At 39.1% G+C, this 144,179-nt stretch overlaps 2 protein-coding genes across 4 annotated transcripts; one reads left to right on the top strand and one right to left on the bottom strand.

Moving 5' to 3' along the window:
- Positions 1–49,679: 49,679 nt before the first annotated feature.
- OXSM (3-oxoacyl-ACP synthase, mitochondrial) lies at positions 49,680–54,057 on the bottom strand. 2 transcript variants are annotated; one of them, XM_082712806.1, is made up of 3 exons: positions 53,968–54,057; positions 52,315–53,422; positions 49,680–50,162 (listed from the first exon to the last, which is right to left on the bottom strand). In XM_082712806.1, exons 2-3 carry the CDS (start codon positions 53,292–53,294, stop codon positions 49,760–49,762), a joined length of 1,383 nt encoding a protein of 460 aa, XP_082568932.1. In that variant the 5' UTR covers positions 53,295–53,422; positions 53,968–54,057; the 3' UTR covers positions 49,680–49,759. The 2 variants fall into 2 exon arrangements, with proteins under 2 accessions (XP_082568932.1, XP_082568933.1); XM_082712807.1 differs by having other exon boundaries at positions 53,917–54,005.
- A 5,024-nt stretch (positions 54,058–59,081) lies between these two features.
- On the top strand, positions 59,082–115,681 carry NGLY1 (N-glycanase 1). 2 transcript variants are annotated; one of them, XM_082712623.1, is made up of 12 exons: positions 59,082–59,609; positions 70,214–70,328; positions 74,969–75,214; positions 85,700–85,865; positions 93,730–93,952; positions 96,505–96,626; positions 97,640–97,785; positions 100,019–100,129; positions 101,392–101,556; positions 105,385–105,570; positions 112,476–112,653; positions 113,022–115,681. In XM_082712623.1, exons 1-12 carry the CDS (start codon positions 59,239–59,241, stop codon positions 113,195–113,197), a joined length of 2,205 nt encoding a protein of 734 aa, XP_082568749.1. In that variant the 5' UTR covers positions 59,082–59,238; the 3' UTR covers positions 113,198–115,681. The 2 variants fall into 2 exon arrangements, with proteins under 2 accessions (XP_082568749.1, XP_082568750.1); XM_082712624.1 differs by lacking the exon at positions 112,476–112,653 and having other exon boundaries at positions 59,331–59,609; positions 113,022–115,679.
- Positions 115,682–144,179: the final 28,498 nt, after the last annotated feature.

Here is a 144,179-nt window from a genome sequence, read left to right as displayed (position 1 = left end):
TTTATTCAATAAATATTCAAGTGCATGCCCTGAGCTTCGCACCGTGCTTGGTAAAGTAGACCAGAAAAATATCAGGACTGGAGGTGAAGCAGCCATCTTGGAAGCATGAAAGCGAGAGCAAGAAGCCAAGGGATGGCAGAAGAGAGCCAGAAAGAGACTTCATGGAGCAGTCATGACTATCCTGGATTGCCTAACCTTGACCTTCTCCTTGTGTAAGGAAAGTAACCCCTACTTGGCTTTCTATTATGTGCACTGGAACATCAACCCTCATTGAGAGAATCCCCCAGATGGTACTCACTATGCCTGATGCAAATTCGGTGCCTCAGCCGTTGTTTGTTAATTTAATTGACGGACTAAATGGAGGAATGAAAGACCATTCTCGGGGCACCTGGGTGGCTCGATGGGTTAAGCCTCTGTCTTCTGCTCAGGTCATGGTATCAGGGTTCTGGGATCGAGCCCCTCATCAGGCTCTCTGCTCAGCAGGGAGCCTGCTTCCCCCCCCCCCCCGCCTGCCTCTCTGCCTACTTGTGATCTCTGTCCATCAAATAAATAAATAAATAACCATTCTTACTATGATGTGACTGAACATTCCTTGGTCAAATCCAGAAATGCAGCCAGTAGTAAGGAATAGAGCCCTGAAAAGTAGTCTGGTCCCTGACTGCCCACTCCTTGCCTCAAGTCTGCTCCCTTTATTCTTCCCTTTTTCATTTCAAAACTAGATTCATGTTATTCCTTTTATAGTATTGCCAGATGAAAGTGAACAACAAGCAAAGCATTTCTATAGTAAGATCATTTTTGACACTTTTTTCTTCTATGTCTCGTATACAAAGAGGAGGAAAATCTGACACATGGGCTGTGGGGCTGTATAAACATATAGCATATTACTTAAAATGGTACCATTTCAGGGGAGCTGAGAGATAAATGGCATGCCTATAATCATGCCCGCACCATCAATACGCTTCAAATTACTATCTACTCTCAAAAGTGGAGAAAATAGTAAAGTATTTTTTATGAAACTTCAGAGGTTGTATATTTTGGTAATTTGTTATATCATAAAGTCCTGGACACAGAAGGGGTCTTAAGATTCTATTTATCTGAAGGGAAGTTTTCAATTAGTTGTTCGATTGGGATGGAAGAAGGCCACCAAAAAAAGCCTGATCCATGAAGCAAATCCAGGCTCACTGAGGTTCGCAAACGTTTTCCACCAAAATTGCCAGGCACTGGCAGTATAACACTCAAGTCAGCTATCTCCCTATAAATTTCCTTATTCCCAAAAATGTTTCCTCTTAATTTTTTGATTTACATATCTATTCAACAGACTTTCCCGAAACACCAATTATGTACAGGCACAATAGAAATAATAATAGAAAACCAAGTAAAGGTTTCTTTTCTCACACAATGAGAAGGTCAGAGGCAATCCAGGCACTAGAAGGAAATAAGGCCTGGTCCTGGATCTCAAACTACAGAACTTATGGACTGACATAAACACACACAGAGCACTTCAATATAATATCATGTGTCTAATAGAGGTGTGCATGGACTGTTTGGAGAAATCCCAAAGGAGGGAAACCTAGCCTAGCATGGAAGAACAGTACAAGAAGTTTTCTCAGAGTAAATGGTCTTTGAGTTATCCTAAACAATGAACGGAAGTTACTTCCACCTACTGTGAATATATCCAAATCCAACTCCTTCTCCACAAACCCATCTCTACTAGCTACGTCCGTCATCCCCTTACCTGGGTCACCACAGGAGTCTCCTAAAGGGTCTCCCAGCTATACACTCAGGCACCTACAGCAGCCAGAGGGAGCCTCTTAAAAGGGAAATCAGATGATATCACTCCTCTAATACTTTTGTACATCCTTAAAATAAAAGTCTTTGCCATATCGCTAGGAAATGATATGATCTGGTATCTGGCTACCTATTCAATTTCATTTCCTATACCTCTTCCCCTGACTCACTGCTCTCCATCTACACTTGCACGCTTGACATGCCTCAAACACAACAAGAAACCTATATCAGGGCCTTTGTACTTGCTGTTCTCTCTGCTTAGAAATAGTCTAATGGCTTACTCACTTCCTTTGGGTCCCTGCTCAAATGTCACTGCCTCAGAGAGGCCCTCCAGGACCTTACCATTGAAAATACTGTGTACCATCCCCTTGTTTGACCTCATTTTTTCTTCCCAACACTTGTCAATATCTAACATTATATGTAATTACCCATTGCCTATCTCTCCCTCCAGAATGTAAATCTGATGAGACTAAGATATTATTTCAATGTCATGTCCCCGGTACCTGCAGCAATTCCTATTATTCACAGCAGACACTCAATAGACATCTGTTGAATAAATAAACCCACTGCATATGCCCACAACCCAAAAAAGAATAAAAGGACAGTGTGTTTAGAAGTGCTTTACATGGCAGGCCCAGGCTCTCTGCTTCTGTTCTAACTGAGCTAAACAACCTGTCTAGCTAACTGCATGAAACCAAACAAAGGCAAGATCATCTTCAAAGTGGGTATACAGGTGGGGGTGGTAGGAGGGTCTGGGCAGGATTACCGGCCTGAAAATGTTGGAAACCCTATCGTGAGTGAATCAGAGCCATAATACTAAAAGCCTTTTTAAATCCTTCAAGTTCTAAGTGACTGTAACACTCAAGTCTACATTAGAAACTCAGCTACCTCAGCTTGATGTCACACCATAAAGATAGGGTACCGTGATTGACAGGGTTCCCAAAGAAACGTTGCTGTGCTGTCTCAGTGGGAAGCTATATAAGAACATCCTGCAGAGAGAGAGGTAAGAATTCTTAAAATGGTGACCCACAGGCCCATTCTGTATTTAAGGACTGGGAGTGGGGGCTCCATTGTATTTTTATGCATTCAAACATTAGAAAAATTCATATTAAAACCCATATATTGTATTAGCTCTTGAAAATAGAAGAACTCTAGCAAAACATAATAGTCTGCTGGAGCCTAGGCACAGCCATTCCCTTCGCTCTGTAGCTTGCCACCATGCTTGACACAACCTCTTTATTACCTCAGATGGGTTCTCTCATTTACTTGAACTGTCTAGGCCACGCTAGTCTTGATTCCTGGCCTTAGACTTGATTGGTTACTTGTCCCAGAGTCAAGAAGATAATAAAAAGAGCAAAACACTCAATGCCAAGAACCACCAAGTATTAAAATGACCCAAGTCCTTGCAGAAAGGTAGAGCTGGAAGGGGCCTCAGAAATCATCTAGTCAACTCTGTTATTAAAGTTGGAGGAAAAGAAGCCCAGGTGGGTCAAACTTTGAACAGATCAACGTTGTATCTCCTGATGTCAATATGGGTCTTAACCTTCCAATGAGCGCTTATCAGAACATATATTTGTAGGTTAGCAAACATTGCCATGTAACCCTGGTCAGTGTCATGGCCACCCACGGACCTTCATCCCTGACGTTTGGAAAACACTTTAAAAATCTAAATATATTTTTTTAAAAATCTAAATATTAAGAAAAGATAGCATTTATAACCATGTAAGGGCAATTGAGAAAAATCTTTGGAATAAAATCTCATGCGGCCTGGACAAGATTTGGAGAGCTGAGTTGGCCTCTGTCAGAGATAAATTCTTTTGGTGAAAGGCCAGATCGTAAATATTTTTAACTTTGTGGGCCATACAGTCTCTATGGCAACAACCCAACTCCGCTGTTGTAGCAGGAAAGCAGCTAGAGACAATAGGTAAATACATAGGTGTTACTCTGTTCCAATAAAACTTCAGTTATGGACGCTGAAAGTTGGATTTCATATAATTCTGTGTCATGAAACAATACTCCTGGATTTTGCAAGGCGGGGTGAGGGGGAGCCATTTAAAAATGCAAAAAAGCATTCTTAGCTCCAGGGCCATACAGAAACAGGTGGAGGGCAGGATTTGACCTGGGGCTGTAGTTTGCTGATTTCTGATCTAGAAGGTGAGGGCAGGTAAGAAGAGTGGCCAGTCCTGCTTGTCCTGCTGTCCCAGGGCTCCTTCCAGTTTGAATACAAGAGATCTCCCAACTCACAGGTCTGGCTCTCTAATGGTAGTATTTGAACTGTCTTACAGTTCAAGTTTACCCAGTTACTCATATTCCCTTATTGGCTCTTCACGATGATCCTATTGGACACACAGAGCAGGTCTAGGTGTATACTGCATTTCAAATTTGTTCACTTTTTGTACAGACTATAATGACAACAGCAGAAGCAAAATTTGCCCAAAATATCACTACCTCCGGAAAAAATATTTGACCTATTTTTATACTTCTCTATTCTTTTTTACTGAATTGGTAGATAAAATATAATGCACATAAAATGGTATGTTCCAGTTCTTCCCATAGTGGATCTATGCATGACAACATATTCTTAAGTAAGCCTCGTGGTGAATATTTAAGCTTCTGTGAAATATGCCATTATTTAATCTGTTCTCCTTTGTTGGACATTGAGGAACTTTCCAGTTATTTACTATGATAAATAATGAATGCTGCAATGAATATCTTCACTCACTTTACTTTTATAGGACTATTTCCTTGATAGTCCTAGAAAGGAGATTACCAGATAAAGAAGAGTAACACCAGATAAAGTAACAGTAACAGTAACTTGATTATTAATATGCTTTGGGCATTCTTTTCAAAAAACTTATACCAAAGCAGTTTTCATTAGCACAGGGTTAAACAATGGGCCATGGAGTAGCCAAGCTCTGTCACAGACTCTGGTGTGACCTTGGGAAGTCACTTCTACTTAAAGCTTGAATCATGCCACCCATCAAAAGAGGAACATAATCTAGGTCTTCTGCGAGACTGAAAAGAGAAAATACATGTAAAGTTGAACCACAATAAGCAACTTCCAAACACCAGTGCAGGCGCTGTGAGATGCGGATGATGGGAAACAGTGGGGAGGAGGGTGTCAGCACAGTGAAGCTGAGCCCTGGTGTCTCTGGGGAGAACAGATGTTCAGAGCCCAGTGCCTTGCCCAAAGCCACATACTTGGTAAAGAGCACTTCAGACTCGAATTTATGCCTTTTTTTTTTTCTCTTGTCCTTTTTTTGGTCTTTTTTTTGTCCCTGCCAGGCTTTATATGAACATATTCTGTACTATTTCATTCAGGGCTACAGGTTTGTGGTGCATCAGTCTTACACAATTCACAGCACTTACTGCAGCACATGGCCTCTCCTCCCCAGTGTCCATCCCAGCCATCCCATCACTCCCACCCCCACCCCTCCTGCAACCTCAGTTTGTTTCCTGAGATGAAGAGTCTCTTCGGGTTTGTCTCCCTCCCTGGTCCCATCTTGTTTCTTTTTTTCCCTCCCTTCTCCCACGACCCCTGCCCTGCCTCTCAAATTCCTCATATCGAGAGATCATATGATAATCGTCTTTCTCTGATTGACTTAGCATGATACCCTCTAGTTCCATCCACATCGCTGCAAATGTGCCGTTTCCTTTTGATGGCATCTGAGGATCTCCTGGGACTTGGGTATATAAGTAGTTTTGATTTCTTGCTCACTCCCCAGGGCATTTCATCTGCAGTCTGACTTGTAAGTCCCAGAAATCAGCCAATCTGTTCCTTCCAGATTGTTGGACCCCCACTGGTCCCTCTCTAACCTGCTACCCAAACCCAGAGGCAATGCCTTTTACCTTTCTATTTCCTAAATTAAACAAGTAACAGATGAGCATATCCACACCATAATGTTTCTGCCTTCAGGCCCTCCGATCGGCCTGGTCACTAAACTTGCCACAGCAGTTTCCTTTCTGACAGTATTCAGATTGCTTTAAAGGAGATGTCGACAAGTTCTAACTCTGAGTTCATTTAGATTCATAATCTTTTATTTCAAGGTTAATGAAATCAGGACTCTGAAACTGAGAATTAATATCCAAGAAGAATTCATATGAAAAATAAATATAATACTTCTTCCTCTTTCTTTCTTCCTTTACAAAAACAATATCCCCAAGAAAGGTCACAATTAGAGGCAATAATAATTGCCATCAGAATTTTGACAAAACCTATAATCTCTATTTTCTATAATCTTATTCTGAAAGAAATACAAAGATAGACTTTACCAACTTTCCATGCCAGCTCTTAATCGGTTCTCCCAAGACTGTTTTCTCTAAGTTTACTCACTGATGTAACCATGCTTCTAGGTTTTTATTGCACTGGGTAACAACTGTGATCTACAGTATTTGAGGCAAATCTGGTTCCAGGAATTAAGGATACCTGTGGTTATGGAATGGGGGATATGTGCATCTAGAACATGTGTCAGGAGAATTTTTTCTTACATAGCCAGTTAGTAAAGGTTTTAGCCTTTCCAGGCAAAAGGTCTCTGCTGCAACTCCTCCACTCTGCTGTTAATAGCACAGAAGCCGTCACAGACTAGTATAAACAAATAGGTGAGGCTGTGTCCCAATTAAACTTCATTTACCAAAGCAGATGGTAGGCCTGCAGGCCCCAGTTTGCTGACCGCTGGTCTAGAAGCTGATCAAACTTGCTAGCACTTCTTCATGTCAGTATCTTCGCACTTTGTAACACTTGATAAACCTTCAGTGGCACATACAATCTCAGTTTTGGTGTTTCTGGTACTTTGTGATACTAGCCCATGGGGAAGGCTTCTTGGGACTTGGTGGCACTTATGCTTCTAGACCCTGATAGCACTTGAGGTTTTATGCTTGAGGATTCTTGTGGTTGTGAGGGCTAGTGGCATTTACATTTCTAGAAGAGTTATCTAACGGCATTAAGGGTCATTTGCCAATCCTGAAGTCATAGCCCTGAGCCCATTGTAAACATTCAGAGAATGCTGGTTGATTGAATGAATGACCTCTTCAGGAGTCTTCAAGGTGTGCTAAAAATTCTGTCTCTAATATTTACAATTTCTCTATTTCATGCTTTGTATTGACCAAAAACTGGCTACTTAATTTGGAAAAAGTGACAGACCTTGGCCAATAGGTGGCATGGGTATTCATTAATTCATACGTGCTGTCACCATGTTAGAAAATATTAGCTGAGAATCTACCATGTACGGGGTATACTACTTCCTCTAACAGATCGTTTCAAATGTTGTATTGAGGTATCTGGGTTCACAGCTTTATAAATATCTCTTATTGAAACGTGGTATATCTTCCAAAGTGCTCTGGAGAAATTTCTGCATTTCCAAAGGAATGAGAATGGTGTTATACACAGATCCTACTGGTCTCATTCTTAAATAAATATGGAATTTTAACTTTCTTGTGCACCTCTCTGAGAATGTGCTATTATTCTAAGTCAGAAAACTCCAATTTTATAAGCATAAAATAAGAGAAGGCCAGTTTTACCTTTTGACCTAAGAACATGAGGAATAAAACACCACTTTGAAAAACCTTCACTTATCTTCAATGAATTTGTTTTTTATAAAATAAAATAACTAAGGGAAGATGGCAGCATTTCTGTAGAAGGAGTTTGCAAGCTGGTCTGAAAAGCCATACTAACTACCAAGGTTTTGGCACCATCATGTGGCCATTTAGATTTAGCCATTAAAAACTAAAGTAAGTGCCACTGTAACCAGTGTATTCCCACAACTCCGCACAAATCATAACCAATCCCTGGAAATAAAGAGGAAACTCTTCAAAACAGAGTTTCAGTCAAACCTGATCTCTGACAGGGGACAAAAGATTATTATCCTCAAGCTATTACCTGACTTACCAAGTTAGCTCGCTGTTTTAGACCCAGTAATTGTCAAGCCTTGTGGAATGTTCTAAATGTCTCCTGGATCTTCTGTGTGGCTCCCACTGCCAGCACCCTAGTCCAGGTAACACATCTGTTTCTCAGCCAATCTGTCTCTCAGGCTTCTAGACCCATCTCCCTGCAAACACTCTTGATTCCCTCCAATACATCTCTGCTCTGTTGCCGCAGTGATTTGTGTTAATACAAAACTGATGGTGTCACTCTTAAAGTCTACCTAAAACCCTTCAATAACATCCCACTTTTTTTTTTAAGATTTTATTTATTTAGTTATTTGACAGAGAGAGATCACAAGTAGGCAGAGAGTCAGGCAGGGGTGGGGGGGGGCAGGCTCCCCGCTGAGCAGAGAGCCTAATGGAGGGCTCGATCCCAAGACCTCGAGATCATGACCTGAGCTGAAGGCAGAGGCTTTAACTCACGGAGCCACCCAGGCCCCCCAATAACGACCCACTTCTCAAGAAAAATGTCCCAATCCTAACATAGTCCACAGGCCTCACCGAGCTGTCCAGTGCAGCAGCCTCTACCCACATGTGGTTATTGAGCCCTTGAAATAGGCCTGGTACAAATTAAGTGTGCTGTTGGTATGAAATGCACCCTAGGCTTTGACTACTTAAACCATAAAAAAGAATCTTGCCATTTGCAGCGATGTAGATGGAACTAGAGGGTATTACACTAAGTGAAATAAGTCAATCAGAGAAAGACGATTATCATATGGTTTCACCCATATGTGGAATTTAAAGAACAAAACAGAGGAGCATAGAGGAAGGAAGAGAAAAATAAAACAAGACAAAACCAGAGAGGGAGACAAACCATAAGAGACTCTTAACCATAGGAAACAAACTGAGGGATGCTGGAGGGGAGAAGATGGGAAGATGGGGTAACTGGGGGATGGTCACTAAGGAGGGCCCATGACATAATAAGCACTGGGTGTTATATAGGACTGACGAATCACTGACCTCTACCCCTGAAACAAATAATACACTATATGTTAATTAATTGAATTTAATTAAAATAAAATTAAATGTAAATAAGTAAAAAATAATCTCATTACTAATTTTTTAAAGTGTGCATTTTGCAGTCTTTTTTTAAACTTTCTATTTTTTTTTTAGATTTTTATTTATTTATTTATTTATTTGACAGAGAGAGACCATGAGAGAGGGAACACAAGCAGGTGGGGTGGGAGTGGGAGAAGCAGTCTTCCCGCAGAGCAGAGAGACCAATGTGGGGCTCGATTCCAGGACCCTGGGATCATGAACCAAGCTGAAGGCAGACACTTAACTGACTGAGCCATCCATGCACCCCCTCATTACTAATTTTTATAGTGATTCCATGATTACATTACATGAAATGATGATGCTTTGGGTAGATTGGGTTAAATACAATATATTTTAAACTTATTTTCACCTGTTTATTTTTACTCCTACAAATGTGGATCTAAAACCTGAGGCCATAGTAAAGCAAAAAGGGAAAGTTCCTTTCCCAGTGGCACTTACATCTCATGGGAGAAATAGGGCATAAACAACATGTATCAGAGAGGATGTAAGATAATGACACACCTTAAACAAAAAGGGAGATGTGAGCTCCTGGACTGGTGGCTGAATTTTATGTAAGCAATTTTAGGCAAGGCATCACTGACTAGAGGATTTTGAGTCGGAGGAAAAGTGAGAGAAGATACCAGGAGGAAAATTCATTATGGGCAGAGGAAAGAGCAAGGGCAAAGGCAGGGGCAGACCTTGTTTATTTAAGAACCAGCAGAGAGGTCAGTGTGGCTTAAATTCAGCTAACAAGACAAGAAGTGGAGGTCAGGGTCATACCAAGAGCCAGATCTGTGTACTTTAAGCTGAGGGAGAAAGGAAGCTACCAGAGATTTTCATTATCACATTTATGCTGATGCAGAAATTTTATCTCTTTATCACATTTATGCTGATGCAGAAATTTTATCTCTGGGGGCACCTGGGCAGCACAGTCAGTTAAGCATCAAATTCTTGGTTTGGCTCAGGTCATGATCTCAGAGTCATGAGTTCGAGCCCTGTGGGGGGGTGGGGGTGGCTCTGCACTGAGTGTAGAGTCTACTTAAGATTTTCTCTCCCTCTGCCCCTCCCCCTTCACTAGCGTGCATGTGCTTGCATGCTCCCAAAAGAAAGAAAGAATGAAATCTTATCTCCAGCCCTAGCTCTTTACTTGACTCAAACCTATATATTCAACCACTTGGTTGTCTAAAAACTCTTTCAAATGTTACCTAGACACCACTGATTCCTGATATCCCGGTCCTCTATGCCCTCCCAAGACCTGTTTCTCACCCAGGATTCCTTGTCTTGCTAAAGTTGAATCTACATAAACCTATTTACCACTTACATTAAAATAATTTAGAATAAAAAGCTTCCAGTTTCAGCTCCAATATGTACAAATATTCAAAAATTGTCGGGACACCTGGGTGGCTCAGTCATTGGGCGTCTGCCTTTGGCTTAGGTCATGATCCCCCGGTCCTGCTATTAGGCCCCACATCAGGCTCTGTGCTCAGTGGGGAGCCTGATTCTCCCTCTCCTGCTCCCCCTGTTTGTGCATGTGCTGTTTCTTTCATTCTCTCTGTCAAGTAAGTTAAATCTTAAAAAAAAAAAAAAAAAAAAAGTCTTCAAAATTATCACTCTCAAATTCCAACAAGAAACAGCTGAACAAACTGAAAATCAATGGCTCTTGTTGGACCCATCACAGAACTAGGGTAACAAGGCAGATAATACCCTGAAATCTGGAGAGACAGGTGCATGCATTGAGTTACAGCCAATATCTGCTTACTTGGAGAAGAAGGTACTGGTAGCCTCAGCTTCTACAGGGTTGCTACAATTACAGAGAATTTGACTCCTACGCAACTGACAGATGTCAAAGGCTTTTCCAAGTTAGAAATGAAATCCAGAGGTAAAATATTTACAGAAGCCATGAAATCTAAAAGACAGGTTTGACTACCTAAAAGTGATGAACTTCTATACAACAAAAGGAAAAAAAGATTAAAAGATAACTAGGAAACTGGAGGGAATCATTTATAGCATAGGTAACAAAAGCCAATGTCCATAATATATTAATAACACCTACAAATCAATTTTTTTTTGAAAAAGTAAACCTAACACATTAAAGTATAAACAGGATGGGGCACCCGGGTAGCTCAGTTGGTTAAGTGGCTGCCTTCAGCTCGGGTCATGATTCCAGGGTCCTGGGATCGAGCCCCGCATCGGGCTCCCTGCTCAGCAGAGAGCCTGCTTCTCTCTCTCCCCCTCTCCCTGCCACTCTGCTTACTTGTGCTCTCTCTCTAGCTGTCTGTCAAATAAACAAATAAAATATTTTTTAAAAAATTATAAAGTATAAACAGGTATTCGGGGAAAAAAATGTTGTATTTGGGGAGAATCTAGTGGATTGAGAAAGAATGTTAAGAGACAGATAACATTCAGTGTCAAAGGGACATGGGAAAAAAGACACTGTAAAGCAGCATTGGTAGGAGTTTATATTGGCAAATCTTTCTCAGTGGACAATTTGACAGCATTTGCCAAAATATTAAATGTGCAGATTTTTGAGCCAACAATCTCACTTCTATAAATTATTATGGGAATATATAGAAATATAAGTATGAGCAAGTTCTTGTTACAATGTTTCCAATGCTGAAAATTGGAAACAATTTAACATTCACCATTAGGAACTGGTTACTTGCCGGCACCTGGGTGGCTCAGTTGGTTAAGCATCTGCCTTTGGCTCAGGTCATAATCCCAGGGTCCTGGGATTGAGGCCCACATTGGGCTCATTGCTCAGCGGGGAGCCTGCTTCTCCCTTACCTGCACTCTCCCTGCTTGTGCTTCTTCTCACACTCTCTCTCTGTCAAATAAATTTTTAAAATCTTAAAAAAAAGGAACTGGTTAGGGTAGGTATAACCTACCTTAACCTAACTTACCTTCAGTAAGGTTCTATGGATGTGATCAAGGCCTACTGTAACTCATCTATAGTCTTAAGAAAATGTCCATGATTTGTATTTAAATAGCAGAAGCATGATAAATATTCAGAGCCTTACCTCAAAAAAAAAAAAAAAAAAAAAAAAAAGCACTTTATGTATTTATCCAAGACTTCTTTTTTGGCCCCACCATGAAGTTTTAGTTTCTTCCAAAAGAACCTTTACAGGTTAAGTTTGTTTCTGTATGGTTTATGTTCTATGTTGCCATTATGAGTGAAATATATTTTTCTACTATATTTCCTATATAAATTTACATACAGTTACAGATAATGTGTTGTTTTTATATAAGAAATCTGCTGATTTTGTACATTTAGTTTATAATTGAACTCCTTAATGAACCTTCATATTGTTTCTAGCAGTTTCATTACCTACCCCTTCTATTTTTTATATTTCCTTTTCTACCCACCCCCCCAAGAGAAGGTGTTAAATACTATGGCAGTTCAGGGGAATTTTATTGCTAAACACCTGGGAAAAGAGAGTAAGGAACCAAAGAATTACACATATTGGGAAACGAAATTGTTTTGCAAAATCAAGTAAGTCACGATGGGGTCACTGAGCTAACGTTCCTAAAATCATTCTCCATCTAGGCAGTGGTGGTATTCACATACTTTTCAAGTTTTCTCCAAATGAAAACTTGGATAGGAACACAATATGTAAAACCAAGCTTATCTGGTTGATGCTGTCCTAAACATTACTCTTTTTCCACACATGGGGGTCCAAAGATAACTTTCGGACACAAACAGTGCCTTTGCTACAGCCCTAATGGAATGTCCCATGAGCATCATCTTCTGGGATTTGATTTGGCTTTAAGGAACCAAAAAACAAAATATTGCACATGGTGATTCTTTGCTTTAAAGCTTATTTAATCAATTCTTGAAAATTCCTACCTGTTGCCCTTAAAAACATACCATACTGAGTGATTAAAATACCAATGTTCCTGTTGATTTGATGTCTTTATAAAGATTATCAATTTAACAAAGGTCTTACTCTGTATGCCCACCACTGCTTAAGGAGAGACAACTTAGCAGAAGTCAGGAAAATCAAATCCAAAGTGGAAAGGAAGGGGGAAAAAGAAACTTTTAGAACAGTATAGACCAACGATGGAGCTTTACAACAATGGGGCTTTCACCCAAGACTGTGCCTGATGCAAATGGTTCTTCAAGTTCAATTTACATAATTGGCTCAAGAGAGGTCTGCTGTCTGGCAAGCGTTCACTTATAAATTTGGTTCTTTTCGTCCTGTGTCAGGTAGGGCTGGCAGCTGTGCTTCAGGACTTCTCTTACTCTCCTGGCACACGTCTCTGTGTGCTTGCATAAAATTCCATCTGGGGGTATATAGAGGGATTTTAATTACGAGACTGCATTTGGTGAGTGGATGAGATAATACATCAAAAGTTTTCCACATGATGAAATTGCATCTCCCAGCATTATACTTTTTTGAATCATTGACGACACTAAACCACATTGTTTGTGAGCAAAAGCCTTTCTCCCCAAATCATGTTTTACAGCAGAAGGAGCTGTCGTGCTCTGAGTAAGCACACTGACCAGAAGGCTTTCTCTAAAGCCAACCCTGTCAGCTGCTCAGGCTCTATAGAAAGTACAGTATGGCGCAGGGATTAAATGAGTATCTTTGGTAACTGCTTTGCCACGATTGGTATAAAAAGAATAAATACACAATTGAGGGAAATTGCAGCTATCCAGATGCACATTACTTAATTAGCTTAGCCACAAATGAATGCGCTAATCATTTTCCCCTTAACAAGTCCTGCGTTCACTTCTCTTTCTTACAAGTTAATTGTACCCCCCATCCGCAGGCTCTGGCTACATTCTAGCTTTCTGTCTCGGTTTAAGTCTGGGTTTAGAAACTACAGAATGCAATATCTCCTCTCATAGCCAAATGATGCATGTGTAAGTTCTATTCCAGTCCATTTCCTCCTGCCCACAGAACTCACAGTGACCCTGAATATACTGCAAATTTTTTTTATGCATCAAGTATTGCTGATGAAAAGTCTGATATCATTCTGATTTTCTTTTCTTTGTAGGTAATCTGTTTGCTTGGTTTTTGTTGCTGTTTTGTTTTGTTTTGTTTTAATCAGTGGTAGCCTTTAGGATTTTCTTTGTATCCCTAGTGTTTTGAAGTTTCATTACAAAGGGTTACTTTTTGTGAAAGGTGTAAGGTCTGTATGTAGGTTCATTTTTTGGCATCTGGACTTCCCATTATTCCAGCACCATTTGCTGAAAAGATTATTCTTTCTCTGTAGATGTGCCTTTGCTCCTTTGTCAAAGATCTGAGCAGTCTATTTCTTTTTTTTTTTTAATTTTATTTATTTATTTGACACAGAGAGAGATCACAAGTAGGCAGAGAGAGAGAGAGAGAGAGAGAGAAGGAAGCAGGCTTCCCACCGAGCAGAGAGCCCGAAGCGGGACTCGATCCCAGGACCCTGAGATCATGACCCGAGCCGAAGGCAGAGGCTCAACCCACTGAGCCACCCAGGTGCCCCTGAGCAGTCTATTTCTAAGCTCCCTATTCTATTCCACAGATTTATGTCAATCTATATGTCTGTTCTTTAACCAACAACATGCTATCAGTTTACCCTGCAAGAAAGGTTTACAAATACATACTCACAACAACAGTTTCACATTGTCTTTTTATCCTCATCCCACCAACACTAAATGTTATCTATCCTTTCAATCATTTTTCCAATCTACTAGACAGTCCCCTTCAAAAAAAAAATCTTTTCTGTTTACCCTTTTCTGTTTTTACCTTTTCTGTTTACCCTTTAATATATTGGGTGATTATTTTGATGATTTGTTGATACTGTTTACATATTGTGTATTGACATTTTGTTACCAATTTGTAAATAGTTCCCTCAAGTCTCTTAGCTACCTTTTAACTTTTTCTTTTCTTTTGTTGAACAGAAGTTCTTCGTATTTATGTAGACAAACCCATCTTTTAGATTTCATGACTTGTATGAACATTTTACTTCTGGGTTTCATTTCTAACTTTAAAAAGCCTGTGACACCTGCCAGGTGCTTCAGAGTCAAATTCTCAGTTTAATTCTAGCAACCATGTGGAATCTGTGGTTTACATATTTTCATTTGAAATTTTTGCTTTCTCATCTCAGTGTTCTACCTTTCTTATTATTTAATATTTGACTTAGCCAATGTCTCTAAAACTACCTTGATTAATGTTTCTATCTCACAGGAAATAAACTCCCAGTGCAAAATGGGCAAAAATAAATGTACATTTCACTCCTAAGTACATACCCCAAAGAATTGAAACCAGGTGTTCAAACAAAAACTTGTACACAGATGTTTATGGCAGGACTACTCACAAAAGCCAAAATGTGGAAATAACCCAAATATCCATCACATGATGAATGAAAAAACAAAATGTGATATATCATACTTTGGAATAGTATTCAGTTATTACTTGGAAAGAAATAGTGATACATACCACAAAGTAATGAACCTTGAAACCCTTATGCTAAGTAAAAGAAACCAGATACAAAGTTTCACATATTGTATGATTCCATTTATAGGAAATAATCGAGAATAAGTGAATCCCTAGAGACAAAAAGCAAATGAGTGGTTGCCAGGGACTGTGGGATGAGAGTAATAGAGATTGATTGCATAATAAGTATAGGGTTTCTTTATGGGATGATGAAAATGTTTGGGGACTACACAGAGGGAATGGTTACACAACATTCGTGAATATACTAAATGTCACTGAATTGTACACTTTAAATGGCTAAGTTTTCATTATGTGGCTTGTACCTCGGTTTTCTTTAAATCCTAATATATAATAAACATTTCCTTCTAAGGTGGGGATCTTAATCTCCACCTACTGCAAAGGGGTGTTATAATGCTTAGATGATAAACAGCAAGATAGAGCACTGTGCAAATACGGCATGATCACATAGATCACATTCATGACTGTTTTCCCTTCTAGGACAGATTTTGTCTTCCTTTCAAAGCTTCTCAGCTGTGGTTTGTCATTCGTAAATCTGTTAGGACAACAAATTGCTTAGTTTCCACCCCTGCTCTGCTAGAATTTCAATAAAAGGAAGGTCATGGTTAAAATTCTAGCCCATCTCTGTCCCTGCTCCAATTAGGAGCCGGCAGCTGGTGTTCCTACTGACTGGATTACAAACTGTGTGGACTCAGGAAAAAAAAAAAAACATAAAAGGCAACACTGTGAGCCCCTTCCCTAAGGGTACAGCTCACTTTGGTGTTGCTGTTTTCTTTTCTTATTCAAAAATTAAACATTGTTGAGTACCAACTATGTGTTGGGTACTTGGGATGCATTCACCAACAAACCAGTCACAAATGCCAGTCCTTGTGGAGCTTGCCTTCTGTAGAGGGAGGGAGAAAAAATAATAATAAACTTAAGAAGGAAGTAAACTTTATAGTATGTTAAGAGGTGAAGAAATGCTATGGGAAATGGGAAAAGTAAGGAGCATGAGGAGAGTAAGGTAGGGTGCCCTTTCTAATAGGTGATCAGGCTAAGACTCCTTGGAAGAACGGCATGTGAACAAAGATGTTAAGGAAGAAAGAGGTAGACCTCCAGATGCCAGATAAAGGTCAGATAGATTCTGACATTTATCATGGAGATTGCCGCCTCATGCAGAACCCTAGGCAAATGTTCTAAAGCAGAAACATGTTAGAGCCTCAGCAAGGAGACCGGTGTTGGCAGAAAGGAGTAAGCGATGGAAGAGAAGATGGAAATGAGGTCAGACAGGTAAAGGGGACAACAGATCATGTCAGGTCCTTGTGGGAAAGTATAAGGACTTCAGTCATGAGCAACTAGCAAGGTTCTCAGCAGAGGTCTTGCTTGTGTCCAACTTGACTTCTAATTGTTCTAGCTGGGTTTCCCTCAATGACTCCAACTCAGCATATTACCCCCAGAATCATAGGCTTCTTGTGCACATTTCACAGTCTTCTTAATCCTGCCTCTTCCTTTAGCAGCTGCTGCAGCTACTCATTCTCTATGGTTGCTAGTTCTTTGATCTCCTTTGTCCCAGAGCAGCTAGAGCACACCCTCCCATAAGCCCCCCTGCATACCACTTTCTTTCAGCCCAGGGATTCTTTTGAAGCTAAGCCAAGATGTCTTCCAAGTCACTTGGAATTCTTAATCCAGATGTACAAGAAAGTTAACATCAGCAAAATCTTTCATGACCATGGCGATCAGAAGTCGAGGAGTAATCCTTCCCTCTTGCATCACCATCAAGAAAACAGTCCTTAGGTGCACTTCATGAGGCTCCTCAGGAAGTCGCACTGGATCCAACACAAGATGCCTCTAGCACTCATTCAACTCAACAACACGTCCTTGTATTGGCTTCTCCTCCCTTCCAGTTTCATTCTTCCATGCTCTATCCCTGCTCCCTGAGACCATATTTCCAATAAACTGACTTCACACAAACATATCTTAAGTTCTGCAGGAACTTGAGGGAAAATTAGGGGAAATCCAGTTTAAGACACCGCCCTACACTTTCAAACTTATTCCTTATTTATTCCTTATTCCTTATTCCTTAGCCTTTATTTCTCCAGAGTGCAATCCCCTAGAATGTGGTACCAGCCTGGAATGTCACAAACGGTCACACTTAACCCAGCTTTGACTGACCACCAGTTCTACCCCAGCTGCCCCTTGAGCTCCCTCTGTTCCCACAGCCGGAAGCAGAAAATGAACCCAGAAAACAGGTGGCCAACAGATTGTGAAAGGGCTGGGATGCCATGCTCAGAATTTGTAGGCAGAAGAGATTCAATGGATGTTTTTAATCAGGGGAGGAATGTGATCGCATTTTGGAAAAATAACCAATGGCATTGTAGATGGTAGATAGGAAGAAGAACGTCTGGAGCCACGCTGGGTTGCCCTAGGTGGAGGGGCTGGCAGAAGAGCTGCAAAGGAAAGATAAACAGATGTGGGAACGTGGTGATTTGAGGTTGTGGTTTAAGTGCTAGATCATACTGAGATCCCTCATATTGAATGGGAAAGCTACAGAAGCCAAGCACAATGAATGGTCTAAAAGAATCAAGACAGAAAGTGGTGAGAAGGGACAAAAAGGTGAAGATGCGGGGCGCCTGGGTGGCTCAGTGGGTTAAAGCCTCTGTCTTCGGCTCTAGTTATGATCCCAGGGTCCTGGGATCGAACCCCGCATTGCACTCTCTGCTCAGCAGGGAGCCTGCCTCCCACCCTCTCTCTGCCTACTTCTCTGCCTATTTGTGATCTCTGTCAAATAAATAAATAAAATTTTTAAAAAGAAAAAAAGATAAAAATATAAAATGTCTATCTTATTTCTTAATTATAATTCTAAATGGAAGGCTTGGTATAGAATATATGGATACTAATCACTCAGATGAGGTTTGGGGATTATTGGTGGATTTCAAGGATAATTGGACTGAATATGCAATGAAATTCAATTCTGCTTAACTGATAGGAACTAATGATCTCATTTTAAAGTCTAAAGTGAGAATGGACAAAACTTTCTAGTAGTTCAACATAAATATTAATATGGAGTCCTGGGTACAGGGCTAGAAAAATGCGGCCAGAGTATGGCCTTAAATTTATTTAGAATAATGGTCAGGTAAAAATGCTATACCACTTGTAAGAGTTAACTACACGGATACAAATATATGTATATTAATTATCTTTTAAGCCAACTTTAAAAATAAATTTGGTTTATCAACTTGGTGATTTTTCCTTTTTCCTAGTAATTTAACGTTTCTATTTTCTTTCCATAATTGAATAATCCCTCATCTTCCTTTTTACAATTAAAATGATTTTCATATACATGAAAAATAAATAGCCAAGATAAATGCAAAAGCATAGGAATGAGGTCTATAAACCACCACGGTAGTTTTGCTTGTCTGTTTGGTTCTTTTACTTTTATCGATGTACAAAATCACTTCTGCTAAATTGCATTCATCACCTTGAAAAAAGTCCAGAAAAATAATTTCAAAAACCCTACAAATCAATACATGTACCAATAAAAAAGTAAATAAACAAACCCCACTGTATCACTTATCTCTTGTCACATTAATGTTTTGTAACTAGCACCCACAAATCCTGATTGGCATACACAGACCATCATCGTTCAGTGATCTCATCCCTGTGGATTGGCTATGTGGTTCTGCTGATCTCACCGGGCTCTCTCAAGTGTCTGTGAGTTGGATAGGTGGCAGAGCTTTACTGAATCCAGTTAACTGGGCTACTTCTGCTTTCACTCTCCTGGAAACAAATTAGCTAGAAATGTCCTTCTCATGGCAATGGCAGAAGCTCAGTTGCAAAAACACTTCAAGACTGCTTGCACCATATTCCTAAAATTCCATTGGCCAAAGCAAGGCCTCTGAGCCCAAAGTTGGGACATTTCATCCTGCTCACGGTAGAAGAGTGCTGAAAAGGAACATGACAAAGGGCACAGATAAAATGAGGGGAAAAAATACAGCCACTGGTGCAATCTCCCATATTCATTGTTCAGAATTTACCCAAGGAAATTTTTTAAAAGGATAAAAAACAAAACTATGCATAGGACTCATTCATTAACATACTGATTACAATATGGAAAAAGTGGAAATGTAAATATCCATGGATGGGGGCCTTGTTAAGCCATCATGATATAAGAAAATAATCATTTATATTTCTATTAAAATTGATGTAGATCCCTTTTTTAAAAAATCTTTTTAAAAGATAGATTTATTTGAGAGAGAAAGTGTACCCACAAGCCAGGGAGCAGCCAAGGGAGAGATCTTCAAGCAGACTCCCTGCTGAGTGTAGAGCCCATCAGGGAGCTTGAGATCACAAACCAGGAGATCATGAGCTGAGCTGAAATCAAGAGTCAGATGTTTCACTGAATGAGCCATCCAGGCACCCAATCCTTTTCTTTTTTAAATGGAAAGATGTCCGGGGCACCTGGCTGGCTCAGTCGGGTGACCATCAAACTCTTCATTTAGGCTCAGGTCATGATCTCAGAGTTGTGAGACTGAGCCCCTATCAGGCTCTGCACTGAGCATGGAGTTTGCCCAGAATTCTCTCTCTCACTCACTCTCTCTCTCCCTCCCCCTCCGCTCTGCCTCTCCCTCTACTCTCACCCTCTCCCCCCTCAAAAAAAAAAAAAAAAAAAGACAAAAAACAAGATTAAATGAAAAGAGGTCTATTACATGTAATAGACAGGAAGGAGATGCAGGGGAGAAATAACTTCCGGAGTAGAATGAATAGTATGAGCGCATTTATGTGAAATGCATACATATTCCCACATGTTATACACCTAAGAAATCTCTCGAGGTCAACTATATTTTCTCTGATTGTAGAGTTTCAGATGCTTATTTCTTTCTCTGTATTATTTGATTTTTTATAATGCACAAATATTTTACAAAAGCCATACAGTACTCAAAAAATAAGTAACTCCTCTTTAAGATTAAATAGAGGGGGAAACAGACCTTTCTTAATTTTATTCCTGATTCATTGTCAAGATTTAGATTGGAAGTCCTACTTTTTATCCACAAAAAAGAGTAAATATGCATTTAAAAACAAACTTTGGGGGCACCTGAGTGGCTCAGTTATGCATCTGACTCTCGGTTTCAGCTCCAGTCATGATCTTAGAATCCCATGATTGAGCCCCTTGTCTGGCTCCACACTCAGTGGAACATAACAGTGGAGTAAAGCAGCAAATACTGCCATACATAACAGTGGAGTAAATACTGCCACAATGTAACAGGGGAGTCTGTTTGAGATTCTCTCCCTCACCTCTGTTCCTCCCTTCAGTTCCAGTTATCTCTCCCTGTCTATAATAAGTAAATAAAACCCTTAGAAATAAACAGTTAACTTTTTAATTAACTGGGTGGAAAGTACAAGGATATGTTATATTATGCTTTATACTCTTGTGTCTTAATTATTTCATATTAAATATTTTGAAAAATTCTTAAGCCAAACCTGTTTTACTACTCCATGTATTTGTATTACAAATGCAATCTTTTATTAGCCTGAGTCTTGATGTCTAAAAAGATGTTCAAATTTGTAAAGATTTTATTTATTTGACAGACAAAGATCACAAGTAGGCAAAGAGGGAGGAGGGGTGGGGGAGGAAGCAGGCTCCTCAGGGAGCCTCAGCAGGGAGCCTGATATGGGGCTCTATCCCAGGACCCTGGGATCATGACCTGAGCCAAAGGCAGAGGCTTAACCCACTGAGCCACCCAGGCACCCCTCAAATTTGAGACTAATTTTAATAATTTGCTAGACTCCTCTAAAATATAATCACTCGGGGTCAATGAGCAACTTCATGCCCCCAACTACAAGCATTCTGGCTACAGGGCACAAAAAAAGAATATCTACTAAAGAAAAAGAACAAAGAGTAATGTTAAGTAGTAAGCCTAATATGGTGATCCAAAATTGGCCAATATCCCAAGAGGACTATTCACCAGGATGCCTTAAAGTTCCTGAATATAGTTTGTTATCAAAAGAATCTAATGTATGTAACTCGATCTGAGCTTAATATGACCATGCACACAAACTCAGCTGCCACATTTCCAACACATTGTCCTCCACATTCCACCAAAAATAGGGATTCCAGCTGCCCATATGTTAATACACACCGCAAGAACATTGCATCATTACCAAACACCATATTGCAGGCAGGTTTCCTAGTAGATACTGAACTGGTGATACACGCATTTTAGGTTTTTAATATCAAATACCAATTGAAGGCAGTAATTGCTGCTTCACTCTAAAATCCTATAGGTTCAGTTTTTCAGTACAATTGCATTTAGATGTTGACCTACATTTAAAACATTTTCATTCAGGTCCTGCCTTCCTTCATTGATTCATTGTCCTTAAAGACAAGAACAGTATCTATTAATCACTAAAGGCCCAGGACCCCTACCACATTGTCTGGTAAAGAGTAAATTCTCAATAAATGGTTTCTAAATAAATGAATAAATTCTAGTTCTATTTCTATTTCTAAGCAATAAAAAGAAATATGATGAGATAAAGTTAAAAGAGCATGGGACTTTTGAGTACAGAGATATGGACACTGTTGGCTACCAAACCACACATTTACTTTGCAATACTATCATCTTTTACAGTGAATTCTGACTCCACTGACAGACTAAAAATGCTAGGTCTTTACTTTTCACGCCTTCCTTGTTACTGTAGGGATAAAAATATAACCAATTCTAACCAATGAGATATGTAGATAAATATTTGAAGAATTATTTCTTGGAAAGATGCATCTCCTAACTAAAGAGAGGAAGAAGGAAAGAATGGGAAAGGTGAAAAGACAGAGGGAGAGGTAGAAAAAATAAGGAAGAAAGGGGGAGGGGAAAGACAGAAACAGAGAATGAGAGAAATAGGGAAAAAGGAAGGGAGAGAAAAAAAGAAAAGGAGAGATTTACAGAGAAAAAGAGGTCCCTATATTTCTCTTTCTGCTTTAGATTGATTCTGTAATGAAGATGGGATGTTTGGAGCTACTGCAATCATCTTATGGCTTTGAGGGAAAGGTCAAGACAATCAGAGAAATCAGTCCAGCTCCCTGAACTAACTTAGAACCATTTTCCAATCTTCTTGTAATGTGAGACTATTAAATGTCTCCTTTTTTTAACGCTACTGTTAGCTAGGTAGCCTGTCATAATAAGCCAAAAATATCACATTTGATGTACAAAGCATAGGTTTAAGTCCCAGCTCTGCCACTTACTAACAATAGGACCTTAGAATACTTTCTTCTTGTCTGATTCTTCATTTCTCTATCATGACTTTCCTGACAAGGATAGTATAATGAAGGGAGGAACACGGAGAACAGTAAACAGCTATAAAAAAATCAATTTAATTGTAAGTTGAAACTGAAGATATTCTCATATTTTTCAATGATTGTCCACAGATCATGTCCTCAGATCTCAAAATCAACAGGTAAAGAAAAGCACACTATAAAAACAAAATCAAAATCTGCTGACAAAGAGAAGCAATTAAATTCCTTATGTCTCTATCTTATCTTCCTAGCAAAGAGAACTCCAGAACCTCATTAGACCAACTCCAAGAATTTCTTTCATAATACTCTATACCATGATTTTAAACAATATAGATTTTATTTTTCTTCAAATATGTTTAAAGTGGGCCAAGAGACATTTTTCTGGAACATAATTACAGCAAATATGGACTAATTACAGGATCAAGCCCAACGCTGTTTTTCTATGACAGGCTGCACACTGTAAACTGTAAGGGCTCAGTCACAGCAGCGTCTAATCACTCAGCATTCACAGCTCAGTATGTTCTGCACCTTTGCCAAATGAAAACAGACAAATACTAAAGGATAGACTTCAGACGGGTACATAGATCCAGGAAAGCATAAATGTTTTACTTTCAGGTTGCTTGGTCTGTGATCGGGGATGCTTTGTTATTCTTCCTTGCATACATTTGTGGGAGTGAACTCCAGCCAGCTTCAAGTCAAACCATCACAGTCACTGCCTGCCCCAAGTGAGAAGGTTAGGCCTGACTTCTTGCTGATCACAGCAGATTGTTGTAACTACTATTTTATCTGCTCAGCATATGCACTTTCCTCACTCATTTCTTCTGGTAACAAACTTTCCCCACTTGTCACAGGCTTGGGCATGTGATGCAAACAAAATCACTTAAGTGCCACGCCCTCCTGACCCCAGGAATGTGCATGTGACCCATTTAGGGCCAATCAGAACCCTGCTTTGAGCTTACTGTATGAATGTTAAGAAAAGTCCATCTCTGTAAGAGATAACCAGCTCAACACATAGAAATAACTAGCTCATTGTTTCGGTCAGGCTTTTAGCTTCTGCATAACTGGCAAGTTGCCAATTCAAATGACTTTTTTTTTTTTAATTCTATTAGCCAACATAGAGTACATCTTTAGTCTCAGATGTAGGTTTCTATAATTTGTCAGTTTCCTAGAACATCCAGTGCTCACCACATCAGGTGCCCTCCTCAACGCCCATCCAAATGACTTCCAGCAAATACTTGCTGGTTTACCCAAGGATGTGACTTAATTTTTCCTCCACATAGCAGCAAGCAAAAATTAAACAGTAAAATCAGCTATCATCAGAACACAGAATTCAGGAAAGACTTGGATTATCTATATCATTAGAACACTGATTAACATAACAAGCAGCAACAAAAAGTAATTGAGAATAAAGATTAATTGATCCAAAGAAGACTCTAGAGCAGCACCATCTAATAGAAATATCCAGTGAGCCAAATGTAATTTTAAATTCTCCAGTAGTAGCTGCACTTTAGAAAAGTAAAGTAAAAGGTGAAAATAATTTCAATATATTTTATTTAACCTAATATAGCCAAAATCTTATCATTTTAACATATAATATTTTAAACTTATTAGTGAGATATTCTTTCCTTTTTTAGTAGTAAGGCTTGAAATCCCATGTGTGTTTTATATTTACAGCTCATCTCAATTCAGACTAGCCATGTTCTTTTTTTTTATAAAGATAGATTTATTTTGGGGGGAGGGGTAAAAGGAGAAGACAAAAGGGTTCTATGTTGAGTGCTGAGCACAGAGCCCAATGTGGGGCTTGATCCCATGACCCTGAGATCATGACCTGAGCAGATATCAAGAGTCAGTCGCTCAACCAACTGTGCCACCCAGGTGGCCCTAGCCATATTTTAAGTGCTCAATAGCCACATGTGACTAGTAGCTACTATATTAAACAGCAAAGGTCTAGAGAATAAAATATCCTGGTTTTTAAGTTTTGGTAGCAGCTTCCTGTTACTCGTTGAGTTGGACATCAGGGTGATTTTCCCTAACCCAAGAAGACTCATTTACCATTATGATAAATAAAAATCCCATCTTTGATATTAAAAGGCAAATTCCAAGATTACGTGTGGGTGTGGGTGCACCCAGGCATGTGTGTCAAGAACCTGAGACACCTCTTGTGGACCATCACACCTCCCCAGTGAACACACAACTATGAGTCATTTACTCTGCACCCAGGTTGTTGAGCCCTCTCTTGGAGAAAAATCCTATAACTCTGAGCATTGGTCTCATTTACAAACTCAAGGCTTCAGATCTCAATTTGAAACTCAATATTACCCCCAAAAACCTGCCCCTAATCAATTCCCTTTGCCATTGTCCTCAAAAATTTCATACCTTCACCATTTTCTTCGGTCCACCTTTGCCTTCTTCCATCATTCCTCCCTGGGTAACTCCAATCTTTCTTCATAGAGAAATGGAAGCTCACATACGAAACGCATTTCCCTACCCGTTTCCTCCTTCAAACTCCAGACTTCAACCTTTATTTATCCTTTTTGGCCTCTTGTCTAAATCTAATTGCAGTTACCTCTCGCCACTGTCAGGCTTTTCTCAATCACACCATCCCTTGCATATCCAACCTTTCTTCTCTGCTTCCTCTCTTTAGCATCTAAAGTTCAAACTTCTATTGCATTGAAATTATATACATCCAATTATTGCTACTGCTCGCTTTCTCTGCATCCCTTTGTAGCAGTCTACCTTCCTTACTCTATTAAAACTGCTTGAAGATACCTCCTCCTGGAAAATCCAACACAGCCCACTCTATGTGTTATTGTTCCTCAGTAATATTTGACCAAGTTAAGCATGTCCTCTGTCATGAAAATCTTTCCACACTTGACTTTATGACACCAGTAACTTTATGATTTCTTTTTCCAGCTTTCAGCAATTTCTTTACAGTTTTTTTCTCCTTTGCCTATTATTTGATTGTTGTTCCTTAAATATCAACCATCTACCTTCTTCATTTTCCATGGGCCAGTAGCATCACCATCATCTCAGAGCTTGATGGGAATCCAGAATCTTGGGCAGCACTCCAGACTTCCTGAATCAGAATCTGCATTTTAACAAGATTCCCAGGCACAAGAGGCATGTCAAACTTACTCTGGTCCCACAGGCATGTCTGATCCCATGTGTTTAGATAAAGGGAAGCTCATGAGAGGAGTAATCATGAAAGAATACTTTGGAATTGGAGTTGAATTTGACATAAGCCTAAAAGGATGGGGAGGGCCAGGATTCATGTAACTAAAACATGACAGGAAACACAAAGACCATTTGTCTTCAAAACTGATGATGTAACCCTTTCTTCCCCCAAGGCAGCAGTCTCCTGGCAGGGAATATAAAGAAGAGGTAAACTAGTCAAAGGTTGTTGCCACACCCACCCTCCCCCAGGGTTTCTTCAACTAGTATGAGAATTCACCTAGACCACTTGGTCTCCACCCTCCGCAAATTTCTTTTCATTTATAGTTATTTATTGAGCCTCTACTTAATAATGTCAGGTACTATTATTCCCAGAGCTGGTGATATAGCAAAGAACAAAACACGAAAGTTTCTGCATTCACATTCTTAGAAATATTTATTTTTTCCCCATAGTGAGTCATTTAGAAAGAAGTCATCATGCAACTTGAATCCCTCTATAATCAACTCCCTGTGCAGCCCGAAGGTTCAGGAAGAATTCCAAAGTATCACTTGAAATACTTGAAAGCAAAGCCTCTATACTGGAAAGATTTACAAGTAAGGGTCTGGGGTAAAGAAGACCTGCATCCCTCTTCACTTCCTCATTGATTGTACAAAGAGGCTTGCTGGAAGCTAACCCCTGATAACCTCAGAATGACTAAGGCATTTACTCAATGTTTCTACACACTGAACTCTGATATTACAACAAAAAAGAACATCTCTGCCCTCCAGCAGAGACAGGAGGTGCATTTCCTTGATGAGTGCAAATTCACCACATCTGAGAAACTTTTTCCAAGTAGATGAATAGGTTTATCAGTGCACATAAAAACAATATGGAACATTCTGTTGTAGCTCTTAGTCCATACAGATTTCACCTGTGACCTATTCCCCATTGTTTTTATAGACTAATTAGAACCACCACCATAGTTCAACAATAGTGCACCATAGAAACGAGGATGGGATACATGCCAGGAAATGTGAAAGTAAGTCTATCAGAGTTCAGTTAGGAGCAGAAGAATATTGGTAACACTAGAATATTGGTAACACTATAGTTTTCTAAACTATAGTAAATTGACAGTGGAATTATAGATTAACTGCAGAAATAGAGCATCTCCCAGACACTTTCATAAAAGGATGTTTTCCTCCAACCCCAAAGAGAATTGTGAAAATTTCAACTGTTAAGTCACCACACTCCTCTCTTTAACATTTTTTTTTTTGTTACATACTAGTGTTGATAAAATAAAATGGGAAAAAAAAGTAGAGCTCTGATATCATGGCTCTTACCTTCTGATTTGATTTCAGTCCCATTATCACATATTTCCAGAAATAAGCAGTAGTGCCAAATAGCTTTTTCTATCTTGGGGTGGTTTCCCTGTGGGTTAGCTGTCATTGTAAAATTATTGTGCCTCCTACATGCAGACTAAAATTCCAAACAATGGCTACTGACAAATTTCTCAATAATTCACTGGTTCCTCACAGAAAATGGATTTTCTACCCAGCTAAAATTAATTACCATTGTTATAGAAATCAGAATGCATCTGTCGGCTTGAACAGAAAATACTGTGTGCTTTGCTTTCCTTTTTATTGCATCAGTAATACAGTCTCCAGAATCAATTATTATCCTATAATCTTCCTAAAGAAATAGCCCACCACTATACCTGCTTACTGTGGAAAAGTCCCTGGGTTTGTGTATCCCTCAGGCACAAGAATCTCATGGTGGTGGAGACACCGTTTGGGGGGAATAGAAGGCTTCAGCGAATATTTTGTCACCCCAAGAATATGAAAGCTTTGGGAAAGTGACACGATGGTACTAGGAACCTGGGATGGAGAAGGTCAGGGTGTTGAAGTTACTACTTCTGCCTGACCAGCCACCTAATACTTAGTGGCTCAAAACAGCAGCCATGCATCATTCCTCATGTATCTGCAGGTCCCCAGACATATGACCCACTTCTGTGTCCTCAGTCACCTGGAAGGCTACTCTTGCTTCCGCAGTGGCTCGAACAGGAGAATTGGGAGGTCTCAACTCTCCTGCCTACGGTCTCACCTTTCAGGAAGCTAGTCTGGGCTTATTCTCAGGGCAGCAGCAAGGAGAGAAGAGAAGCATGCAAAAGTCTTTAATGATTCAGCTTGGAAAGGGCATCCCGTCTGGACCACAGCAGTCTCTTAGCCAGAGCAAGTCACCACTCAGCCCAGATTTAAGGCGCAGGAAAGAGGATTCTACATCTTGATGAGATTTTTAAAACCACAATGCAAAGGGCTGACATAAAGGGGTAGAGCATTGTTAAAGTGTTTTAGGCACAAGTCTAACATTCCTAGGAAACCGCTGGATAGCCTCCTTGGGTAGTACACTTCTACCTGGCACTCTTCGGGATCACGTTCATGCTGAGATTTTCTCTACTGTGCCTCCTCTTGCAAATGCTGTTACACCCCAAAGGGCAGGTCAGAGAAGAGACAGTGACAGAGGAAAAGAGGACAATGCTGCCTGTGCCTGTAAGACTCCATGATCTCTCAGCTCAACCGGTACATCCAAAACTCGTGCTGTGGTTTCTTGGTCGGAGGGAGAGGGAGTAAGCTTTCCCACCCCTTGACTTTGGGAGACCCACATGCCTTGCTTTGGCCAATGATATGTGCCACAAGCAAAGATTTAAAATGTGTTTGGGGGGGCACCTGGGTGGCTCAGTGGGTTAAGCCGCTGCCTTTGGCTCAGGTCATGATCTCAGGGTCCTGGGATCTAGTCCCGCATGAGGCTCTCTGCTCAGCCGGGGACCTGCTTCTCTTCCTCTCTCTCTGCCTGCCTTTCTGCCTACTTGCGATCTCTCTGTCAAATAAATAAATAAAATCTTTAAAAAAATAAAAATAAAATGTGTTTGGGGCGCCTGGGTGGCTCAGTCCAATGAGCAGTCACCTCTTGGTTTCAGTTCAGGTCATGATCTCAGTGTCTTAGGAGGGAACCCCAAGTCAGACTCCATGCTAAGTGGAAAGCTGCTTCAAGATTTTCTCTCTCTTCCTCTACCCCTCCTCCTGTGCACATGCTCTCTCTCAAACAAACCTTTTGAAAAATAAATAAAAACAAAATGTGCTTATACATTGCTTGTTTTATTGCATTTAGGCCTGGGCCAGAAGAAAAACATACCCTGAGTAGACACTACCTCTTTAGCATGGCGTAAGCCAGCCCAGACAATCCACAGGGGTGTGACCCACAAACAAATGCTTACAGTCATATGCAATTGAAATTGTGCGACTGCTAAACAGCAAACATTGAATTATTGATAAACTGAATTAAAAGAGTAAAACAAAAGGCAAGGAGGAGACTGGAAATTCTGAAGGCAGGAAACCAGCAAAAAGGTGATGGAATCACTATCTTCAATCTGCGTTTGTACAACACATGAATTTTCTGAAGAGAAATCCCACAGAAAGAGTATTTTTTTCTTTTTTCTTTTTTTTAAAGATTTTATTCATTTGACAGAAAGAGGTTACAAGTAGGCAGAGAGGCAAGCAGAGAGAGAGAGAGAGAGAGAGAGAGAGAGGAAGAAGCAGGCTCCCTGCCAAGCAGAGAGCCAGATGTGGGGCTCGATCCCAGGACCCCAAGATTATAACCTGAGCCGAAGGCAGAGGCTTTAACCCACTGAGCCACCCAGGTGCCCCAAAAGGGTATTTTTTCTTTACTGAGCATTAAAATCACCGATCCAAGAACATCTTTTCTACACGCTGTGTGTGTGTGTGTGTGTGTGTGTGTGTGTGTGTATAAACATATTTCTTGTTTAATAGTGGGTGCTGGCCATGGCCACTCATTAGGTGAGAACTTTGCATTATTTTTGTAAGTGCAACAGGTTACACTGGTATCTGTTCAAGAACTAAACCACCTTGGGGCACCTGGGTGGCTCAGTTGGTTAAGCAACTGCCTTCAGCTCAGGTCATGATCCCGGAGTCCCAGAATCGAGTCCCACATCGGGCTCCAGCTCCATGGGGAGTCGGCTTCACCCTCTGACCTTCTACCCTCTCATGCTCTCTCTCTGTGTCTCTCTCTCAAATAAATAAACAAAATCTTAAAAAAAAAAAAAAAAAAAAGGAACTAAACCACCTTCTCCCAGCTGTGAAATGGAGATTAACATGCTAAGATCCTTCAAAGGATTGTTTTCTGTTTTTTTTTTTTTTAAGAATGGAAAAAAAAAATTGAAAACACTTAAGAAATACAAAGTGATGTAAACACTAAATAATAATTACTTGTGAGAATTGAAATGAGAATTGCTTTGCCAAGAATCTTAAGTTAGATTATAGCTCCATTATTTGTGAGGAACAGCTAATGGGAATCTTCATTAAAAATTTTAATTTTCTGCTGACTGACTCTTTACCAGATCAAAACTATTAGCAAATCCGTATCAACCATTCGTCTTGAAAAAGAATGATATTCAGCAGAACCAGCTTAATTTCTTTTTGCAATACAGTTGACCAGCATTGTCAGAAGTTACACAGCCATTGCAGAAAGATGTGGTACTTCCCGTTGGAGAGGAAAAGAATCATTTCCCCTGGCAGATATAGCTTCACAAGGGTGTAAGGCTCTAGTTAGTTAGTTGGAAGACTAATTGATGTAATATTTCTTATTACCATTCCAAAAGACTCACTGCTGATTTATATATGCACACTAATAATCTTAATACCACTTATTACATAACTACTATGTGCCAGGAACTTTATATATATATAAATATTTATATATATAAATATATATATATATATATAATTTTATCCCCTAACCCTATTATGTGTAGTTCTTTATATATAATAGAAGCTAATGAATATTTAATGAATAAATATTCCTTCTTACAGATAAGAACAATGGAACTTAAAGAATTTAAATGACTTGTGTGGCACAGGACAGAACCAGAATTCAAAGAAACTTTCTGAATCCAAAGCCTAGTCTAGGACACATAGTACATTCTAGTAGCACACTCCTTCTCCAGTGTAGACACGAAGAACAGAATGTAAACTAACAGAATCCTTTCTCTTTTGACATTTCTGATCTAAACCAAAGCAAAGTTACCTGGTGCAGCCTGCGTTCAGTGGGGTCCAGCTGTCCTCATGCAAGGTAGTGGACTGCCTGGACCAAGGACCAGACTTTCTCTAGGCCCTTCCCCGATTCTCCCAAGGCTGTGCCCTCTGGAAATCAATTTGAAGCAAGGTATCCTGGTATTTTCAAATATAGCATCCACCAGTAGGGCCTCAGCTCTAGCCCTTCCTTAGTTCTCTCTTTGGTCATCCACCCTGTGAACACACTGACCTGCCCTCCTACCTCTTGTTCTACAAAGATGACCCTGTTACCCAGCTCCAGGAAAACAAGTGGGTTGATTGGGGCTTCTCCCTCTTCCTCTGCCCCTCTGCCTGCTTGTGTTCTCTTTCTCTCCCTCTCTCTCTCAAAGAAATAAACAAAATCTTAAAAAAAAAAAAATTTTTTTTCTCTTTCCTTCTGCCCTCCCCACCAACTTACTCGCACACTCTCTCTTTCTTTGTTAAAAGAAGAAGAAAAAAAGGAGGAGGAGGAGGAGGTCTCATGATCATCTTCTAATTTTCCTCATTTATCTCACTACCCAGAATAGTGCCCACAACCCACTTAGCTCAACATGTTCCTCTCCATGGAACATGTTTTATATGTTTGCTATAACATCATGAGCATGAAATCTGGAGCCAGAAATCCCATCTTTGTCATTTATTAATGGACTTTAAGAATGTCTCATAATTGGGGCACCTGGGTGGCTCAGTCAGTTGAGCATCCAAGCCTTGATTTCAGTTCATGGTCTTGAGTTAGTGAGATTGAGCCCAGATTGGGCTCAGTGTTGAATGTGGAGTGTGCTTAAGAATCTCTCGCTCCCAAATAAATATTTAAAGAAAAAATATTGGGGGGGGGGGGAACACCTGGGTAACTGAGTCAGTTACATGTCTGCTTTCAGCTCAGGTCATGATCTAAGGGTCCTAGGATCAGACCCTACATCAGACGCTCTGCTCAGCAGAAGTCTGCTTCTCCCTCTTCCTCTGCCCCTCTGCCTGCTTGTGTTCTCTTTCTCTCCCTCTCTCTCTCAAAGAAATAAACAAAATCTTAAAAAAAAAAAAAATTTTTTTTCTCTTTCCTTCTGCCCTCCCCACCAACTTACTCGCACACTCTCTCTTTCTCTGTTAAAAGAAGAAGAAAAAAAGGAGGAGGAGGAGGAGGTCTCATGATCATCTTAAGCCTTGACTTTCTCATCTATAAAGTAGAAAAGAATCTATGAAGAAAAAAAAATGTACTTTATGGCACGTTTTTCAAACCTCACCAAAAGTACTGTTAATCCAGATACTTCAGATAGAAGACTCTGACAAATTGGAATGAAGGAGGGTGATTTCAGTTGAGGGAACTTGGTCTATGACCCTAATATTATGCTGCCTAGGAGCCTACCTGATTCCCCCTTTACACTGGCCCTGAATCATAGCTCTTAAAAAGAGGGACATGTGGGGCGCCTGGGTGGCTCAGTGGGTTAAGCCGCTGCCTTCGGCTCAGGTCATGATCTCAGGGTCCTGGGATCGAGTCCCGCATCGGGCTCTCTGCTCAGCAGAGAGCCTGCTTCCTCCTCTCTCTCTCTGCCTGCCTCTCTGCCTACTTGTGATCTCTGTCTGTCAAATAAATAAATAAAATCTTAAAAAAAAAAAAAAGAGGGACATGTAATAAAAACTCAGTGAGGGCAAGGATTTTTGTTTGGTTTACTGCTATATCTTAAGGACATGACACATAGCTGGTATTCAGTAAATATTCTTTGAATGAATGAATGGAGAAATTGCCAGGAATAGCCAAACTCACAATTCTACCCACCAGGGAAGTAATTGGCCTAGTGGTTTAAAGCAGTGATTTAGGGGTCTGACAGATTTGAGTTCCATTTCTGGCTCTGCATCTTATAAACTATGTGAGCTTGGGCAAGAGCTAAACTCCTAGACCTGAGTTTCATCATCTGGAAATGAAAATAATAATAGCATCTACTTGTTCAGGGCTGTTTGAAGGATTAAGTGAGATAATACATGGAAAACATTTAACACAGGCCTGGCATGCAGACCAACTGCTGGGAGGAAGAGAAGCTAGGAGTATTGCAGGATTAGCCAAGTGAGACAGAGGTCCTTTGGTTTATGGATTCCATTTCTGTTCTCTTTGCAGGCATAGGTGACGTCAATTCATTCATTCACTCGGCAAATTCCTTTTAGGGACTTTCTATGTGCCAGACATTGATTTAGGCACAGACATTGAATCACATGCTTTAGTGAACAAAACTAAGAACTTCTGGCAGAAACAAATATATAAGCAACAGATGAAATAAATGAGTAAATTATAAGGTATGTTAGATGGTGACTAATGCTTTGGAAAATTAAAAGTAGAGCAAGGTAAGTGTGATCAGCAGTGGGAGGTGGAAGCATCATGTAGTATTTAAATAGGGTGATTCTTGAGAAGGTGACATTTGAGGAAAGGCTTGAAGGAGGTGAGAGATTTGGTCATGGAGATATCTCGAAGACGAGCAGTGAAGGCAAAAGGGAACAGCCAGTGCAAAGGTCCTGTGGAGGGATAGGACTGGTGCCTTTATCGGTCTGTAAAGAGATAATCAGGGCTGGAGTAGAGTGAACGCAAGTGGGTGTGGATTATTTAGAAGCTAGTAAGCCATTGTAAGGACTTCAATATATGACATGGCCTGGGTTTTATTTTATTTTATTTTTTTATTTATTTATTTGAAAGACGGAGATCACAAGTAGGCAGAGAGGCAGGCAGAGAGAGAGAGAGAGGGAAGCAGGCTTCCTGCGGAGCAGGGAGCCCGATGCGGGGCTCGATCCCAGGACCCTGAGATCATGACCCGAGCCAAAGGCAGCAGCCCAAACCACTGAGCCACCCAGGCGCCCCAAATGGCCTGGGTTTTAAAAGGGTTATTCTGGTTGCTGAATTGAGAACATGTCATAGGGAAGCAAGTGCACAAACAGTGACATCTATGAAGAACCCATTAGAGTGATATAAACATAAGAGGACGGTGACATGGACCAGGGTACCAGGGGTCTGGGAAATGGCAAGAAATGGTTGGATTCCAAATATATTTTAAGGTGATTAGAATGGGTAGAAGTCAGGTTTGCCCCAGTGAAGGTCTGCTTATCTCCACTTGTTTCCAGACGACACAGTGCCCAATCAGTGAAGATAAATACAAATAATTTCATAAAATTATACTAGGTGGGCCTTGCCCTGTTCAAAGAACCATGGCCTCCACCCCTGATTTTTATTCAAAATTAGCAATTTATAGACCTTGGCCTGTCTGCTAACATCACAAAAAGATAGCCATTATGTGCTGACTCACGAACAGTGTGTGTTCTTGTGAACTTGGATCAAGTCAAGCCCCAGTTCTAACCACTAACTTCTAGGCAATCTGAACATGTTAAATAATACCACAGACTTGCAACCAGCAACATACAAATGTGTAAAATTCTATAAAACAAACGATCTATTTCTTTCACAGATAAATTGCAAGAGAAAAAGAAGAAAGAGACTTACTCCTTTAGATTGAAAATGATTTAAGAGCTACCTCTTCCAAATGTTTTAACCTTATTTAGGTCCTGTTTTTCAATAAATCCGTATTTTAAAAAATTTATGAGATATTTGGGCAAATTTAACATAATTTCATATTTGATTGTATTAACACATTATTGTAAATGCAGTGAGGTGTGAAAATGGATCATGGTTATGTTTTTAAAAGGAAAAGAGAGTATCCCTCTCTTTTAGAGTAAGAGTTGACACTTTCTAAAAAAGGTCAGACAGGAAATATTTTAAGCTTGTGGAGCAAACATTCTGTCCCAACAACTCAACTCCACCATTATAGCACAAAAGCAACCATCCACAATAAGTAAATGAATAATAATGTTTAAATGTTGTTGAGAAAGAATATCTTTCCCTCTATACTCTTAGATTCACTTGTTGGAAGCTTGTGAATTAAACTGAATGAAAAGCAGATTAGGGGGGCACCTGGGTGTCTCAGTGGGTTAAAGCCTCTGCCTTCAGCTCAGGTCATGATCTCAGGGTCCTGGCATCAAGCCCCACATTGGGCTCTCTGCTTGGCGGGAAACCTGTCCCCCCCCCCCCGCCCCTCTCTCTGCCTGCCTCTCTCTCTGTCAAATAAATAAGACCTTTGAAGAAAATTTGAAAAAAGAAAGAAAAAAAAGAAAAGCAGATTAGGAAAGATTTTTATTCACATACATAAGAGTACACACACCTAGGAGGTGGTTAGAATTTGGGACTTACATATCATCTTAATGGGGGGGGGGACACAAAGAACACTTATGGGAAACCAAATGAGTTCTAGGAAGAATAAATGGGCCCTTAGAAAAATAGATGATGAATATGATAGTTTTGTGATAATGTCTGTTTAGATGTGGTTCTAACTTCTTTATGATAAGAATCAATCTTTCATAATGTTGAAATTCCCAAGGAGGAGATTTATGATAATTGAGTTCTTTTGGGAGACTCTGCTCTTAGGCACATAAGAGAGTTGGTAGGAGAAAAACCTATCCTCAAATAACTTCATCTTAAAATTATTTTTATGCCATATGGAATATTCTGCACACCTTCACTATGTTCCTATTAAAACAGACATTGGGCTGTAATTTGCTACCTCTATATTAGAGATAGATGTTGAAATATTTACATGAAGTAATATGATGTATAAAATCTGTTTCAAAACAATCAAGTAGGGGAAGTGAATGGGCATTTAGGTAGAAGATTGCCCATAAACAGATAACCGCTGGTGAGTGCATGAAGATTTATTATACTTTGTTCTATATTTTTAAATGTTTGCTATTTCTCATCATAAAGGTTAAAAAAAGTAAGTAAGAAAGAAGCAAACAAAAAGCAAACAAAATAAAACAATACTTAAGATTTTTAATTAATCGCTATTATTGAACACATTAAATTCCAGGAACAGTGCTAACCACTTTTCATGCACTAACTCATTTAATCTTCAAAACCGCCTTAAGAAGTAGGTACTATTATTATGCCCATTTTACAGATGAGGAACAGGAGATACCAAAAAGGTTAAATAGCCAAAGTCACAGAGCTCATAAAAGCTCAGAACCACTATCTGACCCAGGCAGATTGGCTCCAGAGGCCAGTCTCCTAAGACACTGTACAAGTTACTGATTAGGTATAAGATGCTTATGGATTTGTAGAATTCTCTCTGTTCTCTGCTAACAATGACTCTTCTCTAGTTAATATGCTGCTCCAGTAATGTCTAGTCTGGGAGGATTACCTCCTGGATCTTTGCATTATACATTATTATTCATTCATCTTTCTGAACTGCAATATGATAACTAAGCTTAGTTATTAAAATAATCTAAATCCTTCTGTATCTGAATGCATTTTTTATCAACCTTCTCCCTCTTGCTTTCATCCAAAATACAACAACGAAAAAATCTTCTTGAGAAAAAAGACCCAGTGGCTTGTATAAAACATGAGTATTTGAGTCCTGCTAATCTCAAGTATACAATTTTAACCAAGCAGGCAGAGATTCAGGTCAGGAGCCAGTATTTTCAACCATCATTGTGTGTACAGAGGATTTCACATCAGCAGTATTAGCATAATCTTTAAATAGACATCAAAAAAACAAAACCCAGGCGACAGGAACCTTGAGAGGTCATCTAATCCTCCCTGCTGCTAGGAAGTGGTGGGCCTGAGCCAGCCAAGAGAGGCAACCTTTCATCCCTTCACCAGGAATTTCATAAGCTTCTTTGTTAACATTTCTACGCTTCAAAACACTTATTTTACGGGAAATTCCTAAAGTCTGGATATGGTACTTTTTAGCTTGACAAAGCTTTTCTCCATTTAGCAATAGGTATCAAGGATGATACTATAACAGTAATAATAAATATAGATAAATATAGATATAAAATATAAAAATAATGATAAAATCCAAAGGCAATTGAATTTTCTGGATCTAGCAACAAAGCTCCTGGAGAATTCATTAATATGAAAAAAGACCATACTCGTCTCTTAATACAATAGTTACTTTTTACACAGATGATCCCACTCAGTGTATTATTGTTCAACCTGTTGGAGGTTCAAAATCATTATCACACAAGTATTATTACTGACTCCATCTACAGAAGAGAAAACCAAGGCCCAGCAACAGTGATTTCAGTCAAGGTCTCCTGAGTCCAGCTCTTCCTCTCTGCCCCCCCATACCACACTTGGAAAACAAGGAAATCTTCAGGTGGGTTGTTCGTCAGCAGATCATAGTTAACAGAGCTTGTCTAGGGTGGAATTCAGCAGTAAAAGGAAAAAGGAAATTCTCATATGCTATTTTCTGAAGTCAGGCCAAACCAAAATGGCAACATATATTAGAGGTTATAACATGTCATTAGCCAGTGATAAGGCATGTGGAGAATGGGTTGACTTTATTCGTCCACACTGCTTTAATTTGTAAAACTGATCATATATTGGGGCACCCAGGTAGCTCAATCAGTTAAGCATCTGACTTGATTTTGGCTCAGATCATGATCTCAGGGTTGTGAGATGGAGCCCCGCATCAGGCTCTTTGCTGGGTGTGAAGTCGCCCAGCAGAGAGGATTCTCTCTCTCCCTCTGCCCCTCTCCTGTCCTGCGCTTTCACTGCACTTTCTCTTTAAAAAATAAATAAATAAAATATAGGACGAGTGGGTGGCTCAGTCAATTAAACATCCACCTCCTGCTCAGGTCATGATCCCAGGGTCCTGCAATTAAGCCCTGCATGGGGCTTCCTGCTCAGTGCCTGCTTCTCCCTCTCCCTCTGCCTGCAACTCCCCATTGCTTGTGCACTCTCACTCTCTGTCAAACAAAAAAATAAAATCTCTTAAAAAGATGAGCATATGCCCTATACTATTTGTGGTAATGAAAAATATACCATTGGGGTGCCTAGGTGGCTCAGTGGATTAAGCCGCTGCCTTCAGCTCAGGTCATGATCTCAGTGTCCTGGGATTGAGCCCCGCATCGGGCCCTTTGCTCAGCGGGGAGCCTGCTTCTCTCTCTGCCTGACTCTCTGCCTACTTGTGATCTCTCTCTGTCAAATAAATAAATAAAATCCTTAAATATATATATATATATACATATATATATACCATCAGTGTTTTTACCTATAAATAGGTCCTTCCCTTAAGATACAACGAAGAATTTTAAAATTCTAAGTATTCTAAAATTCTAAATAAAGATATACAAATACTGTACCTGGAAGAGCAGAATAGTTACACCTAGAGAAAGGTTATTTTGATTTTCAAGTGGGGGGTTATCAGACTTTAAATGTTCTAATATAATCTCTCAATACCTGCGAAACCAAATAGGTCACATATTCGTTCTTTTCCAAATAGACAAAAGGAGACATTCAATAAACTTTTTATTATTCCTTCACCCAACTCAAAACAGCGTCCATAAGAGTTATCTTCATCCTGGTCTATAGGATTTCTCTTAGTAGGGAGCGTCAACTCTTGCTTTTTGAGCAGATGGTATATTCTTAAGTTTAAGAAGATGCTCTTTGGGGTCAGAAGATACCCTTGAGTCTCTGCTCTGCCACTTTCTGACTTTGGAAACTTTGGACCAGCTTTTTAATTTCACTGAATTTCACGTTCCTTATCCCTAAAATGAGGACAACAATATTACTGGAATTACATAACTGTTATGAGGATTAAATGAGAAGGATTAAGAAAGGCACTTGAGGGGCGCCTGGGTGGCTCAGTGGGTTAAAGCCTCTGCCTTCAGTTCAGGTCATGGTCTCAGGGTTTTGGGATCGAGCCCCACATCATGCTCTCTGCTCGGCAGGGAGCCTGCTTCCCCCTCTCTCTCTGCGTGCCTCTGCCTGCTTGTGGTCTCACTCTCTATGTCAAATGAATAAATAAAATCTTAATAAAAAAAATGTTTACACATCAGTTTAAAAAAAGAGCGGGGGGCACTTGAAACAATGTGTGGCATATAAGCATTAGCTATTGTTCTTGTAATTGCTATTACTACTCCGGTACTAAAATCCAGCTTTCTAAGGTTACACTGCAAAGTTTCTGGACACTTCACTGGTGCACAAAGATTAGATGGCTAAACATTTCAGAGAATGTCAAAGAATGTGCTTCTTTGAAGAGTTAGAGCATAAAGTGTGAAGATATAACCCACTGACCGAATCTGCCCCTTTCCCTGCCAAATCCTGCTAGACCTACACATTCATTTATGCATGGTCTATTGCTGCTTTTGAACTATAAGGGGAAGGTTGAGAAGATGTAACTGAAACCATATAACGCACTTAGCCAAAAACATTTGCTATCTGGCCCTTTACCCAAAAAATGGGCTGAACTCTGAGTTAAAGGCATATTTGCTCAAGACAGCATATTTAGTTTCTTATAATTCAAGATAACATTGCTTGTAAGCAATCCTAAAGAAATTACCAAGATAACCATGAGCTTTCTTATTTGATTCCAACCAGCAAAGCTGAGTCTCAAGTAACCAGAGAAAAAGCATGGCAGCTTCCACTAATTACAATCAGAAGGTCCATCCCCTGTACTTAAGGCCCTGAATGGGCAACTCTTACCTTAATAACAACTCTTTTGGTTTTCTAAGACCATGGGTGAATGGCTCTTCCTCACTACCTTCCTGGAACAAAGATATTTTTAGTCATTGTTGAGACTAAAATAGTTGTTTGTGTTGGTGTATGTGTTCGTGTATATACTTGTGTGTAATGTCTGTGTGTGCCACACAATTTGCTGGATTCTGGGAATGCAATTTTTTTTCCCCAAGGATTGATAACATTTTTTTCCATGAAGCTTATGTTTTAACAGAGAGATGTTTTTAAAAACTCAGAAAAAGGGGACAATTTTTTAAAAAATTATTATTTATTTGACAGAGCACAAGTAAGCACAAGCTGGGGTAGGGGTAGAAGGAAAGGTAGAAGCAGACTACCTGCCAAGCAGGAATCCAGACAGGGGACTCCATCCCAGGACCCGGAGCTCATGATCCAAGCTGAAGGCTGACACCTAGTTGACTGTGCCACTCAGGCACCCCAATGGGGGTAATTTCTGATAGTAACAAGAGATTAAAAAAAAAATACCATGGGACTCAGGGATAAGTAAAGGAAAAGAGGGAGCTACTTTTTTTATTTTTAAGAATTTTTCAGAGAAAGAGTGTGCACAAGCAGGGAGAAGGGCAGGCAGACGGAAATGCAGGCTCTTGCTGACCAAGGAGCCCAGTGTGGAACTCAAACCCTGGACCCTGGGATCATGACCTGAGCAAAACGCAGGCTCCTAACCAACTGAGCCACCCAGGCGTCCAAGGGGGCTACTTTAGATTGGGTGACCAAAGAAGACCTCTCCCAAGAAGAGGCATTCATGCTGAAACCTGAATAACAAGAGGAAGCCATTTTTGACATAAGTTAAAGAAAAAATCATGTTCCAGGACAAGGGAAGAGCAAACAAAAAGCAGAAATAGTCATGGTGTATTTGAGGAAGAGAAAGAACACTTGAATGTGAGTAGTAGGACATGAGATCAAAGAGGGAGGTCAGGGCCAAATCACATAGAGCCCCTGGCCTTGATCAAGTGTTTGAATTACATCCTTCATCAAATGGGAAGCCATAAGAAGCTTTTCAGCAGAGAAATGCCATGATCTGATTTATATCATACAAAGACCAATTTTTTTTTAAAGAATAATCACAATTCTTTTTTTTTTTTAATTTATTTGACAGAGAGAAATCACAAGTAGGCAGAGAGGCAGGCAGAGAGAGAGGAAGGGAAGCAGGCCCCCTGCCGAGCAGAGAGCCTGATGTGGGACTCGATCCCAGGACCCTGGAATCATGACCTGAGCCGAAGGCAGCGGCTTAACCCACTGAGCCACCCAGGCGTCCCCAAAGACCAATTTGACGACTATGACATGCATGAACGGTGTTTGGGATGCAGTGGATAAACTGAAGCAGGGAGACCACAAAGTTGCCCCTTGTACTGATAAAGGAAATCTGTGTTCTGAGGTGGATGACCAATCCACTCTGGGCCCAGGGCCAGTCCAGGCTTTCCCCTAGCCCCAGCAGCCACAGCTACAAGCATGGCACAGAAACGGAGGTAAAAGTGTATAAACTACCCCATTTGTCTGTGCTAGGGTCTCAGACCTTGAGGGATTCCTCTCCTCTAAGCCCCACAATGTGAAATAAATCTCCGATCCTCCACGGTCTCCCAGTGCCACTTGTTTTTGGCCAGGATCCAGCCCACATTCCATAATAGTACTAGTTCAGGGGAGAGGTGATAGCAATGGTTGGGTGTGAAGATCAGTGACTGCTTAGGGCATATACTGGGTATATAAGCCACTGGAATGGCTGAAGGATTGGAAATGGGAAAGCAAAATCTGGGGAATCGAGGATGATTCTTACTAGTCTTGTGGTCGAAGCAACCAGGTAATTGGTAGGGCAATTTTTGAGATTCATTCATTTGTTCACTCAGCAAATCTTTACTGAGGACATACTTTGTGCCAGGTACTATTCTAGGTACCAGGAACTCTAGCAGTAAAATAAGCAGTAAAAAGTCCCACTCCGGTAAAATTTATATTCTAGGAGAGAACAGAGAATACAAAAGATTAAGGGAGAAGCAAAGAATCTGGGGAGGAAGATGAGGGAAATCATTTACTAGATCCTGCTGATTCTGTCTCCCAAATATTTCTTATAGTTCAAATTGAAAAAGATGGCAGATGCTTTAAAGCCACAGTCACCTTGTTAAATTAATTAAATGAGGAGGCTCTTAGACTGAGCTGTCTCAAATACTGTGGCAGCTGATGTAAATAAACCAAAATCAAGTCTGTATATGCCTCAAGGTTATTAAATAGAAAGCTAAGGACAACCAATCACAAACAGCCAACTAGGATGTAAGCTACAGTCAATCAGTAATTGCCTTGCTTTGCTTCCACCTGTTCTCTACAAAATCTCTCCCTGAGCTCTTGCTGGTGGAAAGCTCCTAACCGTTTCTCTTTTGGTACTGGCCAATTTGAATCAATAAATTTTCCGATAACTCTGAAAATATTTAGCATGCCTCATTTTATCTTTTAACAGAGTAGACTTGAAAGACCTTGGGGAGGGGAAATCTTCCTAATGGGCAGAGCTGCAAACAGCCCAACTGGCCATCTACTCTGTCCAAAAGAAGCCCAAGAAGTGAGACCATATAGAGATTCCTAGGGAATAGCCAAAAGTCTCTCCTTCAGTCAGGCATCTGGAAAGAAAAAGACGGAAAGATCAGAGATAAGATTATCTGGGGTGGAGCCGTGCAGACGGACATACAGACACTTATTTGAATAAAGACTTCTGTATCACACATTTATACCCCCCAGAAGACATCCACCACTGCAGAGGAACTGAACAACCAAGTGGACAAAAGGACTCTGCCAACTGACATTAGTCAGCCTTGTCACTGAACACCTCCGAACTCACATGAAAGACACATGAATGAAGTAGTCACAATGGCAGAAATGGAGGCTGCATATGGGCCCACCAATGTGGACTTCCACTTACCAGATGAATCTAGCTACCACTGCCTCCATTTACTAAGTAAACAATTTAGCTACAGCTGCGCCTCCTCATCTGCCAGGGATACCTTCTAAGACCCCCAGTGGAGGCCTGAAACCACAGATAGTACACAAGCCTATAAATTCTGTTTTTTCCTATACGTACATACCTATGATGGAGCTTAATTGATAAATTAGGCACAGTGAGAGATTGACACTAAAATAGAATTATAGTGTAATAAAAGTTATGTGAATGTGCTCTCTCAAAATACCTTATGGCACTGAACTCACCCTTCTTTTGCTGATGACAGGTAGCATATGCCTAAGTGAGGAGATGATGAGGACGTGAGGGGAACGTCATGGGTGCTGTGGCAGAACCTTGGGCTCTTACTGACCTTCTGACCACCCATCAGGATGACTGGCTTCTGGGCTTGGCTGAGGGCAGGGAATCAAGGCTTCGGAAAACCAAACTGCAGGTAAGGGGGAAACCACTGCAGCATTACCTATGAACGTCCAACGTAGCTCAGAAAGAAGCATCTGTGTTTTGTGGTCATAGGATTAGATTCCTATTTCAGGGGCTCCACAAGCATGGAACCCCACACAACACAACATCTGAATGGTGCTTCTTGTCAGCTTCCCTGACGAGATCTGAATGGGCCCTTCACACGGGAGGTCAAGGAAAGCCTGAAGAGGCTGGCCACTCCTGGTTGGTGAGTGGCTGGCTAACAAGTAAGGGAACCTTATGAGGCTCGTTCCTCGTGGATCTCTGCATCAGCTGCGAGAAATCTTTAAAGTTTGTAGAGAGGCCTTAATGAGGTTCAGTCGTGTAACTGCCCAGATAGTTTCAATAATACATTGCTTTCAATAACACATCGCTCAAGGCTGTGTTCTTGAAATTGCCTCCCACTGTAGAAACTAAGGGCTGAATGTAGATTTTCAGGACCCAGGATAGGGTCAGGAATTTCTAATTGCCTGGGTCTAGCCCGAGGGTCAACTGGTGTTTCTGTCAGCTGGGTGACCTCCTGCAACAATTTATCCCTCCCGATCTGCCTTTACAACCTTACAATCCCCCATGCCCCACCCCCAGCCTCTTCTGCTAATTACCCTGAGCAGGCAGCAAGGAGTTTCACCTGGATGGAGGTGATTCATTGGACAGCTACCTGGCTGTGTTGGAGGCGGATACAACAATACAGACACATGCAAGAGAACACTGAGGTAACGATTCCCAAGATAAAGAACAATTTTTTCCACCAAAGACCCCATGATCCAAACTACCAGTTCATTAAGTTACCAAAGAAGGGTGTCATTCAGAACATTCACTTGGATCCTCATGTGACTCTGCTAATGTATTAGCATTAGCAGGCATGAACACACAGCATTCTCTTGGGTAACAGCATAGGTGCCTCCTTGCAAGGCAGTAATAACATTCAAGGCCATCCTTTTTTGGAGGATAGTTTTTTCTTTAGAGATATTTCAGTGTTCGGTAAGGAGAGACTATGTTGGCTATCATTTAAGGCTTCCTCAGTGAATTTTGTAAGGCCTTCTGTGTGAATGATAAGGTCCTCCAAGATGATGGTGGGGGGGGGGAGACAATGGCCAAATGATTGTACCAGTGGAAAACAGAATGTATCCGTCTGGCCTAGAGGAGATTGAGGTTGGTGGCTTTAGGATTTGACCTGGATGTAATACCGTGCATGTTTCCTGGGAGAGGCAGCACTCTCAGGCAGGAGGAGATGGGCTGGGGGCAGAATATGTCGACCAAGACCTCTACTTTCTTCCCGTTTAAAATGATGCATGTTTCATTCCAGGTATAGTACATTTCAGAGGTCCAGCTTGCAGCAGAACAACTGGATCCCAGTGGAGATTAAATAGTTCCTCCTCATTGAGGGTTGCAAAGTAATTATTCATCCATTCTGATGGGACATCCCATTGCAAATCCCAGTAGGTAACAACTTTCCCAGGCATCATGGGACTTCATATACTCAGCAGCACAGCACTTTGAACCACGGTGACGGTTGGTGGGGAGGGCTCTGGTTTCCACAATTGTCATACATTTGTGGTATTGGGTATCTCAGCTGGGTCCTCAGTCTGGCATATGGAGCAAGCGGTGCTACTGGATGATCATTCAAATATATTAAAACATGGGATAGTACCTTAGTCTACCCAGGCAAGGTAGTTTTACCCTTGAGTAATTTAATCTATTGCTTGCAGTTTATAGGGAAGATGGAACCTCCATTCAATGTCCTATTCTTTTGCCCAGTTTTATACATCATGACATTTGCAATGTGACCCCTGATCACCATCTATTTGATGTGGGTATCTACACGGTACTTAGCTTCGCTAATCCCCTATGGTGACAGGAATACTTGGGTTAGGCCAGACACAGTGTCAACACATATCAAGGCATATTAAGAACCCTCAGTTGGAGGGAGGGGACCAACATCATCAACCTGCCAATCTGTCATCCATTGGCAACTCTAGTGAACAGCCCTAGGGTCTTTAGGCAATTGCCTTGGGCATTGTTTAGAATGCACAAGACAAGTTGTTACTATATTAACCAAGTCTATGTATTTCAAGGGCAATTTAGCAATATGCCATTTCACCTGGGCAGTAGTGTGGCACCTACTGGGGGTCAGTACCAGGGCTTGTACAGAGCAATAGCATTAACTTCCTGATTGCTAGGAGGTGTCCTGCCTTATGAGCCAGGATGTAGAAGGCAGTGAGAAATGTCTCAGGCCCTTGCAGGTGAACCCAAATGCCCTTCCACATATCCTGACCTCACAGGAGCTTATTCATGAACATCCATCTCTCAGCTTCCCACCAGTCCAAACCATGGGGTCGATCCCTTTTGAATAGCCCAACTGTCAGTATAAAGGGTTAACGGCCAGGACTTATGAGTGATCACCAGCCAAACTGCTCTGTGTTCAACTCACTGGCTGCTATAGCTCTTTCCTATTACAAGGAGAACAGATTCTTACTGAACTTATACAAAAAAGCTCTGGGGGGGGGGGGGCGCCTGGGTGGGCGCCTGGGTGGCTCAGTGAGTTAAAGCCTCTGCCATGGCTCGGGTCATGATCGGGATCCTGGGATCAGAGTCCCGCACCGCATTGGGCTCTCTGCTTGGCAGGGAGCCCGCTTCCTCCTCTCTCTCTCTCTGCCTGCTTTTCTGCCTACTTGTGATCTCTGTCCGTCAAATAAATAAATAAAATCTTTTTTAAAAGAAAAAGAAGTCTTGGGCGCCTGGGTGGCTCAGTGGGTTAAGCCATTGCCTTCGGCTCAGGTCATGATCTCAGGGTCCTGGGATCGAGTCCCGCATCAGGCTCTCTGCTTGGCAGGGAGCCTGCTTCCTCCTCTCTCTCTCTCTGCCTGCCTCTCTGCCCACTTGTGATCTCTCTCTATCAAATAAATAAATAAAATCTTAAAAAAGAAAAAGAAAAAGAAGTCTAAAAAAAAGCTATATGGACATGAAAATAAGAATACACAGTAAGAGTTTCCAAATTCTGGAAGGATCAGGTAGGGAAGAAAAGATAAATGTTTCAACTTTGTTTATAAAGGTAGATGTTGTCAAACTGCTGATAGCTTAAGGAAAAAGAGCAAAAGGTTTCCTTAAATCTGGAAAAGCAAGACCAAAAAAATCAATGTTTCCAATAAAAAGCCATAAAAATTATAGACATCCTTAAGAGTTTTTCCATTAGAGTTCTGTAAATTCTTATTCAGTTCTGCAGTATGATCTTAGATATCAGACACCTGTACTTGTTAGTCTTTTCCCTGAGTCTCCTAGAAGATAAAGCAATGTGCAGGAACACTTTTGCAAGGGCATGGGAGTACAACAGTAACTGTCTGTAAATGACAAAAGACTTAAAAATAGCTATGGTTAAAGATCTGGTAAGAGTTCGTTAACAATGTGATTAACATGGACATTTGGTTATTTCTTTGGCACACAACCTCTTGATGACTCCTCCAACACTAAGCAGGGGGCTTCCTGCAGAACAAACAAGCAAACAAGATGCACCCTGGGAGCATGCCAGTGACATGGGATCCATGAGTTGTATCCCATGTCATACCATCCAGAAGCAGCCAGCCTCAGAGAATGCCAAAACAGCCCTCTAACGGCAAACCTGAATCAGCAGCTCACAAGCAATATCCTGAACGTGGTGCCATCCTCAGGATGCAGTATTTGCTGAAATCAAAGACTTCACTACAGGGCCAAGTCCCCACTAAATAGAACACAATGGGTATGGGGAAGAGGAGTGACCCCGATTACCATCACTCCCAGTGATTCAATCACAATAGGGAATTTTGTGCTTCCCATCCTTGTAACTCTAGGCTCTGCAGTGTTAGAAGTTCTGATCTCCAAAGGGTGTACATACTCTTGCCATGAAACACAGAAAGTGTCTCATTAAACACCAAAGTGTAGTTACCACTAGGACACTTGGACTCCTTGTGCCCTGAGCCCAGAAAGTCAACATACTGGCTGTGGTATTTGACTCTAATCAGCTGAAGAAGATGGCGCTGCTTTACAAGGACAGGGAGAGTATGTGTGGAATCTAGGTTGTGTACTTGGGCACCTTCTGGTATTTCCTTTCCTCCTGATGCCAATGGTCTAGACATAAACAGCAACTGCTGTCTGGAAAAGGTGTGGTATGATTGCTTAGGGCCCAGGCTGTCGGGAATGAAGGTCTGGGTCACACCACCAGGGGAGTCAGCAAGGCCTGCCAAAATAACTACAGCTGAGTGCAAGGGGGAATTTAGGATGAATAGTGGATTAGGGGGAGTATGAGGACCAGTGTGAACCTGAAACCTACCGCGGCATTAAGAGCTACTATTTGTCCCACTAAGCTTCCTCTTTAGGAGAAGTGGTTAAGCTGTCTCTGTGAGGCTGTTAGGTTCACCTGTTATCCTCTGATGCTGGAATCTGAAGTCCATAGGGCAGGCAGTTGGAAAGGGAAGAAAGATGTAAAGTTTCAATAACAAGCTGGAACCTACAACCACGAAAATGAACTGAAACCACTCAGAACTTGCTCCTCCTGATTTGGGTGGTGTGGGGCAAACCTGGGCCCTTCATTATCATGGAGCTAGACACACACCTGGTCCAGGAGTCAGGGAAACTGAAGGAAGATCCAGCAGAAGAGGAAGCAGTTTCAGGCTCAGCCACTGCCTCCTCATCGAGGTAAACCAGCAAAGCCCCATCAAGTATCTGCTACAAAATGGCTGCTGCTTCACGTCCACCCTCCCATTCTCCCACAAGAATCTCTTATGGCCAGCACTAACCAAAAACATAAAGAGAATTCTGGGTAATGTAGGTGAGCCTAGCCAAGCTGATATCTTACAAAACCATCATGACCTTACCTTAAATGACCTCCCATTACTTTTATGCCCTTAACAAAACTTGTTAAGGTTCCTTGTGACCTGACTTCCACCAGATTTCCTGCTTTATCTCTTCTTCCTCCCCAATCTCAGGCTATATATATTTATGTATAGTACAAATGTTCTGACTTTTCTAACCTTTCCACACTATTCCTTGTGGCTGGAAGACTTTTCATTCCATCTCTCTTCCCCTAACTTGGCCGAGACCTATTCACCCTATGGGTTCAGCTTTTTTCTTTTTAAAGATTTTATTTATTTATTTGACACAGAGAGAGTGATCACAAGTAGGTAGAGAGGCAGGCGGGGGAAGGGGAAAGCAGGCTCCCCACTGAGCAGAGCGCCCGATGCAGGGCTCAATCCCAGGACTCCAAGACTATGACCTGAGCCAAAGGCAGAGGCTCAAGCCACTGAGTCACCCAGGTGCCTCTGGGCTCAGCTTCTTTTTGGAAACTTTCCCTGCGGGGCACCTGGGTGGCTCAGTAGTCAAGCAGCTGCTTTCAGCTCAGGTCATGATCCTAGGGTCCTGGGATTGAGCCCCACATCAGGCTCCCTGGTCAACGGGAAGCCTGTTTCTCCCTATCCCACCCTTCCTGTTTGTGTTCCCTCTCTCACTGTGTCTTTATCAAATAAATAAAATCTTAAAAAGAAAAAACAGGAAACCTTCCCTGACGTATCACTTTATTCTTGGAAGCCAGTACAAAACCTCCATAGTTAGCAACCAACAGATTTTGGTTGAGAAAACTAATACATGCCAATGACAATTAGAACTGATTATAACTGAATGAATGTGGCTGCAGTCTTGGGAATACAGGGAATGAAGTGTTATAGTTAAGGTCAGTGGGTAGATAATATATCCAGCCTATTAAAACATGTGGAATACAATTCAGTTCAGCAGAAATATACATGTTCCATTTATCCACTTATTCACTCTACCCATTTGCTCTATAAACCCCCATTTTAACACCCACTTCTTGCTCAGTTTGAGTCTCCCACAAAGCAGAGCCTAACACAGGGTTGTTTGTTTGGGGAGTGATTCCTGGGAGTAGGATTAAAAATCAGAAAGGGAAAAAAGGGAAGGGGGAAAAAGCAAGGGAAGAGGTTATTGAACTGGTTAATGCCCTGAGCACTGAAGTTTTATCTGACCAGAAACCCTCTGAGGAACTGGGGAGAACATTAGATACCCCTCTGGGAGGAGGCTGACACACTTAACCACTAATTCCATCCTTTTTGGTTTTGACTGCTGCTCTAGGGAGCTTGTCCCTGTCCCTTTCCCAATACTTCCAGCCAGATGGGGATGAATGAGATCCCAAAAGATCTTTAGAAAAAGCCCCAGCATGGAAAATTAGAGACACCACCAGCACTTGTGGGGGACAGACACAAAAATTATCTACCATAGCTATAATAAAGGTGGGTTGAGGTAATGTGGCTTAAGTCACCAAGTTCTGCTCCACTTCCCAAGTACCTTTATCTCCCTCAATGACTAAATGCCACCATAATTACAAAAGGAGTATGAAACATCAAACCAATTTTACTTCCTTCTTTCAGAGAACTCATGACTTGGACATTTAGGAAAATTCCAATAATTTATTGCATCTCTGTAATAATACGAAGAAAAGAGAGCTATTAATAGATAATATGAAGAAAAGAGAGCTAAATGGATAGAAGGGGGTAATGATCAATGAGGCAAACTCCCAGTTTTATGTGTCTTCCTTCTCCTTATGTTGCATGGGAATGGTAAGCCTAGAGTTGTGCAATGCAATAACCTAGCCTAGCACAGAACAGCTACTCACCAAATGCTACTGGAAGATACAAAAGCAGGTGAAACATCAAAGAATTGTTTGACCTAGAGTATTAGGAAAATAGAGATCAGTGGTTCTCATATGGGGACAATTTTGCCACCCAGAAAACACCTAGCAACATATAGAGACATTTTTGGTTGTCACAACTAGAGAAGATGGTGCCTCTGAAATCTAGTGGGTAAAGGTGAGGATGCTGCCCAGCATCCTATAATATACAGGACAGCTTCCCCTCGCCCCAACAAAGAATTATCCTGTCCAAAATATCGATAGTGGCAGGGCTGAAAAACCCTGATACAGATGAAGGGTATTTGGGTATTGATACAGATCGATATATAGATACATATTGATATATTTATGTAAACATTTATTTCTCCATTTAATATAGTTCATATTTTTTTAAATCATATTTAATTACAAATTATTTGTACTACATGCCAGCAATACAAAGTGTTGCATTAGTACCACCAAAACCAAAGGAATTGGTGAGTCCAATACATCTTTTCTCAATTTTCCATTCCTGTGCCTTTAGTGGAACATAATTGAGATCAAATTCTGGTTCTGTACAATCCAGGTTTAAAGTAGGTGGTAGTTTTTGATAATAACAAGCCAGAGCAGTAAAAGCTGCCTCAACTGCCCCTGCAGCTCCCAACAGATGTCCTGTGGCTCCCTTAGTTGAAGAAACTGCAAGGGCAGGTGCATGGTCTTTGAAAAGATGTTTGATAGCTTTGTTTTCAGCAGCATCTCCCAATGGGGTGGAAGTAGCATGCGCGTTGACATAGGATATCTCTTCAGGTTGTACACCTGCATCTTTTACAGCTGCAGTCATACATCTAATAAAATAAGGAAAGAAGTTCATCAGAACTAAGTTTAATTTGAACACAGGAGTCTTTATATGGCTTATAAGAAAAAAATAAACATATATGCTAGGTGAAGAGAATCCTTTCCTCTAGTAACAGAACCCCAACTTGGATTACCAGATGAATTAGAATGCCACCTGCATGGGAATAAGGAGTAACCCCCAATACCCTGGACTGATTCAACACCATGAGATAAAGACACAGGCCTATAGGTTTTATAATCTCTAACAAAATATATTTCCATTTATTTGAATTGGTATTTTTCTCTGGAGGAAAAACCATGTTGACTCAAACCTAGAATAGTTTTTCTTCTAGGAATTTTTTATCAATGGGAGGGTGTGTATGTATGTAGTGTGTAGTGATTCCAAATGTGGTAAAAAATTGTATAACTGTGTTTTAATTTTTTCTCGCACATTTAAATGTAAAACTTGGCATATTTCTCAATAATCTAAAAATGTCTGCACCATTACTTTGGTGCTTCAAATAACTTTTCAAAATTCTATTTAGGCTGTAAGAATGCTAAATAAATGAAGTGCAAAACCAAACAAACAAATCAGAAAATAAAACATTTCTCTAGAAGAATCTTTGAAAACATCATCAACATCAACACCTTCTGTTTTAGTTCCTAATCTCTGGACTGCGTATATTTCCTTAAGAGGTAGCTCTGGTGTAATTTGAAGTGTGATGAAGGGTTTCACCTAAATAAAACTGTTCTTCATCTAGCTGGCTACTGTTTGACACTTCTAGCACCAACAATTTAGTAAAACTCAAAAGCATAATTCAGGGGCCAGTAAACTATGGCCCTGGCCAGATGCCTGTTGACCCTTGAATAATATGGCTTTGAAGAGTGTTGGGTCCACTTAAATGTGGATTTTTTATATTATTGTACTGTAGATGCATTTTTTCCTCCTTATGATTTTCTAAATAACTTTCTCTTTTTCCAGCTTACCTTATTGTAAGAAAACAATATAAAATACATACACAAAATACGTGTTCATTGACTGTTTATGTTATCAGTAAGGCTTTTTGTCAACAGTAGCCTATGAGTAAAGTTTGGGAGGAGTCAAAAGTTACACATGGAATTTTTGGTTGCACAGCGGGCCAGTGCCACTGACCCCTGCATTGTTCAAAGGTCAACTGTAGCTTCACTGGAGCACGTCCATTCATTTATATATTGTCTATGGCTACTTTCACACTAGAAGACAGATTTGAATTATTGTGACAGAGACCCTATGGCCCACAAAGCTGAAAGTACTATTTGTGCCTTTACAGAAAAGCTCTGCCAACCCCTGGCCAAGTAAACTGGTTAAAACATAATATGATCTAAGCAGGCTAATCCATTAGCTAACACATTAACAGGGATTTTTTTAACTTAACTATCTCTTCTGCGATATCAACTTGCTTTTCAAATTGTGGTTCTCAGACCAGCAGCATCAGCATCCGCTTGAGCTTGTTAGAAAGGCAGAATCTCTAGCACCACCCCAGGCCCAGAGTCAGAGTCTGCATTTTAATATCCCTGGGTGGTGAAAAGTTAGAAAGTACTGGTTTAGTAACAGCAGAACCCAGTTGAAATTGCATAGAGGCCAGACACACTAGAAGAAAGGGTTGACTTTGCTGTCTGAGATGATGAAGGGCCAAAGAGGAGGACTGTGGGAGGGAGCACTCTGACAGCTGTTAAGCACAACTGTAAGTATGAAAAATTGGCAACTCTTCACAACTTTACATGCCTTAACTAAAATCCAGTTTCTGTTAAGGATGTTCAAATGCTTTCAAATATTTCAAATATGTTAAAGCAAAGAATTCAAAACCATTTTGTTTACCACGGGCAGATACTACAATACTGGACTCCCTAATTTGAAAGTCTAATAAAATGTCTTTTTTGAAGAAATATTTTAAATAAAACTAGTCTTGGGGCACCTGGGTGGTATGGTAGGTTGAGCAGCCCACTCTTGGTTTCAGCTCAAGTTGTGATCTTGGCGTCCTAGGATCTTGGGATTCTTGCATCCATGTGGAGTCTGCTTGGGATTCTCTCCCTCGCCCTCTGCCCTTACCACCCCCACCCCTGTGCGCTCGCTCAAAAAGGTAAATAAATCTTGAAATTAAAAAAAACAAAACAAGTCTGTACCTTAAGGCACCTTCTCCTTCAGGGTCAGGCGCAGTTATGTGACCAGCATCACCTGAGAGTCCATAGCCCAAAATTTCTGCGTAGATCCGCGCCCCTCGTTCAATGGCATGATCATATTCTTCCAGCACCAGCACAGCTGCACCTTCTCCCATTACAAAACCATCTCTTTTGGGGTGAAATGGTCGACATGCCAACTTAGGATCAGGGTTTGTGCTCAGAGCACGGGCTCTGGAAAACCCAGCAAGAGATAAAGGACTAATGCAAGAATCTGTGCCTCCAGCCACCATCACATCAGCATCACCATGGGCTATAAATCTAAAGGAGTCTCCCACAGCATGAGCTCCTGTGGTACAGGCTGTAGACACTGCATGATTGGGGCCCTTGAGTTTATATCGAATGCTGACCTGGCCTGCTGCCATATTGACCAGAATCTTAGGGACAAAGAACGGGCTGACTTTACTATAACCTTTTGTCTGAAACATCAAAGCAGTTTCAGAAACAACTTCAAGAGGAACCATTCCCATGCCAATTGCAACTCCAGTCGCCACTTGATCAGCTTCTGATTGAGGGTGCCAGCCAGAATCTTTCATGGCTAACTCTGCAGCCCCAATGGCCATAATGGTTGGAGAAGACATGGACTTGACATCGGATTTGGACACAAAGTTTTGTTCATTGAACTGACCTTCATCACCACCTCTTGGCACATAAGCAGCAACACTGCAAGGGATATTCTTATACTCCTCACCGACCAGGGAAATAATTCCACTCTCTCCTCGGATGAGACGATCCCATACCAGCTGAGTTCCAACACCCAGAGGAGTCACTAAGCCAATGCCTGTAATGACAACCCGCCTACGAAATCTGAACGTTGGCACGGTTCCAGAAAACCTCCTTTTACTTCCTATTAGTCGCTGGCATAATCTTGGATATACATGAGGGATTGTCATTTTTAAGAAATTTTGCAAGCAGTTTGACAACATGATTGAGATTCGATCAGAAGCACATTCCTGTAACAGATCACAACACGTCCTGGAGGTAATCGCTGTTGTTTAGATACTTTATAGGCCTAACAAACGATAGCCGATTCCCTTCTGGTGCTCGGTGGGAGCTGTTAATGAAGACACGGAAAACAACGTTAACATCACTTTAATTTAGACTGATCATCAAACCGTTTGGAGTTCTCTTTTTAGACTGTTAAGTACCCTCAGACATTCCAAGACAGAGAGGTGAAATGATTCTTTTAATTCACAACAGAATTACACCAAGAAAAACAGGCAGTCCCAGCCTTTTATGGACTGCAGAAAGCATCCTTTATCAGGATTACCGAGGCCTTATTCCAGGTAGTATTTCTGGTGTCGATGACACAAAAAACACCAGGGCCTATCCTCTTGAAGCAGGGCTACGTGAACTTTATTGGTCTTCAAAAACATGGCGAAAACTAGGGCTTTAACCCAGGGCGGGGTTTGGGAGTGAGGGGGCGTGGCCAACTCCCCACACCGCCTCCCAAGCACCACTACACTCACACCCCCGAAGAAAGCACGCCCAGAGGAAAGGAAACTAGGCCCAGGCCACCAAACTCCCCCTCCCCGATTCAACCCACACCCGATGCGGCGGTGGAGGAGCAGAAGGAGAAGCGTAGCCAGCAGCAGATACCTTCACGAGGCCTCACGCCGGCCGCGCAGCCGCTGTCTGCACACGCCCGGCCGCTCATGCGCGCGCACGCGCTGTGTCTGAGCTGGGCGCGGCCGGGGGCCGTTCTTCCGCGTCACCTTGCTGGAGGTCAGACTGCGGGCGGCGGCGAGGCTCCGGTGGCGGGGGTGGAAACGCCCCTCTGCCGATCTCAGGGACAGGATGATAACCAAGAACGTGCCTGGGACGTGATGAGACAGATATTTTGCCCATCAGGAAAGGATTTTGGCGAGGGGAGGGGAGTAATGATGATATCCAAATATTTCTGTCTGCTGGGAAAAGGGACGCAGTCATAGTCTACTGAAGTCCTTGGAAAGAATTAAGGAAATTATTGTAGCCTCAAAGTTAGTACTCTGCCTCCCGAAGTTGTTTGTAATAGTAAAGTAGAACTAACCGAAGTGCCCGACATCTGGAAATGGGTTATTGTAGTACACCTAAAGGCTGTGCAGCCATTTAAAATAATTTTGTAAGTGAATATTATGCGGAAAGATGTTGAAACCATGTTAGGAGATATAGGTTACAAAATAGTATATTACACCTTTTAAAATGTGTGTGTGTGTGTGTGTGTGTGTGTCTTTTAAGATCTGCAAGGATGTACAATGATTGTGAAGTTCCCCCATTTTTGCTTAGTCTTATTTACTATCTCGTCTACAATAAATAATACTTTTGTAATAATAAAGCGTTTTTACTTTTTAAAAATTACTGGTTCTGGGGCAGGGCTCCAAATGCCATGTGTAATGTCTAACAACAATGGAGACAAAAATAGAAATTGTAGACATTTATTGCTAAGTGTCTAAAAAATACAGTAACTTCATTTGTTTAGAGCTGTATATCTATAAAGGAATATATAACATGAAATATTTTAAAAAAAAAGAAAGAAAGAAAGCAGCAAGATATTTATTTAGATGTCCTCTGTTGCTTATGTGCTATCCCAGGTGTGAGGTTTGTGTCCTTTTTTCTTTTTTAGATAAAGGATTGATGATATAATCTGCATCTGATCCTCCCAGCCATATTTGTTTCTTTCTGAACAGTGTGTCTTAAAATGATTGTTTCTGAGTGCTCTCCCTTCATTCTCAGTTCTAGAGAATTTTGGTTAAGTTTATCTTTTCCTGGTTAGTACTAGACTTAAACGAGTTTTGAAATATACTTTGCGTAAAATAATTTAGGAAAGCCCATTATGACCTTGAGTCTTTTTTTTTTTTTTAAGATTTTGTTTATTTATTTGACAGAAATTACAAGTAGATGGAGAGGCAGGCAGAGAGAGAGGGGCGGGGGGGAAGCAGGCTCCCCGCTGAGCAGAGAGCCTGATGCGGCACTCCATCCCAGGACCCTGAGATCATGACCTGAGCTGAAGGCAGCGGCTTAACCCACTGAGCCATCCAGGCACCCTGATCTTGAGTCTTGATCCAAGGCCTATTCAGTTACTTCTTAGCATGACTTTATTCATTAGTTTTAAGAGGAATTAAACACATGTTGTTATAAAATAACTAAAACTTGAGAGAATTATCCAAACCTGCTGTCCCTTTTCATTGTTATGGAATATGTTGAAATTACAATGTGAAAGGATCTACAATATAGTTTTTGAACCCAAACTCCTATGAAACATACAGTTTTAATGTGCTGTTTTTTCTCTCTTGTAATAGCACATGATTATCTTGGATAAGAAGTGACAAATCAGTTAAAATCTTGTAGAAAAGTAAAACCACCAAAAAGTCATTTAATTTTTATTTCTACTTCTGATCTCCTTTCCTTTGGTTTGGAAAGGGGTAAGAATGTCTATGATACTGCAATAGCCACAAAATGATTTAGTACTGTATTTCTTGCTGGTGATGGTGATGCTGATGCTGATATAACCACGGCTGTAAACTCATTGTAACATCCATGAAAGCAAGGCCTGTGCTTATCTACTTCACTGCTTCACAGTACTCAGCACAGTGCCAGGCATTTGGTAGTCACTCCATAAATATTTGGTGAATGACTGAATTATGAAATGAATGAATAAACACATACACTTTATTGGTTAGTATATATGCAGTGCTTTGTGTGTGTGTGTGTGTGTGTGTGTGTGTGTGTTTTTACCAAATGACTTTATTTTTCTTTTCACAGTAACGTTTTTGTTTCATCAGTTCTAGGGCTGTCTGTGTGTAAGGTATGATCATAAGTTTTGTCTTTCCTACTTCTTTAACAAGCTCTTAAGTCCTCCATCACACTACTTTGTATAAACAGGTGCTCAATAAATGTTGGTTAGTCACTTAATGCACTCACACAATAGTGAATCACCATACCAATTCCTCAAAGGCTTCACCTCCTCTCCCTGTTACAGACTTTAATCCCAGCGAAATTTAATGGGTTTTTTCTTTTTTCTATTCCATTTAAGAGTAGTGCCCCCATGTGTCAACTCTAACAATGGTGTGCTTAATAAAGCTGGAATCTTAAAAAAAAATTTTTTTTGAATTATTATTTTGGAGGAAAAAAAAATCAAGTAAAGGAATGGAAAGTTCAATGCTAATTTAAAACTAAAACACCCTTGAGTTGACACGATGTTAAAAAGTATAAAGAGATTAAGAGTAGCCTACTATCTTCAACTTTTCTAAAGGAACTGAAAAATCAAAATATTTTCAACTTGACTTAGTAGAAGAAGCAGACAGGGAAAACAATGAGTTGAAGTCACTTATAATAAACTCTCTTAACCAGCTGCATAAATGGTGATATCCAAGAGAGACTGTACTTAAGAACTTCAACAGGAGTATTGGTAAATAGTAATTTGGAATGCTTTAAATTTCAGGTGACTTAAACAATAACTTACTGAATTACCCTCAAAATGATTTCTATGATTCCTTGGATTGCATTATCACCAGCATGAACTTTATGGCATTGGTTTTCACACTGTGTTTGCATATTCCCCACAAAGATACCTGGTGACCATTACTTCTGTTAAGGCACAGGCTAAGCTGATGGCATTCTGCCCACCCCCCCCTCACTCCCCCGCTTAAATTCTACAGCATATCCACTTTTTGTGCTTTCTACGTACTGGGTTTCCTCCTAAAAATTTATTTGAAAGAGAACAAAAAGTGGTGTTACTTTAAAAAAAAAAAGTCAAAATACTATATAGTATATAATAACTTGAAGCTATTATAAGGATAAATGTGAAAAAAGAAATTCCAATTAAGGTGAATGTAGTTTTTTGTGTTGTTTTGTTTTACAGAGAGAGAGACAGTGAGAGGGAACACAAGCAGGGGTGGTGGGAGAGGGAGAAGCAGGCTTCCCGGCCAAGGAGGGAGCCGGATGATAGGCTCAATCCCAGGACCCTGGGATCATAACCCGAGCCGAAGGCAGACACTTAACAACTGAGCCACCCAGGTGCCCCCTAAGGTGATATAGTTTGTGGTTAGAGACACCTAGCTATAATTCTAGGCCCCCTTCCCCACACCTTTCTATCCTTAGAGTTGTGGGTGGTACATGAAGAGCTAGGGACATTTCCCAGCCCTCCCTCTTTTCTCTAGATGGGGCTTCATTTTCTCCAATTATATGGTAGAGAAAATGCTGTATGTCATTTTGGGCCCATGTGGTTAAGAAGCAGGTATGCCTTCTTTTTGCCCAACCACTAAATGCAGAAGTCTCTGAGGCCTTAGGGCAGGAGTTAGCAAACTACAGGCCAATTCCAGCAGGCTGTCCATTTTTGTAAAGTGTCATGGGAATGCGGCCATGACCATTCATATTAAAGTACCATCTACAGAACTACAAGTGCAGAGGCAGAATTAAAGAGTTGAAACAGAGACCCTATGGCCACAAAGCCTTAAACATCACAATCCGGCCCTTTACAAAACTGTTGACCTCTATTCTACAGGATCGAAGAAGCCTGGGAGCCTGAATCATTACATGGAGGAAAGCAGCCCATTGATTAATGACCCCTGCTTTTTAAACTGCTATGTGAACAAGAAATTTCTCTTGTGTTAAGTCACTAGAAATTTTAATTACAGAAGCTAGTTACATACTATTGGTTAAACACACTGGTCTTGGAAGCTGTTCCAAAAAGCTACATATTAAAAACTTTTCCTGCATATCTAGCAGATGAATGGTAATTGAAGCACATGGCTTGGCTCAAGGTCTTGCTCTGAGATACTGGAAGAAAACTTCAAATTTAAGAAGCAAACAGATAAATCATCAAGAACATTTAAATAAGCAACTTACGCAAATAACTTACCTTAAAAATACAAGGTCAAGAGAATATTTGTTGAAGTTTGAAAGATATGTCTGCAAAGAAGGAAGCCATTGGTAAAGCACATTTTCAAGGACATGGTGAAGCAGAGAATAGATTAAAGAAGTTAGGATTCATCTTCTAAAAGGAATGAAGGACATTAATGACATGATCTACCTATGAAGCAAAGTCACAAAATAACACCTGCCCTTACCATGTGAGATGCATTTTTTTACTGCCAACCGCCCCCTCCCATTTTATTCTATTCTATTTTGTCCTTATGGTATATATGCTGGTCACCACACGGTAAGTTGAGTCCACAACCCACTACGTTGCAACCTGGGTTTGAAAACTAATTCTCGGGGCGCCTGGGTGGCTCAGTGGGTTAAAGCCTCTACTCAGGTCATGATCCCAGGGTCCTGAGATCGAGTCCCCCATCGAGCCTCATCCGGCTCTCTGCTCAGCAGGGAGCCTGCTCCCCCCCCCCCCACACACACACACCCTCACCCCGCCTGCCTCCCTGCCTACTTGTGATCTCTGTCAAATAAATAGAAATCTTTAAAAAAAAAAAAAAAAACTAATTCTTTATAGAGACGTCATGCTATTTGAACTGGCACTTATGAAAAAGATTTTTCCATCATTCATCTAATTCTAAAAAGAATCTATATATACCAGAAACCCATAGAGTTTACAGACACCCATTTTAAACATTTGTTTTATACAAGGTTTTAAGCATTTGTCGCTCGGTCCTTCTGGGGTCTTTCATCCACACTTATCTAGGAACACCGAGCAGTCTTCGAGGAGGAAGCTGTAAGACTGTTTTGTCTGGGGGGAAAGGGGTGGTTGTACTACGGCGTTTTCCCACCTTCTTGGCTGGATCAATGGAAGACCACACTTAGGCGCGGAAGGAGCGGGGTTTCTGGGCCAAACTGGCCAGCGTGGGCCAGCATCTCCCTGCCCCACCCAGCTAAAGCCCCCGGGCCCTGACAACCAAGCACCCCGCCCCTTCTTTCTGATCGAAGCCCGAGGCCCTGGCGATGACGCCAGGTTTGGACTCCAGGTCCAAACCCCCGACGGTCCCAGAGACGCCCGCAGCCCGCCGGGCTGAGGCCACCCCCGCCCCAGCCCCTGCCCCTGCCCCTCCCCGCCGAGCCCGCGACCTCCGGGTCGAGTGCCCCGCCCCTCCCGGCTCGCCGCAGAGGAGGCAGCGCGCTGTAGCGCCTGCTCAGTGCGGGACGCGGCGCGCGAGGGGCGGTGACGGCCGCGGGCGCTCAAGCATGGCGGCAGCGGCGCTGGGCGGCTCGTCGGGTTCCGCGTCCCCGGCGGTGGCCGAGCTGTGCCAGAACACCCCGGAGACCTTTCTGGAGGCCTCCAAGCTGTTGCTTACCTATGCGGACAACATCCTCAGGTGCGGGGCTGAGGAGTCGCGCGGAGGGGAGAGAGGGTGCCACGGCGGACGGTGAGGGGGCGCCTGGTTGGCCTGGGTTTAGGGGTGCCCGCTCGGGCCCCGAAGGGTGGCGAGGCCAAAAGGGACTGGGGTCTGAACCGGCCTTGGCTCAGTATCGGAGCCCACGGGCCAGGGGCCTCGAGACCCCGTCTGGCTACTCCCTCCCGAGAAGAGTAAGTTTCTTTGCACTTGTGACTTGGCACGTAATGTCGGGGTGTTCTAGGATAAACCGGAGGTCGCGGGGATGGCGCAGGGTGGAGGAAGGTGAGAAGGCGTACCATAAACATTTGCCTCCTTTCGGGTTAGCTGTCTTAATGTCAGCACAGAAACGGTAACAGTGTTTCATTCCCAATGCGTGGATTTTACCGAACAGAGTGCCTTAGCCACAGGCTTATGAGAAGTTAGTCTCGACAAAATCCTCGCCCCAACGTTTTGTGACTACCTTAATATTAAAGCCCACTACTACTGAAGTGGTGGGGGATTTACATTTTTATGGTCTTTTCCTGCCCGCTTTTGTTGGTTGAAATATTATTAACCATATTAAAGTTATAATTTTCATATTGATGCCGGTATTCTGCTTTTCAACATGACCTTTTAAATAAGAATTGATAAAGGTTACCTTGGCTGAGAGTAATTTGTTTCATTCTCTTGTGAGCAAAAGTACACTTGTAGATCCTTAAGGGACCTTACAGGTTTGGGGAATTGGGATGCAAGTTTGATTATTCATTTTGAATCATTATCTGCTTCAGTTCTTAGATCAAATCATGTAGTGGCTTGTGTGGGGGAGGGAAATGGAACCGAGGGTAAAAAAAGAGCTCCAGCTGCCAGGTACTTGTGGGGTTACCTTATTCATCAGGTCACCCTGAGAGGTACTCTCGCCCACCTCACCCCTTGGTGCACTTTTTCTTCTAAGTGGCGGGTATATTGGCATGAAGTCTAAAAGGAAATTCTTAGTTTGAAGGTTATAGATTTGATGTGACCCAATTTTAGAGACAGTGGTTACAAATGTAGTGTTTTAACCCACGGTATTTCATTGTTCATGGCAATATATTGTTCATAGAGGTAGCATTAAGAATTTTAAAAAGTAAATTGAAGGAAAAATGAGCCTTTATTATATGCCAAATGCCATAAGGGATGTGCAGCATGTGTAGTGTACACAGCTACACATTGTGACCTATGTGGAGACTGCCTTTCTCCTCTGTGACACCTTCTCAACTCACCTCTACCTTGTGAGGTCTAACAGGTTTTCAAAGCACAGGGATGCCAATAGACTCTGCATGAATGAACTCATAAGCTGAGTCCTCTAGGTCTTACTGAGCTGGGACCTCCAAACTGGAAAGCCACCAAACTATTTAAATCCCATTATTCAGAAAAGGGAAGTGGCCTTGAAATAGGATTCACTTCTGCTTTTAATCTAGTGAAACCCAAAATACTAAGATCAAGGTGTTTTGAGGAAGGAAAACTTTGCATGCAAATAATGACTTGGCATCATAATTACCAATATGAATATTTATCAAACTCTTAGAAGAAGCCTTGGCATGCTGTCAGTTCATTTTACTGTCTTTCGTATGGCTTGTGTTTCTGATCTGATTTCTGTTTCTGATTCAAAGGGTATTGAATTAGGAATCTGGAACTCATAATTGAAGATGGTATGAAAAGCTACCCTTGTTAGTTTAAGTACAGGTATACCTTGTTTTATTGCTCTTCACTTTATTGTGCTTTGCAAATACTGGCTTTTTGTTTGTTTTGTTTTTTACAAATTGAAGTTTTGTGGTGTTTGAGTGAGTCTGTTGGTTCCATTTTTTTCCAATAGCACACTGTGTATCTCTGTGTCACATTTTGGTAATTCTTTTAATATTAAAACTTTTTCATTGTTATATTTGTTTTGGTGACCTGTGATCAGTGAGCTCTTTCAGTTAATTGAAATATAGTTTACACACAATGTTACATTAGTTTCACTAGTACAACATAGTGATTCTACAAGTCTATACATTTTGTAGTGCTCACAAGTGTAGTTGTCATCTATCACATACAGTTCTATTATAACACCATTAACTATATTCCTTATATGTATCTCTTATCTCCATGACTTTTTTTTTTAAACTGAGCTCTGTCCAGTGTGGGGCTTGAACTCATGACCCCAAGATGAAGAGTGACATGCTCTACTGACTGAGCCAGCCAGGCGCCCCACCCCCACACCCGTGACTTACTTATTCTAGAACTGGAAGCCTATATCTCCCACTCCCCTTCACCCATTTTGCCTATCTTACATTTCCCCCTCCACCCCTGCAACCATCTTTTGTACTCTGTTTATATGTGTTTGATTCTAATTTTTGTTTGTTTTTTTTTATCCACATAGAGGTGAAATTATGTGGTATTTGTCTTTCTCTTTTTGACTGACTTCTCTTATCATAATGCCATCTATCTAGGTCCATCCATGTTGTTGCAGATGATAAGATCTCATTCTTTTTATGGCTGAATAATATTCCATTGTGGTTATGTATACCACATCTTCTTTCTTCTGTGATCAGTTATCTTTGATGTTAATACTGTTTTAGGATGCACCAACTGCACCTACATAAGATGGTAGACTTAATCTATAAATGCTGTTTGTGTTTTGACTGCTCCACCCATTGGCCCTTCTCCTGTCCCTCTCTCTTCCTTAGGCGTCCCTGTGTCCTTACACACAATAATTATTGAAATTAGGCCCATCAGTAACCCTGCAGTGGCCAGGTGTTGCAGTGAAAGGAAGGGCTGCACGTCTCTCAGTTTAAACCCAAAACTATAAGTAATTCAGCTTAGTGAAGGCATGTCAAAATCCATGATAGCCCAAAAGGTAGGCCTATTGTACCAAACAGCCAAGTTGCAAATGCAAAAGAGAAGTTCTTGTTTTGTTTTCTGTTTTTTGGTTTTTGGTTTTTTAAGAGAAGTGCTTTAAGGAGATTAAAAGTGCTACTCCAGTGAACACACAAATGATGAGAAGGCAAAACAGCCTTATTGCTACTAATGGAAGAAGTTTTAGTGGTCTAGATAGAGGATGAAGCCAACCACAACATTTTCCTAAAACCAAAGCCTAATCCTGAGCAAGGCCCTACCTCTTCAGTTCTCTGAAGGTTGAGAGAGGTGAGAAAACTGAAGAAGAAAAGTTGCAGGTTAGTTGAGGTCAGTCAATGAGGTGTAAGGAGAGAGGTTGTTTCCATAACACAAAAGAGCAGCAAATAGCAGCAAGTGCTGATGAGAAGCTGCAAGTTATCCAGAAGACCTAGCTAAGGTGATTCATGAAGATGGCTACACTACAACAGATTTTCAGTGTAGACCAGATAGCCTTTTATTGGAAGAAGATGCCATCTAAAATCTCATAGCTAGAAAAGAGAAGTCAATATCTGACTTCAAAAGACAGGTTGATGTTATGTTAGGGGTTAATACAGCTGGTGACTTTACGTTGAAGTCCGTCTTATTAACCACGCTGAAAATCCTAGGGCCCTTAAGAATTATGCCAAATCTATTTGGCCTATACTCTGTAAATGGAAAAAACAAAGCCTGGATGATAGCACATCTATTTGCTATGCAATTTACTGACTGCCACTGTTGAGACCTGCTCAGGAAAAAAGATTTCATTCAAAATACTCCTCATTAACAATGCACCTGGTCACCTAAGAGCTCTGATGGAAATGTACAGTAACATAATGTTGTTTTCATGCCTGCTAACATCCATTCTGCAACACCCATTCTGCAACACCCGTTCTGCAACCCATAGATCAAGGAGTCATTTGGACTTTCAAGTCTTTAATGATTACATTTTGTAGAGCTATAGCTGCCATAGATAATAATTCCTCTGATGGATCGGGACAAAGTAAGTTGACAAACTTTTAGAAAGGATTCCTCATTCTAGATACCATTAACATTTGTGATTCATGGAAGGGGGTCAAAATATCAACCTTATTAGGCATTTGGAAGAAATAGATTCCAACCCTCATGGATGACTTTGAGGAAAGACTTCAGTGGAGGAGGGAACTACAAATGTGGTGGAAATGCAAGAGAACTCAAATTAGAAGTGGAACCTATAGGGGCACCTGGGTGGCTCAGTGGGTTAAGCCTCTGCCCTCAGCTGGGGTCAAGATCCCAGGGTCCTGGGATCAAGCCCCGCCTTGGGCTCTCTGCTCAGCCGGGGAGCCTGCTTCCCTTCCCCTCTCTCTCTGCCTGCTTCTCTGCCTACTTGTGATCTATATCTGTCAAATAAATAAATAAAATCTTTTAAAAAAAAAAAGTGGAGCCTACAGATACAGCTAAATTGCTGCAATCTCTTGATAAAACTTTCATGGATGAAGAGTTGCTTCTTATGGATTAGCAAAGGAAGTGGTGTCCTGATATGGAATCTGCTGGTGAAGATGCTGTGAAGATTGTTGATATGACAAAAAAGAATTTAGACTATAACATAGTTTGTTGATAAAGCAGCAACAGGGTTTGAGGGGACTGACTCCAATTTTGGAAGATGTTCTATCAAACAGCATTGCATGTTACAGAGAAATTGTTCATGAAAGAAAGGGTCAATTGATACAGCAAACTTCATTGTCTTGTTTTAGGAAATTGCCCCACCGACACCAGCCTTTAGCAGCCATCAACATTGAGGCAAACCCTCCACCAGCAAAAAGATTACAATTCACTGAAAATTCGTATGGTAGTTAACATTTTTTAGCATTAAAGTATGTTTAATTAAGGTATGTACAATTTTTAAAAACATAATGCTATTAAACACTTAATAGACTACCGAATAGTATAAACATAACTTTTGTATGGAGTGGGAAATTTTAAAAATTCGTTTGACTTGCTTTAGTATAATGTTCACTTTATTACAGTGGTCTAGACTCAAAACTGTAATACCTCAGAGCTGCGCTTACAGTAGTATTAGTCCCTGCTCTTAAATTAGAGTTTAAATTCCTTTAGGCTTCAGGAAGTTAGAAAACACTCTTTTTTCCACTTCTAAGTCCAGTGACTTGTTAACCTCTAAACAGAAAAACCTCTGATCTCTTTTTTATTCTAACTACACTACCTTATAGATCCATTACTCTGACTTGTTTAAGAATAGAGAAAACTAAGAGTTCTGTTCCTTTTGCTGTTTTGGGAAATTGATTGGTGTTAAAGATAAGGGACTATGTCAGGGATGTTGTCTTGATAAATCTTGTTCCTGCCTCTGGGTTTGACATAGTATCTTATGAAATAAGTGCTGAAATAAGAATTTCATTAGTAGGTGTTTTGGTTTTGTTTTGTTTTTTTAATTAAGATTTTATTTATTTGTCAGAGGGCACAAGCAGGGGGAGCAGCAGAGGGAGAGGGAAAAGAAGGCTTCCTGCCAAACAGAGACCCTGATACAGGGCTTGATCCAGGACCCTGAGATCATGACCCAACCTACGCAGGCACCCCTTGTTTTGTTTTTTTAACAGCATTACTTGTCACTGCACTCAAATGAAGATAATATCTTTGATTACATTTCAGATTTCTGCTTCAGGTGATGTTTGCTTATTCCCCAACTAAGAGTCATAAAGCTAATGAAATTCTAGAATAAAATGTAAGCTAATTCAATACGATATGCTATGGGTTTGAGACTTTTTACCTTTTTTTTTTTTTCTTTTAGTTCACTAACTTCTAGATAAAGATGAGCTGTCTCAGTACTAATCTACTTTGCAAAGTTCATAATAGTTTGACTAGCATGTGTTCCATAGATAATTTGCTCCTTTCATTCTTTAAAAAAGATGGTTGATTTCCTTTGCAAACTGCACACAGTTATTGGTTACAAACTGCACTGCGTATGGTTGGGAAGGGCCAAGAATGGAAAGTGGTTTCTTCCAAGAAAAAAGTTATGTTTAGGAGAAGAACACAAGTATGGAAAGTAGCCACAGCATTAAATCTAGAGAACAATTGAAAGACAGTGTTCAAGAAGTTACATGTTTATGTCTGGAGATAGTAGAGGGACCTAGTGTGGAAGAGTTTTGAGAATGGAGGTTTGGTAAGATGGGATAGGTTCAAGGAATAGCAGAGAACATATGTTTGACATAAGAGGCAAGAGAAAATAATTTTACTTTCTAGAGTCAAAGAGAAACATGAAGGAGTTTCATGTAGAATAGTGATGTAAGGCACAAGCATGGGTTTCATTTGTGAAGCTATTACAGTAATCATAAGCATAATTGGGGATAGAATGTAGAAAGAACAATCAGAGGCAGGGATTGGCAGTTCTTGATGACAGAATGCAATGAGTAGAGGAGACAAAATAATTCAAATAACTTCAGCTTTCTAATCTAGGTGACTGTTGACAACTAGAGAAATTGAGAGAGGGAAGTTAATTGAGGATTGGTGAGTTTGTTGGTATATTGTATCGTGGAGAGTATGTAAGCTTTGTAATCAGACCAGTAGTTTGAATCCCAGTCAGCCATTTCCTAAGAGAAATGTGGCTCTAGGCAATTTATGTAAAGTCTCTGGGTTTCAGTTTCCTCAATTTTTTTTTTTTTAAGATTTTATTTATTTATTTGTCAAAGAGAGAGAGAAAGAGCATACAAGCAGGCAGAGTGGCAGGCAGAGGCAGAGAGAGAAGCAGGCTCCCCGCCAACCAAGGAGCCCAATGCGGGACTTGATCCCTGAATTCTGGGATCATGACCTGAGCCAAAGGCAGCAGCTCAACCAACTGAGCCACCCAGGCATCCCCAGTTTCCTCAATTTTAAGAGGAAAGAAAAGTGCCTGCATTATAGGATTGTTGCAAAAGAGATTATTCAGTTTTTTTTCATGTTGAACAAGCTAGATTATGTATGTGGTTCCCTTTTTGTCAGCTACATAGAGTGGTAGAGTTAGAATCAGAGATGGTTCCCAGATGGTTTGGTGATTAGTAATAAATACAAGATTATAGGATCTCTTGTGTACTAGATTTCTATTTATGTAAACCCTTTCTAAGATTATGAATTCTAAAGAGGTAGAGGGCCAGTAAATGGCTAAATATATTTAATTACCAGCATTTCTGAAATTCTAAAATAGAAACATTGAAGGTTTTCTTTTCTCTGAGTTGTGACCTCTGGGAAACCTACTGTTAACATGTCTTAGGATCTTTTTTGGGTGCCTGGGTGGCTCAGGCAGTTAAGTGTCTGCCTTTGGCTAAAGTCATGAGCCCAGGGTCAGGGGATCAAGCCCTTCAACAAGCCCTGCATCTGGACTCCCTACCGAGTGGGGAGCCTGCTTATGTGCAATCATGCGCGTATGCTCTCACTCTTTCTCAAATAAAGTCTTTTAGAAACAAATCTTTTTTTTTTAAGATTTTATTTTTTTGTTTATTTTAGAGAGAAGGGGGTGGGGGAGTGGGATTTAGAAGTGAGAGGAACAGGAAAAGAATCTCAAGCAAACCCCATGCTGAGCACAGAGCCTGACCTGAGGGTTTGATCCCATGATCCTGAGATCATGACCTGAGCCGAAACTAAGAACCTGACCCTCAACTGACTGAGCCACTCAGATCCCCGAGTGTGTCTTAAGATCTTAAATATATGGTAGGTTCTGACTTTGAAGGTAAAAAGCATGGATTTTTTTTCTACCATTCAGTAATAAAAACAAAGACAGCAAAATGTATTCAAAGTGGTAGTGAGGTGCAGGACATTTTGCTGCCCTTTCACGATCCCATTCTTTATAACATTGTCCAACAAACACACCAAAAAAAAAAAAAAAAAAAAGGTAAAAATTATTGCAAACAAGCAAGAGAAATATTACAAATTGCAGAAATAGTTAAGGGTCAGCAGAGGTAGAAAAAAACACATTGAATTATTACAGCAAAAAATACTTGAGAAAAATCTACAGAGGAAATTAAGTTAATGAAAGAAGAAAATGAAGCAAAAATAAACGTGATCCTAGGGCTACTTTAGCCACTGCCAGATAAGGAGAATAGTAACGAGTTCAAGGATGGTAGATACTTGGGGATGATGTTGTGAAGCTAGAGATTTAGAAAGTGTTTGTTTGTACTTTTCCAGAGGCAGGGAATGGGATCTGTTGGATTTGAGCTCTGATGGCTTTATGGCCAAATTCCCTCTGCCTTTGAGGGCTTCAGGACAAACTTTTGGCACTATTGTATGTTCAGTGCTATGGCTGGTGTACTCAGCATATTTAAAAACAGGAAGATAGAATTTGGGTAGCCAGACATTACTGTTGGTCGTTTTGGTTTGCTTTTGTTTGCATTATTTTTTTAGTGAGAAAAACAGATAAATGGTATTGTGAGGCCCATAATGTTAAAAGACAGAAAATTGCTGACTAGACTAGACCAGAAAAGCTGTATCAAGAGTTACTTTTAAACATGTATCAAAATAATAAGCTGTATCAGATCAACTAGTTTAGGTTTTATAAGAATTTTTAAACAGTGGTGAAAGAGGGAGGAAAAAATATAAAATTAAAGCCAGAGAAAGACTGATCTTGTAAAAATCTGGGAGCTATTGGGGGGAAAAATAGGTTAAAAAAAAATCAGGCAGTTTTGCACCAGTACATTCTATCATCCTGGTGGTACTGATGGTTATGACCCTGTAAAATGTGTTGAATATCATGCTTCATTTATCTATAACTGGCCTTGATAAAGTAAGAATATTGTATAGTTTAATGTTTTTTAAGTGGTAAGAAAAGGAGGCACACTTATGATATAATGTGGCATAAATGCTAGGGATGCTAAGTATCTTGCTGTGTTCAGGGCAGTCCCTACAACAAAGACCTCAAATGTCAATAATGCCAAGGTTAAGAAACTCTCATTTAAAACAAAGAATAAAAGAGTGGCACATATATTTTTCTTTGTGTTTTTTAACCATCCATGTTGAAGAACAGTGTTCATTTTTAATTTCCAATTTTTTGTGGCTCTGTAACTTTGTAAAGTATAATAAAAATGTCATGGCAAATTGTTATAAAATTGCTGAGTAGTCTCAATTTCTGCACTTCTCATGAATGACTAACAAGGAGTTTACAGGTGGGCACCAGTCTGTGGACCTTTTGAATAATACTATTTTAGACCTTTATCTCTGAGTATTCTGTAATAAACTTGTACAGTTTTTGAAATTAAAGAAAAGTTTAAAAAAGATTTATATATATATATGACAGTTTGGCAATAGAGAGTTGCTTGATAGAAAACAAATGTGAAATATGTTGAAATTTCTACAAATTAGGACAAAAATGCTAAATGGTTGCTAGCAGTTGCTAGCATTTGTCCATCATCACCATTCCATACCCCAGACAGATGGCCTCAGCACTCCTTCCTATGGACTCCTTCTTAGAATAGTGGTAATGGAAGCCACTACTATTGCAAGGGAGTTTGTATCAGATATGAAATTTGCTCATCGGGATTCTTGGGTGGCTCATTCAGCTAAGTGTCTGCCTTTGGCTCAGGTCATGATCCCCCAGGGTCTTGTGATCAAGTCCAGCATCGGACTCCTTGCTCAGCAGGGAGTCTGGTTCTCCCTCTGCCTGCCATTCCCCCTGCTTGTCCTTGAGAGCATGCTGTCTCTCTCTTTCCCTCTCTCTCTGACAGAGAAATAAAATTTAAAAAAATTTCACCATCCTAAATTATGTTCTGAAGTTCCTTTGTGTAATAAAAGTATAATAAATGGTATCATTATTTTTTTTTAATTTTATTTATTTATTTATTTGAGAGAACATGAGCGGGGAGGGAGGGCACAGGGAAAGGGAGAAGCAGACTCCCCACTGAGCAGGGAACCCAATTCAGGACTCGATCCCAGGACCTCAGGATCATGACCTGAGCCAAGGCAGATGCTTAACTGACTGTCCCACCCAGGTACCCCAATACTGTGGTTATCTTAACCTTGTATTTTTTTCTGTTTTTTTTTTTAATACAGCCTTTCTGATTTATCAAGGTTATTAAAAATATCAAAGTTTTTCATATGCTGGTCTCATCCCATGTGATACCAAAATCTTAATCATGGTAAAAATAATTTTTGGCTCTGACAAAAATGTATCTTGAGCTGAAGCAGAACTTAGTATAAAAACAATCATTGGTCTAGGGAAGAAAGAAAATCAACTGACTCTAAGGTATACCTGGATTTGTATTTGTCAGGGGTAAAGTGAGGAACTGTGATCCTTTTTTGTAAAGCTTCTTAGTTTCTTTTATTCATTCATTTCACAAGTATTTATTAACTGCCATTTATATGCATCAGGCACCATTCTTGATTGATCAATCAGAACAAAATAGGCAAAACTTGCACCCATGTCTGGAGCTTATCTAGATTTTTTTTCTTAGCAACCTAAAAACTCATAAAGGTATGTGGCTTTAACAGCATAGAATTAACATGTCGCATGGATTTCCCTTATGGAAGCATTAATATCATTAGCTCTGAAATTAAACAGTAAGGTGGTAGTAACTGTATATTGAGGTAAGAATCACAAAATCCGGCTATTTTTCTGGACTGTGCTTCCTTTTTCTTTAAGGCTGGGAACCTTACTACCTCGTAGCCAGTATAGCCAGTATAAAATGTAAAAAGGAGTGCAAAAACACTTTGGAACGTGTAAATTGTTGTATATAATCATACTTTTTTTTTATTTAAATCAGAAACCCTAATGATGAAAAATATAGATCTATCCGGATTGGAAACACAGCTTTTTCTACTAGACTCTTACCTGTTAGAGGAGCCGTTGAATGTTTATTTGAAATGGGCTTTGAAGAGGTAAGTTAAAGGGTTTCTTTTCCCTGGTTCACATATAAAGAATTTATTATAATGTTGATGGATAAATATCTAAATAAGATATATTTTTAAATTAATACATTATTTTGAAAATCTGTGGAACTAATTACTTCTTCACCTATTAGATATTTAAAAGTTACAGTAAATAATTATGAAATCACAGTAAAGTATAACAACTCTCCCACAGGAAAAATTCTTTCACGTGTTAATTTTTTAGAACAGGAAGGTCAGACGTACAACCCAAAGACCAAATTGTGGGTCACTTTAGACTTTTGGCAAAAATCTGATTTGTAAGTATACATAAATACTAGCACGGTCTAACCACCTGTCTCCAGTAAGAATTGAAAAGAGTAAATGCAGAAAAGCTGAGTTAAGTTGACACATGTAAGGGATTTCTTCTGTGACAGAAGAGAAGAATGTCAGTACTTTTTTTGTTGTTTTTTAGTCAAAATAAAAGTTCAGTGTTTTCATCTTCTCAAGTCTTATGGCATAGCTTAATTTTATGACACAATGAAAGTTATCAATATTGTCAGTTTTCTTTATGTATATATGCTTAACCATTTCTAGTTTATGGACTATTGAAAGACTTTGAGCCAGGTTGTGGATGCATAGCAATCAGAAATGTCAAGGCTATAGAAATTGTTAAAAAGAGATATGCTGAGTTGCCATAAGAAGTATTTTCCTTCCTGCCTCTCTGCTTTTCTCCCTAGATTCTGTTTCAGGCCCTGAAGGGTATAGTAGTGAACTAGAGAAAATGATCCCATCTCACATGAAGCCTGATTCTAATAGGTTAGACAACAGTAGACGTGAAAGCAAAGATGAGTGCAAAAAAGAAAATAAGGCGTGCTAATAAACTAAAAAGCAGCTGTAGAGGTGAGCAGCTATGTAAGAATGAGTGGTCAGGAAAGGCCTCTCAGGAGATAATATTTGAGCTGGGAACTAAATGAAAAGAAGCCCTCAGGTAAGAGTACTTCAAACAGAAGCATTCAGATGTGCAACAGACTTCTAGTAGGATTAGCTTTGGCACAGAGAGTAGCTACACAGGCCAGCAGAATCCAGGGTGTGGGGATAAAGACTTGGACTTCATTATAAGTGAGATGGGAAACCATAGGAAGGTTTTAGGCAGGGAAGAATGTTTAAAAGATTACATTAGCGGCTGTATAGAGAATGTTCTGGATGTTCTGGGATGGGGGCAAGGGATCAAGCAGGGAGACCAGTTAGAAAGCTTTTATCAGCCTAAAGGAGAAACAAAAATGGTTTGTATAAGTTCCCTGAGGGCAGAGCCTTTTGTATTTTTGTCCCCTCTGTTGCTAGCTCCTAGAACACATTGAGGCACTCAGAAAACATTTGTTGAATTAAAGACTAATAGCAGTGAAGATGGGGGAAAAGTAGAGGCATCTAGAATTTTTTTTGAAGAAGAGCCTGCAGGACTTGCTGATGAATGTGGGGTACAAGGGAAAGGAAGGAATCAGGGATACTACTAGGTTTTGGTTTGAGCATCTAAATGGATGCACGTACCATTAATTCAGATTGAGACATCTTGGAGTGTGTAGCAGATGTCAGGAGAAATCACTACTTCTCTTTTGGATAATTATAACCTATATACTGTTAAACATTCAAGTAAAGATAAAAAGTAGGCAGTTGAATATATGAGTCCATAACTCAAAACGAAAGGTCAACCTAGAGATAGAAGTTATGTTGTCATCTGCTTATTAGTTACAGACCTCTGAACATAAAGAACTTTGAAGTATAGTAGGCAAAATTGAGAACATTGCTGATTTCGTTAAAGGAAATACAGATTTTTGAGTTAAATGACAGAAAAATTTAGTAAATGACAACTGGAAATTGTACTGATTTCTCAGTTTTGAAATGTCACATATTCTGTGGAATCATGTTTGTTGTTTCATTCAACAAATATTTGAGTGCGGCGTGTGATGACCACCATCCCAGTTTGCCTAGGGCTGTCCTGGGTTTAGGACTAAAAATCCCGCATTCTAGAAAACCCATCTCAGCCAGACCCAAAGGTTGGTCACACCATTGCCAGGTAACAAGCCACACTGAGAGCTGGAGTAGTATTTGACACAAGTGGAGCAAGTTTCAGAAAAGATTAACATGTTTTGATCACGCTAATTTATACTTCAAGGTTCTGATTGTCATTAGACTTCACACCTCAGGACCCATCTGCAGTAAATGTTTTATCAGTGTGGCTAAGTTGCAGAAGGAACCAATGGAACTGCAACTGAACTCTACCATTAGAAAGAAACTTAGTAAGCTGAAAATTAAGTAGGAATCTCAGACCCGTCCCAAAATGTTCGTTGTATATTAAAATCTTGGGCACTTTTGGGCCTACTTGCCTCTGAGGCTACATTCTTTGTGAAGATTTTGAGGAGGTTGAGAAAGACTGGGATCCACATGAATATGTGACTCAGCCAGCTTGCTGAGTGAAGTGATTCTCGCCAGGTCCCATGGCGGGGGGCGGGGGTTAGTTGTCTTGGTGACTGGAAGATATTACCAGCACTTAGTGGGCAAAGCCAGGTTGGCTTAGCATCTGATAGTGAAAATTGTCTTCGCAAAAATATGTTGAGAAATACAGATTTTGTTCAATACTGGAATTCTCATTAATTTTTTAAACTGTTATTAGATCTAGTGCATTAAGCCTGTAATTTTGTCCTTTTGCATTAAGCCTCTAATTTTGTCTTTTTGTGAAAAGACAGTGTAGTTGATGAAACTTTTTGGTACATACCCTTTAGCCATAATCATACATTCTTTTAAAACTGGTTCTGTAAAGCTAGAAGGGAAGGGAGCAAGGCACAAGTAGCATCTCTGTCTTATCAGGGCCTTCTCTGAGGTATGGACTGAACATAGATCCCTGTTATGCTGGATTTCTACTTCAGCCCGTGGTGTCTTCTGCCTCTCTCAGTGTTGCGGCACTAACAGTATGAGATGGGAAACCTCCATATTTGGTTTCAGCCAAGATACCTGATTTCTGAAGAGAAACCTCATCAGAGATGTGGGGTGGTTCCTTTCTAATGTTGGGAAATCATTGTGATCCAATTTTTGCTAATCATGTATGCCATCACTGCTGTAGAAATACTCACTTTTTGCTCAACACTTCCAACTATTAGTACAAGCTTATGGCTTTTGGGCCCTGTTCAGTCTAAGATGTAGTTAATTCTAATGTAATGATCAAGGTTTACTCCAACAATTAGTCTGTAGCATCAGGCAGATAATTTTACTTTTCTGAGCTTTCATAATTTCATATAACGAATAGAGGTAAACCTAATACCTACATTTCAGGATGGTTGTGAGAATTACTTGAGATAACATACATAAAAGTTTATCATAGCACCTAGAACACATGAATACAATAAATGATAGTTTTGTTTTTATAACTTTTATGGGAAATGAATATATGGAGCTTAATGGCATCTTTTGAAAGCCTTTTAAAAGGGATTCATATGAAATTTATTTTCATGTCATTAATGAGAAATATAATGGTCAGTTGATTCTGAAAGGTTTGCCATCACCAGGGAAATAGATCATTCTCTGTTGTGGAGCTTAATTTAAGTGCTTAAAATCTACAAGTCTGTCTACTGCACATTAACAATATTTTATCCCATATCCATTTGGTATAATTTCTATTTTAACACTGTTGTTTCTCACAGCTTTGAAACTTGATTGAAGATTTTTCATTTAACTTTTTTTTGTTTTGTAATTTGTTTCACATTGTGAGCTTTGTTGTAATGTTTATTGTGTCTTAAAGCACTCTGATTATATTATGGGTATTCATTAAATGAATCACTACTTGAGTGGGATTTTCATTGCTTGATTGTTTTGTTTGGACTACCTTTGTATTACTGTTAACAGTCCATAGTTTTGGCTTGACCACCAGGCTGTACTTTTTGTTTTCTAGGAAAAATTAGTGGACCCCCTTCCCCCATCCAGACTTCTAATCACGTAGCTGTTCTTCAAAGTCTCGGGTTTGGAGAGTCAAACTTCTTGACCCCAGATCATTTTGTATGGCTACATCTCTAGTAGTTACTATTATTTCATAGGGAATTTCACAGAGAATAGTAGTATCATATACTATTGCAGAGAAGATAAGAATGTGCATTTTTATAATTCTTATGAGACTTTGTCACTTATTATTCCTAAAAGAAAGTATTTTTCTAATGGCCTTTAAACCAATCAGATAAGCTAAGCATTATATTGCAAAGGAGGAGACCAATTTTCTTAACTTCCTGGTTCATATATAGATACTTTTTACCTTTGACTGTTAAAAAAAAAAAACAAACCATAATGGTAGGAAATGAAAATGATTGTTGGGGCGCCTGGGTGGCTCAGTGGGTTAAGCCGCTGCCTTCGGCTCAGGTCATGATCTCAGGGTCCTGGGATCGAGTCCCGCATCGGGCTCTCTGCTCGTCAGGGAGCCTGCTTCCTCCTCTCTCTCTCTCTGCCTGCCTTTCTGCCTACTTGTGATCTCTCTCTGTCAAAAAAAAAAAAAAAAAAAAAAGAAAATGATTGTTAAAATTATAAGGTATTCTATAGTATTGATTTCATTATATATATGACTATCAGTATAAAGCAAAGGTTAAAATTTTTCCCAATTTTATAAATTCCAGGGAGAAACACATCTTATCTTTCCCAAAAAAGCTTCAGTGGAACAGCTGCAAAAAATTCGCGACCTAATTGCCATAGAGAGAAGTAGCAGATTGGATGGATCAAATAAGAGTTACAAAGTTGAATTATCTCAGCAACCTGCATCCAGTACCCAGCTTCCTGTAACACAGCCTTCAAATCCTAGTGGGTTAACCCAGCATGCAGGGAACAGTGAAGGACAGTCATCAAATCCACCAACTGCTTCAACGGTAATGTTAGAATTAAACCTTTCTTAACCGTTCAAAGTATTGAAACAGCAAAAGCTTTGAAATATGTGTGATTTATTCCTGAATTTTTGCTCTTGTTATTGTTGGTTCTTAGAATTGTAATTCATCCAAATTTCCTTCAGTCTTTAAAAAATTGTCAAATTTGTAACAAAGTAGGGAAAATGGTTATCTTTTTTTATACTTTTAAATCTTAACTTTTGGTTCATTGCTTCTTGGGCATTTCATCATTTTACCATTCATAAATGTACCCATTGCCTTGGTACGTAAATCAGTAACATTAATTAGCATATGTCTTTAACCTAAAACCAGAGTAACAGACTTGCTGGACAATGGCAATCAAACCTCTACTGCACTGGTACTTCTGATCTAAATTTTACCTGCTGCCATTCATTATGAACATTATTAATTCCAATAGCCTAACCATTATTAACCCCTCAGTTTGGTAAAAGAAATCAGCCTCTTTAAGGTAAATAATAATGCATTAATTTATTGAGGGGGTGCCACCAGATTAATGAAGTTCAGTTAGTGGCATATGCAGTACATGCTTCTGAAGAACTGCAATCAAACTTTCTTCTCTTAACAGGCATCCTTGATACACTGAACTGATCTTATTTAATAGGAAACTGTCCTATTTACAAAAATTCCTTTTGATAGCGGTGCTTAAGTTTTCCTCTGAATTTTCACTCAGAAAGATTTCGCATTTTGTTTTTTTTTTTTCCTATAGTAATTTTATCACTAACCAGCTTCAACTCGTATCCTCTTATTTTAATTTTCATAAAACATTTTGTCAGTGTCGTCCTCCATAAAGCAGACCTTATATTAGAGAGTCAGTTATTAAATCTACCCTTAATTTTCTCCAGTTGAGTAATTCCAGAGTCCTTAACCTCACTTCCCTGGGGGTAATTTCTTTGTTTATGCTGAGAAGACACTAAGCTTGTCTTTAAAAAATAAAGAATAAAGATGGTAAAGGCTATCAGGGGAAGAGACAGTGTTAACTGTCCTTTGGCTTCCAGACTTTTTTTTAAATGGAGAATTAATTCCTCTAAAACATATTTCTTTGTGTTTCAATTTACTTAGATTAACTTTTAAGTCTTGAAAATATTTTCTCCTCTAATTAGCTTCACAGCTAGTGTTTACAAATGTCTTCTAGAAACTATTACTGGATATGTCTGATCAACTAGAAATGATACTAAGTGGCTGTGGGTATTCCATGAGATAGCATATGTGAAAACATCATAAACTATAAAGGACTTTGTAAATTATAAAGGTTTGCTCTTGGTAATAATAATTCTTTTTGTATCTGAGCTGCTTCATTCACAGAGTAACAGAAAAATGTAACTACTTAACTCCAGTGTGACATAATAGTGACCCTAGTCTGTCCATTCCTTAGAAGAGTGGTTTTTGGTTACACAACTTAACAGTAATAAAATGTTGAGTATATAACCCAGCATCTATTTCCTTATACATTATATACTTCTAATATGTTATGCACTTATACAACAATTTTTTTAAAAAGTGAAATAAAAAGTAAATCTAAGATGTGCCCCAGTGGATTCTTTTTGTGCCCGTCTTGTGAGCATGTGTGTTCCATATTGGAATACCTGAGGTTGTCCTCAGTTTTACAATTAAGGTTGATAACAGAAGCACATTTAACTTCACTTTGAGCACTGTTTCTTTTGTTTTCTAACTATAGTGTTAGAATATATCTTTTAAGATTTCCTTTTAAGATTGAATTTCATTGTTACAATTTAAAATGCACAGTACTAATCAGCTTTTCAGAAAAGCGTGTAATACACAAAAACATTTTATTTTACAAAATAGCTATTTCCTGGACTAAGTAGTATTTTGTTAGTGTTCTGAGGGAGGAGGTAAATTCACATTTTCTGACTCTTCTGTAACCTCTTTTTTTTCTTCATTCCTTTTTTTTTTTTTTTAAAGATTTTATTTATTTTGTTGGGGGAGTATGAGAAGGAGGAGGGACAGAGGGAGAAGCAGACTCCTTGCTGAGCAGGGAGCCCGATGCAGGGATGGATCTCAGGCCCCTGGGATCATGACCTGAGCTGAAGGCAGCCACCTGACTGAGACACCCAGGCACCCCTCTTTTTTCCTTAACCTTGTAATTCATATATAATTTGAAGCCTTTAAAACTATAATCACTAGAAAGCCTCTGTATTCTAAACTAAAAACAAAATGTCATTTTATTGACAAAACAAATGTAGAGTTTAGAGGAAAATAAACTTTACCAAAAACATATGCTTTTAGTAGGCAGTCTATTACCAATTCTTATTTCTCTAGTCCTTGGGACACAATATCTTTTTCTGAGTTCCTTCAGAGAAATTAGAATTAATCTTATTTTTTATCACCAAGTCTTGTTTATCCATGGATCACTGGAATGCATAGTTTAGAAAAGTATTTTGTTTTTTAAGCATTCATCACCACTATTTATTATGTTACAGAATTTGACAGCTATGTTCCCTGCCTTGCCTATTTTGAGTGGGTGTACTTAATTGATAATTAAAATAGACCAAAGGCAAGCAGCAAGAGAAAGATTTAAAAAGCACTGAATGGGGTGCCTGGGTGGCTCAGTGGATTAAGCCTCTCCCTTCAGCTCAGGTCATGATCTCAGGGTCCTGGGATTGAGTCCTGCATCAGGTTCTCTGCTCCGCAGGGAGCCTGCTTCCTCCTCTCTCTCTCTCTCTGCCTGCTTCTCTGCCTACTTGTGATCTCTCGGTCAAATAAATAAAAATCTGTAAAAATAAATAAATAAATAAAAATAAAAAGCACTGAATGTGTATAAACTAGATAAATCCTGAGCACTGATGTGCTCATAACTATTACAATATTTCTTTGGTTAAAACTGCATCAAGTAAAATTTTGAAATACAAATCAAAGTGATAGTGATGTTGAAGTTTGCCAGTAAGCTTTTCCTTTAAGATGTAAAGTCCTGGAATATCCTGATACTCAATAAGAGTTGATGTTGTTAGAAACTTATTTTGCTGCTTTCTCTGGATATTTTATGTAAATGGAATTACACAATATGTAGTTTTTTTGCTTTTGCCTTGTGTGTTTTTGAAGTTTATTCATATTGTAGGATGTGTCAGTATTTTATTCCTTTTTGCTGCTGGATAGTATTCCATGATGGATATTTGTTATTTCCCATCTTTGCCAATTAGGAATAAGGCTGCTATGAATATTCACATACAAGGCTTTGTGTTTTCATTTCTCTTGGGTAGATTCCTAGGAGTGAAACCACTAGGTTGTATGGTAAGTTTATGTTTAATGGTTTAAGAAATTGCCAAGCTGTTTTCCAAAGTTGTTGCACCATTTTACGTTCTCACCAGCAGTACGTGAATGTTTCTCAATATCCTCCCTGACACTTGTTACTGTTTTTTTTATTATGGCAATTTTAGTGGATGTTGGGTAGTATCTCATTGTGGCTTTAATTTGCATTTCCCTAATGACTCAATTGACTTTTAAATTTGCTGGTTATACATGCTGAGTGTTTAGTGTTCCTAAAGGACATAATTTCCCAATAAACCTTTATATATTTTTATACCCTTTGTCTTTGAAAAGCAGTTTTGAAACAGCAGAGAGAGTTTTTCAAAGACATAGACCTTGGAATGTTAAAGGCATTATATTTCCAATTTTGCAACTTTATCTAGGTTGAAAATATGTGATTTTGAAGTATGATTTCCTTAAAATAAGCCTCTGTTATTACAGAACTAGTTTAGCTGCATACTTTTATTTGCTACATGCCTGCTTTTAGCATTTGTATAGAATTGTTAAGGACTTCAACAACTCTAATCACTCTAGAAATTATTGCCCATTGTGTGTATGGGTATGCATTTATTTATTTAAAAGCATTATCATCTGAAATTACTCTTGAAATTATGTGTGTAATATTGTATTGTTAGACAATGATAAAATGAGTTGGCTTATTTTTTTTGAGTTGGTTTAAACTTAATCTCATAGGAAATGTTTTAGTCTGGATCTCTATATGATCTTTATTTGATAAGAAGTCTTCTATTCGGACATTAGATTTCCAGTTTCTTGTGAATCTACCATTCTTCAAGGTAAACAATACTGCATAACCTTCAATAGGGGCTCACTTATATTACAACATGTCCATATACCAGGATTCTTCGCATCCATTAAAAATGATGATACGGTCTTTTGGGCATTAAGAGAGTTGTTATATGGGGGAAAAGTGATAAACTGAGAATTCCAAAATTAAACAACATATGTCGTGTATATGTATATAATATTTCAATTTTCTTATTAAAAATGCACATACACAAATACTTTAATTTTCAAAAGGTATGGAAAGCTATACACAGGTATCTTAGCCATAATTTTAACTTAGGGTGAAATTATGGGTGATTCCGTATTGTTTATACCACTCGGTATTTCCTGACAATTTATTACAACAACATTTACTTTTATATAGAAAAAAAAAAAAAGAGAGGTTGTAAGAAATAAGGTGATTAAAGTCACAAACTGTTTAAAATAATGTTAAATTATTAAACAGAACTTCTATGCTAAAAAAGGCAGATTCTAAATTTAAAAGTCACAACAAGGCTGCATAAAGGCAGGAGGAAGACTGGTGGGCTTTAGAACCCCTGGTCCTTTACTAAAGAAGTAAATTTGCTAATCCAGCTTGTACGGATTATATCACATGATTTGACAAAATAAACATTTTTTTTAATTAATGAAGAGTCTTGAATATATTTCAATTAGAAACCAAAATAATTGAAATATAAGTATTGATCAGTGAAGCAAACCATCGTTTTGACCTAAAACCAGACAGATTGCACATTTTGAACTTTTGTTTGTATGCTAAATAACTTCACCTCTCTCAGGCAATTATCTGCTACCTGTGGGTTGCCCCACTGCTGTAGTCACCATGCAACCAGCAGACTTTGCTTTTATCTCTTAGTGTGTATGGAGTTGTGCCAAAGAATATGTAAAGAAATCAGGCAAGAAAATAAACTCTCATTCAGGATTGTTTGAGTGCCATAAAAACCACAAAGAGTGAGGTGGTTTCCAGATTGGAAGTATCAAATTGAAAATAAAAATTCTCTAGATGAGTTCTTACCCTCTCTCAGTAAATGAAAACCTACATGTAAAAACAACAGCAAAAATATAGCTGTGCTTCCTTTTTGTAAGAGTTCTTTAAAAATGGAGACCTGTTTTGTGTGTTTCTGTATCAGTTTTGGTAAAAGAGCGTACTCCTCCCTCTTGGGAATACCCTGGATTTCTCATCACGAGATCTTCAGTAAGTTTCTTTAATCATCTGTTGCACTCATCCCTTCTGTGAATGGGGAACCGTGTCTGCTCTTAATAAAAGGCAGTTCCTTCTTTGTCCCTGCATCCCTTCTCCTCCGTTCAGTGTGGAATCTCCTATGGACTATGTGCAGTCTTGAACCTCATCTTATCTTGGGAATTCTTTTCATTGGCATTTAAACCTTGCTTTAGTGCGGTTTTCATCTAAGGTTAGGCTGTTGGCGTCAGGATGAGCTGGACATTCAGGTTCCTAGATGTAACCCAACCTTAGACTGGCTAAATCGGAAAGGGATGGGGGTGGAATTAGGTAATCTGTGTTTTTCACAAGCAGATTAATGTTTAGGAAGCCTTCCTGTAAACTCTTATATCTGAGAAACAAGACAACATACATATATCCCTGTGTACTGCATGTCCTCTGGGTCTCATTTCTTTACAGAAATTTTCTGAAAGAGCTCCCTGTACTCATCACTGTATCTTTACTTCTCATATACATGTCTAGCAAGCTTTCCCTTCTTTAGTCATGTGCACTATCAGTAAAATGTTTGAGCATAGCCTTATAAATTTTTGTTTATAAATTATATACATGTACTGTTCTGCCATTATACTGTATCAGGAAAAAATGTCAACAGAAGCTAGTGAGTAAATATTTTTAATTCTTTTTTTTTTAAAGATTTTATTTATTTATTTGACAAAGAGAGATGACAAGTAGAGAGGCAGGCAGAGAGAGAGGGAAGCAGGCTCCCTGCTGAGCAGAGAACCCGATGCGGGACTTGATCCCAGGACCCCGAGATCATGACCCAAGCCGAAGGCAGCAGCCTAACCCACTGAGCCACCCAGGCGCCCCAATATTTTTAATTATTAAAAATGTGTTAATATAACCTGGCGATTCACAGACCTCTACCCCTGGGGATAAAAATATATGTTTATAAAAAATTTAAAAATTAAAAAAAAATGTGTTGGGCGCCTGGGTGGCTCAGTGGGTGCATTAAATTTGGCAGCATGGAGGTTTTTGATGATCTTAGGAAGATTTCTGATAGTGTTAGTAAAAAACAAATTGTAAAAAATTTAGTTGTGTAACCGTGTCCCAAAATGGCCTCATTTTTACTTAACCGTTCATCATCTTTAGGTCAATCATTTCTTGGTTTTTCTTCTACCATAAGTGGTTCAGCCATTGACCCAGTTAGTTGTTCACTCAAAATCCATAGATATTACTAATATATTTTCCTACTTTTCCAGCTGCCTCCTGACTCCACAGTTCAGTCACCAAGACTTGCTGATCCTGTTTCCTAATTCTTTTTATTCAGTTTACTCCTACTAAAGCCACTAGCTCTTTCAGAGTTCTGCAGTAGGCCCCCCTTGGATCATCTGTAACCTCCGTTCTCAAGATTCAGCTAGAGTGATATTCTGAAGATGTAAATCTAATGGTTTTACTCCCTTGCTTAAAAGTCTTTAATAGGTTCCCATTGCAATGGAGGTAGACCAGAAAGATAGCTGCTTATTAACTCCGCATCATCCTCAGCATTCTCCACCATTCCCCCTTGGTTCTCCATGCTCTCAACACCCTGAATTTTCTCTGATCCTACATAATTTCCTGAACATATCCCCACAAACACACTCTCTAGCTACCTATATGCTGTTCCTTCCAATAGGATTCACCTTTTCCCTTTCCTATTAGCTTCTTATCCTTAGTACTCAACTGCAAATATAAAAAATACCATTTTTTCAGGGAGTTCTAGGTTCAGAACCCTGTTGTACAGTGTCACTATCTTCTGTATTTGCTTACTCTTCTTATACCTGTTTTAAATTGACTAACTTACCATTATAGCCCCGGTACCTAGCAAATAATAAAGGTACATTAAATATTTGAGTAAATGAACATTGTTGTACCAGTATTAGTTTCTGTATCAATAGACTACTTCGTGAGGATAATATCCTTGACTGTTTTGGTCTCTATTATTTTTCCAGTATGTAACATATACACACATTTATACACAAATATTTGTTGACTTAATATGGTGGTTTTGTCATTATTTAATACCTTTCCTCTCTCTTAGACAATAAAGTGATGTCTCTTAGACATCCATCCCCAGGACTTTATAAAGTCCTGGATAATAAGAGACTCTTAATGTCACAAAACAAACTGAGGGGGGCCGGGGAGAGGGGGTTAGGGAGAAGGATGGTGGGGTTATGGACATTAGGGAGGGTATGTGCTATGGTGAGTGCTGTGAAGTGTGTAAACCTGGCGATTCACAGACCCGTACCCCTGGGGCTAATAATACATTATAAATTTATTTAAAAATTTAAAAAAATTTTTTAAAGTCCTAGATAATGTCAGGGAGTATTTGATAATGGTTTTTATTTTTTAAATTAATCTGACTCTGCATTTTAATATACATATTTAATCCGTTCATATTTACCATAATTGTTAATATGTTTGAATTTATTTCTGACCTCTTATTTTGTGTTACCTGTGTCCTTGCTTTTGTTTTTTCCTTTTTTCTATCTTTGTTTTATATTGAGAGCAGTTTTCTTCCACTGTTTTCTGTTTAGAAGTTAGAAAGTTAAATATCTTCTTTATTTAGTCCTCTATTATTGCCCTTAAAATTTTTTTTAAGATTTTATTTATTTATTTGACAGAGATCACAAGTAGGCAGAGAGAGAGGAAGGGAAGCAGGCTCCCCACTGAGCAGAGAGCCCGATGCGGGACTTGATTCTAGGACCCTGAGATCATGACCTGAGCCGAAGACAGAGGCATCAACCCACAGAGCCACCCAGGCACCCCTATTGCCCTTAAATTTTTAATACAGATATTTTTTAAAATTTTTTTATTTATTTACCAGAGAGAGAGAGATCACAAGAAGGCAGAGAGGCAGGCAGAGAGAGAGGGGGGAAGCAGTGTCCCCACCAGGCAGAGAGCCCAATGCAGGGCTCAACCCACTGAGCCACCTAGCCACTCCAACTTTTATATTTTTTTAATAACATAACAAGACAGGAACCTCAGAAAGCTTTAACTCTTTCTGCTCCCTTCCCTGATACCTTCTTTTTTTTTTTTTTTTTAAGAGAGATTTATTGAGAGAGATCACAAGCAGGCTGAGAGGCAGGCAGAGAGAGAGGAAGAAGCAGGCTCCCTGCTGAGCAGAGAGCCCGATGCGGGGCTCGATCCCAGGACTCCGAGTTCAAGACCTGAGCCGAAGGCAGCAGCTTAACCAGCTGAGCCACCCAGGCACCCCCCCGATACCTTCTTTATGAGAAAAATTGAGATTTTCCTTTTCAGTTATTATTTATAATCAGAACTTAGGTTTTACTAGTTTATTTTTTTAACTCACTTCTCCCGCTTTTATTTATATCAATTTCTACTCCTGGGTCATCTGTTTATTTACTTCGATTATATTGTATTTTGAGGGGACAATAACTTCTCTAAGAATTCTTTTAGATAAGATTTGTGAGTGGTACACTTTCTGTACTGCTGCATATCAGAAAACGTACTTATTCTGCCCTCCTGTGTGATTAGCTTGGCTGGGTAGGAATCCTATATTCCCAGTCATTTTTCCTCAGATTTTCAAAGAATTTGCTTCATTGTTTCCAATGACATTATCAGATTCATAAAAGGCTTTGGGATTTTGTTTTTCTACTTAACTGTTATGAAATGTCACTACTATATGCTTTGTTTTATTCTTCCATTCATAATGCCTCTTCAGGTCTCAGAAATTGGTTTCCACTGTTTCTTTGAGAAGTTTCTCTTTTCTACTGTTTCTGCTCTACTTTCTAGACTTCTGTTAACTGGATTTGGAAACTTGGATTTATCTTTGGCATCTATTTGGGTTTTTTGTGCCACATTTTCAGAAAATGTCTTAGCTAATTGATTACTTTTTAACTATGTTTATTCTACTGTTTGACACAATGTATACTGTATTTCAGTGTTTAAATTTTTAATTTCCAAGATCCATAGTTGTCTTTCTCTGAATACAGTATGCTGTCAAATCTCTGAAGATAGACTTGCTGTTATGGCCACAGGGTTAGTTCTTCTGATGTTGATTCTAGTGTATCATTGCAACAGTGTGGATTGTTGCAGATCCAGTGAGTCTGAGAGGTCCTGCTACCCTGTCAATGTGGCATCTGCTTCTAGCAACCATGGGTAGGGGTAGAACATGACAAGATGGGCTGTACCAGAAGCCGCTATTCTGAGCTTGGATGTTTCTCTTTCCTTTTGGGACTAAGCAGCCTCTCTCACTTCTCAGAAGCATGGTTCTTTGTTGAGAAGGAATGATGGGGTGGGGACAGCGGGGAGATATCTGGCTATTCCTCCTGCAGAACCCAGCCAGTGTCACTAATGTTTGTTCCAAGGCCCTTTTCTGCTTTGGATCCTGTGGCTCCTCTGTCTTTGGGATTGTTTTGAAAACTTTTTTTTTAGTTTGTGTAACCACTCTTTTGGGGAGTCATATTGCCATGGTTTTTTCCTTTAGACCATTTGTATCTGTTATTCTTAGGAGTTTCTCAAAATTCCTGATCCTTGAAGAGTACTCTTCCTTTACTAATGCCATATGGAGGGTTTTTTTTGTTTTGTTTTGTTTTAATTATGTTACTTGCGGGGATTTGAACTGGAAGGGCTGTTAAATGTATTGCTCTGAGCACTTTTTTTTTCTTTTTTTAAGATTTATTTAGAGAGAGAACATGCAGGTGCACGTGAGTGGGGACAGGGGCTGCAGGAGAGGGAGAGAAAAGCCTCATGCAGACTCCCCGCTGAGCATGGAGCCTGACTCAGGGCTCAATCCCAGGGCTCTATGGCCATTACCTGAGCCAAGAAATGACCTGAGCCAAAATCAGGAGTTAGCCACTTAACCGACGGAGTTAGCCACTTAACCGACTGAGCCACCCAGGCACCCCTCAGAGCACTATCTTGATCCAAACTTGTAATCAAGAATCTAGCATACCTCTGTTTAAATATATCCTCAATAATGTATTCCAAGAAAGAGAATAGATAATCTTCGACTGTGACAAAGATATCTCCTAAAGATATACTCCTAGGGTATCTCCTAAAACTAATACTATTTAGGCTTTGAGTATTATATTTTAGTAAATCCATAATTCCACTTTACCTATGAAATCATAGAACTACCATTTTTTATTATATGTTATTTTTGTAGCATGCAAAGAAAAGCTAACCAGTATTTTTTTTTCTATTAGGTTACTACTGATTCAGTCATTCTAAAAGTTCTCCGGTCCAACATTCAGCATGTTCTGGTCTATGAGAACCTTGCTCTCCAGGAGAAAGCACTGGCTTGTATTCCAGTCCAAGAATTAAAAAGGAGATCTCAAGAAAAGTTATCTAGAGCTAGAAAATTGGATAAAGGTAGTAGCTTTATATAACCATTCATTGCTAAATATATATCTGTTGCTAAAGAGAAACACTGAAATGCTGCCTTTTGCTGTATACATCATAAAATTCTAACCTATTTCTATTCTGATTTTTAAGATGTTTAACAGTGGTAAAGTATTACTGTGTGTACGTCATAGACACATCATTAACACATTTTTTTTTTTAAAACCTCAGTATATGTTTGCAGCTTAATCATTGGTATATGAATTTCTTTAGGTATAATATAATTTAAGCCTGTGGAATATATGATAGTATTATTAGTGAATTTTAATGTGAATTAGAACCCACATTGAGGATTAATCCATATGATTAGACCATTGATTCATTTCGGCTAATAAAGAGATAGTATTTACGGGTATATGATATTGTTCTTCTCACCTACTGCTGTCTGGGAATAAATTCAGCTCTGCTACTTTTCTGTACATTACTGAGCAAGTAATTTGATCTTTGTGCGTCAGTTTCTTTGTTTGAAAATAGGATGATTTTTTTAAATAAATGAAAATAGTACATGTAAATGCCTCAGAACGATACCTACCACATTCATCAACCAATAATATTTGTGTGTTATCATTAATAGTCTTAAGATCTTAGTTGTCAGGTTTTTCCAGTGTTAGCATTTTTACTTTGAGTTTTTATGTGATTAGCTTTTATCTAAGTCATTTCTTAATACTATATTTTCTAGGGGATTATATAATTTCTCTGGGGGTTACCTTAGTTTGCAATATATGTTTTAACTGTGTCTACCTTCAAAAACACTATTCTACTTAATGTATAATGCAGATACCTTTTAACAGAATCATCCCAGTTCTTCCCTCCATACTTATAATATTGTAGTCATATGCTGTAATCACCCAATACATTGCTCTTGTTATGATTTTAAAAAGTTACTTTTTAGGCCAAGAATAAGAAAATAAAAGATTCTCTTTTACCTTCATATATTCCTTTTCTGACACTTCTTTTTCATAGATCCAAATTTCTGATCTATATCATTTTCCCTCTTCCGAAAGAATTTCTTTTAATATTTCTTTCAGAGCAGATCTGCTAGAGATGAATTTCCTAAATTTTTCATTGCCTGAGAAACCCTTAATTTTTTCTTCACTTTTGAAGGAAATATCACTGGGATATAGAATTCTAGGTTGGTGAGGTTTTCTTTCAATAATACTTTAAATGTTTTACCCTCCGGTCCTCTTGTCTCCATTTTTTATGACAAAAAGTCTATTATAATCCTCATCCTTATTCCTGTCTAGGTAAGGTTTTCCCCATTTCCCCCAGCTCACTCCCATCCCCAGCTTTATTTAAGATTTTCTTTGTCTTTGGTTTTGTACAGTTTGAATATGACATATCTTGGTGTAGTTTCTTGATTGGTGTTTTCTAAGCATCTGAGGTCTGTGGTTTGGAATCTTACTAATTTTGGAAAATTCGTGGCCATTATTGCTTCAAATATTTCTTTTGTTTCTTTCTCTCTTTTCTTTCTGGTATTCCAAAATGAAGGTATCCTATTTTGCTTTGTTTTTTTTTTTTTTTTTTTTTTTTTTTTTTTTTTTTTAAGATTTTATTTATTTATTTATTTGACAGGCAGAGATCACAAGTAGGCAGAGAGGCAGGCAGAGAGAGAGAGGGAAGCAGGCTCCCCGCTGAGCAGAGAGCCCGATGCAGGACTCGATCCCAGGACCCGGAGATCATGACCTGAGCTGAAGGCAGAGGCTTATCCCACTGAGCCACCCAGGCGCCCTCCTATTTCACTTTTATCTGTCTCTGCCTCAGTTTCCCACAGTTCTTAGATGTTCTGGTCCATTTTGATATTTTCCTGCGGTTCTTGGATGTTCTGTGCTCTTTTTCCTTTTTTTTTTTTTTTTTTTTTGGGTCTTTGATTTTCAGTTCGGGAAGTTTCTGTTAAACTACCTTCGAGCTCACTGACTCTGTCCTTGGCTGTGTCCCATCTACTGATGAGCCCACGAAAGGCATTCTGTTACAGTGTTTTTGATTTCTATCATATCCTCTAAATTTTTTTGAAGTTTCTAAACAGACCAAAAAAAAAATCTATATACATTATCCATCTGTTTCTACATGTTGTTTATTTTTTTCGTGAGAATACCTAATATATAGTTGTTTTAAATTCTTTGTTAATTCCAAAATCTGGGTGGTTCTGATACTTGCTTTATCACTTTAGACTGATTTTTCTTGCTTTTTAATACATCTTGTATTTGTTTGTTGTAAGTTAGACATGATGTATTGGGTAGTTGGAGCTGAGGTGAGTAAGCCCTTTATATAAGGTCTTACGTCCATTTAACAAGGAGTTGGGTTATGTTTAATGTTAGCAGTAGGTGTCAGAAACTTCAGACTTCCTCTGGTATTCTTGTCTCCCCTGTTGTTTCCAAAAAACTCCTCCTTAGATATAGTCTGCATCTTTTAGTAGATTCCATCGTTGTTACACCAGAGCATTTTTGGTGTAATGGTAAGGCAAGGGGGAGTAGAAGCCCTCTGTAATCTGATGATTAAATCTCAGTGCTTTAGTGGGCCTGTATCCTCAGACCTGTGAGCCTGCCAAGTCTTTCTTAACTTTTTCTCCCATAGATGAGATAGGAAGGCTAGATAGAGGTGGCTAGGGTCAAGGAAGTTCCCTTTCCCCACTTCAGCAAAGGCTCTAGTAAAATCTTTTTCCCTGAAAAGTAAGCCTTAATTGTAAAAAAGGCTCTGGGCACACTTTGCAATTTTTTTTTTTTTCCAAGATTTTATTTATTTATTTGACAGACAGAGATCACAAGTAGGCAGAGGGAGAGGGGGAAGCAGGCTCCCCGCTGAGCAGAGAGCCCAATGCAGGGCTCAATCCCAGGACCCTAAAACCATGACCTCAGCCAAAGGCAGAGTCTTAACCCACTGAGCCACCCATGCACCCCATACTTTGCAATTCTTAATCTTCTCCTCTTCTCAGAGCTATGAGGGGATCTTTTTTGGTTCTTCACCAAGAAAACCTGGTAGAATTGTTGGAAGGAAAGCCCACAAGAGTATAAGGAACCCCTCCTAAAGATTGTGTTTCTTACTAAAGCTTGTCCATATTCAGACTCCAGCAGTTTGTCAAAATTATCATTTAAGTGTTTCTACCAATTAATGGCTCCAGTGGCTTCTGTTCCGTATAGCAGATGGCTGGTTGTGATTCCATATATTTGGCTGAGATTCTCTGTATTTGTCTGTCTCTCCAGATTTCAGGGTGACAGTTTGCCCTGTGAACTCTAAAGAGCTCAAGAAAAGTCAATGATTTTGGTTTGTTCAGTTTTTTGTTGTTGTAATGATGGGAATGACAACTCTAAGCTCTTTACATGTCAGAGCTAAAACCGGAAGTCTCTCTGAGGGATTAACTATGAGTCTCTTTTCCATTTTTTAATCACTCCTCACGTATCTCATTTAGGTATTTTGCTGCCTATTGTATTTTGGTAGTTTTGTTTTTATTATATTATACTATGTCATTTTCTTGTATTTAAAAACCATTCTGGGCCTGAGACTTAATTCAACAACATTGTTGTGAGACCTTCAGACAATTCTTCATATTCTTGAATTAACAGGGTTTTTTTAATAATTTATGAAGTAAGAATGCTTATTAATATGTGATCACAAAGATCCTGTCCACATTAAAGTACTGTGCTCCTTTAGATAATCCCTGACATAAATGCCTGTTTAACAGGTACTTACCAGAGCATGTTTTATGTGTGACTCATTTGGCTGAGCCCCACAGAGGAGACACAGCAGTGTTCCTCTCGACATTTGCCTGGCATTTTTTCCCTATAATTATAAAGATAATACATGGCTTTTTTTGTAGGGGGTAAGATAAGCCATCCATAATTTCACATCAGAGTGTGACTTAAGAGATTTGTCTATATATTCTTTCACACTTAAAATTTAAGAGCACTATAATGGAGCTTTAAGTAGGGAAGAAAGAATATATCAGGTTGGTAGAATGGTATTGTGCAAATCAGTAGAAGATTGAGGTTTTGTTTTTTTTTTTAAAGGTTATAAAGGATGAGTTGGAATAATAACCTGAGATGCCACAGGAATTACTAAGGCAGAGGTCGGGGTATTGTTCCAAATATAGTGAACAGCATGTTTGGAGGCATAAGAGTTATATTCTATGTGGGGAACAGTGAGGAATAAAATCTGGCTGTGTGTAGTGTAAGGAGTGGGTAAATGAGTAGTGAGAGATCAGGTAGGCTGAGATCGTATTTTGGTTGACATTGAATTTCAGGCAGAGAAATATATACTGAATTTATCAGTATATATAATTTATATATGCTCTTTCCTAAAAGAACTAGAGATAAAATGGAACAAAGAATACTTTCAACAAAGTTTTGAAATAGAAAATAAGGACCAAAGAAATTAGGAGGATGTACATGTCTTAGTGGTAAAGCTAACATTACAATGTTAGTATGATTGAACATGAAGCAAAAAGGTTATGTAGTCTGTTCATTAGCAAGGAGAAAATAAAGCCATTGCTCAGGGAAGTCAAGTATTCTTGATTACTTAATTCAGCTGCATTAACCATTGAAGCTTTAAGCACGTGAGTGACCTCAGAGGTGTGCTTAATTGATCTAGCTATAACTTGTAAGATGAACAAGAATAACCGAGTGCAAGGAGAGAAGAGTGGAAACACAGTAGTAATAGAATTTCCAAAAGAGGAATTAGGGTTAACAGGGTATTGTGACAGCAGGGGAAAAAATGGATGTGAGTTACTGGGGTGATAGAATACATGTTGTTTGCAGTTGCTGAGTACATTTGATGTGACAAGGCATTGTGTATGCTTAAGGAAAATGTCAAGGAGGACTGTCTAGTTTTGAATTCAGACAACCAGAAGATTAGAGGAGCCAATAGGAACAGTCTTTGAAGGGAAATGCTTTAAAGTACCTGCTGGCCATTATCTGGACCAGGTGAAAATGTAGGCCTGGAGTACACTTTAGGGTGATAGGTAAATCTGTGCAAGTAAAGGAGATTTCCCAGAATGAAAAGACAAGGGGAAAAGGAGAGATTGCAAAGATTCTAGAAAACAGGGCAGTACTAGCCACATATAGGTATTTATATTTAAATTAAGCTTTAAAAAATCAAAAGTCCAGTTCTTTACCTACAGTCAACACATTTTAAGTACACATTAACCACAAGTGACTAGTGGCCTTGCATTTTTAAAAAGATTACTCTGCTTTAGGCACTTGATGGAGAAAAAGGGCGGCAGTGCTGTATTTCTGAAGTTCATTTGTAATCTAATACAAACTTTCATATTATATGAGAAAAGCTAAACTCTCCCTGCCAGTCAGTCCTACACCTCTTCTGTAGGTAACAGCTATTACCGTGTGATATGTTCCTTTTCATACCTTCTCCTATGTATTTACACGCATAGTTACCTGCAAAAATAGTTTCAGTTGTGTGGGTTTACATAAAATTTATCATCCCATGTATCTTCAGTTTCTTGGTGTTTTTCATTTACTAACTTGTCTTAGAAACCTTTTGAACCCTCCATAGTGTTCTATAGTATGCATATACTAATGTTTATATAGTTCCCTGTTGCTAGACATTGAGACTGTTTACCATTTTTCTCTATTCTGAATGCTCCTGCAGTGAGAATTCTTGCAAAGCATGCCTTGTGGTGTATATGCACAAGTGTTTCTCTGAGATAAATACAGAAGTATCAGGGGTGTGTGACTTAACACTGTAAAGGATCCTATCAAACAAATTGTCTTTCAGTTTACATCAGAAGTACCGAGAGTACTTATTTCTACTTAATGAAATTATTGGACTTCTTTTATAGACTTTGAACTTTTCTAATGGGTTTGCTAATATTCTTACCAATTTATAGAAATTCTTTATATATTCTGGATACTTTGTTAGATGTATTACATTTTTTTTTCTCCCAGTGTTGTTTTCTGTTTTTGGTTTTTTTTTTTAAGATTTTATTTATTTGACAGAGAGACACGAGAGAGGGAACACAAGCAGGGGGCAGTGGCAGAGGGAGAAGCAGGCTTCCTGCCGAGGAGGGAGCCTGATGCTGAGCTTGATCCCAGGACTCTGGGATCATGACCTGAGCTGAAGGCAGACACCCCTTTCCTGGTGTTCTTTAATTTCATTTAGTGTATCTTTTGAAATTCATAAGCTATAACTTTTAATTTAAGAAAGCTTATTCTTTCCCATTATTGATTTCACAGTCTACATCTTGCTTAAGAAGGCCCTTCCCTACCACAGTCTTTAACATATTCTTCTGTGACTTCTGTTAGCTTTCTAGTATTCCTTCTCTCAATATAGAATTGATATATTGTCCCCAAATTATTGAGTGAACAGTCATCTTCTTAGAACTAGTTTGAAAGGCTAACTTTATTAGATAGCATGTATCACTTAGAAATCTTTTAGGAATCAGGGCATCTCGGTGACTCAGTGGGTTAAGCCTCTGTCTTCAGCTGAGGTCATGTTCTCAGGATCCTGGTATCAAGACCTGCATCAGGCTCTCTGCTTAGCAGGGAGCATGCTTCCCCCTCTCTCTCTGCCTGCCTCTGTCTACTTGTCATCTCTGTCCTCTCTGTCAAATAAATAAATAAAATCTTTAAAAAAAGAAAAAAAGATCTTTTGGGAATCATTCTTTTGTTTCAGTGATCTGCTTTTTGTTTTTCACCAATATCACAGTATTGTAATTATTAAAATTTTGTAATGTGCTTTGACATTACTAAATGAATTTATTATATTCTTAGCAAAATTTTATGAAAATTTATTTTATAAATTTATAAATTTATTTTATAAATTCTTAAATAAATTTTTTATATTTTTAAATAAATTTTTTAAATTAAATACTTTATAAATTATCTTGTAATTGGGTTTACATTAGATTACAGGTTAATTTGTAGAGGAGTAACAACTTTGGAGTATTGTTTTCCCATCCAGGAACATAATATATTTCTAGCTTTTATATTCCCTAGTTTTTTTCCTAATACAGTTTTCTCATTTTGAACGGTATCAAACAAATGGAGTATAACTATAGAAATAGAGTATAATGTATCAAACACCTGTGACCAGCATTAAACTTTACTAGATCTTCACATTATGCCATATAGTACCTTCATATGTATGTTTTATGATCACTTCTTAATAATAAAACTTGAAAGAGATGAGGACTCCTGTATGTGTCTCCTATACTTTTCTCCTCTCCTTCTCTTCTTACCCAAGGTACCACAGTCTTGAATGTGGTTAAGAGACATCTTTTTATTTTGACAAATAGGTACAATTTTATATAATATAGGCTGTACTTACTTGCCAGGGTTGTTGTATACTGTGTGGACATTGTTGTGCCTCTGGTGATTTATGGTGAATATTCACAGATGGATTATACTGTATAGTTGAAGCACTGATAGAAAAGCTGATAGGTTGAATTTTTAAGGTGTCTGGAATTCTGTGCTTTCTGCTAGTGATTTTGTTATTGTTTCTTGTTTACTTGTATATATACCTGATAACAAGTTGAATGTAGTTCTTTTTAAATGTTTTAAAATTAAACTGATTTCTTAACCTCCCTGTGTTTCAAGATCAACTACACATTGACCACAGTTCCCTGAAAGGTTGCTGTGTTCAGTTCACTTGTTAGTGCATGATGTTGATTAGAGGTTACAGAGTGGTAAATGTCCTGCCCCTGTAAATGTATAGTGTATTTGGTTCACAATATGCTGACAATTCTTTTCTTGCATCATATTTGAGAAAACCTTTTAGATCTTCTTATATTTTCATTTATTTTGGCTCCATATTTGAGAATAAAGTATGTATGTGTGTTTTTAGTTTTTATCAGCTTTAGATCTTACTTGGCTCTGTTTTAACTTCTCAGGTACTAATGTAAGTGATGAGGATTTTCTTCTGCTGGAGCTTTTACACTGGTTTAAGGAAGAATTTTTTCAATGGGTCAATGACATTTTGTGCAGCAAATGTGGAGGCCAGACTAAGTCTAGAGGTGAATCACTATTCCCCAATGATGATGAGATGAAGTGGGGTGCAAACAGAGTAGAAGATCATTACTGCAGTGCATGCCAGTTCAGCAATCGATTCCCAAGGTGGGTGTCCACGGGACAGTAAAGTTAGATTCCATTATTCTTTAATGGAATGGTTAGAAAAGAATTTTTGTTGGATGAACTCTTCAATTATTAGAAATACATTCCTCTAGGGCAGAGGTCAGCAAGCTGTGGCTGACAGGTTAAACCCAGCCCACATCCTATTTTTATAAATAAAGTTTTATTGGAACACATTTATGCTGATTTATGTATTTATGATCTATAACTCTTTACATTCCAGTGGCAGGGTTGAATACTGGCAGCAGAGGCCATATGGCCTGCAAAGTCTAAAGTAATTACTGCCTTTTTATAGGAAATGTATGTTTATTCTTGCTCTGGAATATAAATTGAGTATAGTCTTAGCACTTCTAATGTAACTTTTGTATTAATCTTTATTTATATAACTTCAACTTTCTGATAACTTTAATAATGATTGATAGAACATAAAAATAACACTAGCAACATTAATAATAATACTGATAAATTGTGACACTAAAGACAATGCTGTACTTAAAATAATCATCAGATGGTAATGTGGAAGGTCGAAGTATAATACCATCTTGCTGTTTTCTTTTTAACAACAGAATTTTGTTTTAATCAGGTGCCTCCCCTGCTCAACCTAACATATCCTCATTACCTAAATTTTAAACTAAAGAAGTTTGAACTTTTCAGTTAACTTTTTTTCATCCTTTAATTCACAAGCCTCTTACCAGTATTTTTTTAAATTGACAATACTCAAAAATGTTGATTGTATCACTGGTCAGGGAAAGATACTAAGTATTTGAAATCCCTGTTTTTGGAGCTTAAGGACTCAGTTGTGTCCTAACTAGGAACCAGCCTTGTGGAATATACAGAATCTAGTATCTGTGAATGACATAAAATTAATTCAGGTTATTTCTTCAGTCAGCATACATTTGCACAGGTACTTTGCAAAGATTGGAAGGTAAAAAATAATAATTAAATCTCTTTCCTCATAAACTTTTCTAGGCCGTTAGATATAAACTGATAATGATATAAGAATCATACAGTGTATGTTCTTTTTGGTGAGTGTGGTCTGGTTTCTTTTACTCAGCATAATAATTTTGAGATTCATCCATGTTATCCTTACATATCCCTGTGGAGGGGCACAGGCTAACAAAAATATTTACTGTTTTCCTTTCTACTTGTTTGCTTGTTAACTGTTAATTTGTTGACGTTAATTTGTTTAACTATGTATAGAGTTGGGATGATGAACGCTATTAATTCTAGGCTAAGCTGATCATTCAACTGATACAAGTAGTATATAGAAGAGGCATAGGATACTCTAATTCTGTCGTTATTACTTCTTCATATAAATTTACATCTTTTTTCAATTACTTAACTACTTAATTTTAAATTCATTTAATTTAGCTAGTTTAAACAGCAGCGTCTACGTAAGACAAACTTGTCATGGTCGAGCCAGTTTATTCACGTAATGGCTTCCTTCCAAAAGCTCACGGCCAGCATCTCTACTCAGCTAGGGCCCATTTCTTGTTTAGCTTTATCAACCAAGATCCTTCTCAACACAGTATGCAAAGTTTGGTGTTCTCCAATTTATGATAATTTGATAATTGGAGTACCTTTTTAAAACATTGTTGCAAACATCTTTCAAAAAACAACTTCTAAATTAGCAAGCACCTTTAAGGAGTTAAGAAGGGGGGAAAAAAAATCAATCAAAAATATCATTAGAGGGATGCCTAGGTGGCTCAGTTGGTTTAGAGGGATGCCTGGTGGCTCAGTTGGTTTAAGTGTCTGCCTTTGGCTCAAGTCATGATCCCAGAGTCCTGGGATCACGTCCTGAACTGGGTTCTTTCCTTAGCAGGGAGCCTGCTTCTCCCTCTGCCTGCTGCTCCCCCTGCTTGTGTGCTCACTCGCTTGCTTTATCTCTCTCTGACAAATAAAGTAAAAAAAAAAAAAAAAAAAAAAATCATTAGACAGAAAAGTAGTACTTTAAGTAGAATTGAGTTCAACTTAGTTTTTAAAATTTTTATTAAGTTGTTTACCTTTTACATGCATGAGCTAATTATATCACTTATTAGAATAATATCAATGCTTTAAGCAGATTTTCTAGAGAATCTCTTCCTATCCAAATCTAATCTGCTCTTCAAGGCCCAGTTTAAATACAAGCTGTCCTCCCAACCACTCTCACATAAGACTCTATCCGACCTAATATATGGTTTTGTCACATTCTGCCATGTATTAGTTTTTGTGTTAATTTCTTCTTCCTCTAAGGCCTGTAAACTCCTTGAAGGCTGTACCACTGTTTAATCATTTTCATTAAAGCTTCTATTAACATAATTAACAAAAGTAGCAAAAAAGCTTCTGTTAACAATAGTCATATATTCTTGGCTCTATAATCACTGTCTAAGAATGTGAAATGAAACTAATACAATATTGTATTTCAAATATATTTCAATTAAAATAATTTTTAAAAATATAAAATAAATATTACTGTTTAGCACAGAGGTAATAAAAAATGCTTAAAATTCTTGATGTTGTTAATGAATCAAAGCTTTTTTATGATTATTTTAAAACAGATATAATAACCCTGAGAAACTTTTGGAAACAAGATGTGGACGGTGTGGCGAGTGGGCCAATTGTTTTACACTGTGCTGCCGAGCCTTAGGGTTTGAAGCTCGCTATGTTTGGGATTACACAGGTACAAAACGTGGTGTGAGCAGAGCAATAGGGCTGTGCAGACTTCAAGATTGGGTTTACAGTCTGGGCTCATCATTTTCTATCTGTTACTCTCTGGCCTTGTCATTCTGAGTTTCCATTTGCCTTCTGTAAAATAAGAATATCAACCTCGAGTTTTTTGTGGGGAATCTCAAGATTTTTGTAGTACACTTACATTTTGCTGGGCACTTTAAACGTGACAATATAAACATTCTTTTATAAACAGTTTACCATGACACTTTAAATAATGCTTTTTCTGTATGAATAATAACATGTAATATGCTCTAGAAATCTTTGTTTTGATAGCAATTTGTATAAAAGGTGTAGTAATCTTAAATCTCAGTATACAAAAAAGGTAATAAAAACCATGTGAAATTTTTATTGTCCTTCTTTAGAAATGACTGTTCTCATCTACATATTTAAAAGTTGTTTCCCTTGTCAGAATTTTACTTGTGTTTCTGTTGTTTTTTAGGATAAAAGGAAACCTTCACTTAAGAATTACTGTTCTCTTACAATCAAATATAGAACATCAGTAACCAGAGATCCTTTGTTAGACCTCCTACTGGTTTGGGTCTTACAGGGCAAAAGAGACTGCAGTTTCAAAAGTGTCATTAGCTCCTTCATATTAGCAAAGACTGAGCCTGATATTTTTGATGCCATTGTTCAATATATTCACCTTTTTAGAGTTAGAGCTCACATTATTTTTAATTAAGCTTAAAACTGACCGCATTAAAGGACATAGTCCAAAAACATTTTTAAGGATTTCAAAGAGACAAAAAAATTTAAACAAGTATGCTAAGAGTCCTGTGTGCCACAAAATGCTCAGACCTAATAACTAAAATTTAGACCCTTACAAATTCTTCTGTGATCCTTTAGAGTTTGTGGATAGTTGTTGGAAATCATTCTGGTTTTATAAACTTAACTTTCATTTCCTTTCTTTCTTTCTTTTTTTTTTTTTTCTTTTTTCTTTCTGTTGCTCTCTTGTCTCTTGAGTAGACCATGTCTGGACAGAAGTCTATTCTCCTTCTCAGCAGCGGTGGCTGCACTGTGACGCCTGTGAAGATGTCTGTGATAAGCCACTCCTTTATGAAATTGGGTGGGGCAAGAAGCTTTCCTATGTCATTGCATTTTCTAAGGATGAGGTAAGGCATAAGCACAAAAATTATATTCTGAGAATGAAATATATCTTTTGGACAGCCTTTGAAGGTATAATTGACATATAAGAACCAGCTTATATTGAAAATAAGTAATTTAATAAATTTTGTCATTTGTATACACCCATGAAATTACCTTTATAGTCAAGATAGTGAATTTACAGGGCGCCTGGGTGGCTCAGTGGGTTAGGCCTCTGCCTTCAGCTCAGGTCATGATCTCAGGGTCCTGGGATCAGCTCCCTGCTTAGCAGGGAACCTGTTTCCCCCTCTCTCTCTGCCTGCCTCTCTGCTTACTTGTGATCTCTCTGTGTCAAATAAATAAAATCTTTGAAAAAAAAAAAAAAGCTAGTGAACTTGCTCACTATCCCTGTTAAGTTTTCTTATCTCCTTTTTTATCCCTCCTTCTTACCCCTCTCTAGGCAACCATGCATCTGCTTTCTTTCACTATATATGAATCTGCATTTCCAGAGTTTTATATAAAATGGAATCATACAGTGTATGTTCTTTTTGGTGAGCGTGGTCTGGTTTCTTTTACTCAGCATAATAATTTTGAGATTCATCCATGTTATCCTTACATATCAATAATTTATTATTTGGGGGCACCTGGGTGGTTCAGTCAGTTAAGCCTCTGCTTTTGAGTCAAGTCATAATCTCAGGGTCCTGGGATAGAGCCCCGTGTCCAGCTCCCTGCTCAGTGGAGAGCCTGCTTCTCCCCTTCTCGCTCCCCTTCACCTCCCTAACTCATGTTCTCTCTTGTTCACTCCACTCCCTGTCTCTCAAAAAGAATTTTAAAAGTCATAAAAAAATTGTTTTTATTACTGAATATTCCATTGTATGCATGCATCATAGTTTGTTTATCCATTCACCTCTTGATGGGCATTTGGGTAATTTCCAGTTTTATACTATTTCTATTTCAAATAAAGTTGCTGTAAACACTTATGCACAAGTCTTTATAAAGCCATATGCTGTCTTTTCTCTTTGGTAAATGCCTAGAAGTAGAATGACTGGATCATATGGTAGGTGTATGTTTAACTTTTTAAGAAACTGCTAAACTTAAAAAAGAAAGAAAGGAATAAAGGAAGGAGGAAAAAGAAACTGCTAAACTCTTTTCCAAAGTCCCATGCCATTTCATATTCTCACCAGCAGGATGTGAGAGTTCCCAGGTTCTCTATATGCTTGCTAACTTCTGTATCCTTAGTATGGTCATCTGGTTTTGTTGTTGTTGTTGTTGTTTTAATTTTAGCCTTCTTAATAGATGTGAGGTGGTAATCTCATTGTGGTTTTCATCTGCATTTCCCTAATGACATAATACTGAGTATCTTCTTATATGCTAATTTTCCATGTATAGTCTTCTTTGCCCATTTTTAAAAAATTGGATTGTTCATTTCTTTATTGTTGAATTTTGAGAATTCTTCATATATTCTGCATACAAGTCATTTTCCAGATAGATGCTTTGCAAAGATTTTCTCCTTGTTATTGGTGTGTCTTTTCATTCTGTCTGTACTATTGAAGAGACATAATTGATAACAGCCAGTTAATCAATTTGTTCTTTCAGGAATTGTGCTTTTTTTCTTTTAAATGGGGTATAACAGACATATAGTTGCATGTGTACAACATAATGATTCAGTATTCATATAGACGGTGAAATGATGGGTTGTGCTTTTTGATGTATCTAAGAAATTTTTGCATAGCCCAAGCCACAATGATTTTATCCTGTGTCTTCTTTTGAAAGTTTTATATTTTCAGTTTTACATTTGGGTCTGTCATTTATTTTGAGTTAATTTTTGTATATAGTCCACTGTGTGGGTTGAAATTCATTGTTTCCCCTTAGAATAACAAGTTGCCCTAGCATCATTTTTTGAAAATGTTCTCTTTTTTCCATTAAATTTTCTTTGTACCTTTGTCACAAACTAGTTCTTTAATGTAAATTTAATACAATAAAAATGAAACAAGGTTTTATTTGTCTAATTTTATGAAATCAACTTTGTAAATAAGTTTTTAAAAACTAAATGTTCTGGAAATCTCATTTTATCACAGGCTTTCCTGAAAGTGTACCTCTTAGAAAAATAAATAAAAAGCATGTATTTTTTTAATAGGTTTTAAAATTTAAACAAAGGATAGCATTTTTAAAAACTATTTAAGAATTATATACATTCTTGGTAGTTAGCAAATTAAGGTTGATGGTTGTATTCTTGTTAAATACTGTATTCTGTAATTTGAGGTGGTTGATGTCACTTGGCGATATTCTTGTAAACATGATGAGGTAATCTCCAGAAGAACTGAGGTTAAAGAAGAATTACTTCGAGAAACTATTAATGGACTTAATAAACAGGTATGAGCACTTGGCATTTTTGAGAGGACATTTAAAGTTTTTATAGAATCAGGAATGGCCAGTTTTTAACCCATTGAAACTCTGAGAGTAGCAGCATTATTTTGCAAGCAAAAATATTCTAATATGTTAAATGGTTTTTTTGTTCATTGAAAACTTTGAGGTCTTGTTTTAAATATCATGGCTTTTTTGTGTATTCAGTTATCATAACATCTCTTACCAAAGTTTAGTGAAACAAAATTTCAGTGTATGTAATACTAGACATAAAAAGTATGTTTTTTATTTTTCAAAGAAATTGTGTCTTGAATATAATTATAACATTTCTCCAAGAATGGAAATTTTTGAAAGAAGGCACAGGAAATTGTTAACAGTGACTCTTCTGGAAAAAGGCACTAGAGGTTAAAAAAGGAAGATTCAGATTTTATTAAATATCCCTTTGGTAGTATTGAAATTTTTTACTATTATACATGTGTGGGGTTTTTTATGATTTAAAAGCCAAACCACTAATTTTGCTTCTGGCAAGCAGTTAGGATAGGGCAGATCCCCTTAACTCAGTGATTGAGTTTCAAGGTGAAGTGTCTTTGGGTCTGTTTGTAATTTCACCTTCTAATGTACGGCCCTTGAGCCTCTCACCTTGAAAGGCTTTGAACTCCAACTGATTTAGTCCACCGTACTGTGATAATGTAAAATTTTGCTGTGTTTTTTAGCACGTAAAATATCGTTTCATGGTTGCTTTCTCACCCTCTTTGGCTCAGACCAGTTAATAATTGGCAAATGCCTGGAAGGGAAGGAAGTGGAGTATGTTCAGTTGACCACAATTCATTTCTTTCTTTGGGATCTTAGCTTGTTTAGCTCTGGTTACCTTGGTAGCTTTCTGTTGTATTTAAACAGGTGTTTGTACATGTGTGCCCGCATATAATGTTTTGTCCAGCTTTTGCTACCTTTCCTTGGTAGGATAGTTGGTCTGACACAGCTAGTCTGTCATAGCTGGAAGCAGAAGTTACTACCTCCATTTTAAAATCTAGGACAATAAAGGTCATAAAGAGTTGGCTATGGATGTCCAGTTATTTCTTTACACAAAATTTGTAAAATTATTTTAAGTTTTCCACATTGTCTTACATTCCAAATAACTACATGTGAACAAAAAGTTGGTTATGTCTTTCAAGATCCCTTTAAAATACAAATGTTTTATGTATATTCTTACTTAAAGGCAGACCTCTACATTTCTCTAATCTTAATGACTTCTTTTAAAATATGAATTACAGAGGCAAATATCTCTGTCAGAAAACAGAAGAAAAGAACTTCTCCAGAGGATTATTGTGGAGCTTGTTGAATTTATATCTCCCAAAACCCCTAAACCTGGAGAACTTGGTGGAAGAATATCTGGGTCAGTGGCTTGGAGAGTAGCCCGCGGTGAAATGGGTCTAGAGGTATTTAATTCTAATCTTCTCTATTGCTTCCAGTACTATGCTCTTTGCTTATAGAAAAATGCACTGAGCATGACCTTTTTTTTTTTTTTTTTTAAAGATTTTATTTATTCATTTGGTAGAGCACAGGCAAGGGGAGCTGCAGGCAGAGGGGGAGGGAGAAGCAGGCTCTCTGCTGAGCAGGGAGCCTAAGGCAGGGCTCTATCCCAGGACCCTGGGATCATGACCTGAGCCAAAGGCAGACATTTAACCTGCTGAGCCACCCAGGTGCCCCAGGCCACGACCTTCCAATGAACTTTTAGAGTAATTATTGAACAACACAAACATTTGAAAGAACCAGTAATTGATTGGCATAGTATATCCACATGCAGTAGTTAGCAAGGCATTTTTTTTTTTTAGCAAGGCATTTTAAAATAACATTTTTCTATGTTAGTTTTCAGTAGAGTGTAACTGTTACTGATGTAACGTACATAAAAATTCACAAATTATAAATGTAGAGCTTACCAGATTTTCACATTGAGCACCCACATAACCACCAACCAGGCTGGGGAATAGACCACCAGAATCCAAGGAATAACCATCCGTTCCCTTCCAGTCACTTCTGCCACCACTAAGAATAACCATTATCGTGGTTTCTAACATAATAGATTAGTATTGCCTGTTATTGTGCTTTATGTAACTGGAATTGTACCATACATACTCATATGAATACTTTTTTTCTCAACATTATTTTATGAAATTCAAACTTGATGCTGCAGTTTTTTTTTTTTACTGCTTTTTTATGGCATGTTTATTCTCATTGCTCTGTAATATTCCATTGTATAAATGTAATTTATCCATGCCACCTTTGGTGGATATTTGGGCTGTTTCTGGGTTTTGACTGTTAAAAATCGTACTGCTGTAGGCGATTTATACACATTTTACGTGAATGTATTTATCCATTTGAGTTAGGTATGTACCTAGGAGTGGAATTGCTAGGTAGGTATCTGAGTAGGAGCTAGGAGTGTGTTCAGCCTTGGTGGATACTGCCAAGCAACTTTCCCCAGCAGTTTTGCCAGTTTACACTCTCACCAGCAGTGTATGAGAATTTTCCACATCTTTACCTATGGTTGGTATTGTCTTTTTCATTTTAGCAGCCCTGGTAGTATGTAGTAGTAGTATATTATGATATTACTTTGCATTTTGGTGATGACTAATGAAGTTGAATGCCTGTTCTTTAAATTTTGGATCTCCTCTTTGGGAAATGCCTGTTCAAGTTTTTCAAAATAAGATTTTATACGTTTTAGAGAAACTTGTTTACCTGTTTTCATGTATATATATATATATACATACACATATAGTACGTGAGAAAAATAATAAACCTGGGTAATTCAGTGGATTAAAGTGTTTATTTCTTGTATACTTATTATATACATCTCATATTAGCTAGAAATTATCATCTCTGGTGTGATTATTATTGTCAAATTTATATTAAGACATTATGTCTTGATTAATGACCCAAAATTAAATAATGAACAGAGGAAATATGTCTATATTAGGGGCTAGGTGAAAAACAATGTGCTCTGTAATGGATATTAAGGAAGTACAGTAGACCTATCCCTTGCCCTTAGGGAATTCAGAGTCGATCACTACTGAGTATTTAAATGTCTAAGAAGATATGTAATGAAAAATGCTTAGATGGAAAATAACCCTTCACTGTATCATATCAGAATTCCAAATAAATTAGAGTTTTATATCTGCTTCTTCTGAATTTGCCATTGTTGCCGCTCATTTCTCCAATAAAAAAATATGTCCAAAATGGGTGAATTATCCCCAGTAAACTTTATGTTTGCTTTTTAATTTATTTCATCATCTTTAAGAGACAGTTGAAAGTGTTGGTTCAGCCACAGAATTACAAGATCTAAATTCAACAGATAATTCAAATCACTGCTGATGCAGTGCAAGTTACAAGTTTAAATCTAAATGAAGCCAGTTTAAAAGAGCTAATTTAATTCACAGCTGTGTTCAGTTTAAATAAAACATCGATATTAGGTCTTCATTCTTTTTTCTTTTTATGGACGGATATGCTTCCTCTTGTATGGCATGTAAGTTGATTAAACTTTAAAAATATGAATTGGGTCATATGCCCAGATTGTCTTCCCTTTTGAAATTTCTTTTTAAATTTACCAGTTACTGGAGATCATTACAGACATGGATTTAAAAAATCATTTTCCTCTTTAGAAGTAGATATTTATTTTAAAAGTAAATTGAAAGGCAGCTATGCTCACCACTATACCACCAACACTTTAAAAGTAAAGTGAATAATGAAAAATGTTAGTCTTAAAAAATGATGAAACTGTACCTTGAAATCATTTGAAAAAAGAAGGAAACGGTGATATTATTTCTGGAGAGAAAAGTTTTATCTTAATCTTAGATTTAAAAGATTTTATGAGGGCTACCTGGCAGGCTGTGTCAGTTGAGCATCCAACTCTTGATTTTTGTTCAGGCCATGAACTAAGGGTTGTGATATCAAGCTCCACATCAGGCTCTGCCTCAGTGCAGAGTGTGTTTGTCCCTCTCCCTCTGCTCCTCCCACCACCTACTTGCTCTCTCTAATAAAAAAATAAAATCGGGGCGCCTGGGTGGCTCAGTGGGTTAAAGCCTCTGCCTTTTGCTCAGGTCATGATTCCAGGGTCCTGGGATGGAGCCCTGAATTGGGCTCTCTGCTCAGCAGGGAGCCTGCTTCCTCCCCTCTCTCTGCCTGCCTCTCTGCCTACTTGTGATCTCTGTCTGTCAAATTAACAAAATCTTTTAAAAAAATAAAATCTTTAAAAAAACAGAAGATTTTGTGAAATATTAATGTTATTCTTACTCCAGATTATTCAGTTGCATATATGATTATGTTCAGTAGCATAAATATTTATCTTTTCCCTTTGGTAATTAATTATCCTTTTTAATGAATAGATAATGCTACTTTTAAACTTTATTTCCATTTGGTTTATGTTAGTACCCTAAAATACGTTTATTAAGGTTTTATTTATTTATCTGACAGAAAGATAACACAAGTAGGCAGAGTGGCAGACAGAGGGAGAGGGAGAAGCAGGCTCTCCACCAAGAAGGGAGCCCGATGCGGGTCTTGATCCCACATTGGGATCATGACCTGAGCCAAAGGCAGCCATCCAACTGACTGAGCCACCCAGGTGCCCCAGTACCCTAAAATATGTTTGATAAAGAGGAAAAGAACTGGGAAGTTTTGTTACACACTTGGTCATTCATGATTATAAATCATTTTCTAAAAATAAGCTGCTTTTTTTCTTTACCTGTTTGACAGTAATATCACAGTTTCCACTAGGGAAATATCTTTTTCATACATTTAATGTTACTATTTTAATAATGCTGACAGTGATGTATATACACACACACACACTTCTTTTGTTTCTAAGATGTTTTATATTCTGCTTATTGATTCTTGTACATTTGAAGTTTTCTTATTGTTTAATACCTAGCACCCAATGTTGCTTTAAGTTGAGGCCAGAAGGATGAGAAAGAACCAAGTATATGGAGAGTAGAAAGAAGAATATGTGTCAGGGACCTGAGCTGGAAGTACCTGGATGGACCTTTTTGAGGAGCTATTGGAAGAGTAACTTGAGATTGATTGGAGAAGTAAGTAGGGAATAGATCATTTAGAGTCCTAGTATAAAGGTTTGGAGTTTAAGTACAGTAGAAGTTGTAGGAGTGAGTTAAGCAAGAAGGTGACATATCCTAATTTACCCCAATTTCTAGGAAATCACGTTCATTACTATGTGGAGTCTTCCATTATTTTGAAAAGTAATTCTGCTTTCTTTTTTTAAGAGAAAAGAAACCCTGTTCATTCCCTCTGAAAATGAGAAGATTTCGAAACAATTCCACCTTTGTTATAATATTGTGAAAGATTGTTATGTCCGAGTTTCAAATAATAATCAAACCATTTCCGGATGGGAGCATGGTGTGTGGAAAATGGAATCCATATTCAGAAAAGTTGAAACAGACTGGAACATGGTAATTTCATGCATGAGATTGTTTAAAAACTTTGTCATTGTTTAAACAAATGTAGACTGTTTCAGTGAAAACTGTGTGTGTAAAGTGAAAACTGATCTATCAAAAAAACTGTGTATGTAAAGTGAAAACTGATATATGAAAATTTTAATAATACTCAAACCTGTAAAAGAAAATCCTCCCAACGTTTAATTAAAAGTCCCTAAGAAATTTGTGCATTTGTATCAAGGAAGTATCCATTTTCATTAAAGAGGCTGAAATTAATTCATTCATGGGGAAAAATAAATGTATGGCCAACTCATGACTAATTTTTGCATGAGTGTATAAAATATAGTGTTATTTAATTCCTTGCTAGGTACTTATTGATTACCTACTAAAGCAGGCTACTGGGGACTCTAACATTTAATCTGAAGTCCCAAGAGTTAACCATTTAACACACTTTCATGTAATAAGAATGTAGATGATTGAGCAGCAATATTGGTTATTTCTTCTCCATGCCCTAAAGAATAAAGGTATAGATGCTAGGACTAGTAGTTTACTTATATCAACCTGCATTGTCGTCACAGGCTATCTGTTACAAGTAGAAGCTTTGCCTTTAAACTGCCCTCCCCTTAGATAGACACCAAAAATGAACACAAAATTACGCACATGACCTCAGTACATCGAACCATATTATTGATAGATTTTTCATAGGAGTTCATCAACCTAAAGGGAGCTTTTAAAGTTGACTTCCCAAGATTTTTGAGTTGGAAGGGAAGTTTCTCATTTGTAAGACACATTGGCTAGATTTAAAAAGTGAGTCATGGTTTAACAGCTGCTAGCGTTTATGCTTATCACTGTTCTAGGCATTGAATACAGAAGACATACAGAGATAGGATCCCTGCCTTTTTTTCCAGTCATGTTTTTGTTCTAAAATTTACCTTGGTGCTTATATTGGTGATCTTTTTGTATTAAACTAAGAATAGTTTACAACATTATTATAATTGTAGGTTTAGGAATTTTCTTCTTGAGTTGAAGACCATAAAAAATAGAAGAAGATCAAATTGAAAATTTTAAGATGTCTGTATCTGTAATTGACAATATAGTTGATGAGAGCGGATGAACTTCTCAGGAAGACTATCCTTATCCCAAAGATTGTTCTGAACAGAAAGCTGGTTGGATAGACATGTTATGTATCCAAGGACTAAGCTACCCTTCTGAAACTAATGAAAGAGTATGCCCTTCTCCCTCACCAGCAGCGTTAATGGAGAAAGTTAATGGAGGAAAATAATGACTTTGTGCAGAAAACTTGGTGTGATGAGAAACAGGTCGATTCTATGTAATATTTCTTCTGTCTTACTCATTTGTTCATCAGCAAACATTTATTGAATGCCTGTTAATATCAGGCATTGTCTCAGCTACATGGATAAAAAGATAAAGATACAGTGTCTACCCTCACAGTCTAACAGGGGAAGCCGAAGCATAAACAGCCATCTTACCCATGATGCAGAATGCTATAATAAGGATATCAACACATTGCTATGGAAACACCGAGGAGGGAGTAATTAGCTCTGGCTGTGGGAGTTGGGGAAAGCTCCACAGAGCATTTGAGCTGGACGCTGAAGGATGAGTAGGTGTTCATGAAGCAAGGGAACAGCAGGGGAAAGGCATGGAGTACAGGGCATGTTTTGAGGTTCTCTAAATAGACCATTGTAGCCAGAGGGTGTATTTGTAATATTGTAAATGAGATGCGGAGGCCATTAAATAAAAAACAGACTCCCACTCAATTAAAGCTTATGCCTTGATGTACCTATACAGAGGATATCACTTTTAAAACTCGCGTGAATCTGTTTCAAGTTATAATATGAAGAAAATATGAGAATGTTCATTACACTTCCAGAGTCTGATAACTTAGAAATAATATATTGCTATTGAAACATTGAATTTTCTACCTAAGTCAGTATTTTTAGTTTTGTATTAGCATGTTCCCAATTAGAGATTCTCTAGCTCCACTAAATAGAAGAAGCCTATTTCCCACCACACCTTTCCTCAGTAACCTCCAGTGTGGAATCCTTACAGATAATATGCAGCTTGCCCTCAGATATTTAGAACAGATTCTTACTGTCTCAGAGTTAGCCTCCCCGGAATGTGGAGACTTATAAGTGTTACTATTTGGCAGATACACAGTTCAGTGATGTCTAATTTGGAAGGAGTATAAAATGCTGAATCAAAAAGACCACTATATCTTTAGGAGGCAAGTGATAACACCTTGATAAAAGTGTTAATAGGTTCCTAATTAGTCTTCCGGGATCTCACAGTTGTTTTCCATGCTGTTAAGCCAGAAAAGCATTTCCCAAACCCCAGTCATTACTGAGTGCTCGTAGAGTAAGAAAGAGCTCAAGTCTCTTCTGAGCCTGGCCTCTGCTTTCTTCTCTGGCCTTGCCTTGCACCATGCTATCCCTTTGCTCTGCGTTGCAGTTGGACTGCCCTTCTACCTTCTGCACAGAGCCCTTTTACTTTCTTTTGTGTTAGATTCACTTATTCCTTTGTTTGGAACTGAGTGTAAGCCTCACTCCCTGTAGTCCCAGCTAACTGGATCCATTTCCCCCTTTATTTATTCACTGTTCATGTACCTCTCCTTCATGACATTTATTTAACAAATTTGTGTAAGAATAGATTATTTGTCTCTGTCCTACCAGAATTGTAAACATTCTCAAAGAAAAGGCTTTGTCTTTTTCTACTCACTTGTACTTTCAGTATGCATATATCTAGCATAGTGCCTGATAAATGTTTAGTAAAGATTAGTGAATGTAAGAAAAATGTTTGAATGCATATGGCATAAATTCTATACCACCCTCAGACTCTGTAAGACTGTGTAGACTGTCAAAGATGCTCTGTCTTCATTCAGACGATCCCTTGGCATGTTCTTAAGTACTTTGCATTTTTGTAAAGTATCATCTTTAGTATATGTGCTGCCGAAGCGAGCACTGTAAAGTATCATCTTTGTCACTAGAGTCACTTTAGCACTTTTTGGTGCATGGCATTATGTCAAGAATTGATTCATTTAGTCATTCAGTAAACGTGCATTGTCAGACATTGTTTTTGGCACTTAGATTGTAATGATAAATTAGGAGTCAAGCCTCAAGGTGAGCATAGACTAATGAAGGAGAAAGACATGGGGGCCAGTTGTTTAGATTAGTGAGATAAGTCCTAGAAGAATATGGGTTTGTTTGTGACTCTAAGGGAAAGAAGACAGAAGGAAGAGCCACTGTGCCTTCTTGAGTCAGAGATGATGACCTTGCAGAGGAAGTAATGCCTGAGTAGGCTTTTGGAGAAGGAGGCAAAGGCAGAGTTTCTCAGTGTAGAGAGAGGATATAGAGATGTAGCATGTGCAAAAGCACTGGGGTGAGAAACACCTGGTATATTCATGGAAGAGTAAGTTGTAGGGAATATGGGGAAGAAGAATGGGAAGTGAGACTAGAGAGGTGAACAGTGATCAGGTCCCAAGGACTTTGATTACCTTGCAGTTATGTAACAGGAAACCATGAAAGATTTCAGGCAAGAGAAGGACATGCTCACACTAATGATCCAGAGATAATTACAGAGGCTGCAGATAAAAAAAAATAAGCATAGTACAGAAAGATGTAAATACAGTGGGGACAGTGAGTAATGTTTGATTGCAGTGATAAAAAGGAATAACCAAAAATAAGAATCATGAGCAATACCAGTTTACCAGCATTAAATTAAAATCAATTGAAATGCAACTTGTTTCATTAGATATGTGTAGGAATATGTGCAGAGTGTCTGCTGCACAGTAAACTTAATTAAGCTAATCTCTTTTTTTTTTTTTTAACTAGAGTTAATCTTAACAGGCTAAGCAGAAAAATCATTTTAAGAGCAGAGCAAAGAACAGCTTCAACAGTGCAGTACAAACCAAACTTCCAGAAAACCATAGCAGTGGACAGAATAGCCTGGCATATAGTGATCAGAAAATCTTTAAGTGAGGATCTTCTGTAGACACTGAAAAACGTAGAGCATAAAGAAGCTCACATGCAAATTGTTCTGTTTTGAAAATAGTGGTCACAGCCATAACCCAAAGGATAAGTTTCTGTTGTGTCCCTTGTTAGTGGCATAGCTGAGACCTTAAGCCTTACACAGACTGGTCTTATTCTCACCCACACATTGTGATCTGCCTGTACTGTATGCCTTAAACTTGCCAAAAAACGGGCAAGGATGGGTCACTAGAGGGAAGGGCTGGCGTACTGTATAGATTTCAGTTCTGTAGGGGTAAAGTCCGTGACTTCTGATTTTACTCTTCCTTTTGCTAAAGTAAGGTAGCTCTTGGTAGTCCCCAGAACTGAAAAACCAAGCATGTAGAGCTGCACACAGTAAATGATACCAAGGAATTAAAAAGCTGACCGGCAAAAATTTGTCTACAATAACTCAAGAGAGTGAGGAACATCTAATAGTAAAAAAAAAAGTTGTTGTTTTTTTTTTCTCTAGACCAAACAATTGAATATTAAAAGCTTGTAAAATATTTTTTCTCCTAAATTAATTATAATTACCGGTTCTGTTGCTCTTACACATAGAAAGGACTATAATTTAAAAAAACAGTAATATAAAAATCTTACTGTTTGGGTACATTTCAGTTATCAAACTGAGTATACATGTTCTTGATAACTTCCACCTCTAAAAACACTGGGTTAAAATTAGTTGGGTAGAATAGTACAGACGGAATATACTGTAAGAAAAAGATGACTTGAATTTTCAATATCAATAGAGTTTGTTTTATTTCCATATACTGTTTCTTTAGCCTGAGAGACCTTTTATTTGCTCACAATGTGTTTGAATGTTTATTTAAGCATTTAAGAATTCTGTGATGAATTCTATCCTATCCTTTAGTTTTTTAGAGTCTAAAAGCTGATGCCTTTATGACTGAAAAATGTATGTTTTAGAATAAGCAATTTTCTCAGACATGTTCAACAGCTATTATAAACCTTGTTATGACAGTTAAAACCACAGTTGTGGCCTAGTGGCCGTGTGGTATAACTAAGACAATTCTGAGGGTAAGCTAGGAATTTGAAATTAACCTGACTTGAATCTGTCGGATTTTATACCCACACTTTCGGTGGGGAGGGGATCATTTGAAACCACTGAGCTCTTAAAAAAGACACAAGAGATTAAAAAAAAAAGCATACACTGAGACCTAAATCTAAGTGTATTTGTCTTAAGATTTCTTTTCCCCAGTCTTTGTTTTTTTCAACCACCTTTCTTCCAATAACCCTCCTATTTGGCTCATCTTTTGCAGCTAATCCCCTTTACTATCCACACCCTTGAAGTAGTAATTATAGGTAATCCATAGATGGCCAATAGTTTAGGATAGATGGAACCAGTGACTCCCAGGGAGCACTGGTCAATAGCCCCAGGTTCTCCTCACAGAGAGGTGTAGGAGGAGCACTGCAGTAGGAATACATGGACATTAGAGGAGGTTATAGTGAGGTTGCCCTGAACTTGAGCAGTTGACACTTCCATACATCTAGGTGTGCCATCCCATACAATCTAGTCTAAAGAGTTTAAATCATTTTCCTTGGGGAGTGATTGTTTTTAATTGTTGATAATCTCTGGTTCACTGATTCTAAAAACTTTCCAATTAAATTAGCTGACATATTTAGCCTGGATGAAGAACTATAGGTTGTAGAGTACCAGTAGAATACTAGCAGTGATTGATTTTTTTTTACTTGATGACTAAAAACAGGTAGTAGGACATTTCCATGGGAGATGTGTCATAGGGTACTTGTGTTTGTCCTGAGAAGTAAGTTAGAGGTTTCTAAAAGAATAGGTTGTGTATGCAGACTTTTAATACTTAAGTACTATTTATTAAATCCATATGAATCCCAAGCCTGTGCTCCCAGAAAATGGGTGATTTGGTTAAGATCATACCAAGTTCATCTGATGTAAGTTACATTTGGGTGGAGAATTATTGGCAGTTCATAGTGGGGTGAAATTCTGTGAAGGACTGAAAGCTGAGAGTTTGGATTTAAAGCTCTAGCCAGTTACTTACTGTACATTCTAAACTATGCAAATGTAGGAAGGAAGTGGGCTTTTAAAAACGTTAATTAGGCAGTTGGAGAGAGATGAGCATTAAGTCATGACTATAGTGGTAAGTATAGTATAAATGAGGACAGGTCTTTTTTTGAGACTTACTTCAAAGAACTGCATGAGTTACTGTGTGAGTTTGAGCATGAGGGATAAGTGAATAAAGAGTCAGATTCTTAGGGGTTTGAGCCTGGGTGAAGGAAGTGTTAGTGTTCACATGCACATTTTTTAGAATGTGGATGAAACTATGAGAGAAGATGAGCTGGAAACAGCCAGTAAACTTGGATGCCTTAAACAGTATACATTTAAAGTGATAAGGGTCTCTGATAGTGAAGGAATGGGAGCATACTTTGTGGAGGCACAGCATGAATACTACATTTTAAACCATTACTTAAGAATGACTCAGTTGCTTTCTTGACTTGGATAGCCCATCCAGCTCTGGGAAAGCTTATCTGAAAATCCAGACTTAGAAAAGAAGATGAAGAATAATTGCATTTAAAAGGATTCTTCATTTTCAGCAGGACTCATCATCAAGTTCATATCAAATAGCTGCACTTAACTAATTTAAAAGAAAATAAGATTTACTAAAATTTGGTTAACATCTACCCTATTTAGGGCTATACTTATCGGAGCACCTGTATCCCAAGTATCTTTCTTCTGGAACAAAATACACTATAGGGAAAATTGCTGATAAAATGCAAAATGTTAACAGTGAAAATCTCCTCAGTGGGGAAGAAATTAGGTCTTTATTAATCATGACAGTAGGACTGACTATATGTGTTCTCTACACTATTTTATTCTTTATGACAATTCTTTGTTCTCCTCCTTTGTAGGTGTATTTAGCCCGAAGGGAAGGATCATCTTATGCTTATATTTCCTGGAAGTTGGAGTGTGGGTCAGTTGGCCTAAAAGTAGATAGCGTTTCCGTTAGAACAAGTAGTCAAACCTTTCAGACTGGAACAATACAGTGGAAATTGCGATCTGAAGCAGTTCAAGTAGAACTGTCAGGCGGTAAGCATTTGAATGGAGAATTAATCATGATGAGTATATTTAACACTCTGAAGAATAATGGCACTTATTTGAGCTTTTCATACCCAAGAGTCATTCATATAACTGCAGGAAAAAAAATTAAAATTAAAACCTGTATAACCTCATTCTAATAGAACTGTTTTATGTTTTTATTGTGAAACACAAATGGATGAAGAAAAGTCATTTCTTTGTTTCAAAGGACATATTTCCTCCATAAGGAATTTGTATTTATTTTTTTAAGAGTTGATTTTACCTACAGGTTAGATAGAAAATATGTATTCCAAAACTATCTCTTTATAGTCTTTAAGTTACTAAAAGCGAAGTGTTAATTATTTTTTTTCCTCCAGCAGACAAAACTCTTCGCTCCTATCGTGATTTTTCTGGTGCCACTGAAGTTATTTTGGAAGCAGAATTAAGCAGAGGAGATGGTGTTGTTGCTTGGCAACATACCCAGCTGTTTAGACAAAGCTTAAATGACCATGAAGAAAATTGTTTGGAGATAATTATAAAATTCAGTGACCTTTGAGAACCTGAACATTATAGAAAAGCTGGCAATAATCAAGGACTTACCATGTTCTAAAGTAGTCTGTTGGTTCAGTGCATGCTTAGTTGGCAATTTACTACCCTCTGCTAGCATATTTCTTTTGCTGGCTATCCATCATGTACCCCTCATGAAAATATATCTTTATACTATGGACCATAATGAAACCTTGAATCAAAAGCTCCCTTCCATATGTGACTGTAATTTGAAGTAAAGTCTTACTGCCTCAATATGAGATTTTAATTTAAAACTGTAAGTATAATTTTAAAAGTAAAATGAAGGTATTCATGATGAAATGCTATTCATGATTATGATATAATCTTAAGCTAATAATAGTAATATGATGTTTTTTGATCAGCCATTAATTTCTTCATAAGTAATTAGATTTCCCAAGATTTTTAATTTTTAATAAATGTGAAAGTATAGTATCTCATGAGTTATAATGCATGAACATTTTTATGATTGTAAATACATAGGTATTTAAGAAATAAAATGAATTATTTTGCCTTATATCATTTTAGTGTTTACTTTGGCTAAATAAGAATCTTTATTAAAGGTATGCTAAATATTGAAAACTGTTGGAATAGACGAATGTTAGGAAAACATTTAACATTGACTGTGTATATTCAGAAATACATTATAAATCCATGTGTGGACATTTCAGAATATGCTTTACTTTTGAGTTTACTTTTGAGTATTTCTATCTACCTCATTGAATAAAGATCTGTTCCTGTCTTTGAAACTATGTAACTAGATTCTGCAGTATATGCTCATCAAGAGTTTTTGGTGTGTCCATATAACCTCCCCAGTTGAATTTAGTGAACATTTAAGTGTTTGTGTTCAAGCATTGTGATACCACTGAAGGAGGCAAAGGTTAGAAGGACACAGTTCCTGTACTCTCACTCTTTGTAATGTTCTGCAAAGTGAGTTCTTAACTCTTCATACAAAAAAAGTACATTCTGAGAGATTCTTATCCTGTGCAACTCCATAGGATATTCATGTGCATTTAAAAAAAAAAAAAAAAGATACACTAAGATGCTGAACAAAATTCTTATATTTGTCTTTTAATTGTAGTCAAACTGTTGATCAGTTTCTTGCTAAAAAGTTACATTTCAAAAAAATTTTTCTGCATCTAAAGGTATGCATCTTAATATTAAAAAGGTTTCTGGAATTCTCCTGCATTAATCATAGCTTCATATAGTGTCCAAATACATAAAATTGGAGAGCCTTGACTCTACGTGTCTTGAGGTATCTGGTATTGACACAGGAGTATTGTGATTGAGCAGGTGGCCCAACCTTCCTAACCTCATGAGAAAACCTAGAGATTGGCAAGCATAAAGATGTAAGAAAAATGTCAATCTCAACTGAATGTACCTCATCTGTGAAAAGAGTACATTCTAATTTTTACTGTGGCTGTAAGCAGAAAAATGGAGTTCAAATGTCTTATTTTTATAGATGTGAAATGTTGAAAAGGAAAAGTGGTTCACGCTTTTCTTAAGTGTATTCCATGAGAGTCTCAACCCCAAGGGTACCCAATACATAATAATAGATATTTTATTATACAGAAAATGTTGGCAATAGTACAGAAATCACGGAGCAAAGCAATTCTTGGTAATGTATAAAGCTAAGTGACAGTAAACTGGTAAGGCCAAATTGGCAAGGAAGGGCTGATAAGAGAGCCAGCCTCAAACCGACACTAGTGTCAAAGCACAGTTTGTGTAGCCATCCTCTGGGATCCTCTCACTTAGAGGAGTACATGGTGTGCTGTGCTGAGAGTGACTGCCAGGGCAGGGCGGGCGTAACTGCACCACCTTCTGGAAACAGGCTCTGTCTGGTTGAGTAGCTTTCTACTGCCATTGCTCATTTAAAAAGGCTGTTTACTCTGGCTTCAGTTCAGGTCCCATCGTGGTAGTTTTACAGCCTGCTTTCTGTTACAGTGAGTTTGGGTAGAGGGTGGTTTAAAAAAGGACTTGTGCTGGAATTCACATTCTCAAGATGAACAAGAAGCTTACAACTGATAAAATTGTGAATTTTATCAGTTTGCAAGGAAAAGAAGTGCCTCATGTTGAAGGAGGGTTAGAGAACCATTTATCATGGACTTTTGGAATAGGAAGCATTGTTCGTGATCATTTCACCCTGAATCCTCACTTCCCACTGAGGAAACTCAAACCCAGAGAAGTTAAATGACCTATGTAAACAATGAGTTGCTGTTTTAGTGAGTGTTTCATGAATATAGATACTTCTATAGGAATGTTCAAGTTGAGGTGTTAAAATTGATATTAGAATCAATGATTTTTCTATCTATAGGTAAGCTTTCCTAGAGAACAAATCTACTGTAATTTGATGATGGATTGTCTAGATACGGTTGCTTTGGTGTTTCTGTGATAATTTTTTAAAGACTTTTTTTTCTCTGTAACAATAAATTTTATGTTGATTTTATAGTCCAAGTGAATACACTCTTCTAAGCTAGTAACTGACTCAGGTGGCATTACTTCCTTAAACACTTTTGGGGGAAAAAGAATAAGAATAATGCAACACAAGTCATGATTGGTTTTACCCCACTTAGCCTGTATTACAGTCACATTTTTGTATGGACCAAAACAGTGCTTTATTTCTGATAAAAGATTTAGAATGGGGGCGCCTGGGTGGCTCAGTGGGTTAAAGCCTCTGCCTTTGGCTCAGGTCATGATCCCAGGGTCTTGGGATCGAGCCCCGCATCAGGTTCTCTGCTCAGTGAGGAGCCTGCTTTTCCCTCTCTCTCTCTGCCTGCTCTCTGCCTACTTGTGATCTCTGCTTATCAAATAATAAATCTTAAAAAAAAAAAAAAAAAGATTTTCTCTAGATTTAGAATGGACCTAAGCTAATAATGGTCACCTTTGTAGCATCTAATGAATGCCCATGACTTTGGTATCTCATTCGATCTTAGTGACCTCTATGTATTTTGAAACTGAGAGGCTAAGAGGAGCCAGCAGTATTTCATTGCCATTCCCTGTCATTATAACACCACAAGTAAATACAGACTCAGAAGTTCAGAACTTTCTCTCTTCTCTTAATTTGCTAAAGACTTGCTCTGAGATCAACACAACTGTAGCAGCAACTAGAAATCTGTAAGTAAGCCAGAGAGGGCCTCAGAAGAGCTAAAACAAATATAATGACGTCTAACCACTAAAGCCCATATTCTTTATTATGAGAGTGCATTTTGGGTAGTCTCTCAAAATCTGTTATTTACTGATTTTAAATGTTTAAATTGTTAAAACCATTTTTATTAAAAAATTCAAACTCGACAATAAAGTAAAAGTGCTCCCCACACTACACCTGTTTACAGAAGTAACTGCCAAAATGTTTACATGTGTTTTTCCAGAGCTTTCCTGAAATTCTTATATTCATGCACATACACGTGCACACAAAATCAGTTTCCATGTATTTGGTTTTTGTCTTTTTATGTAAATGGAAGAGTATTTTTTTTTTTTCTGCTTGTTTTCTTAACGTGTCTAAAGAAGTCTTTCCATGGTTGGCAATAAATCTGCACATTCTTTGTAACTGCCTCTCAGTATTCCGTTATCTATTCCCTTATTTACAGATATTTAAGTTTTTCCCTTTTTTGTTATTTCAAACACTGTGCAGTAAACATCAGTATACATATTTCTTTCACACAGGATATATGCAAAGATGGGCATTTTTAATCTCAACCTGACTACTGTCCCATCATTTCCTAAAGGAAGTACATCAATTTACACACTCAGTGTATGAGAGCACCCATTTCCACCCTTTCTTACCAAAACTAAATATTGCAGTTGCTGTAGCCAGCCTCCAATGATCCTCACCTCCTGGCTTTCATGTGTTTGTGTTGTCCCTTTCGCAAGAAATTAGGGCTGGCCTGTGTGTCCAGTAGAACATGGTACAAGTGACCACATATTTCTGAGGCTTTGTCATAAAAAGCCTTGCTTATATTGCTTACTCTGGAGAAATCCATTGCCGTGCCCTAAGGCCACTCACACAGATCTGTGGGGAGGACCTGAGGCTACTTTCAACTTCAGCACCAACTTGCCAACCATGGAAGTAGAACCTCCAGCCCCAGCCAAGCCTTCAATGACTAGCTTCATGAGAATGAGACACCTCGCGATGGAAATGCCAAGTAAACCACTACTGAATTCCTAATGCCCAGAAAACCATTACAGCTAATTGATTTTTAAAAAGACACTTTGGGAGTGGTTTGTATGTACAGCATTAGATTACTTTTAAACCCCTCAATGTGGTAGTATTAGCAGGGGAGGCCTTGGGGAAATAATTAGGTTATGAAAATGGAGCCATCATAAATGGTATGGGTGCCCCAAAGAGCCTTTGCTTCTCTCTGGTTCCCACAACGTGAGGACACAAGAGGTCTATCTATAAACCCAGAAGAGGCCTTCATCCAGAACCCAACCCAATTTCAGACTTCCAGCTTCCACACTGTGAGAAATAAAGGTTTGTTGTTGAAGCCTTTGGGTCTATGGTAATTTGTGACTACAGCCCAAACTAAGGCAATTAGTAAAATAGCAATGTTATATTTGCCAATCTCGTGGATGAAAACTATCTAGCTTTGAGTTACATTTCCTTGATTAGCTGTGAGGTTAAACAATTTTTTACGTGTTTATTAGCTATTTTTGTTATTTCACTTTTCTACGTACAGGCGTACCTTGTTTTATTGCACTGTGCTTTATTATGCTTTGCAGACATTGCATTTTTTACAAATTGAAGGTTTGTGGCACCCTTGCTTCCAGCAAGTCTTATCAGCTCCATTTTTTCAACAGCATTTGCTCACTCTGTGTCTCTGTGTCACTTGCAGGTAATCCTGGCAATATTTCAAGCTTTTTCATTATTATTATATTTGTTACGGTGATCTGTGATCAGTGATCTTTGCTGTTACAGTTGTAATTGCTTTGGGGTGCTATGAACGGCACCCGTATATAAGACAGCAACCTAACAAATGTGTGTGTTCTGACTGCTCTACCAACCAGCTGTTCCCTTGCCTCTCCCTCTGCTTGGGCCTCCCTATTCCCTAAAACACAACAATATTGAAAGTAAGCCAATTAATAACACTGCAATAATGGCCTCTTAGCTGTTCACATGAAAGGAAAAGGTACACATCTCTCATTTTAAATCAAAAGCTAAAAATGATTCAGCTTAGTGAGTAAAGTGTGTCAAAAGCAAGGATGGGCTGAAAACTTGGCCTCTTATACCAACCAGCCAAGTTGAGAATGCAAGGAAAATTTCTTGAAAGAAATTAAAAGTTCTAATGAACACACGAATAATAAGAAAGCAAAACAACCTCATTGCTGATATGGAGAAAGTCTGAGTGGTCTGGATAGAAGATCAAAGTAACCACACTACGTTCCCTTAAGCCAAAGTCTAATCCAGAGCAAGGTCCTAGCTCTCCTCAATTCTGTGAAGGCTGAGAGAGGTGAGAAAGCTGCAGAAGAAAAGTCTGAAGCCAGCAGAGGTAGTCTGTGAAGTTAAGGGAAGAAGCCATCTCCATAGCATCAAAGTGCAACATCAAAGTGCTGAATTGTAGAAGCTGCAGCAGGTTATCCAGAATTCCTAGCTAAGACTATTAACGAAGGTGGCTACACTGAAAAACAAATTTTCAGTGTAGCCCTGGCTTTCAAGCTTTCAAGGACATGCTGACTCTTAGGGATGAATGCAGCTGGTGACTTCAGGTTGAAAGCAGGTTTCCTTGACCATTCTAAAAATCCTAGGGCCCTTAAGAATTATGCTAGATCTACTCTGCCTATACTCTATAAGTGGTACAAAGCCTAGATGACAGCACATCTGTTGACATCATGGTTTGCTAAATATTATAAGTCCACTGTTGAAACCTACTGCTCAGGGAAAGAAAAAAGATTCCTTTCAAAATATTACAGCTCATTGACAATGCACCTGGTAAGCCAAGAGCTCTGACGGAAATGCACAACAAGATTAATGTTTTCATGCCTGCTAACATCCATTCTGCAGCCCAGGGGTCAAGGAGTCATTTGGACTTTCAAGTCTTATTATTTAAGAAACACATTTTTTAGGCTATAGCCACCAATAGATAATGATTTCTCTGATGGATCTCTGCAAAGGAAATTGAAACCTTCTGGAAAGGATTCACCATTCTAGATGACATTAACATTTGTGATTCATGGGAAAAGGTCAAAATATCAACATTAACAAGAGGTTGGAAGAAGTTGATTCCAACTGTCATGGATGACTCTGAGAGTTTAAGACTTAGGTGGAAATCACTGCAGATGTGGAAGAAGCATCAAGAGAACTAGAATTAGAAGTGGAGCGTGAAAATGGGACTGAATTGGGGCAATTCCATGATAAAATTTGAATGGATGAGGAGTTGCCTCTCCTGGCTGGCTAGGAACTGGTTTCTTGAGATGGAAACTACTGGTGAAGATGCTGGGAAGACTGTTGAAATGACAGCAAAGAATTTAGAATATTTCATGAACTGAGTTGATAAAGCAGCAGCAGGTTTGAGGGAATTGACTCCAATTTTGAAAGAAGTTCTATTAGGGGTAAAATGCTTTCAAACATCATTGTATGCTACAGAGAAATCGATTGTCATGAAAGGAACAGTAAATTGATGTGGAAAACAGCATTGTCTTATTTTCAGAAATTGCCATAGCCGCCCCAGCCTTCAACAATCACTACCGCCTGATCCATCAGCAGCCAGCAACCTTCAAGAAAAACCCTCCACCAGAAAAAGTTTATGACTCACTGAAAGCTCAAATGATGGCTAATATTTTTTTAGCAATAAAGTATTTTTAATTAAAGCATTTTAGGCATAATGCTATTATACTTAATAGACTATGATATAGTGTAAAGACAACTTTTATATGCACTGGGATACCCAAGAATTCCTTTGACTTGCTTTGTTGCCGAAACTCACTTTATTGCAGTGGTCTCAACCAAACCCACACTTATCTCCACGATATTCCTGAGTAGATCCTTTGATAATCATTGTTAAATCCAACTCTTTAAGATTGCTTTCCTTCATATCATCTCGTGCTTGCTTAATGATTATAATATTCTGTCTTTTTCTTTAAGATTACTAATTAGAACTTTTCTAGAGATCTCTTTGGTGAAATAATCTCTATTTTCTTCTGGATCATATATTGTTCATTTTGATTTCTCTTTCATGTGACTCATTTTCTTTAAATGTTTGTTCCACTGTATTTATGATTAAGGACTAAGCTGGTAACAAGTAGCTGGTTTGGGTTTTCTCAGTGTGGATGGTATTTCTTCACCAGGCCCCACCTCTGGTGGAGAACCCTCTTAAGTGGGGGGTGTGGCAGGCCAAAGGTGAGTTTCCCCACTTGGTGTTTGGATGTCAAGCAGGCAGATGTGCTGGAGACTCACACTAGTCCCTCCCTGCTCAGCATTCACAGGCTTATTTGTTTCAGGAATTTTTTTTTTCTTTAGGGTCTAATTATATGTTTTTCCTAGATCAAACATTTACATAATTCCAAAGTCAAAACTATACAAGTTGGAGGCATAGAAGTCTTGCTTCTATCCCTGTTCTCTTCTCCCACCCAACCCACCCTCACAGGTAACCATATTTACTTATTTGGGTTTGTTCTATTTTTTTAAAAGATTTTATTTATTTGTCAGAGAGAGAGAGAGCACAAGTAGGGGAAGCAGCAGGCAGAGGGAGAAGCAGGCTCCCCACTGAGCAGGGAGCCTGATGTGGAGCACCATCCTAGGACCCTGGAACCATGACCTGAGCCAAAGGCAGACACTTAACCACCCAAGCATCCTAATTCATTTTTTTTTCTTATTGAAAATATAAGCAAAAAAACAAACAAAAACCCTCCCCCTTTCCATCACAATAGACACTCTACTATTCTACAGACACTGTTTTGCACCTTGTCTTTTTTACTTGCTGTACCCTGGAGATCACTCTCCATTGGTACCTTAAAGCTTTCCTCATCTATTTTACAGGTGCATAGTACTCCTTTGAGCGCATGATAGTTCACGTTTGGCTTTCTCCTGCCTTTTACAATGAGTAATATAAAATTATGTGAGGAGACTTAATTAAAAAAATCTGGATTCCAACTTATATTGTAAAATCAGATGACATGACACAATAACGTGTCCATAATGGCAGCACTTAGCTGAGGTTGACTAGAGGCTGTGCTTCCTTTAAGACAGGACCTGCGGGGGGTCACCTGGCTGGCTCAGTGGGTTGAAGCCTCTGCCTTCAGCTCAGGTCATGATCTCAGGGTCCTGGGATCAAGCCCTGCGTCGGGCTCTGTGCTCAGCAGAGAGCCTGCTTCCTCCTCTCTTTCTCTGCCTGCCTCTAACCTACTTGTGATCTCTGTCAAATAAACAAAATCTCTAAAAAAAAAAAAAAAAAAAAAAAAGACAGGACCTGCGGGGCACCTGGGTGGCTCAGTCGTTAAACGTCTACTTTCTGCTCAGGTCATGATCCCTGCATCCTGGAATCGAGCCCCATATCAGGCACCCTGCTCCATGGGAAGCCTGCTTCTCCCTCTCCCACTCCCCCTGCTTGTGTACCCTCTCTCGCTGTATCTCTCTCTCTGTCAAATAAATAAATAAAGTCTTTGGGAAAAAAAAAAAAGACAGGACCTGCATTCCCCATTATGGGGGCTTAAGGAACCCATATCCCCTGCCCCCAGCTCCAATGTTAAAACCCAACAATAGTCACCATTTACTGTAACGCTTGCACTACTGTTCTTCCAGACAAGACTATAAACTGAAAGACTATGTGGGTTGCATGGTTTTATTTCTTCACTAATTCATTCTTACCTACAGTCACTTAGAAGAGTTATCTACCTATTCATGTTAGAGTACGTGATTGCCCTAAAGAGATGCACTATTTTATTTGTGCTTATTTCAGTCAAGTTTAAAGTAATTACTTCATATTACAAGTTGCTTAAACCAAGATAATTGGCATATTGAATAGCTTTGGGGAAGGTTGTTGACTTTGAATTTTCAAGAACTTCAAATTCATCAGTAAGTTACTTAAGATTGTAGAAATCATTCCTGTTAACCAAAACCAAATGTAGGAAATGTACCAATTTTTATATCTTTATTTCTATCATTTGTACCTTTCCCCACTTCTTTTAACTTTCTGTGAGGCAAATATACTCACTTCTTATAGTTGTCTTTGGATTCTTGGATTTAATGCTGAGAATGCCTTATAAGTGCCACCGTTTGCATTTTACGAAAATGGCTCCACAGAGTGGCCGCCCCATCAGAGCACTCTTAGAGTTTAAAGGATCATCATGGGTACCTACCACGTTTTTTTCTCCAGTTAAGCCCCCCTCTTACTTGTTAATGTTCTGGTTGTAAAAAATTTTTTTAAAATACACAGAAGTGCAAAGAATGATATGACAAAAACCAGTATACTCTCCACTCAAAAGTGAAATACACTTGTTATTTTATTTGGTTTGTATTCTAATGAAAATCAAAACAGTACCTACAAAGTGAAGTCCTTTTTGGACCCCTCTGTCAGCCCCACTCCCCCTTTCTCCTTCCCAGAGACAACTATAATCAGGACTTAAACAACAAATTAGAGTTTATTATTTTATTATTTTTTCCTTTCACTCTACTATTTATTAATTATATTGATTTGTATAGTTTTAAGTCATTATAATAGTACATAATGTTCTATAATTTGCTTTTTCCATTATTTTCTATATCCATGTTGATATGTGTAGATCTGAACTCGTAGCGGTATATAGATGCCATCACTTAACAGTATCCCTGTTGATTTCTCCCTTACCAGCTCGATGGATATGTAGTTGATGCTCAGTGTTATGACAAGCAGTTATTACTACTATTACAGCCGATGCTATCTAGATCTCCTTGTGGGCAAGTGCAGTTTCTCTAGGATATATTCTTAGAAATAAAACTCCTCTGAGTCATAGGCTATGCACATTTTCAAATTTATTTCCAATTGTCTTCCAAGATGTTTACTGCCAACTTCACAGTGCTATTGGCGACTTACCCAAATTTCTGCTTTTCTGCTTTTCTGCATCCTGGCCTGCACATAGTATTATTAAGTTTTATAATTTTTGCCATTATTATCTGTGTGAAATGGTATTTTGTTACTTTACCTGGCATTTTCCTCATTACCGGTGAGTTTGAGTTTTCTTTCACATTTATTGATCCACTTGGGTTCCCTATTCTGTCAATGCCTGTTCAGTATTTTGCCCCCCCCCCTTTTTTTATTGGGTTCTTTGTCCTTCTCTTACTGACTTTTAGGTCTTCATGTATGTGGGATGGTAATCATTTGTCTATTATGTGTTTCCCTCTATATGTGATCCATCTTTTTTTTTTGTGATCCATCTTTTAAATTTGTTGATAATCCTTTATTAGACAGAAACAACACAATATAGCAAAAAGCTATCTTCTCAACAAGATCTACTTAGGAAGATAATAATTGCTGACTCAAACCTTCTTATAAGCCCGGAAGCAAAGTCAAGGGACAAAGCAGTATCTGGCGACACTATAGAATGTTGTGTTATATTCCTGGAGTTCTCCAAACTGAGTGGAATTCCATGTGTGATGGCAGCATGCTTACAATTTGGAGAGTATTTAGGCTTAGAAAGAGGCAAATGTGGGGCGCCTGGGTGCCTCAGTGGTTTAAAGCTTCTGCCTTCGGCTCAGGTTATGATCCCAGGGTCCTGGAATCAAGACCCACGTCGGGCGCTCTGCTCAGCAGGGAGCCTGCTTCCTCCTCTCTCTCTCTACCTCTCTGCCTACTTGTGATCTCTCTCTGTCAAATAAATAAAATCTTTAAAAAATAAAATAAAGAAGAAAGAGGCAAATGCTTGAAAATGAAGGCATTCTATGGTGGAAAGAAAGACTGTCATCTGAAATGGCATGTCACCCCTCACAGATGTAAAAGACTAAAAAAAGCAGAGAGGGCCTTTGATCTTCATTTAATAAATATGGAATCATCAAAGCTCTTGCACTTCTTGTAAACTTAAATTTGAAACAGATACAACACTGAGGAAGAAAGACGGTGGAAGAACTTTGTGAAGGGAATCATGAAGTAGTTGAATTTCAAAAATCCACGGTTGAAGAAAAGAGTGCTGTAATTTCAGTTGGATTCAAATCACCTCACAGGATAAGGAGTGTCAGCCCTGAACGGTCATGCAGTCAAGTCAGCCATCTTTGCCACTAAGGAAAAACACGTCAGTCTGAAAATGCCAGGTGGGAGCGCAGCTGCACAAAGAATTCAGTACAAACTGGGGTGCCACCTCCACGGAGGTGTCACCAAGTTCCTGTACTGCCTGGGCTGCCAGCCAAGAGTGGGTGCTTCACCGCCGGCTCTCCTTCCACGTCTCCATGGAATGGTTCCACACCAGTCCCCGGATCACGGAGGAGCTGCAGGAATGCCTGCTAATACATATGCACGCATATTAAACGCTCACTAAAGCGTGTTTGCAGTGGGAGCATGGAAATTCTACATTTGACTTCTCAAAATGCTACTCTCGATATCATAAATCCTAACTTACAGTATTTGGGGGAACCTTCTCATTTTGCTCTGTGAGTGCAAGTTAATTATGTTTCTTAGTTTGAATGCCCTGCTATGTTTAAGCCACATTTTCTGATAAAAGCATAATTTTGATTTCATTCACTGCAGAATGAACTGCATACAGATTAAATTATGCTACTTATGAAATAACTCCTAAAGTATTTGTGAATATATTGCGATGGGAATACATAAATAGAAACAGTAAGGAAAGAAATGACAAGATGTGTATTTAATATTTCTACGTCCCCTTTTGTAATGGTGATACCTTACACAGAGTATCTTTCGGGTAGGTTCGCTCAGGACTTTTCAGGCTGTTTCAGGCAGTGTGTCCCAGAACAAGGACTATATCACAGCATCTGAGGGGTTTGCTTAAAATGCAGATTCCTGGGCCTCTCGCAAGAAATTCTGAATCAAAACCCTTAGGATGAAGCTAGTGAATTAGGTTTAAAAACAATTCCCATTCTTAAATGGACAAACATTTGAAAACTACTGTTCTAACCTAATGCTGTTATTTTCCTGATGAAGAAATCGAAGGTCAGAGAGGTTAAGACAACCCCCGCAAAAAGACACCAGCCCAAGAACATACGACCTAGCAACATTGTGTTGTTCGTTGTTTTGTTATTTCCTTGCATCCTTACATGCTAACTGCTTTTTTTTGTTTGTTTTTAATGGAAAAGGATTGGTATTTTTTTCTGATTCTCTTCTCTCAAGTCTTAGAGCAGTCCAAGATAACCTCTTTAGGCAGAGGGTAAAAAAGGAAAGGAAAAGAAAGAAAAATGGTGCTCCAGGCTAACTGAGCCCATTTCTTGACCTCTTTTCTCACTTTGAACACATTGCAGTTTGTTGTTCTGTACTCTGCTGAAAACACAAGATGGCAAGTCCGTTAATGCCAGCAATCACACCCTGTTCTTTTTCTTCTGTTGCCTCTAATACAGCATGCAGGACAGCACGCAGAAGGAACCTACAGTTGATCCTTGAACAACATGAGAGCTCAGGGGCACCTGCCTCTCATATATCAAAAACTCCCAGATAACATTTGACCCCACCGCCCCCAACAACTTCACTACTATTCGCCTACTGCTGAACAAGAGCCTTACCGATCAACAATCAATTAACACATATTTTGTATCTTACATTTATTGTATCCTGTTTTCATTCTTGCAATAGGGTAAGCTGCAGAAAGAAAATGTTATTAAGAAAATCATAAGAAAGAGAAAATACATTTATAGTACTGTATAGCTGCAATTATCCGGAAAAAATGCATATATAAATGGACCCATGCAGTTCCAACTCGTGTTTTTCAAAGGTTAACTATAGTCAGAGGCAGCTAAGGATAAGCAGGTAAACTACAGAATAAAAGGAACCCCAAGTGGCTTCCCTGCCTCCCCAAAGGAGACTACTCTTTGGGGGAATATTTAGCAATTTCGCCCCAGGACATATTTTTAAACTTTTGCACCCACTGTGATTCTTGTAGAAAGTTGTGAAGTGTCACTGAAGATCTGCTCCTGAATTCCTCTTTACCTTCTTTTTTAGGTAGTAGTCTGAGATACATACGTATCTTTTCATTCTTTAGTCACTGGGATCTGCTCACTCTCAACCCACATCCTGGTTCTTTTTCGGATTGTATCTATCAGCATGATCTAAATTGAATTCGTTTTACCCTAATCAGTAGTTATCTATTAAAATTGATATGCTATTTTTTTAGTTTATTTATTTGATAGAGATCACAAGTGGTCAGAGAGGCAGGCAGAGAGAGAGAGGAGGAAGCAGGGTCCCCGCTGAGCCCGATGTGGGGCTCGATCCCAGGACCCTGGGATCATGACCCGAGCTGAAAGCAGAGGCTTTAAACCACTGAGCCACCCAGGCACCCCTTGAAATGCTATTTAAATTAAAATCTATGGTTAAAATAATCACTGGGATGATGGAACAGCTAGTGGCACATACCACATCTTTCTTACAACTGTGTTTTTCACAGTCGGTCTTGTCCACCTTTCAGTTCATTGCAGACGTAGTCCTTAACCAACGCCCCATTTTAGTCTTCTTTCTAACGCACAATTTCTCTTAGAGAAGTTAACATAACTCACAGTTTCACTGATCAGTCTAAACACAGATGACTCCCACAGTTGAGCCTCATACTGACCTCACAGAAGCGTCTCAGTTCCACGTCTTCAGCCACCTGTGTCCATTTCCATGGATATCCCATCACCACTCTCAATCATAGCCCTGCCTCCACAGCAGCAACCTTCTGGTTAACAATTGCATATGCGCCATATTGATGTCCATGACACAGATGACTCAGTTATTCAATAAATATTATTAGCATCCTAGTCTGTGTTACAGATTATTTTAGCTACAGAGAATACAACAACAAAGAACAGACGAAACTCCCTGCCCTCGTGGAATATATACTATGGAGAAGGAGATGGATTTTAACCAAGATTCACACAAGTATTTTTTATTTTATTTTATTTTATTTAAGTAATCTCTACACCCAATGTAGCGCTCGAACTCATGACCCCAAGATCAAGAGTCACACACTCTTCCAATTGAGCCACCAAGGCACCTTTCACACATGTATTTAGATAGCAATAAATATGTAGATAGGTATTTAGATAGTGAAAAATTCCCAAGAGAAAGAAAATATGTGATATTATTTTACCAAACAAAATTTTAGGCTGATGAAGCAGAAGTGACCTGCTTAGCACGTGAACCTGGTCGACTGTCCAGCCTCTGAGTAGAATGGCATTTTGTTGTGGCTTCATTGCCTACACTCACCTCTACCTGACAGATAATGACTACAAAGAACACACTAGCACCCTACCATGATTCTTGCATATCTGTGGATTTTGCACAGTTCCTTGAGCTAACATCCCCCTTTCTTTGACATGGGGTTGCCCATACATTACCTTTGTGGTAATGTCCCTTTTCTACCATATGAAATGCTTTGCTCTCATACCTGTTGTGTTAGTGATGTTAACTTCGGCTTTACCTGTAAAAGGACCAGCCATTGGCCTAGTGGTGTTGGACAAATATTGATTAGGAGAAACATGGCAGTAAAATTTCATGCTTATCAACATCTCTCCATCTCTACCTGGATCAAATTTGCTCTCTTGTTTTGGTCTCACAATATCTTGTCAGCTCTAGTGCAGCAACCTTATTAAATAGTGTGTAGCTTTAAGTAACTTCCTTCTGTGTTATTATACAATACATAGGGATAATGATTTCAACCTTTCAAGAATACAAAGCATAAACGCAATGCTTGAATATATTAGGACTCAATGCATAGTAGTGGTCATTTTGATTGATCTTCCCTCTCCCCTAAAGGGCCAGACCTGACCAAACAGTACCTTCTTCAAGAATTTTGACTTTGGCCATTCCTGTTTTGATATTTTTCTCCGCATTCATAATTTTGTTTCACTTTTCACTTCTTTGTGTAAATTCGTAGCTTTTGTTTTCAAAAATGTAACAAGAATATTAGAGATATGAAGACAGTTAATAGTATGCAGTAATATTTTATTGACTTGAAAGCAATTAAATTTTTAGATTTTTTTTTAGTTTTTATTTTAATTCCAGCTAGTTAACATACACTGTCATATTAGTTTTAGGTTTATAATATAGTAATTCAACAATTCATTACAACACCTGGAACCCATCACAGCAAGTACCCGCCTGAATTCCCACCACTTATTTCACCCATCCCCCCCAACCCCTCTGGTAACCATCAGTTTGTTCTTTACAATTAAGAGTCTCTTTCTTGATTTGTCTCCTCTCTCCCTTTTTTTCCCCTTTTACTCATTTGTTTTGTTTCTTAAGTTCTACATATGAGTGAAATCATATGGTATTTGTCTTTCTCTGACTTATTTCACTTGGCATTATACCCTCTAGGTCTATCCATGTCCTTGCAGATGGCAAGATTTCATTCATAAGAAAGACATATATATATATATAGTGTTCTCAGTGTTCTCTAATTTAAATATGTGTATGAATCAATGTGCTTTGCATCATTTTTTATGATTGCACAGTAGTCATTTTTATAATGCAATGTAATTAAGGCATGCCAGGCTTTTGCTGGATTTTTAGTGATTTAATTAGTTTGTTGTTTTGTTGTGGTTTTTGCCAAATTTTTTAAGAGAAGAGGAAAATGAAAAGAAAAGGCAGCTCTCAGTAAATACTTCAAAAAAAAAAATAAATAAAATACCTGGAACATGTCTTGAGATGATATAGACTCAGTCTAGTTTTCCACACTTTGTTGAATAACATCTTAGAAACTTCACCAATTCACTGTGACCATTACCAAGGACTTTAATTCCTTCCTTCATCCTTCTGTCACCACTGGCTACCTCCTCTATGTCAAGTACTATAGTGGAAACTGAGGATACCAGCCCAGGCCTCAAGGAGCTTCTTGACTCCTCAGCATAGGACTAATACTTTTGGGGGAGGAAATACTTAGGCAAGGTTTCCTTTTGTATTGTGTGTGTATATATATATACACATACATACATACATACATACACACACAAATATATACATATATATATATACATTTTTCCTTTTGTTTCCATTGTTTCCATTTTGTTTTGTGTGTGTATACACACACACACATACACACATTCATATAGTATTTTTAAATTATTTATCTATTATATATTTTAATTGAAGTACTGTTTAATTGAAGTACTGTTGACACAATATTATATCAGTTTCAGGTATACAACATAGTGATTGATAGCTCTATATGTTATCCTGTGCTCACCCCAAGTGTAGCTACCATCTATCACCATACAACACACCTACAATACCATTGGCTATATCCCCTATGCTGTCCCTTTCAGCCCCATGACTTGTTCTTTCCATAATTGGAAGCCTGTACTCCCACTGCCCTTCACCCATTTTTCCCATCACCACACATGCTTCCCTCTGGCAACCATCAGTTTGTCCTCCATATCTGTGGGTCTGTGTCTGTTAAGCAAGGGTCTTAAGACAACATTTTTGGTTTGCTCTAATATAAGTTAAATCAGTCCAATTTTGTGGCATATACATAAATGGTACAGAGATGTTCTTTAAATTTGAATCTCAAATTTATTAACTAATCTAAATATACAGAATATTGAATATACCATTGCCTAGTTTCGTTTCTTGTCACGTGCTTCAAAAACAAAACACAGTCATACTGCTTATTCTCATGTAACATAGAAATTAGCTGAATATGACAAGAGTTGGAAAGGGCTCCATAATCAGTGGCAGATATGTTTGGCATTGCAGAATGACAGTAATTTTGAAGAGGAAGTGAGATTAAAATAGAGCCTGATGGCTAAGTATAAGCCTGGGGTCCTGGAGCTGTAGCTTGTTTATAAGAAACCATAGATGTGAAAGCTCCCATTCCTAGCATTCAAAGATCACATTAGATAAACTGGCCTCTGTGAGCTGTTTTAAAGTTAGTGGCAAGCTATGATTAACTCTCTATTACGCAAGATAGGTATAGCCCCCAATCTCCTGACAAGATGCCAACATGGGCAAAGTTTGAGACTGTTGACTCTGATAAGATGTAGACAGCGTTCACTGTAGACGAAAGTATGGTTTCAAAAATACAGTTAAACCTGAGCTTTCTGCGATAGCTGTTGTACGTGACTAGTATTAGTCAATAGAAGATAAATGTGTAAAAATATAACTAATATTCAAAACTAATCACTGTATACATTATGGTAGGCACCATTGGGAAGAAATTACACATACAGTGAATTCTTACAGTTAATGAAATTGATCCAGCAACCATTCAGATGAGCCACCATCATCTTAAACTGAAGATATTCTACACCAACTCCAAATGCTACACCAACTCCAAGTGATTCCATTTCCTTTCTTTCCTCTATCAATAATGCTACATGAAACCATCAAGTCCTTTTTATTGACTATTTCTTTAAAATATTTCCATCTTCCAACTATTCCTTTCTAATCTCGCAACACAATCCAGCCCCTCATCCCCTCCACTGCTTTTCCATTCTCTGGTATCATCCTTCCAAGATATTCCACATATCATGGCTACCATACCATGGCTATCATATCATGGTATCACATGGTATGTGATCTTTCTAAATCATTCATTTCATCAGATCCATCTCCAGTTCAAACTTGCCCTTGATTTCCCATAGGTTTAATTCCCGGCACATAGTAGGTTTTTAAGAAACGTTGAATGCCTCACGAACTAACTCATTGGTTGGTTTCCAAAATGTGGGGTTGCAGTTTTGTTTTAGCTTAAACATGTGATTCACTAAGCTTGAATTCATAACTATGGTACTACACTTCTTTCAGGTTATTTTCATTTACCACTAATAAACACACTGTAGCTTTGTAAAATGATTGTTGACGGTGAAATAAACTAAGGAGATTAAAGCTTTAAAGTACACTTCAATCTTGTGAAATAATTTGGAGTCACAATCTAACTTGTGCTTCATTAAAACTTGAATCATTCACAGTGTGTGTCTTTAAGGTGAAGATACTGATTTCCATAATCCTCACTTGCAAATCAGCCTCATTATCTTCTACGTCTCTGTGTATGCTCAACCCTTTTTTCCCATTCTTTTATTTTTAGACCCAGCCAACCTGCCAATCATCTGTCTATGAGCTGCTCTTGAGCAAGACCATCACTAAACAGGATTGTAACGTTAGGGTTTTAGGCTACCGCATAAATGTTTGTAAATCAGTTGAATACATTAAGCATGTGGAGTTTAATTATTTTACATTGAAGAGAAGTTTTACATGAAATGTTAAATGTTTGCATTTGGAGTAGAAGCGCTTTCTCCTCCTCCCCATTTCCCCATTTCGAATTTCCAAAGGTTGTGATAATTTAACTTTAAGCAAGGTTTAGTGTGAGCTTTAGATTAATCACATAGCCCAGCTGTAAAGGATACACACAATCAAAGTTCACAAACTGAACAAAACCAATGAGTTGCTTGAAGTAATTCATAGGGTGATTATTGTGTGTTGTTTCCTCTCAACCACCCCTGTAGATAACCATTGCTATGCTTTATCAGAACTAGCTTTTAGAGCCCTAAATATTAGCTGAAGGGAGAGTTTCCTTTTTTCTCAGCTTCATTTCTATCTTTGCTTCTGAAAGATGTATAACTTGCTGACCTGTGACAGAAGATGAGGGAGAGGCCATCGATTAGCCAGATCCATTCTGGCTCATACTGAGTGAGCCTGGATAATTCTCTCCCAAGTAATTGACTGGAATATGCATATTTCTTTGGTTTCACAGTTATAAGCTCTTTTAGCTCTTCTGATTGCACACTCCAAACTTTCTAATTGTAGGCTGAGTGTCAAGTTGCCCATGTTCCAAGCAGACTGAGGAGAAATGTGGGAATTTAGCTTATGTTTCAAAGTTATTTAAAACATGTATCACTCTTTGAAGCTGCGTTAGACTCTTCTTGCCAATAAGCTAAGTTTAACATTTCTCTCAATGTGCCGGGATGATGTTGCTTCTGTGAATTGCCATTGTGTAGATTGGGACTTTAGAAAGTAATTATATGTTCAGAGGGCTATGAGCCAAGTTCTACTACATTTCTTGACAATTTTGTCTCCAGCCAGTGTGATAACACTAGAAGAAGTTACACATTCTTTCTTTCTTTCTTTCTTTTTTTTAAAGATATTATTTGTTTATTTGAGAGAGAGTGAGAAAGAGCATGAGAGGGTAGAAGGTCAGAGGGAGAAGCAGACTCTCCATGGAATTGGGAGCCTGATATGGGACACAATTCCAGGACTCTGGGATCACGACCTGAGCCAAAGGCAGTTGCTTAACCAACTGAGCCATGCAGGTACCCGAAGTTATGCATTCTTAAGTACAAGACAATGCCTGTAGCTGATTCTGAAAAGACCCACTGGTGCCCACTAAGCAAGTTATTCCCTGCTGAAGTGGAAATCGGCAGGAATATATCATGTCATACAGGAAAGATACAGGGAGTTCCTTTGTATGTCTGATGGTGGGGATTATTTTTTAAATCCTTCAAAATTATTTTTACCAAGGGAGCACTGTCTTCTTTACAGCACCTTTCTAGTTTATATTAGTATTTTCAAGGATGTTTTGTTATTTGAATTAGAAAATGTTCAAAAAGTGTATATTGTTGATTTGATTCAATTTGTACCAAATAATGAAGAGCCTTGAGTATGGTAGTTGGAGGCACCGCAAATATTTTGGAAAAGTTGCATATTACAAGGCGCTCTTTCCTGTTCTTTAAACGAATCAACGGTTCTGATGATCATAAACACAGGCTCTGGTTTACCAATGGGTTGTGTTCTGTAAGTATGTTTTAAAGCCAGTCAGTAGGGGGCGCAAGGTGGCTCCGTCAGTTTAGCCTCTGACTTCCGCTCAGGGTCCTAGGATCAAGCCCCCCACAGCAGCCTTGCTGCTCAGCATGGAGTCTCCTTTCCTCTCTGCTCCTCCCCGGCTCCCACTGCTCCTCCCACAGCTCCCTTTTTCTGCTCCCCCCTTCCTTTTCTTCCTCCCCCAGCTTCTCTCCCTCTCCACTCTTTCTTCTCCTCCCTCTCCCCCTTCTCTTCTTCCCCTGCTCCTCTCCCTGTTCCTGCTCCTCCCCCTGCTCGTGCTCTCTCTCTCTCTCTCTCTCAAATAAATACTTAAATAAATAGATAAATAAAGTCCACTGGTCAAATCTTGAGTCTATTTTGTATTGGCTGGACGAAGTCCCTTGATCTTTCAGAGCCTCTTTTTACATATATAGAAGAGGAATATCTTCCCTACTGAGTTGATAGAAAGCTTAAAGAGAATATATATAAATGCAAAACATAGAGCCTGGGACGTAGTAAGTATTCAGTTATTAACATAACACTAGCAGTAATAGACACAACTCCAGTCTCTTGTCAGAATGACAGCAGGATCACAGGTTACTACACTGTGCACAACAATGAGTTTTTGTAGAATAGCCTTGAAACCCCCTCTTACTTAAAACCAAGGCAAACATGTTTTCTAAGATTCAGTTCTCAAAAAACAGATGTTTCAGACCATATTTTTCTTTTAATTTCGTAATGAAATTAGCTTTAACCTGGGGGGGGAGGGGAAATATGTCATTTTAAAAGCCAAGGAAACTTTTGATCAGAAGAAAGTTATTGAGAATACTGGCGGTGTTTTTGACCCTGAAAGTCTAACATCTGCCAGTATCTAAGAAGAAAAACAGGGGTAGCTCTAATTCTTCATCCTTTCATGCACATTGGACTTTTGAGTTCATAGATCGGTTCATGGGTGTTATTCTAGGGGTCATCCCCACTTTACAGATGGAAAAACTGAAGCTCAAGCAAATTCACTTGCCTGACGTCACACAGCAAGTTAACAGCAAAACAGCAACTTGAAGTAGTTCACTCTGTTTATGGAAACGTTTGCCAAGTACATACCAATACTGGGGATATGGAAATCATTGTATCCCCACCCTCACCCCCTCTCCTAATGTCACACACAACACAGACCTTTCCCTCCAGGATTTTCCTCTCTGCATGGACCAGGTCAGGCCCCTTCCTTGCCTTAGTCTGTTTGCTGCAATAAAGAAGATCACAAACTGGATGTCCTACAAGTAACAGAAATGTGTTGCTCACATCAATGATCACAGGGCCGGATGAGGGCCCTCACTAGGTTGCCGACGTTTCCATTGTGTCTTCCTAAGGTGGAAGGGGCTAGAGAGCTCTCAGTAGCTCTTTTATAAAAGCACTAATCCTGGGTGGCTCAGTGGGTTAAACCACTGCCTTTGGCTCAGGTCATGATCCCGGAGTCCTGGGATCGAGCCCCACATCGGGCTGTCTGCTCTGCAGGGAGCCTGCTTCCTCTTCTCTCTCTCTCTGCCTGCCTCTCTGCCTACTTGTGATCTCTATCTGTCAAATAAATAAATAAAATCTTTAATTAAAAAAAAAAAGCCGCTGCCTTCGGCTCAGGTCATAATCTCAGGGTCTTGGGATCAAGTCCCACATCGGACTCTCAGCTCAGCAGGGAGCCTGCTTCCCTCTCCCTCTCTCTCTCTGCCTGCCTCTCTAACTACTTGTGATCTCTGTCAAACAAATACATAAAATCTTAAAAAAAAAAAAAAAAAAAGAAAAAGCACTAATCCTCGCCCTCATTCTCATGACTTCAGAACCTTCCAAAGTCTCCATCTCTCAAGACCATCACATATGTATTAGGATTTCAATATAGGAATTTTGGCGACACACAGACATTGAGATCCTAGCCCTCTCCCTCAAAGTCCACACAGATCCCAGAAGGCCTCAGAACCGGAGAGGTTTCTTGTTACACCAACGGAGAGCGGTGCCAAGAGTTCCAAAAAGTCCTATTTTTGTTCCTAACTACATACTAGTTGACCGCGAACAAACTGTTTGTCAGGTCAACTTCTTAAAGCACCAAAAGTCAAGGCATCTTATTTTCTACAATTCAGCAACATTCTATGATTATTGTTTTCCTTAACAAAGGTTTTTTAAGGGCTGTAAAAGTTAAAAAAAAAAAAAGCAAACAACGACAACACAAGAAAAACTTTGCACTTCAGTGTTGGAGAGCTCTAACATGACGTTGAAACAACCTACAGACAAATGTCTAGGGGTAGATGTCTTTGTTTTTAAGAGCAGGAAGTATGGCTTTACTTTCCCCCCTTCTGCAGTGTTCACAGCGTTTTAAGAACAGAATCTATGATTAAATAAATTGGGGGTTTTGAGATTTTCAGGATTCAGATCATGAGTGGGTTTTATTACTTTTCTCCAAAGCATAATATATTGCTGGGTTTCTCTTCCAATATCCAAACAACTAATAGCTTTGTTGAACTGTGTTCTCTTCCCCACAAAGGAAATTCTAATTAACTCAAGCACTTTGATTCAACCTCTGAGCAATTTAAAGATGGGGGTTGCGTTACAGTTGGTCTTAGTTTTTTTCTAATGTCCTTTGTTAGCCTCATAAAAACGTCTATGGATATGAATCTTAATAGATTTCAGTTCTGTTCTATTTTCACATTCCTGCTTGTCCTGAGGGAGTAGTATAGTTTGGTTATTGTTGGTCTGGCATGCAGCTGGAGGAAGAATGTGGAGTTTATGGGAGCAAGGGGCCTCTCCGCTTGTTGCTGCTGCCAGAAATGTGTATCTTGCAACTCCTAGGCTTTGTACAAGACATGTTACAAAAGGAACCATGCGCCTTGCTGGGTGTTAGTGAGCCCAAGGAGGCCGGACTTAATTGTGTGTAACTTACTTTGTCAGGAATGGGGCAGTGGAGGAGGGCAGAGATCGAAACATTATCCATATTCTGGAATATCTTCTCTCCTTTTCCCTCCCCCCATTCTTTTCAAAGGGCCCGCCTTCTACCCTTAGAGGGAGTTACTGGTTTGGATTCAGGCAGTGTGTTTTGAGGAGTCCTTTTACCATATTGATCAGAGAGCTTATTCGTCAACTCAGAGAGCAGAGACTAGAACCTTGGCACAGTTGCAGGTGGGATGTGCAAATGGGGAGAGGGATGTTAAGTGCCAAGTTCAAGGTTACACAGCTGGTAGCTACAGCCAGGCCCCTTCCTTTTCTCAAAGCCTTTTACCCTGTTCATGGCTTTGCTTCCTTTGTCTCCTTCCCTTTCAGCTTCTCCCTCACTCTCTCCACCATCCCTCTTCCATCAAATGGTCTCCTCTTCCCTCCATTACCTGCAGCTTGTAGGGGCTGCTGGTGAAACTCATGGCGTCAGGCAGATCATGGTGCCTTCCAGCCTCTTCCCACTTTGTATAAGCTCTTCCTGGGCGGGGGCATCTACCTTTACAGTTTCCCCTAGTAGACCTGTGCAGGCATGTTGCAACTTTGTATCTGAAATGTTTATACTCAGGATAGTTCCAGACCCATCTCCTCCAAAGTATTAGTGATACTCATTTCCATGTCTCCGACTGAATTCACCTTCTCTCTCAAATCTGCCTCTCCTTGTATTGTCAGGACCTAAGATCATTGGAGGGGGAAAAAAAAAGCCAACAAATGAAAAATCACGAAACTAAAGTCCTTTGCCCCTTGCTCTCATCCAAAACTAATTAGAGACTACTGCATCTAAAGTGAGGCCAGAGTTGCTTCATGCCTTCATCAGTAATGTGATCTAAGGCATTGTGTGCATAAGTTCAGGGTTTCAGGATGGGACATGTTCATTCATTTATTAGGCGTCATTAATGATGCCAGATTATGGGCCGGGAATAAGAAGTTATTTAGATAAATAACACCTGGGTGTGCTGTTTTCTTTATATGCACTGACTGGGCTATCTTAAACATTTCTCGAATAACCAGTCTCTCTGGGCTATACACACTCCTTCTAAGTCTGTACACTGCCTACCTCCCCTCCTACTGTGAGTGATTTGTACTTAAAGCATTATCTTGAAGGAATACTTTTTGAAAAGGGGGGCACGAAGAAGACCATCGATTTCCTTTGTGATCGACATAACACACATGCCATATGAATAGGGGAAAACGTACGCTTTAGCCGGAAAAGAACTGTAGGTATGGGTATGATGAAACCTTGCCTTCAGGCTGAGCAGTTTGAGGCTTGGAGTCATGGGGCAGGTTCCATGTTGTGACTTGACTGTCTGGATTGCTGAGACATACCCTTCCCCAGGCCGTCCCAAGGACCTCTGAGCACACTTGACCTCACCTCTGCAGTTAACATGTCATGGCATTCTCTCTCAAAAAGAACAGCACGATGATTTGGTTTTTGCTTCTTAACAAACATTGTCAAAATAAATAAATAAATAAAGGTGCTCCTGTTGCAGTCTGGGCTTTTCTGCAGGGACACGTTCAAGTGGAAAGAGCAAGGAGCCAGGAGACAGTTTATGTTCCCATGAACTATGCAGTGTGAACTGGGTCACCCTGTTTCCCCAGCTTCAGGTTCCTCTTCTGTTACACGATCATTTCTGTACTTCGTGGCAACGTCCTCTGGGATCTCTAACAGAACACTTAAGAAATTCACTGCTCGGTGATAAATACGTTTTTATAAGACAGAAAGGTCAATGACCTGACTTCAGTCTTCTGTTCTAATGCTCAGGTAATTCCTGCGTTTTCTTCTTTTCAGACAGTCCTTCGATTTGAAGTATTTTTATTACTTACCGCCTTTGGAAAATTCATTTTAAAACTATGGTACGTTGTTTTAAATTGTGAGCTAGATCTAAGCAACCAAGACCACTTATACAGAATAATGGTGTATTTGAAATGGGAATATTTTATTGGGGGCCTACGGACCTTAAAAAAGAGAATGAGAACAGCAGGGGTGGAGATGACAGAAGGCCCTTTCCCTAGGACGGAGAACATGGAGAAGAGCAGGGTGAGGTAGGGGAAGGATGGAGCCTGGGTGGCTAGGACTCATGTCAGAACATGCCTCTGTTGCTTAAGTGACTCCCACTTCACCAAGTGTAAAAGAGAAGTCCTCCCCACAGCTTTCTGGATTCCGTACCACGTGGCCCAGTTCTCCAGGTCACCTCCTGCCTCCTTCCTTTTTGTCCTGTTGTGCCAACCTGGCTGTTTGCAGAACACACTTCCGCCCCTGGGCTTCTCCACTTGCTCTTCCCTAATCCTGGAATTCTCTCCCCCGTCCCCCTTGCTCATTGTCTCCCTTTCTTCAGCTTCCGCTCAAACGCCTATCAGCCTCCTCTCTCTTTTAGCTGCCATAGTTCCCTCATACCCTTACCACCTCTTGGTTCACAACCCTCCCAGGAGCTTCTCAAGTGAAATCTGCAACTGGCCCTGTCCAGGGCAGGGAGAGGCGGAAGAGAGAGGCCGGCCCCTCCAGGTGGGCAGCAGGCAGGTGTCACAGCAAAGGAACTTCCCTATGAGGCCTGTCTTGGACAGCAGCGGGATGAATGGAACTACACCCCTGCCCACCAAACTTGAACAGTTCATAAAGAGGCCTCAGGTGGGTTCAGTGACATATACCACTGAGATGTTCTGAACACCACTCTGCTGTCTCAAGACTGAGTCCTTAGAACAGCCTCTGTGAATGGGAAATGCAAGCAGAACCCACATTCCAAGGACGGATGTGGGGGTAAGGGCCTCCGAGTACCTGGGTCCAGCTCACAGGTCAGTCAGCTGCTAAGGCCTCTCAGTGGCCTTCCCAACACCACCACCCAGTGTCCATTTATGTCTATATGTTCCCCTCATGGAAGTTTCAGGCAGAGAGGAAAGGATATGCCTCATTAGTACTCTATCTCCAGCACCTAGAATTGGCTTATGATTGATGTTCCATGAGCAGTTCTTGCATGAACAAATGAACTAATGAACTCGCATGAACTAATTCAGCTTGGGACATGCTGAATTAGAGTTGCCTCAGTTACATCTCAGCGGAGGTCCCCACCAGCAGATGGATCTTACGTGTTCACGAGGCGGGGGTCTGGGCTGTAGATTGGGAATCAGCAGCATATGGCACGAAGTGGATGAGATCAGGCGGTGAGGAAGGAGAGCAGGGAAAAGCCAAGAATGCATCCCTGGGAACACCAGTCCTGAGGGCCAGGTAAAGGATGATGGACCGATCTATGAAGGGAATCACTTAGGAAGAGTAGTGAGAGGTTGAGAAATCAAAGCCAGGACGGGAGAGGTATCCTGGAAGTGAGCTCCAGAGGGGGCCCCAACGAGAGAATGGCAGTGTCAGAGGCTGCCGAGTGAGACTGGGTCCTTGGAGCAGGGTCCCCAGAATGGTGAGGGGAGAAGCCAGATGGCAACGAGCTGAGGATGGAATTAGAGATGAGATGCGGACTGTAGAAGCTGGTGGGGAAAGAGCAGAGTAGAGGCAGCAACAGAAGCCTATTTTGAATGACGATGATGGATTAAATGTTTCTGTTGATGGGGTGAAACCCAGGAGGTGGAGGAAGAAGTTGGATTGGAGGCCACAGAGGAAGATCTGACCACAGTAGGTGGGAAGGCCCCTCTTCTATTGTTGAGGAGGGGCAAGGAGGAGGCCCAGAGGGAAGCCACACTGAGGTGGGATTTAGGCAAAGGAGGACTTGCCACCGGAGGAGAATGCTCTGTCTCTGCCACTCTCCCCAGAAGAAGAGGTGTATGACCTGCTGACCAAAAGAGAAAAGTAATGGGTGGGTTTCTTTTTTTACGATGTTATTTATTTATTTGACAGAGAGAGACAGAGCAGGAGAGGGAACACAAGCAGAGGGAGTGGGAGAGGGTGGAGCAGCCTTCCCGCTGAGCAGGGAGCCGGATGGGATGAGATGCAGGGCTCCATGCCAGGACCCTGGGATCATGACCTGAGTCAAAGGCAGATGCTTATCGACTGAGCCACCCGGGCTCCCCCGTGGGTGGATTTCTAAAGAGCTATCTAGTGTGAAATCCCAGCTCCAGGGAGTGGGATGGCATGCTGCCTAGGGAAACCTCCCAAGGGTGTCCGGAGGTGGCGGAGGCCAGCTGGGACTTGAGACCACGATTTTTGTAGCAACACCAGTGTTTTGTACTGCTGCTTCCCAATCTTAATACACTTCCCAATCTTAACACTAGAGTCACCTGGGAACCTTGTTAAACTACGGATTTGGCCTCAGTGGGTGTGGGGCAGGGCTGAGATTCTGCAGTTCCCTCAGGCACGCAGCTGATGCTGGTACTGAGGACCTTTGAGAAAAAGGTGGTCTGTGGGTTTTTTCCCAGCCACACGCAGCAACCCGGGGATCACAGAGGACCGGTGGAGAGTGGGAGCCACTTTCCTTCACTTGGGACTCGGCCAGGTGAGCTCCATAGAAGGGAAAGGGGGGAAAGGAAAGCTGAGGTGCTTAAGAGGAGCCATCAGCTAGGGGCTACAGGTCCCACGTAAAGAAGGACGCAGAAGAAGGAAGCAGGCATCTGATGTGCAAAGAGCTCACAGACTGAAGATAGGTTCAAGTCATCAGATTTGCTGGGCAAGACAGATCAAAAACAAGTGATGTAGTTTCCAGAGGCTGATATACGAGTGCACCTAACATTGCCAAACACTGGAGGAAAAATACTACCACCCACGATCAGTTCACAGTACTTTTCGAAACACACAGAAGTTAAACCGAGTGCATTAAAATTCTTATCTTCATTCCTTTTAAATAAATGTCTCCTCTTTCCCCGTTATCTTTGCTTTGGATTTTACATTTCTACCGGGTAGAGATTTTACTCGGGGATTTACATTTACATAGCCCTACATTGCAGAGGGAGCTTGGCCGATCAGCCTTTTCAAATACTTCAGTTCTGGGCAAGCACAAGGACTTAAATGTTCCATGAATCTAATCAATCTTCATCAGGAAAGCCTGTTACCAGCTTTCTCTGTAAAACAGCATAATTCCATCATTTCACGTTTATTTTTCTTTGGAATAGGTCATCACCTACATTCTTAGAAATCTAATCTGTTCAGTAAAAGGCTGAAATAATGTGGCAAGCCCATAGCCCAAGTATTACACTGTCCAATTATAATGTTTTTAATAACAGGGACCTTTCATATGGGAACGACATTAGTAACAATCTTTAGGATATGGTGCTGAATGGTGGGAATACAAAGGCATAATGTAGGCCTCCCTTCCTGGGCTCTATTCAGAGAGCAAAATACACATTTCTAAGAGTCTTCCAAGCAACACCAGGCAACATACTCATTATGTATTGAAGTGAATGAAGTGAAGAGCTCATAGGAAACCACCTTGAAAAGAAAGGTAAATCCAAGTCATTCAAAGCAAAAAGGAGTTACCAGATTATTTTGGCTTTAGAATAATTTGAAAGCAGCATTACCAATTAGTGTCATTCCTAATTCTGCCTTGAGTGCTGTATTTCTTGTTTAAACCTGAAGTTAGTTGTTAGTTACCAACTAACACTCAGACTGAACAATTTAATTACTGCTTTAAAATCATCATAAATGATTTCAGATGTATAAAAAGTCATAAAGAATAATGTAACATGCAAAATATTCTTTCGTACTCCATCAGCTTTGTAGGTACTCAGTCAATGTTTGTTGAATGAATAAATGATTCTCATTTATTATTAAATGCCTTGTCTCCATATTTATAGTATCCTTGGAGTCAAGGACAATGTTTCGGATTTGTCTTCTTTTTCACAGTGCCTATATAATGATGGTTACGTGGTTGGTATTCAAGAAATACTCATATACTCGTAAGTTGGTTGATTATTTCAGGTCTATTTTTCCTACGTTTGTAACTGTCTTTAAATTTGAACCTTAACCTGTAGCTCTCTTGACTCTAACTCAGTATTTAGCCTAATAAAATTGTTTTTTAAAGGATTTTATTTATTTGACAGAGAGAGAGGTCACAAGTAGGGAAAGAAGCAGGAAGAGAGAGAGGGGGAAGCAGGCTCCCTGTTGAGCAGAGAGCCTGATGGGATGGGGGGGCTCGATCCCAGGACCCTGAGCTGAAGGCAGAGGCTTAACCCTCTGAGCCACCCAGGCGCCCCATAATAAAATTATTTTAATTGTAACACATTATCAAAGTTTACCTCTACAAGTCCAAATTGAGAAAAGCTGAGAATCACTTAAGTTATAGTTGTTGGTTTTTTTTAAAGATTTTATTTATTTATTTATTTGTCAGAGAGAGAGAGAGTGAGCAAAGGCAGGCAGAGTGGTAGAGAGAGAAGCAGGATCCCTGCGGAGCAAGGATCCTGACGCGGGACTCCATCCCAGGATGCTGGGATCATGACCTGAGCCGAAGGCAGCCACTTAACCAACTGAGCCACCCAGGCGTCCCTAAGTTATAGTTTAATTGTTAATTTTGTTATTATATGCTAACATCCTTTATTAATACATTCTGGTTGTTTTGAAGACTTTATTTAATTATTTGAGACAGCGAGAGAGACAACAAGCAGGGGAGGGGCAGAGGAAAAGGGAGGAGCAGGCTCCCCACTGAGCAAGGAGCCCCCTGCCTATGGATCCCAGGACCCTGAGATCCTGACTGGAACCAAAGGCAGCTGCTTAGTCAACTGAACCACCCAGATGTCCCAGTACATACTATTTTTAATGTTTGAATGAAAAATAGGAAATTGGTTAAAAACCCAATTTATAATTAGAGTAGGAATAAGTCAAAAGCTAATATTGTCAAATGGTTAAGGATAGAATTTTCTTATTAAAAAACCAACTCCGGGCGCCTGGATGGCTCAGTGGATTAAGCCTGCTGCCTCTGGCTCAGGTCGTGATCCCAGAGTCCTGGAATCAAGTTCCGCATCGGGCTCTCCTCTTCGGCAGGGAGCCTGCTTCCTCCTCTTTCTATCTCTGCCTGACTCTCTGCCTACTGGTGCTCTCTGTCTGTCAAATAAATTTATAAATCATAAAAAAAAAAAAAAAAAAAAAACGACTCCATCTCAATTTTAAGAGTCCTCCCACAACGACTAGGGATTTCATAAAATCTCGGAATATTCCCACACTGCCCTGTGCATTTATTTTCTGCTGCTTCCTCTGCTTCACTGTTTCAACATGGAGCTCAAAGACCGCTTGGGTTAAAATTGTCTGGAGTGTTTGCTGTATGGATTCCTACCTTTCACCTCAGGTTCCTCTGCATCCCTCCAAGGGGGTGGGGGGTGGCACAGATTGCACTCCCATCTTTCAGCTCTGCAGATGCTACCTCAAGAAGCTAAGTTTGAATAAATTGTTGTTGCTGTTTCTGAGCTCTGGTTCTCTCGGTCATCTCTCCCTCTTACGTTTATCTTTAGATTTCTGTTCCCATTCTTTCTCTTTCTCTGATCCCCTCCATACCCTACCCTCCTCCCAACTCTGGCACTTCCTTAACTCATCTCACTTCTCCTTCATGGCCTTAGGGATCCACCTGCTAGTACGGAAACTCTGGAATAGTCCCTCTTACAGAATCACTTGCCTCCCTCACTTCCATCTCAAGAGCCAGAGCATTGGAAATCCTGTTTAAAGTATGAGGTGCTGTACCTCAGTGCCATTCCATGGATCCTGTCTGTGAGAGAAGCAGCTTGTGCTTGGGTAATCAATGCACTAACTCCTTTTTGATAAAATATTGCTACAATTTTATACTCTGGTGCAAGCTCATTAACTCTTCATGGACCAACAACAAACAGTTCGTGGAAGGCATTGTTCCACTGACCATATATTGAGTATCTATGTTACTGATGCATTTTATTTATTTATTTATTTATTTATTTATTTATTTATTTGGTAGAGATCACAAGTAGGCAGAGAGGCAGGCAGGGGTGGGGGCAGAGGGGTGGGTTGGGAAGCAGGCTCCCTGCTGAGCAGAGAGCCTTACCGGGCTGGATCCCAGGACCAGAGATCACGACCTGAGCCAAAGGCAGAAGCTTTGACCCACTGAGCCGCCCAGGCGCCCTATCCGATGCATTTTTAAAACTTTATTGAGCCATAATCCATCCTACAAAAAATGTATCCAGAGTTGTGTGAACTTTTTTTTTTTTAAGATTTTATTTATTTATTTGAGAGACATTGAGAGCACAAGCACAGGGGTTACTGAGGGAGAAGGAGAA

This window comes from Mustela nivalis (assembly GCF_964662115.1).
Source record: "Mustela nivalis genome assembly, chromosome: 1".
Taxonomy (NCBI): domain Eukaryota; kingdom Metazoa; phylum Chordata; class Mammalia; order Carnivora; family Mustelidae; genus Mustela; species Mustela nivalis.
This window is presented reverse-complemented; position numbering and strand designations above follow the sequence as displayed.

Coding starts and splice junctions, on each gene's coding strand:
- OXSM (XM_082712806.1), bottom strand. CDS start 53,294: ATGTTGTCAAACTGCTTGCAAAATTTCTTAAAAATGACAATCCCTCAT. Junction 50,163..52,314: donor GAAGGAGAAGGTGCCTTAAG/GTACAGACTTGT, acceptor TTATTTTATTAG/ATGTATGACTGCAGCTGTAA.
- NGLY1 (XM_082712623.1), top strand. CDS start 59,239: ATGACGCCAGGTTTGGACTCCAGGTCCAAACCCCCGACGGTCCCAGAG. Junction 75,215..85,699: donor ATCCACCAACTGCTTCAACG/GTAATGTTAGAA, acceptor TTTTTCTATTAG/GTTACTACTGATTCAGTCAT. Junction 112,654..113,021: donor TCAAGTAGAACTGTCAGGCG/GTAAGCATTTGA, acceptor TTCCTCCAGCAG/ACAAAACTCTTCGCTCCTAT.